General features: G+C 39.5%; 4 protein-coding genes across 6 annotated transcripts; 2 read left to right on the plus strand and 2 right to left on the minus strand.

Moving 5' to 3' along the window:
• Positions 1–973: 973 nt before the first annotated feature.
• On the minus strand, positions 974–27,539 carry chmp1a (charged multivesicular body protein 1A). Its single transcript, XM_052028453.1, has 7 exons — positions 27,428–27,539; positions 22,568–22,587; positions 11,107–11,184; positions 10,522–10,668; positions 5,927–6,055; positions 5,521–5,714; positions 974–3,188 (listed from the first exon to the last, which is right to left on the minus strand). The coding sequence occupies exons 1-7, from the start codon at positions 27,432–27,434 to the stop codon at positions 3,167–3,169; spliced, it is 597 nt and encodes a 198-aa protein (XP_051884413.1). The 5' UTR covers positions 27,435–27,539; the 3' UTR covers positions 974–3,166.
• A 15,024-nt stretch (positions 27,540–42,563) lies between these two features.
• Positions 42,564–66,163, plus strand: cdk10 (cyclin-dependent kinase 10). 3 transcript variants are annotated; one of them, XM_052028219.1, is made up of 13 exons: positions 42,564–42,738; positions 44,741–44,813; positions 46,833–46,904; positions 49,210–49,312; positions 50,111–50,192; positions 50,405–50,472; positions 52,449–52,501; positions 52,950–53,019; positions 54,071–54,130; positions 54,231–54,354; positions 55,118–55,257; positions 56,813–56,865; positions 64,687–66,163. In XM_052028219.1, exons 1-13 carry the CDS (start codon positions 42,652–42,654, stop codon positions 64,779–64,781), a joined length of 1,080 nt encoding a protein of 359 aa, XP_051884179.1. In that variant the 5' UTR covers positions 42,564–42,651; the 3' UTR covers positions 64,782–66,163. The 3 variants fall into 3 exon arrangements, with proteins under 3 accessions (XP_051884179.1, XP_051884180.1, XP_051884181.1); XM_052028220.1 differs by having other exon boundaries at positions 42,619–42,738; positions 55,118–55,255; positions 56,810–56,865; XM_052028221.1 differs by lacking the exon at positions 42,564–42,738 and adding an exon at positions 42,891–43,017.
• A 1,921-nt stretch (positions 66,164–68,084) lies between these two features.
• On the minus strand, positions 68,085–80,270 carry spata2l (spermatogenesis associated 2-like). Its single transcript, XM_052028301.1, has 3 exons — positions 80,152–80,270; positions 71,168–71,477; positions 68,085–70,848 (listed from the first exon to the last, which is right to left on the minus strand). The coding sequence occupies exons 2-3, from the start codon at positions 71,474–71,476 to the stop codon at positions 69,814–69,816; spliced, it is 1,344 nt and encodes a 447-aa protein (XP_051884261.1). The 5' UTR covers position 71,477; positions 80,152–80,270; the 3' UTR covers positions 68,085–69,813.
• Positions 80,271–103,293: 23,023 nt separating this feature from the next.
• On the plus strand, positions 103,294–126,842 carry si:dkey-238o13.4 (uncharacterized protein LOC560780 homolog). The gene is made up of 6 exons (XM_052028359.1): positions 103,294–103,526; positions 113,193–113,300; positions 113,812–113,951; positions 116,162–116,258; positions 123,835–123,959; positions 124,555–126,842. Exons 1-6 carry the CDS (start codon positions 103,439–103,441, stop codon positions 124,729–124,731), a joined length of 735 nt encoding a protein of 244 aa, XP_051884319.1. The 5' UTR covers positions 103,294–103,438; the 3' UTR covers positions 124,732–126,842.
• Positions 126,843–144,179: the final 17,337 nt, after the last annotated feature.

The raw sequence follows: 144,179 nt of genomic DNA on the forward strand, positions 1-144,179 counted from the left end.
TTCCACTTGCCTGCCATCTGACAAAAAACTTTAAATACCTGTTTTTGAAAAATTAATGTATCTGAACCAGCCAGACTATTCAAATGATTTTAAGCATTCAAAAATCGTAAATACACTTTAAGACCATTTCATGCAAGGCATTTTAGTATTAAATAATGTTTTTAGAAATTAACTTGCACAGCTTTTATATTATAAGATTAGCAGTCACAGTCTAAAACTACTGTCTTCTACTTGGCTGGCATTATACCGTGAATCTTTGTGGAAGGAATCTAAGTGTTCCAGTTACAAGGGGAAGAACATGAACTTTACTCGATAACTAAACCAAACCAATGCATGATAATCCAAATAGCACTTGTTAATTGCACGATTAGTACAATATGAAAGTAAATTTCATTGACAGTTGAAAATACTCATGCAAAAGTAAACATTTCCTTTGTTGAACATAGCAAAACACCATGTTTCATTTTATAAGATGCAAGAATTGTTTGCAAGTTTTACGAATGTTATAGAAACTAATGTTCAACACTATGTGGTTCCCAGATCTGTTTATTTTCCACTAACTCAATTCTGAAGAAAACATGTTGACATGGTAAAGGCAGGCTGAAAATATATTACAAATCTTGTGGTTGAATAGCTTACCTACATTGGAATGAAGGCAGCTCAGTCTGCAGAACAACCAGCCTCTCAATGAAATTGAGCATGTCACTGTTATAAGGTAGGAAATAGGCATTTAAGATTTAAACAGAATTAGCACCTGTTCAATTGGACAAGGTCATTTTAACAAAATAGCATTCTAGCAAATCTGGGTCCTTTGTTCAATAATAGCTGCTGCACTACAATTCAAATGGCCTGATAACCTTTTACATCAGTTACATGACTGGGGTTTGCATGCTCAACAAACAAGATTCATGCACCCCCTTGTGGCAGGATGCTGTTAACATTCATTATTCTCAAATTGATTAAAAACAGACACTGGGATTTAAATTCTTTATTTCAAAATATAAACATTAGAAGTAAAATTTCATGTTACCTTCCACATTAATCAAAATAACCCATCACAAAAAGGAAGAGCCTTAAACAACCAATATTTTACACAACCACACTGTACATCAACAAAATCCATTTTAAATGAGTATTAACTAAAATGAACAGGCACATCTTCAAATGTTTGGAAGTGTCTAAATCACAAACAAATGCATATTACTACAATAATTAAAAGTACAAGAATGAACTGCAGGAGTACTTGTAAAGCATTTCCCATATTTAGACATCTCAGATCCACATGCTTTTGACAATGCAATTATCTTCATGGTGCAGGTACATTTTCAGATTATTCTAGTTTATAATCAGCATTATTAATCATATAGGCACCATGTGAACTGGGTTATATCAAGATAATTCAAAGGCAATATGACTGTTAAATTAAACTGACAGGAGAATTAAAGCCTGACAAACAAATAGTTATTGTTTTCATACAATGCATTTTTTAAGTTAGCTGATTAAGCAGTCAATTTCCTTCTACTTTTGACAATATGATATAATAAAAGTGCAGCTCAGCAAAATCACAATTGGTTTTAAAGAGATCTGTGTCTAAATCCTAACCTCTGAAGATGTAATATGTACTGTATTAATAGAGTCAGTCATTAAAACTTTGACCATTGATTTCCAGCATTGAAACGGATTTGGTAGTATCGCAATTTGATTAGATTCTAAAATAAATTGATTACTGAAGCAACTGGGCACATCTGAATGAATTTAGGGCACCTTTTACACTAATAATAGATTATCAAAATCAATGTTGCACAAAAGTTTTTGGATCCCAAGGCATTTCTTACAAAATTTGGTATGTAGGAGTGAGGCATTTTAACTGCATAAGACAGGTGTACGTCAGAATGGATAACTTGTGTATTTCCAACACGATGTTAAGCCTTCCACGATATTTACTTCTTTTAAGGATAATTTCTAAGAGCACCTTTACAAAATATCACTCCATGGCTATTGCCATCTTGAACACTCACAGAATGGCACTGCGATTCTTACTGATTTTTTTTCCCTCCTACTCTTGAATAATTAAGTCTGAAATGCACACATTCAAATTACAGTTTACAAGGTCCTTGCAAATCATTTACACTGAACATTATCTTGATGCTCACCTGAAGAGACTTGAGCTCTTCAGATAAACATTAGATTAAATGCAATCAATATGTAGCTGCATGACTAATGTTAATGCAGAAAACAAAGCAAAAACAGAATAGGTATTAAGAGGCACTTAAGATCAGAATTTTGATCAAAATTTTAGCTGCTTACAGAACTGTAGTTCTTATCTGTATGTTTTCTTGATTGGTTAACAGACCAATGGCCATTACTTAATAAGTGTCTATAAATAAATAGATTGCAAGTACACTTGTACAAACCATCAGTAGTCTCCTTGTGTTCCATGGACATAAAAGATATCAACCAAAAGCATGCCTTACTACCCCATTTAAACACAATAGAACAAGATTAAGAATCCATCACCTTTTCTTTTGAGCCCCTAGCTCCTGCACAGAAGATACCATAATATCATTGTGGAAGTGACAGTCAACAGCAAGGTTACACATGTCCTACAGGACAAATTGACTTCAAAGTATTTTAAGTAATTATTAAGTCCTTGGATATTTAACGTTTTTTGTTTGCAAAATTCTCCAAATCAGTAGTCTGTAGAATTAAGTTCTTCCAGCATTTCAAAAAAGTATGGTCACTAGTTCGATGCATTTTGGAAAATATGGCCTTTGAAATATTCAAGTCATGCTGGTCTCAGAACTGAGACTACAAGTGTGTAACTGATTATTGTACATCCACTGCAGATCTGAAGCACATTTACAAATCAATTTGCATATGTACATCATTTGTACATTTTGTATCAAACTCAAAAAATCATTTCAGTAATGCCAATATTAACTTTAAAGGGTGTGATTTTAAAGAGGTATACAGACTTTAATGTACAAATCCTTTTTAGTTCAGATCAGACTCTCTCCAGATTTAAATGTAAAAGTAGCCTATCAATCTAGCAAGTGACAGTATGTGTTTTTAGGCATTATACACATTGTACATTGTCCCAGTGACAGTGTAGGAAAGATAATGCAGATTACACGCCATCATTCTGGATTACACATCAATCCCACTTTCAATTCCTCAAAGCAGCCAACCTGGAAAAGAAGAATGAAAATACACCAAACAGTAGAAATTAAAATAATTTTTTCATGTTGTAGTTCATGTTTTATAAGCAAAGCTCTTAAATACAGCCAACTAGAAATAAAAATGTCATCTTCCACAAGCCCATTTCTAACTGCAGGGTTGGGGGTAGTAACGTAATAATAATTTCAGTGAACACTTTAACATAGTGCAAAGAGGAATAGTTACAACCAAAGATAAAAATTATTATTCACATCTTCCACAGCATTGTAAAACGAAAGTCTGGGGTCCGCCCAGTTGGAATTATATCTAACTGCCCTACCCCTTAAAGCTGTCTCCGCAGGGAAGTTGTACAGGGTAGATAAGCAGAGGATGATTGTTGGAATATGTCGTTATTTCTCACCTTTGAAGAGTCAAATTTTTGCCAAACTCAGAAGATGGTGTGAGATTGTAATATTTAGCTATAAAATCAATTCTATTCCTTTAGCACTACTGCTTAGGTATTCTTTGAGAGGAGATAGGTTAAGTAGATGCCAAAGTTAATTGGGATTAAGTTGTTATTGAAAGTTTGTCTGGATCAGAAATCACTAATTACATTATGAGGAAAGTTTTGAGAAGCTGGGAATTTACCTGTTGGTGTTTAAAATAGCAAAGGAACTTGACTGAAACTGATAAAATTCCAAGGGATCTTGACAGGGTGGATGTGAAAAGGATGTTTGCCTCTTGTGGGATAATCTAGAATAACAGGTCACTCTTTAAAAATAAGGGGTCACCCAGTTAAACCGCTGAGGCAAGTTTTTTTTTCGCAGAGGGTTGCAAATCTTTGGAACTGAGTTCTTGAATATTTTTAAGGCGGTTAGGTAAACACTTGATAAAGTAAGGATGACCACAAGTAGATGGGGATGCAGTGTTAAGGTTACAACTAGATTAACCATGATGTGGCATGTAACCAAAAATGACAGAGAAGGTTTGAGGGGCCAAGTGGTCTATTCCTTATTTGCACATTCACATGGTCATTCTACTCTGAGGTAAGAATTAATTGAGATAATGATATAAAGTGTACTATAGTCATAAGACAGCCCACTTGGATAGTACAAATATAAATCAGCAGGGATTACATCACCTGCTGAGAAAATGTTTTATTTCAGCTGAATATTTCTTCAATGTGAAAAATAGAAAAAGCTCAGCAAGAACTGATATTCTAAGATATATTTGATCCCAAATTATACTTATGGGGTGCTAATCACACCTATAAACTAATCTAGGCAAGAACTTAAATCCTCTTGAATTTTCAAAATTAAATCCTCTTGAATTTTCAACGATTAACAAGAATAGAAGAAAAGTCCATTTTTGGATAGTGACGGCAACATGTAACCTGGAGATGTACGCTATTTACAATAAGAAAGGAGAATGTGGTCATTTCTGAGTGGAATAGGAGCAGACAGTAAATATAAAATAGCAAGAGAAAGAACAGTGGGTATGGAGTGTAGATGATGCACAGCAAACCAAAGGCCAAGAAAGAAGGGATAAAGGTAGAACAGAAAGTTCCTGCCATGGGGGTTCTGATCATTTTATCAACAAAGTGTTTCTCTCTCAAACCCATCAGGTGTATACTGGCTCCCATCACTCATTCACCCTCTTATTTTCCTGCCTCTCTTATTTTCTCTCAGATGCCCATAAAACACCCCCCCCCACCCTTTTGATTATTTTGCCACTTAATTATACAAAGAGAAAATTTACAGGAGCCAATTAACCTACCAGCACATCTTTGGGAAATGGGAGGAAATTGGATTACCCTCATGGTCATGGGGAGAATGTTCAAATACTATACAGACAGCAACCAAGGTCAGGATTGAAACTGGGTCACTAGAGTTATGAGGCAGCAGCACAAATTGCTTCACCACTGTGCCACCTTTTCGGGAAAGAGGGGTGAACAAAGATAAATTATAGATTAACGTATACCAATCACCACCTTAAACAAGGTGATTTACAGAGGAACTTGGGGGGAATAAGAAAGGAATTGTCAGCTCATCTCATGGCTACAAGATGGAACTTTCGTATTGGGAATCACTATTGTTACATTCCAATGAAAAGTCTTATTAAGCAGTGTTATAATGACAAGGAATGTTAATGAAATATAGCAGTGGTTATAAAATTTAAAAGTGTTACTGTCAGCTGCATTATATTTCAGCCTGGTAGCATACGGCAGTCCCATGAAAGCTTGTTCAATTTAACAGAGTTTTTGTTGCATGACTTTTGCTGCAGCCAGAACAATAAGATAGTTGGCAAGATACATCAGTAATGCTGTACAACAATTTCAGATATTAAGTGGCCTACAGCACCCACCTTCTTGAAAGCTGGTCTTCCTTGTCCTGTTCACGTACTGAGGATTCACCAAGGGATGCTGCACCTGCTGGAAGTTGGTTCAGTTGGTCCATGACCTCCAAACCATTCTCCTCTGCAATCTGCAAAATGAGGCTGTCAACCTGTTCCTGAGGAGTGGTTAATGTCATTGCAGAGCTCATAGAGTCTTCCATCACCTAAAAGCATACAAAAAGTCACTTGGTAAAAATGTAGCAATTAACTAAACAATATATGCACTTAAATCTTGACAGAGGGGAGAAACAAGGCAAAAAATATTCCAAGGAACATTCAAAGAAAAATATTCATGAATATACAATTTTTATCCATAAGAACCTATACAAATTTTGCTGCTGTCTTCAACAGTGTAAAAATAACATTAAGTACTCACTGAAGTGTGTACATCTAGATTTTGAACTTGTTGTTCAAATTTGTCCATTACAGCAGAAATTTTCTGTAAATCCATCGATTTCAGTGCCTTATCCAGTCCTTGTGTAACACGTGCCATGTTCTTTGTAACCTAGGTACAAGAAAAATATTCAAAAATTGGTAAGCTTCAAAAAAATGAGTATTAGTATTATTAATCACAAGCACTAACAAGTTACACAGAAATTCCGCTTGCTCACTTGGAGTGCACAATCAAGCCCTAATCATATTTAATAATTCAGCAATAAGCAAATATTATTGCTGAATCATTAAGTATATTTAGGGCTTGGATGATTCTATTTTAACAGGAAAAAAAACAAAAACCCTGAAGACCCACTGGAAAAAAATCACTTTTTCCATTGATAAAACTTTGCTGGCGGTAAATTGAAAGCATGCAGTTCTTATGTTTTGCTCTTGGGATGCAGCATGTGGCTTTCTAAACACATGCAGTCTTCTAATCAATCCCCATACATCTATAGGAGGTGCCATTCAATCACAAGACAAGACAAGGGAGCAGAAACAGGCCATTCGGCCCATCGAGTCTGCTCCAAGGAAAGGGAAATAGAAATGAGAAATGGGGAATGGGGGAAGAAGAAAAAAAATAAAACTATTCTAATCCCAATTACTGGCCTTATCCCCATATCCCTTGATATCCTGACTATTTAGATATCTATCTCCTCCTTGAACACCCCCACTGATCTGGCCTCCACTGCTGTATGTGGCAAGGAGTTCCACAAATTCACCACCCTCTGGCTAAAGAAATTTTTCCTCATCTCTGTTTTGAAACTGTACCCTCTAATTCTAAGATTGTGCCCTCTGGTCCTGGACTCACCAACCAAGGGAAACAGCCTAGCCACATTTCCTAGCGCTCTGCTCTTAGCTTTGCGTGCCATTGTGCTTCAAGTGTTCATCTAAATACTTCTAAGTAACTGATTTTCAGATTTTAACCATTACAAAAAATCTTCCTCTAATTCCCTCTAAATCTCCTATCCCTTACATTAAACCCATGATTCTGATCATTGACATCTGTTAAGGCGAAAAGTTTTTCACTGCTCAAGTCGCACCCCTCATAATTTTATCCACCTCAATCAGGTCACCCTTTGGCCTTCTCTACTCCAAAGAAGAAAAATCCAGCCCATCCAATCTATCCTCATAACTGAAACACTCCATTCCAGGCAACATCCTGGTAAATCTCCTCTGCATTCTCAAGGGTAAATCACACCTTTCCTAGAGTTTAGTAACCAAAACTGTACACAATAATCCAGTTGTGAACTACCTAATGTTTTATATGGTTATACTATAACCTTCCTGCTCTTACATTCTGTGCTCTAGCTACTGAATGCAAGTATCCCATATGCCTTCTTAACTACCTAATTTGCCTGTGTTGTGAAAGTCGACCTATGCTGTAATAAAGCAAACAACAGAACCAAGGAGCGTACAAAAAGTTCTTTATTGTTTAACACTAGTGGGAGTAGGGGTACATGGAGGAGCAAACAGTCAGAGCTGCTCTTACCTGCATGTGGCCTGACTTAAGGAATACAGGGTACTAACAAACTTAAATACATTGTTCTCCGGTGGGTGTCCACCTACTGCACAGGCATACCCATATTTGGGTATGCTTGACCAGCTCACGCTACCATGGGTCAAGCCAAGGCTGCTATGTGCAGCCAGACAGGTTAACACATCTTTCACAGTTAGTCTGAAACAACCCTATTCTTGTGGCCTTGAAGCTCAGCAACTTATTAGCCAAGCTCAGCAACTCCTTACAAGAGCAGGTGGCTCAAGCTGTTTACCAGTAGAGAGTGTTACAGACTCAGTGAAAGTCCCTTTTAGAGAGTGTGTGTGTATGTGTGGGGCGTGCTTACGTCAATAGAAGATAAAGGACGTAATGACGTTGTTGAAGAAGTTAGAAGAAGAAGGAGAGAGAGAGAGAGAGAAGGGAGAGAGACACCAGCCTGCTTGTTTTCTCTATCGATGGATGAGAAACAATAACTGTGTTTGCCACTGAAATCCATGTATGGAAGTTGGAAGTAATCCGGTGGAGTTCACTTTGTTGCTGACCTGTAGAAGGAAACAGGTATTTGTGTGTGGACGACCACGGTTCGGATGCTTTTCGGGGTGAGGAAGTCACTACTGAGTAAACACTGAAGTGTCGTTTGGGTTCCATCGTGGAACATTTGGATTTCGTATGTACTCTCTCTATGTTTTTCTACATCTACATCTTATCTTCAGACAACGGTGGTTGTTGAAGAAGCCCTTGCTCATGTTTCACCTTATGGCTTGCGGAACTGAACTTTAAGAACCATTCCGGAACTGGGAGTTTTGGACTTTGTCACACACACACACACACGAAGAGTTTAGTTTTGGGGTTAACGTTCGAGGTTTAACATTTTTGAATTCTAACATACTAACATTTTTACTTTTATTTTACGTATTATCATAAGTAGTGATTAATAAAATAGTTTTTAACACTGAATCATGCTCAGTGTGTTTCTTTTGTTGCTGGTTTGTGACAAGAGATAGCATAACCCTTTATTCACCAGAGCCCCCTTCCCATTGTCTTCTACAGCGTTGCTGCCTTCAGGTATACTTGGACATGTAGACAAAGGTCCCTCTGACCTGGGGTCCTACCATTCAATGTGTATATGCCAATATTATTAACCCTCAAAATGCAATTCCTCATATTTTGCAGGATTAAATGCCATCTGCCATTTCTCTGCTCATCTTACCAATTGATCAATATTGTGCTATAGCTGAAAACTATTCTTCTTACTATCCACAACACTATCAACCTTCGCATCATCTGCCAAACTACTGGTCATCCCCCCTATATTCACATCCACATTGCTAATATACACAACAAGCAGCATCAATCCTGCAGTACTCCACTCGTCACAGACTTTCAATCGCAGAACAAACCTTGGCTATCACTCACTGCCTCCTAACACAAAGCCAATTTGCAAATTACCCCGGATCCCATGAGCTCAAACCTTTTAGATCAGACTCTCACGTAGGACCCTGTCAAAAGCCTCCATGGAGACTACATCAACTGCACTACCCTAATGACACACTTTTTAGTCACCTCCTTGAAAACTCAATCCAATTAGTCAGACAGGACTTGTCCTTAGCAAGCCATGCTGACTTCGCCTGATCAATTCCTGCTTCTCTAAGTGTGGATTAATCCTGTCCTCAATTTTTTTCTCAATAATTTCCCTTTCACTGTTGTTAGATTCACCATCTTATAAATATCTGAATCAATCTTACTGCCCTGCTTGAATAAAGGTAGCACATTTGCTATGCTGCAGCCTGGCACCTTTTGCAGCCAAATAAGATTTAAAAATTTCTGGTAAAGCCCCAGCATTCCCCTCTCTTGCCTCCCATAGCAGTCTGTGATACATCTCATCAGGCACTGGGACCTATCCACCTTTAAGCCTGCTCAGACATCTAATCTCTCTTCCTTTTCAACGGTAATTCTTTCTCCAACCACAAGGTTCTTCTCCTTAGTAAATATAGATGACAGTATTCATTTAAGACCTCGCCAGTGCTCTTCATCTCCAAACACAGACTGCCACTTTGGTCTCCAATGTGTCCTACTTTTCCAGTGGTCACCCTCATACTCCCATTTTGCTCCCTTAATAACTTTAAGCATGCCCCCATCAAGTCAATTTTGGATCCAATTTGCAAATTGCCCTGGATTTCATGGGCTGTAACCTTTGGGAACTTATCAAAAGCCTTAATAAAGTCCATGCAACTTTCAGATTTATGAATGCACCAGTGTCTCCAGCTGGCCTCAAATTCAATGGCACAATGGTGATGGAAAAAAAAAGAGTAAAAATACGAACCAAAGATATACATGAGCTAAAGTGGATTTTTGGCTACAGAGAAATTAAACATTATGGGGATTAGGCAGAAAAATAAGAGTTGAGGCTAGAAATCAGAACAGCTATGATATTATTGAATGGCAGAATAGGTGGACTCATGGGGGCATTTGATATAAGAGGACCAACAAAATATTGTGTTTGGCAGTATCATCTTCAGTGCTAAGTATATTTCAAATCAAACTCAAATCACAAAATAGTCTCAGTTCAACTTCCTTGCCTACTTAAGTAAAGCACAGATATGAATGATGGAGTTCACATCTCCTTAAAGCAGTGATAAGACGATCTATTATCGTGTTTAGCAAATGGCAGGTGTCATTGGAAAAGTGGATTTCAGATCACAGAACAGATTTATGTTGTAGTTTGCAGAATTAGTGCACAGCTAGATCACATCAATTTATAACTGTTGTTATCTTGATTTTTGCTACGTTTAAAGATGGAAAGTTGATGTATATATGTATTAACTAAAGATATTTAAGAAATTAACTGATTTCGCAGAACATTAATGAAAATCAAAAACCATTTCTAAACAGAACTGAAAATAAAAATGACTTCAAGCAATAAGTAGGTTCAGAGCCAAAATAGGTTTCTGGGCCATAGAGAAATCAAATATCACAACAATTATCTGGAAGTGGGAAATTAGTTCCTTTAGAAAGCCAAGTCACAGGTAACTATTCCATACCCCTTTCATTGTAACTGCTGTCTGTACTTTCGACGCTACTGCATCAACTCGGGAAGCTGTCCGTAACCAGTTAAGGCCTTCATTTTTCTTTCTGATTGCATTTTCTGCATAGATCTTTGCTCCTTCAATGTTTTTTTGTTGAAGAGCCTTAGAGAAAGCAGGGTGATGGTTAGTTTTCTAACATTTCAGTGGAAATGAGGTAAAATTTTGTGTAGGCTAACAAATTTACATACTTAAAAAGTAAAATGACTAAGTTATAAAGGGATGAGAACAAAGCTGGATAGCTTAGTTAGTTCACATTGTGGAGCCTTTCCTGCCACACTGTTAAATACCGTATAATTAGCATCAATTCTAAAATTACCTTTATTGATAATGTGACTATTTGTATTATTAGCTTTTAGAAGGTTATTATGTTCGACAATTCTACCCTTCTCCCAAACAGGACCAACAGAAGATGAAACAAGTGGTGCCAAATGTTATCCAATTTAATCTTATCCCATCTGGTGCACACAAACTGTCTTAAGAATGTAATTAGTTGGTTTCAGTTGTGAAACTTCAGTGAAATAACACAAACTGAATGCTAACCTTCTTCACTTTTGCTTGTTCAGATTTTGAGTCTTTTTCAGCCTTCTTTGCCAATCGCTCCAGTTGTTTTGACGTAAACTGTAAAAGATTTTCAGAAGTTCAAGTAACCCCCTGCAATGCACAGCAAACATTAACTTCAAATTCTTGTCCTTTTCCTGTATCTAGTTCTCACTTGACAATTTTTGATCATAGAACTACAAATGTACATAGCAAATGCTATGGCATGAAACTTTGTGACCCAGAACAATGAGAGACTTGACCTCTAATGGCATCATAGTTGATCACAGCGATGCAACCTCTTGGTGGTGGGAAGTGGCAGGGTTAGAGGATAACGATCAAAATGAGAAGTCCCTCCTTGTTTTTTTGTTCCCGAAGCACTTGAAACCTACAGTCATAAACCTCACCTCACCAACTTTTTTTATTTGTTAAAAATCAGCTTATTCAACCAGACTAGGTATTAAGTTTGGGAACTTCTAGTTCTGGTTTGCCACGTGGTATGTTTTCTCACAAAGCTGGATAGCTTAGTTAGTTCATTGTGCAGCCTTTCCTGCCACACTGTTAAATACCGTATAATTGGCATCAATTCTTAAACTAGTATTTTATTAGTAATCATTAGTACTAGTTGTTAATTTGCTCGTTTTGGTAGTTGGTAGTCAATTTCAAAACTGATGAAAATTTTACAAGTTGTTCTCAGACACCAAAATCAGAGACACAAGAGATTCTGCAGATGAGTTCCTCCAGCATTTGTGTGTTGCTCAGACACCAAATGACTGCCAACATGGGTATGGACCATTCTGGTTCTCACCTGAGATGACAGACTTGGTAGCTGTTACTCGTTTTACTTCAAAGTTTGGCACCTCCAATAAGCTCAGCAGAATCTTAGTAACATCACCGTAAATTTTACATTTGGTCTCTGCAAGCAATAAATCCAAAATCTTCCAATGCAAAGTTGACAATGCAATTGAAATTCAGTGAACTCAAATGAGTTAATCAATAGTCCAGATTTTTCAGTCAGTTATGGCACTCATCATTGTCACTGAATTTAGTTGCATATTAAGATCTAGGAGTCTCTGTGATGTGGATTTATCCCTTTTGAACAGTGAGCGGTCTCTGGCATCAGTTCCAGGGATCTCTGGTACCCTAGAACAGTAACGTTATCAAGCAGACTGAGCAACCAGCCACATCAAGGAATTCTCAGACTAGAAAGAGCACATTTTTAAACTAATAGTTTATAGTGTGTGAAATAAAAGTTGGAATGCAAATGGAAATAAGGTGGAAGGTGAAGTATTAAACAAAGTGTCACAAACCAGCAACAAAAGAAACACACTGAGCATGATTCAGTGTTAAAAACTATTTTATTAATCACTACTTATGGTAATACGTAAAATAAAAGTAAAAAAAAATGTTAGTATGTTAGAATTCAAGAATGTTAAACCTCGAACGTTAACCCCAAAACTAAACTCTTCGTGTGTGTGTGTGACAAAGTCCAAAACTCCCAGTTCCGGAATGGTTCTTAAAGTTCAGTTCCGCGAGCCATAAGGTGAAACATGAGCAAGGGCTTCTTCAACAACCACCGTTGTCTGAAGATAAGATGTAGATGTAGAAAAACATAGAGAGAGTACATACGAAATCCAAATGTTCCACGATGGAACCCAAACGACACTTCAGTGTTTACTCGGTAGTGACTTCCTCACCCCCGAAAAGCATCCGAACCGTGGTCGTCCACATACAAATACCTGTTTCCTTCTACAGGTCAGCAACAAAGTGAACTCCACCGGATTACTTCCAACTTCCATACATGGATTTCAGTGGCAAACACAGTTATCGTTTCTCATCCATCGATAGAGAAAACAAGCAGGCTGGTGTCTCTCTCCCTTCTCTCTCTCTCTTCTTCTTCTTCTTCCTTCAACAACGTCATTACGTCCTTTATCTTCTATTGACGTAAGCACGCCCCACACACACATACACACACACTCTCTATCTTAAAGGGACTTTTACTGAGTCCGTAACACCTCCCACCTAAAAAAAAATTTTCCCAAGAAAATTTTAACCGCGCATAGTTAATAATGTTAATAATTATCATGCTACACAACTACAGACTATCAGATTAGTACAGATACATGTTTCCCATTTAACATCGGGAAAGACAATCAGCAATCACATTATCTTTGCCTTTAATGTGAGTTATCATGAGATCAAACTCTTGCAAAATTAAACTCCAGTTTAACAGCCTTCTGTTCTTGTTTTTGACTCGGCTCAGAAACACCAATGGGTTATGATCTGTATACACAGTCAATGGTTTCTGAGCGGTGCAAACATATACACTGAAATGTTGCAAGGCTAAAACAAGCGACAGTAATTCTTTCTCTATGGTGGAATAATTCTTTTGATGCTCATTAAATTTCTTTGAAAAGTAAGCTACAGGATGGTCAATATCATCAAGGTCACCCTTCTGCAACAACACAGCTCCTGCAGCTTCATCACTGGCATCTACTGCTAATGAAAATGGCTTTTCAAAGTCAGGTGTTCTGAGTACAGGATGGTAGCATAAAATGGCTTTCAGCTTCTCAAATGCTTCTTGACAAGAATCTGTCCAAACAAACTTTACTCCCTTCTTCTGAAGATTAGTTAGGGGAAGAGCAATATCAGCAAAATTTTTACAAAATTTTCGATAATATCCAACCATTCCCAAAAATCTTCTAACAGTCCTCGTACCTGTGGGAATAGGGAACTCAGATATTGCTTGAACTTTTGCCTGAACAGGAGCTTGCTTGCCTTGACCTACAACATAACCAAGATACGTCACAGTGGCATGGCCAAATTCACTTTTAGCCAAGTTAACTGTAAGGTTAGCCTTGGAAAGTCTTTCAAACAACCTTTCTAACGCAGAGATGTGATCTTCCCAAGTATCATTCCCAGTCACTAAGTCGTCAATGTAGGCATCTGTATGTTTTAACCCATGAATCACTGAATTAATCATTCTTTGAAATGTTGCCGGAGCATTTTTCATTCCAAATGGCAAAACATTGTATTCATACAATCCAGAAGGGGTTACGAAGGCTGAAATCTCCCTTCCTCTATCTGTTAATGGAACACACCAGTACCCTTTTAATAGGTCAATCTTTGTAAGAAATTTTGCCTTTCCCACTCTATCTATGCAATCATCCACTCTAGGAATAGGGTAAGCATCTGACTTTGTTACAGCATTCACTTTCCTGTAATCTGTGCAAAATCTAACAGTTCCATCAGGTTTAGGTACAATAACACAGGGCGAACTCCAATTTGAAGTAGAATGTCTAATAATATCATTTTCCAACATGTACTTTATTTCCTGATCAACAAGTTTACTTTTTTCTACATTCATTCGATATGGGTGTTGTTTGATTGGTTTTGCATCCCCAACATCAACATCATGGGTAATTATCGATGTTCTGTTTGGAACATCTGGGAACAGATTTTTAAATTTTAAAATTAATTCTCTCATCTGTTGTTTTTGTGAAACTTGTAAATGGTCCAACTTCGTTTCAAGGTTCTCCATGATATTTTGGTTTTTCAGTTTCGATGGAACAATATTTGGTCTAAATTGGCCTTCCTCAACATCAACATCAGGCATTCTAGAAACAACCTTTACACCATCCACCAAGGCCACAACTGAATCCCTCTCATAATAAGGTTTTAGCATGTTTACATGACAGAGTTGTGTTTTCTTGCGTCTATCTGGTGTTTTGATTATATATGTTAGATCAGTCACTCGAGATTCAATAACATAGGGTCCAGAAAAACGAGCTTGCAAGGGATTATTTTGGCTAGGGAAAAATACCAACACTTTTTGCCCCACTGCGAATGTCCTAGGCCGAGCACGTCTATCAAAATATGTCTTCATTCTTATCTGGCTTGTTTTTAGATTCTCTCTCGCTAGCTGGCAGACTCTCTCCAACCGAGTTTTAAATTTTTGGACATAGTCCAACAGACTCAAGTGAACTTCCTCATTAACCCATTGCTCTCTTAACAACTCCAAAGGTCCTCTCACCCTATGTCCAAACACAAGCTCAAACGGACTAAATCCTATTGACTCCTGGATCGATTCTCTAACGGCAAACAAAAGTAAATGGATACCTTCGTCCCAATCCTTGGTGTTTTCAAAGCAATAAGTCTTCAGCATATTTTTGAGAGTAGAATGAAATCTCTCCAGAGCTCCTTGAGATTCTGGGTGATATGCAGATGATACAATCTGCTTTGCTCCCAGCTCATAGACTATTTGTTGAAAAATTTTTGACATAAAATTACTACCTTGATCAGATTGGATTTCTTTTGGCAAACCAAACAAGGTAAAAAATTTTACAAGAGCCTTTGACACCGTCTTGGCCTTAATATTTCTAAGGGGTATTGCCTCTGGAAATCTAGAAGTGGCACACATGATGGTTAACAAATACTGATTTCCAGTCTTAGACTTTGGTAAGGGGCCAACACAGTCCACAATCACCTTCGAAAAGGGCTCCCCAAAAGCAGGAATTGGTTTCAAAGGAGCCACAGGGGGTTTTTGATTTGGTTTACCTACCATCTGACATGTGTGGCAGGTTCGACAAAACATCACCACATCTTTTCTCAAACCAGGCCAATAGAATTGTTTCAAGATCTTCCCTACAGTTTTATTCACACCAAAATGACCACCCAAAGGCATACTATGGGCCAGGTTTAAAATCTCATCCCTATAAACTTTTGGAACAACAACCTGATGAATAACTTCCCATTCCTCAGTAACAGGAACATGAGGAGGTCTCCATTTCCTCATTAACACTCCATTTTTGACATAGTATCCAGTTGGCACCTTTTCAATCTCCTCACATGAGAGTGCTTTTTCTTTCAATTCTGTCAACTCAGGGTCCTTTTTCTGTTCCACCATAAAATCCTTCCTCGACAAAGACAAATCTTTAAATTCAGGCTCACTGTAAGGATGTTGATCCTCCAGTGAAGACAGAAAAGTCTCAGATAAGGCATCAAAATCTTCTTCCTGTTTAGGACTGTCACAAGGAACTACATCAGACTGCACCGGACTGTCTGTCTTGGCTAATTCTCTAGCTTTAGCTCGAGTCACCGCACATGATGGGTAAACATCTGAATCATCCTCAGACTCATCAATCCTTGGTTTGGTTGTTAACCGTACCACAGGATCACTTTCTCCATTTGCAAGGTCATTTCCCAATAACAAAGAAACTCCTTCCACTGGCAAACTAGGTCTTATCCCTATCTCGACTGGTCCTTCTATGAACTTTGACTTTAAAATCACCCTGTGAAAAGGTACAGACATGGTCTCACCTGTAACGCCTTGTACTAGATTTACTTCACCAGTGTCACTTTCTTCACCAAAATTTAAAACACTGTCCAGCAAGAGAGATTGACTAGCCCCAGTATCTCTAAGAATTTTCACTGGCACCTGGGGTGACTCATCATTCAGTGAAACAAAACCCTCTGATACATACGAACGGAATTCCTTTCTCACCTCCTCCAACTTTTCCACTTTTCCCTCTTGCAAGGACTGATCTTTAACAGCATCTCCTAAACCTTCTTGATTTTTAATTGCCTGAAAGCAAGCATTGGGCCCAGCTTCCTTCTTTTTCTTCAAAAGGGCACAATTAGATATCACGTGGCCAGGTTTCCTACAGTAATAACAAGTACGCTCAACAGATTTCTCCAGCCCTGGCTTCTTTTCATCTTTTCCTTTTTGATTACCTCCCAATTTAATCTCTGGTTTACCTGGATTGTCTTTGTAACTCTTTTGAAAGGTTTTAGGTTGTCCCCATTTGGATTTATGGGTTAAAGCATAATCATCTGCCAACCTAGCAGTTTCTTGTAAAGTTTCCACTGCCTTTTCATTTAAATATGTTGTTAATTCAGCTGGAACACATCTTTTAAAGTCTTCCACTAGTATCAATTCTGTCAATTTATCATAATCCCCATCTACATTTTTAGCCAGGCACCATCGTTCAAAACATATTCTCTTTCCATTGGCAAATTCCATATAAGTCTGATCTGCAGATTTCCTCAAGTCTCTGAATTTTTGTCTATAAGCCTCAGGGACCAATTCATAAGCCTTCAAAATAGCTTGTTTTACCTTGGTATAATCAGCTGCATCCTCAACAGACAAAGCAGAATAAGAGCTTTACCTTTAATCACACTCTGTACCATAAGAGCCCATCCTTTCCTTGGCCAGTTTGAACTCACAGCAACCTTTTCAAAATGTTGGAAATACTGATCAACCTGATCTTCCTCAAAAGGAGGGACTAATCGAACCTCCCTGCTGGCTGAAAAACCATCATCAGAATCAGATTCCGAACTCCTACGCTTCATTTGTAACTCATGCTGCCTCTGTTTTTCCTTCTCCTCTGCCTCAAACTTTAACCGAATTAGTTCCCGTTCCGCCTCTAACTTCATCCGAGTTATCTCTCGTTCGGCCTCTAATTTATTTTGCTCTCGTTCAGCCTCTATCTTTAACTGGGTTTGTTCTCGTTCGGCCTCTAATCTCTTTTGCTCTCGTTCAGCCTCTATCTTTAACTGGGTTTGTTCTCGTTCAGCTTCTATCTTTGCCAGCTGCACCTGTGCCTCAGAAATTGCTATTTCACTGCCAGGAAACTGTTTTAACACTTCCTTCTCAAACACCTTCTTTTCCACATAATGGCCAGCTATCAATCTCTGAATATCTGCCTTTCTCATAGACTGCTTTACTTCTGTAAGGTTTAGCCTTGTAGCAATCTTTATCAAATCATCCTTTTTCGCCACCTCCAATCCCTTTTGGGTTGGTGACTCCAAAAATGCCTTAATATCCATTGCTGCTGGTTTCCACACACACAAGCCAATTAAAAAGAATTTTCAGACCTCCCTCAAAAATCTTTGGATTGAATCTCGAACAAATCTCGTCAATCTGGGGTACAATCCCAGACGACACTCGTTAACCTTGGGAACTATCCCGGACGACCCCCCAATTTTGTCACAAACCAGCAACAAAAGAAACACACTGAGCATGATTCAGTGTTAAAAACTATTTTATTAATCACTACTTATGGTAATACGTAAAATAAAAGTTAAAAAAAATGTTAGTATGTTAGAATTCAAGAATGTTAAACCTCGAACGTTAACCCCAAAACTAAACTCTTCGTGTGTGTGTGTGACAAAGTCCAAAACTCCCAGTTCCGGAATGGTTCTTAAAGTTCAGTTCCGCAAGCCATAAGGTGAAACATGAGCAAGGGCTTCTTCAACAACCACCGTTGTCTGAAGATAAGATGTAGATGTAGAAAAACATAGAGAGAGTACATACGAAATCCAAATGTTCCACGATGGAACCCAAACGACACTTCAGTGTTTACTCGGTAGTGACTTCCTCACCCCCGAAAAGCATCCGAACCGTGGTCGTCCACATACAAATACCTGTTTCCTTCTACAGGTCAGCAACAAAGTGAACTCCACCGGATTACTTCCAACTTCCATACATGGATTTCAGTGGCAAACACAGTTATCGTTTCTCATCCATCGATAGAGAAAACAAGCAGGCTGGTGTCTCTCTCCCTTCTCTCTCTCTCTTCTTCTTCTTCTTCCTTCAACAACGTCATTACGTCCTTTATCTTCTATTGACGTAAGCACGCCCCACACACACATACACACACACTCTCTATCTTAAAGGGACTTTTACTGAGTCCGTAACAAAAGTAAATTTTATGAAAAACACTGAATTTTGAAATATATATCTAATGGAATGATGATCACCAGAAGTTTTTAAAGAGTCAGAGAGGACATTAGGTAGAAATTATGACCAGATATTCCATTAAAAACCAACTTAACCTCTAGTAACGAAGTGTAAACTTAAAAATAAACTCCTCAAAATAACAAGGATAGTCTAAGTACCCAAAGCTGCTTTTTTTAAAATGGTCATTGACTTCTGAAGATTATGCTACAGGAAACTGCAAAACAGCAGTGTCCAAAGAGCATCATATTGACACCAACTTTTAGATTTTTGCACTTAATTGCATATGTGCACACTCCCAAAGTTGTCAGTTTCATAACAGGAAGTCACAGAACATCCAATTTTGCTGTCTTTAAAACTGCAAAACCCAGGCACCTGTTCTTCTGTCAGGCATAGTGACAAAATGAAAGAATCATTCCCTGGATTGGCATAAAATCATATAATTTGGATATAGCAGGTGGCTGAAGGAAAGCAGTATAATCATCTTAAGTAAAGAGACCATGAGTTAACTACTAGAATTGTAACTCAAAGATAGGCAAGATAATTCCTTTAAACATATTACCCACCCATCTGGCTCTTATAGTTAACAAACTTACATTCAGGAAGCACAGCATTGCATAATCAATTATAGGTGAAGTGAAAACAATATAACAGCTAAGAGCCCGATAGGATTTCACAATATGCAAATCAATGAAGGACTTGACATTTGTTTAGTTTGATGTTACTGAGAAAGGAATACTGATTAAACTGCCAAGACAGCTCACTGCAAGACCTGAGCAGAATACAAGGTTTAGGATGAGAACTGTAAGTAACATTTCCACCAGAGAAGTGCTAACCATTTAAAACAAGAGCAAATCCAACCACTTGCTCCTAACGTTCAACTGCACCACCATTATAGAGCTAACTTTCACAAACTCTTAGTGGAGACAGCTAAGATTTTTCAGAATACATTTACAAAGTAAGTGTCACTGGCAAGGGTGCTCCCAAAATGCTCTAGCTATATACCTAGGTCGCTCTAACAGTACCTCCTAAACCCTTGTCCTCCAGCAAGAATCAGATGAGTTCCAGGATTAAGACCCAGCAAAGATGGAGAGGAATCTGCAGGTGGTGGATGTTCCAACGTCCCTGCTACTGTGTTCTTCTTCTTGGTAAAGGTTAATGGCTCTGGAGGTACTGTTGGAACAGCCCAAGTACATGAATAGAGCACACTTTATAAATGGTATACCCTGCAACCTACGTGTAGCGGTGAGAGAGTGATGTGTTGGGTGATGGATGGGTTGCCAATCAAATGAGCTACTGGAGATGGTCATTGCCCGAACTTGTGTGGCAATTTTACTTGCCATGTGCAACCCCAAGCTCAAATGTTTCCCAGGTCTTGCAGACAAGGGCTGCCTCATTTAATGAGATGCAAAAGGAATTGAAAATTGTGCAATCATCAGTGATCACCCCCACTTCTGACTTTAGTATTAAAGCAAGCTCATTGATAAAGCAACTAAAGAGTTAGGGCTGGGGCACAGCCCTGTGTAGCAACGTCCAGGAGCTCATAACTAATTGATCTCCAACAACCAAAGTCATCTGGCTGTGTGTGAAATAAGATTCCGAGCAGCAAGTGTTTAGTCATTGATTCATGTTAACATCAGTTTTATCAGGGTTCCTTAATCCCTCTTTTGATCCATTGCCAACTCGACTACAAGGACAATCCCTCTCACTGACTTGAGCATTCACGTCTTTTGTTCACATTTGGATCAAGGCTGTGACGAGATCTGAAGCCACACTCACAGCTACAACAACAAAGCATCTCAATACTTAGTGGCTCACCAGCTGATCTTGAGCCTTCATATTGTTCACAGAGCAAAACCAGATTTGTAATAGAAAATATTTGCCTGAATAGATACAGCCATGACAATTAAAGCACAATGTCATCCAGGATAGAGGGGCTTTCTTTTAACTCTCTTCTCACTGGACTCATAATAAACCAATTCCTCCACCAATACAACTTGCAATATTATGGGTAAATGTTCAGCAACTAAATCTTACTTCAACAATATGCAATAGACTCCACCTACAACACCAAGACAAAGCAGCAATATTGTGGAAACAGCAAGACCAAATCACACAGCAGCTTAACACAGATGAACACTCAGTCCTTTTTGGCTTCTGATTTTCCATGCATTTGTGAGCTTGACCCCAGGCTGCATTTTGATTTTTTTTTCCTGCCAAACAAATATATCTGTAGACAGGTATGCATTGAGGAGCCACTATCTGTATAAATATGGTGATCAGTTTCCAGACCACACCACCCTATCTAACAGAGAGCAGTGTATTGGGCATCAGGGATGGAGAGCAGGTTCTGGTATTGTGAAGTCTGCAGAGGTGAGGTAAATTGGTTTATTGTTGTCACATATGGTACAGTGAAAAACTTGTCTTGCATACCATTCATACAGATCAATTCATTACAACAGTGCATTAAGGTAGTACAAGGTAAAACAATAACAAAGTGCAGAATAAATTTACAGTTACAGAGAATGTGCAGTGCAGGCAAACAATAAGGTGCAAGGTCATAATGAGGTAGATTGTGAGGTCAAGAGTCCATCTTATCGTACTAGGGAACTGTTCAATAGTCTTGTAACAGCTGGATAGAAGCTGTCCTTGAGCATGGTGGTACGTGCTTTCAGGCTTTTCTATCTTCTGCCCAATGGGAAGGGGGAGAAGAGAGAATGCCCGGGGTGAGTGGGGTCTTTTATTATGCTGGCTGCTTTACCGAGGCAGCAAGAAATGTATAGGTTGTAGAGTAGGGGGCTGAGGACGCAGCCTTGTAGGGTACCAGTGTTGAGAATAATCGTGCCAGAAGTGTTGCTGCCTATCTTACTGATTTCAGTCTGTTGGTCAGGAAGTCAAGGATCCAGTTGCAAAGGGAAGTGCTGAGCCCCAGGTCTCAGAGTCTGGTGATGAGTTGGCTTGGAATTATAGTATTAAAGGCAGAGCTGTAGTCAATAAACAATGGTCTAACGTAGGTGTCTTTACTGTCCAGATGCTCCAGAGATGTGTAGGGCCAGGGAGATGGCATCTGCTGTAGACCTGTTTTGGTGGTAGGCGAATTGCAGTGGGTCAAGGTTGTCTGGGAGGCAGGAGTTAATATGTGTCATGACCAGCCTCTCAAAGCACTTCATGATGGTGGATATTAGAGCCACCGGGCAGTAGTCATTAAGGCACGTTACCTTGTTTTTCTTAGGTACCGGGACGATAATGGTCCCTCTTAAAGGGGAGGTGAAAGAATTTTTAAAGTAGTAAACCAAATAATTGCAGGTACTAAAGGAGGAGAAATGGACAGCAGTATATTTGTACCATAATGGAAGATAAGCAATTGGTCAGTACAGAAATAGTACAAAACTAATGGTGTAGATGAGTGACCTCATATTATCGATATGCATGTGGTAACTGAATACAAGCATGCAAATAAATGATGTCTCTTGGCAATATTGACAGAACAGAATAACCCTAAAGTCATATGGACACAAGTAAGAGTATGAGGAGATTAAGCAAGTACAAAGGAATGGAAAGGGGGAGAGGGAAAAGCGCAATAGTGTAACAGAAAGCAAAGATTAAATAACAGAAAGGATAACAGTGCAAGGCAAAGGATGAAGTTAATTAGGGCAAGCAGTGAATGTTAAATTTAAAGGGAGTGAAAACGGAAAAATATTAATTTGACTGAATTTTAGTACTTACCCTTAACTGAAACAAAGTATCTGTAATGAAGAGAAATGACAAGTTATTAATAAATACAATGCACTTTTTAAAATCACATGCATCTAACATTTAAGTCCCCACTGCAACTATTTTTTACTGCCAAAAAGGAAGCACCTTAGTGGTATATAAAATCATGAGGGGCATAGATAAGGTGGATGGTCAGCTGTAGAGGTGGGTACAATTACAACATTTAAAAGACATTAGGTACATAAACAAGAAAGGTTTAGAGGGATATGGGCCAAACACAGGCAAATGGGACTAGTTCAGGTAGACAACTTGATCAACATGGATGAGTTGGACTGAAAGGCCTGTTTCCATGCTGTATAACTCTGACTCTGCTACAGCATGGAACATTCTGTAGGAAACATGCAAAATATTAGGTAACTTCGTAATTACATCAACGGACTACCAACTCAGCAGTGACAATTTCAAATTGCACCATGACAAGTGTACCCAAATTGTTTCTTAATTTTATTAAAATCAGAAAGCTGCCATGAAAGCTACTGGACTTATCATAAACCCCATTTCTCTCAGGCAGGAGTTTTCAGTTCAAGATTACGGCTCAAAATACTGTCTTCAAAGTACTGTCGAGATCCACACAGTGAAAATAAAATGGAAGCAACAATGATGATAAAAGACAGTTCCTCATTTAACCATTATTAAACTGACATTGATTGGTGCCTGTAGTAGACTGTTTAAAAACTTAAGTAGCTTGTCTTTGCAAAAGAACTACTCTGATTCACCACTGGCCATCAACAAAGCTTTGCTGCTCAGTTAACTTTAAAGTAAGCAAGTAGGATCCAGCGCTCTATTCACATTTCTATGCCTGGCTGCTTTAAAAGTATTAAACAAATACATCTGCATTTTCATTACCTAGCCCAGAAGCCCAAGATTTCAAAACTCAATCCTCAAAAAAGCCAACTTCAGAACTAGGCTGCTTCAAAACATTCAAACCTACAAAGTAAGTCAAGTTACACCAACTTTAGATCATCTTTTTGTGTTGAGAAAATTCTAAATACATCCATCTATTAAAAAGTAAACACAGGACTAGTGCTGTCTTCTGTAACAAGTAGCAATTTTTGCAATGAAAAATTCAAGAAAAATGTAATTCTGGGTAGATAGCTCATGAAGCTTCCAGTTACGTAAATTTGGTAGTGTTTGACAAGTAGTGTGTTAAATTAGATATATCACACAGAAATAGGCCACTCGAGAATCAATCCATGCCACTTGATTTATGCTCCTAGTAAAGCCTCCTCCATCTTTCCTCAATAAAATCAATAGAACCCTTTATTCCCTTCTCCCTCATGTAATTGACAAGTCTCCTAAAATGTATCTGTACTATGCACTTGGATCACTCTGTGGAAACTAGCTCCACACATTTCTCTTTGAATTCAGAACTGGGTTTCTTCGTGGCTGTCTGCACCGATGGTCTCTCGTTATGCTCTTACCCACAAATGGAAACATTTATTCACAACTTTATTATGTCTTCCCTCAGGTTTCTTTCCTCAAGGTAAGAGACCCAGCTTTTTCATCATTTCCTGATATATCTTCCCTTCATTTCTCCTTTCATCCTTATAGAACAGTACAGCACAATACAGGCCCTTCGGCCCACAATGTTGTGCCGAACTTTAAACCTCTCCTAAGACTATCTAACCCCTTTCTCCCTTATAAATCATCTTTGTAGTGACTTTGTTTTCTTTTTATGATATGGCAACCAGGGATGCACATAGTATTCCAAGTTTGGCATAAGTCCTCAACTTTTCATTTCTATCCCTCCAAATACAAATCCTCCGTTTCTCAACAGAACCCAGAAAATGGCTTATTTCTCAAATTAATTATAAAAAGCAAAGCAGCATCAGCACAAGTTCAGTTCAGGAACCTCCAAGAAAACCTCTCACTTGTGTCACGAACCAGCAACAAAAGAAACACACTGAGCATGATTCAGTGTTAAAAGCTATTTTATTAATCACTACTTATGATAATACGTAAAATAAAAGTAAAAAAGTTAGTATGTTAGAATTCAAAAATGTTAAACCTCGAACGTTAACCCCAAAAACTAAACTCTTCGTGTGTGTGTGTGTGCCGAAGTCCCAAACTCCAAGTTCCGGAATGGTTCTTAAAGTTCAGTTCCGCAAGCCATAAGGTGAAACATGAGCAAGGGCTTCTTCAACAACCACTGTTGTCTGAAGATAAGACGTAGATGTAGAGAAACACAGAGAGAGTAAATACGAAATCCAAATGTTCCACGATGGAACCCAAACGATACTTCAGTGTTTACTCGGTAGTGACTTCCTCACCCCGAAAAGCATCCGAATCGTGGTCGTCCACACACACAAATACCTGTTTCCTTCTACAGGTCGGCAACAAAGTGAACTCCACCGGATTACTTCCAACTTCCATACATGGATTTCAGTGGCAGACACAGTTATTGTTTCTCATCCATCGATAGAGAAAACTAGCAGGCTGGTGTCTCTCTCCCTTCTCTCTCTCTCTCTCCTTCTTCTTCAACAACGTCATTACGTCCTTTATCTTCTATTGACGTAAGCACGCCACACACACACACACGCACACTCTCTATCTTAAAGGGACTTTCACTGAGTCCGTAACACTTGAAAACACTTACAAGCAACTGTGTGGAACCACTGTTGTGCCTTACACAGAGCAGTAAAATTAGAAACTTAAAATTATGAGTGACATTTTATGTCAACCAGTTTAAATGCAAAGGCAAACAAATCCAGCCTCGTAAGAGCAGAATCAATTGACTTTTCACTCCAAACTGCAAAACAAAAGTTTAACTGCAAAGATTGCACCTTGCATTGTTAATTAGAAGCAAACAATTCTCTTTTCTAACTACATGCTAATCATTTGCCTTCAACATACATCATCATCCTCCCATTGCTCATATTGCAAAGACTATCTTGCTCAGATTGAGACAGAACTTCACTTTACTAAATAATTAAGGTGAAAAGATTTATTCTTTACAAAACATTAATGTATCAATAGCAATGCACCTGTCCATAGAAATGACTGTCAGCATGTGCTATTGTTTAAACCCCAACCCTCATTCCCTCAGAAAAAGGCTCTCTTTTAAATCCAAGCCATTTCAAACTCCACAAAGACTACATGCATTCAATTATGTAACATCTAGCTTTGCCCTATTTTATTCTATCAACTGCTGAAATCCTCAGTGATGTCTTCCATACTCCAGAGTCTATGGTTCCAATGTCATTCTGGCAAGCCTCCATTTAATAACAGTTCATTCAAAGCTCCGATGCCTACCTACATGTTGCCCCACTGACCTTGTTCACTCAGATCCATAATAATATCAGTTCAGATTTTAATATGATCAGCCTTGCACTTAGATTCCTTCTTTGCCCAACGCCACCCATAATCACCCCTCCCATTCTTTTGATCTCATCTGGATACCCTAATGAAGCTCATACTATCAGTCTACCTCAACACCTCTGGCCCTACACTTCTAAGTAACATCAACCTCCCTCAACCAAGTTTTTGGCAGCTCTTCCCAAAATCTCCTCTTCTGGCCTGTTGTTTATCTTTCTCAAATGTACTTACGAAGCGTCTCGGTCAGTTTTATTGTGTTAAAGGCACTATAATAATGCAAATCGCCATTTTTTTTGCAGTCAGTTTTTGCTGAATCAAAGTGGACTAACCTCAAATTTCAAATCTTCCACCAAATACGAAGTACTGAATTCAGGTTGACACTACCACTTAAGGTAGTGTTGCAACGTTGGAAGTGCTGCCTTCTTGATGAGGTAGTAACACGTGACTTTCTCCAGTAGGCCATGTAATTAATGGAATTTTTCATACACGAATTTAAGGCAGAAGGCGATTCAGCCCTTCCAGCCTGCTCTGCCATTTCAAAGATCATAATTGATCTAATTGTACATCAACTCCACATGCCAGTCTATCCATGCACATATCTACCTCTGCTTTAAAAATTATTAAAAGACTCTGCTTCCGTCAACATCTCTCAAAACAAAAAGCTTGCATGGTATCCTATCCAAATCTGCACATATCACTTGGTTATCTCTTATTTATGATTGTGGAGCCACATTTTTTAAAAATTATTCCCAGAGCAAAACATCAACAACAAGGCCAGCAATTAAAGTCATTCCCTAATTGAATTTAAGAGGGAAGTGGCGATTCGCCTGCTTGAACTACTACAGTCCACAAGGTGAAACTATTACAATCGAGCTACTGTGAAGGAAGTTCAGGTATTTAGAGCCAGCAGTAAAGGAGTAACAAATTTCCAAATCAGAATGGTGTGACTTGGGAGAGAAACTTGCAGGCAGTGGTGTTCAAATTGTTGTGCAAATTAACCATCAGTCCTGTCTAAAACAAAAGGCTACGCTTCAAATACGATTCCTTAGATGTGACGCATTTTGTGATGCCTTAAGGGAAAATATACTTTACAAACACAGGTGCTTCTTGCGCTCTGCATCCTTAACCCCAACCTTTTAGCCAGCACTTTGAACCACCTTTTCTGGCCTCTCGTTTAACTGGATCCGATGAGAAACGACCTGCCGACCCCTCCCCCTGCGCCACCTGCCGACCCCTCCCCCTGCACCACCTGCCCCCCCACCCCACCGGCCGACCCCCTCCCCCGCCACCGGCCGATCCCCTCCCACCCCCACCGACACGGGTACCCAAGCGCCACCGACGACTACACCCCCAAACCCTGCCCATGACCGGCACCTCCACCCCCAGTGGGCCGTGTTCCCAGGGCCTACGCTCCGGGCATCGCTCGCCCGACTCCAGCTGGTCAATGGGTGAATGAGGAGACATGCAGTGCCAGCACTGAAGAAGGAGCCTCCGTACCGTCCATGGTCTCCGGGCTGCTGTACAGGTTGCCCAGACTCACCGCCTCCCTCCGTCGGCTACCGGTTCAACCGGCCGCTCCCAACTCTCGTGAGGCCGCGTGACGTCAGAGCCCGACGTCTTTGAGGCCGTCCAGGCGGAGAATCCGTCACGTGATACGTGTGCTCGGATGACGTCACAGAGGTACCCTGACAGTGGAGAGGGTTGGCAGCAGTGATTGCAGTGGCTGACCTGCCTCCTGGTCATCTCTCCTTGTTCCATGGGTGTCTCAAGCAGCAACAGGAAAGACAAGGGTAAAGTAAAACAAAGACAAGCACTTAGTTTACAGTATCTTATTTATTGCAGATATACAAAACCACTTCCCCTTTTAATTGCACTTTTGCCTGTGTACAGTTTTACATTCCACACAACATAGTCATTTGGAAAACTCAGTGATACTAAGGATTCTATGCAAATAGAATTTAGAGCCATGTCACAGAGGAACAGGCCATTTGGCCCAACACATCTACACTGAGCAGTGGACACCCATCCATATTAATCCAATCTTCCAGCACTTGGCCTGGAGCCTTCTATCCCAAGGCGATTCAAGTGCTCATCTAGACATTTCCAGATGAGCACTTAAATCTAGAGGTGCTCATTGTCTCTGTGACAGTGACTCTGCTTCCACCACTCCCCCAGGCAATGCATTCCCTCTCTCTGGGTGAAAAAGATCCCCCTCATTTCCCCTCTAAATCTCTTACTCCTTACCCTAAAATCCATGTCCTCTAATTTTACCTACCTCTGATATGGGGAAAAGTTTTTTTACAGTCTACCTATACCCCTCATAATTTTATATACCTCAATAAAATCCCCTCTTAATCTCTTCCACTTCAGGGAAAACAGACCTAGCCTCTCCAGTCTCTCCTCAAAACTGAAATGCTCCCTCCCAGGCAATATCCTGTTGAATCTCCTCTGTACCCTCTTCCTGTTAGCACTGGAGAGGGTGCAAATGATTTTTGTCCATAATCTTAATCTGGCCACCCATCCATATGTCGTGCATAATCCCACTGGTACATGTACAATGATTTGGAAACATTTACATTAGGTTATTAGCTTAAAAAATCATCCGTTACTAAAACAATACAATTCTGAATTATAACTCTGAATGAACCACACATCAGTCCTCAGGACCCATTTGCACATTTATTGTCCTACTGCAGTAAGAGAAGGTGCTGAAAATACTCAGCAGGTCAGGCAGTATCCATGAAAAGAGAGAAACAAAGATTGTAGCCCAGGTTTTGCAATCAGTGTTGAAGTCACGGTTCTTATTGCGGACCTCAAAGAAAGCTTCTCACAAAAATCCAATCATCTGTAGAGTAGACTTCCCCTTGACTGCTGTCAGTAACTGTCAAGGCATCAGTTCAATGATAATTCTGACATTTGGAGCTTGATATGTCCTAAGTTTCATCAAGAACTTTTGTATTGTGTTCAGAATGTTCTACTGCAACAATATGTCCAAAATCCAACAAGGGAACAGATGTTATTAGATATAGTAATAAACAAGATTTAGTTAACAGTCCAATAGTGCATGAAGGAGAGGGTAGTAATAAACTATGTACGCATAAGGCTGCTGGAATAGGGAGACACATTGCAGATGAAATTTAATTTAGAAATGTGAAGTGATGCATTTTGATAGGTAGAATGAGGAAAGGGAATAGTCTGGTATAAGGACATAAGACATAAGCAGCAATAGGCCACTCTACCTGCTCTGTATTTTACTTCAGAGTCACTTTTCTCCACTAACTCTGTCTGCCTTGATTTTCTTAATATATAACAATCCATCAATCTCTGCCTTGAATATAGTCAGTGACTGGACTCCACAGCTATCTTGCTATCCAGATGACGGAACGTTATCTTTCTCTGCTGAGCGGCCAACCACTTACTTTGAGATGATGGCACCTGTTTCTGGACATCCCATCCAGGAGAAGTATCAATTCTGTGTCTCCACTGTGAAGTTCCATAAAAAATTGTACATTTCAATAAGACCATCTGTTATCCCTCTGAACTCAGAAGAGTACAGACTCACTTGGCTTAATCTCTCATCATATGATGAACCAATCTTCCAAGGATCAAACAGCTTCACTTCTGTCACAAGTAGGGGTTTGGTCCTGACCTCCAGTGTTGTCTGTGTGGAGTTTAAGCATTCTTTTTGTCACTGTGTGAGTTTCTCCCAGGTGCTCTGGTTTCCTCCCACATTCCAAAGACATGCTGGTTGGTAAGTTCATTGGCAATTGTAAATCAAACCTGGTGTTGGTACAGGGCAGGAGAATGGGGGTAGTTGACAGGCGAGAGAGAATAGATTACAGGGAAGTAAGGGAGGCAAGGGGGGGCACATGGAGTTCGCGTAGAATTGGTTGCCAGTTTCTTCCTATGTCATTACAAAGCATGAAAAATCAGGAGAAGTATATCCTTCCTGGTGTCCATACCCATACACGGTGTTCTAGATGCAGTCTCATTATAGACGGAGAGAATTGGAACAAGATTTTACTACTTTTGTGCTTAAATCCTTTTGCATCAAAAGCCAAAATAGCTTTTAGCTTTCTAAATGCTGTACCTACATATTAACTTTCAGTCATTTGTGTATAAAGACACTCGTGTCCCTCTGACACCCCACACATACCGATCTCTCACCATTTGAAAAATACTTTGCATTTATATTTTTTCTACCACACTTTTTTCTCACATTATATTCCACCTATCATGACCTCATCCATTCACTTAGTCTGGACATATCTTTCTGAAACTTCTCTGCATCCTCCTCACATGGCACAATGCTACCCAGCTTTGCACTGTATTTGTAACTGCTGCTGTCTCCAAGAGGCAGCAAGTTTGGTATTTCTGTACATGGCTGTGCAAATGTCCTGAACCAGTTGGCAACTGCTTGCCAATGTGTCTTTTTCAATACTTCAATGTTAGACATGGAGGTAACAATGAGGAATCTATAAGAAAACGTGCACCAGCTTAAATCTAACAAGGGGAATTCTCCATTGATTTCGATGGCTGAGAAAAGCTGAATGGGATTAAAGTGTCTATTATTAGAATCGAGTTTTGTTTTTGCATTCTTATTTTCATCCTTTTAATTGGTTTGAATAATTGATTATTGTTTCAATGTTTCTAAATGTCAGGAACATTCATTTTTTTGATAACTTTGCCAGCCAGCCAAGCTAGGTGTGGTTTAGCCAACTGTCAGTTTGTTTCCCCTTTTCTTCTCTGGTCCCCACTATGATTTATGCCGTGGCCACCCCATTCAACACAGAGGGCCTCGCTGCTGAAAATGAAACTGCCTACTATCAGCAAATTCACATCCACCTGAGGCAAGCGTGAAGATTTTTTGCAGGTTCTTGCTGAGGATGGGCAGCACACTGCTGACAAAAAACTCTGAGCCAATATTTAGGATACATTTCCGAAGGAAACACAGGAAGAGAGAACGATCTGGTTCACTTTACTTACACTTTTTAAGATGGCAGGACAGATTGAGAAAAAAGTTGAAAGCAGATACAGAACCTTGGCTTTGATAACAGAAGCAGAGAACAAAAGCTAGGACGTTTTAGAGTTATAGAGTCATACAACATTGGAAATGGGCCCTTTGGCCCAACTCGTCCATGCCAACTGTGTTGCCCAGCATCTGCCTGTGTTTAGCTTATAGTCCTCTAGTCCCCTCCAGTTATGTTGAACTTCAGGGAACAGTGGCACTCTGTTCTGAGGCTGCACGTTAGAATGAATGTGAAAGCCTATGAGAAGTGGAAAAGATTGACAAGAATGATCCCAAGGATGTGGTTGTTTGGTTATGCAGATGGACTGGAGAATACAGGGTTGTTACCTCAGATTAAATGAAGGATGAAGGGTACAAAGAAAAGAAAGACAATTTTTAGTCATTGGTGGGAAGAGTGAGAACCAAATTAGACGATTTAACTCAATGCACAAAAGAAAGGGTGGCTCGGGAAGCGAGGGAACAGATTGCTGCACTTTTGGCGACGATCTTTGCATCCTCACTGGCCACAGGAGTAGTGCCAGATGATTGGGGGGTGGCAAATGTTGTTCCTTTGTTTAAGAGAGGGAGTAGGGATAACCCTGGGAATTATAGGCCAGCGAGTCTTACTTCAGTGGTGGGCAAATTACTGGAGAAGATTCTTAGAGACAGGATTTATGGGCATTTGGAGAAGCATAGGCTGATTAGGGACAGCCAGCATGGCTTTGTGAGGGGCAGGTCGGGCCTCACGAGCCTGATTAAATTCTTTGAGGATGTGACAAAGCACATTGATGAAGGTAGAGCAGTGGATGTGGTGTACATGGATTTTAGTGAGGCGTTTGATAAGGTTCCTCATGGAAGGCTCATTCAGAAAGTCAAGAGGCATGGGATCCAGGGAAACTTGGCTGTGTGGATTCAGCATTGGCTTGCCCATAGAAGACAGAGGGGTGGGGTGGTAGATGGAGCGTATTCTGCCTGGAGGTCGGTGACCAGTGGTGTTCCGCAAGGATCTGTTCTGAGACCCCTGCTCTTTGTGATTTTTATAAATGACCTGGATGAGGATGTGGGTGGGTGGGTTAGTAAGTTTGCTGATGATACAAAGGTTAGTGGTGTTGTGGATAGTGTAGAAGGTTGCTGTATAATACAACAGGATATTGATAGAATGCAGAGCTGGTGCTGAGAAGTGGCATATGGAGTTCAACCCAGAAAGGTGTGAAGTGGTACACTTTGGAAGATCGAATTTGAAGGCAGAATACAAACATGCTTAGTGGCAGGACTCCTAGCAGTGTGGAGGAACAGAAGGATCTTGGGGTCCATGTCCATAGATCCCTCAAGGTTGCCGCGCAGGTCGATAGGGTTGTCAAGGCGTATGGTGTGTTGGCCTTCATTAGTCGGGGTATTGAGTTCAAGAGCCGTGAGGTAATGTTGCAGCTGTAGAGAACTCTGGTTAGACCACACTTGGAGTATTGTGTTCAGTTCCGGTCACCTCATTATAGGAAGGATGTGGAAGCTTTAGAGAGGGTGCAGAGGAGATTTACCAGGATGCTGCCTGGATTGGAGAGCATGTCTTATGAGGATAGGTTGAGTGAGCTAGGGCTTTTCTCTTTGGAGGGAAGGAGGATGAGAGGTGACTTGATAGAGGTGTTCAAGATGATAAGAGGCATAGATCAAGTGGACAGTCAGAGACTTTTTCCCAGGGCAAAAATGGCTAACACAAGGGGACATAATTTTAAGGTGATTGGAGGATGTCAGAGGTAAGTTTTTTTTATAGAGAGTGGTCGGTGCATGGAATGCACTGCCAGCAGAGGTTGTGGGGGCAGATACATTAGGGACATTTAAAAGACTCTTAGATAGACACATGAATGATAGAGAAATGGAGGGCTATGTGGGAGGGAAAGGTTAGATAAATCTTAAGAGCAGGATAAAATGTCGGCACAACATTGTGGGCCAAAGGTCCTGTACTGTACTGTAATTATGTTCTATATTCTAAACAAAGATGACAAGGGGAAACCCATTTACGCAACAAGCACAGAAACAGGCTATTTAGCCCAACCAATCCGTGCTGGTGCTTATGCTCCATTCAATGCTCCTTCTGTCTTTCCTTATCTAAGTTTATTGGAATCACCCTATATTCCATTCTCCCTAATATGCTTGTCATCCCTCCCCTTCAATATATCTATACCATTTCTTTCAATCATTCCCTGTAGCAGTGAGTTCCCTCTCAATATTACTTGGGTGAATAAGTTTCTTCCAAATTCCCTCTGGCATTTCTTGGTGACTACCTTATTTCGATATCCTCTACTTATGCTCTTTCCCTGAAATGGAAACATTCTCTCTGCATTCATTTCTCTTCCTTTCCTTTTATGTATAACTTGGTATTTCCAGTATTATTCTTGTAAATCTTCCTTCCATTCTCTCTATGTCATTTTCATAATATGACAACTGTCCTCTAATTTCACTGAGGTTCAATACAAATTCACCATAACTTACCTACTCTTCAAAACTATCCTTCTAGAAACAAGTCCGAGTGCTTGATTTGATTTTATGGATTTGGTAACCTGTGGCTTTACTTTTAGTGATTGATCTACTGAACTCCAAACTTTTTTTTCCAGATTTTCACGTTCCAAGTAACTAATGACCTTCCTACTCTTCCTACAAAAATGTAATCCCCCACATTCATCTGTGTTGAACTCTATTTGGCAAGTATTTGCCTATTCTGCTAGTAATCTTGTCTAGTAATTTGTCGCAGTCCTTCTCAGCACTGACTATTCCATCCCCTACCTGAAATGAGTATCATTGACAAATTTTAGAAATCATGCTCTTGATTCCAAATTATTCATGTAAATAGTGAACAACAGTCCTCCCAACACTGATCCATGTGCAACACCGCTCCCCACCTTCTTCCACTGTGAATAATTACCCTTTAATCTTACGCTTTGCTTTCCGTCCTGAAGCTAGCTAGTAACCTATTCCTCTATCTATCCCAACATTGCTATTCTGACCTAATTTATTAGTCTGAAGGGATACCTTATCAAAGGGCTTTTGAAAATCTAGTTAATCTACACTAACTGCATGTTCTGTCTGTTACCTGCTCAGAAATATTCCCATACTATCTTGTTCTTACAACATAGAAGGCAGCTGTTCAGCTATCGAGTATATGCCTGCTCCCAGAACAATCTCATCAGTCCCATTTCCTTCACATTTCCCTGTAGCACATTCTCTCTCACATGCCATTTAACTCTCCCATGATTCTTCTCCTAACTCTCCCATGATTCTTCTCCCACCCACCTACACCAGCCATTATTTACAGCAGCCCATTAACAAAACAATCAGCACATCTGTGGGATATGGGAGGAGACTGGTGGACTTGAGCGAAACAGGCACTCTCATAGGGAAAACATGCAAACTCCACACGGACAAGACCGGAGCAGAAGGTCGGACATGAGTCACTGGAACGACAAGACAGCAGTTCTACCTGCTGCGTCACTAAACTCCGCAAAAGTGTTCAATAAAGTTTATCATGCAAGATTTTCAATTTTGACATTCATGTCATATTCCCCAGTTTACCTGTTGGGGAGTTGCTGAAAAGTTGCGCTACACACTGAAACGGTGCTTTCACACCGTCATCATCTTGACCAAAGCAGCCAAGCATAACATTCCTACAAACAGCAATTGGTTGTTACACAGTTTCCCCCATAAATTGCTTATAACATTTGTCAATGCCCTATGTTTGTGGAGTCCTCATTTTTAGTGTATTAGGAGGCGACTTAAGACATTTTCTACTTCATTGGTCGCCTTTTAGTTTCAGATATCTAGATCCAGAATCAGACTTAATTCTTGATAACTGCCTGATTTAGACCTTAGTCTGAGAGTTTTACCAAAGACATGTGAGGCTGCTTCTGCTTCAAAGTTTCTTAATGGGAAGTCGGCACAAGCTGGAACCGTTCTCTGCTTGCTTTCTTTTTCACCCAAATCTTTCAATCTCAAACATGGGCTAAAGAAAGCGTGCATAGCTATGAAACATGAAGTGGAATATCCATCTTCAAATCCCATCTGATTAACAAAAATGTATTCCTTCCTATTCAGATACTTTTCTTCTGGGATGAGCCTTCACTGCATCCTCCCCAGAATAAGCAGAGTTAGAAATTTTAAGTTAGGTGGTAAAGTTGATGGAGTAGATTTTAATTCTCTTGAGTATATAATTAAAGGATAAAATATTTGAGATGTTGAAGATGATGAATGAATATTGCAGGACAGTGGTGAATGGTTTTCTTTATTGAGGTTTGCTCAGAATTAGGTAGCACCACACTTAATGTTAAAGCTAACATGTCCAGGAGCATTTCAGGACTTTAAATCTGCATCCCTGTAGCTCTGAACCCACCATACGTACCCTTCACCCTGCCAAAAAAAGAAAATTTTAAAGCAGGTTGATAATTTTGTAGCCAGAGGTATTAAAATTATACGGCAGATAAATAAATTTAAAATACAAATTAGCCACTAATTAAGTGCATGGTGGAACAAGCTTGAGAAAATTTCTTAAATATTTTTGTAGTACTTGGGGCCTGGTTATATCTTCTTAAATCTATTTAGATAACCACCCATCTTCAAACAAGAGTGAAAAACAAAGTAAAGCAACACTTCCTACAATTGTAGTTACACCTGCATCATCTACGACTACTACAGATACAGAGAAGTCTTCTGAAAGAGGGAGCAAGAAAGACTCGAAGACAAGGTTTCATCAGAAACGAAATTAAGACTGGGTTTTGTAACAAAGATTGTAATTATAAAATTTAACTTGTCCAATTAACTTGAAAATGCAGTTCCTTATAAAGATGTACAAAAGAAGCCAATACCTCCATTTTGTGTTTGTGCAAGAGAAGTACCTAATTTCTTCAATTTTCTGTATAACTGACAAGTACTACAATGGATACTGAAGCTTTGAGATTGGTATTGTTCTAACTTTGGTACACATTCTATCTTTGTATCTATTGCAATGTAGTTGTGCAAAGAAGCAATTTGTGATGACTTATAAGATATAGTAAATGAAAATAAAACAAAACTGTCAGTGCTGGAAATCTAAAGACAGAAAATACTAGAAATATTCAGCAGGTCAGGTCGCATCTGTGGGAAGAGAAACAAAGTTAATGTTTCAGGTTGACCATGCAGCCTGACCTACTGAGTATTTCCAGCATTTTCTGATTTTACTTTATTATAGTAACTGCTTGTATTCTCATTTTCTAGAATATGAATTTCCAGGAAAATGAATATATTCTAATTCAGGTTGAAATGTATAACCAAGTTTGAATTATCAAGTGTTATAATACAAGATAAAACTAGCATTTATTCCAATAAAATTAACTACTTTTCCAATTCCAGCCTAGATTGTACTAATGTCTTATAGTGACACCAAAGTGCATTTGATACAAGGTTTTGAGGTCCAATCACAGCTCATGCAAATTGTACTGCTGAGGCAAAATAAATGACTACAGCATAATTTATTTCATTCAAAGGTCACATACAAAAAACTCAAACTGTTACATGCTCTTTTATTAAAGAATTGTAAATCCATATCTGAATGTGTGATTCTACCTAACTTGTCGATAAAATGATTCATGAGGAAAATAAGAGCAATAATAAATGTGTATTTAAAGTGAGATTAGTCATCGATATTGCATTGATTAGAATTAATCATTGGTGTTACGTACCAGCAACAACAGAAACACACCGAGACATGTATAAGTGTTAAAAACTATTTTATTAATAACTACTTGTAATAATAAGAAAAGTAAAACGTTAGATATCAAGCATTAACCCCAAAACTAAACTCGAAGTGCGTGTGTGGCAAATTCCCAAACCCCAAGTCTAGGAATAATTCTCCAACTTCAGTTCAGCAAGTCATAAGGTGAAACGTGAGCAAAGGCTTTTGCAAAACCACCGTTGACAGAAGAGAAAATGTAGAGAATATAGAGAGAGAAATTACGAAATCCACATGTTCCACAATGGAACCCATATGACACCTCAATCTCCGATGATCTCCATTTCTTTGTTCCGAAGTATCTACCACCCTGAAGGCATTTGATACGTGCCCGCCCACAGAAATACCTGTTTTCCAGTACAGGTTAACGACAAAGTGGACTCCACTTGATCGTTCCAAAAATCCATACATGGATTGTAGTGACAGACACAGCTATTGTTCTTCATCCATCGATACAGAGACCAGCAGTCAGTGTCTCTCTCTCTCTTCCTTCAACTCACTGACTCACTTCGATTCACTGAGCAAAACCGTCAGCACGTTGTATTAGTCTTCTTGCTGTCTTGATGAAACCACACACACACACACTACTCTACTGTCCAGGTGCCTTAAAGAGACCGTCACCAAATAGCAACCTGGCTCGTAACATTGGTAATTTGTTTAGTTTACAAAATAGTAGAGGATGATAATATATCTGATTAACTTCCTTACTGTGTTGCTGCTGCCAAAACAGTTTCAGAACTATCTGTGTTTTGTAATTAAAAGCACAATATTTTAACCATAACACTTAATGTGTAAGTATACATTGTAAAGAACCTTTTCGTCCATGTCAATGTATGCAGACAATTTTTCTAAATAAATAAAATTTACTTGTAAGACAAAACTTATTCACATTAACATAACTAACTTAATTGTAAATTTATGAAAATCAGATTACGGACTAATCTTTATCAATAATGGAATGTGTAGCCATGATCCTTTTGCTTCGCAGTAATTTTCTTGCCTCCAAATGATGAACTAAATTCATGACCCTTCATTTAGCAAATAAAAAGCAAAATACCCCAAATCTAAAGAAAGCAGAAAATTGTGAAAATACATTGGTTTTAGCCAGCATCTGTGGAAAAGTTGACCTATTCTTGAGTTTAGAGATAATAAACCGCAACATACTTTGTCATTTAGTTATAAACAATCAACCAGTTTTCTATCCCTTTTCTTGAGATCATTCCCTCCCCCACTCTTTGTTGCCTATTTTGCACTGGCATAGACGAGTTACATTAACCAACAATACTTTCAATGGTAATACATACATTTTACCCCATTCTTGGTTCTAAGCTTAAATTGTCATTGCTTTGTTGTGTACAATTTATTTGCTCATTTTAATAATTGTGCATTCTTCCACACAAGCTGAATAGGTACTTTGAGGTTTGTTTCAAAGTCAATGTTTAGTTTTGAAATAATCAATAATCAGATGTCAAATTGGTATAAAAAAACTGAAAGCAACATTTAAAAGTACTGTACAAGTTTGACAGAATTTAATTAAAGGGCCTTGAATCAAACAATTCAAGTTTATTGATAAACAGTGATCTTTTTATCAAAGAAAGCTTATATCCTTGGTTCTTGGCTGGGTTTTAGGAGTATATCATGCCCTGAATGGTAGTCCATCTTATTATATAAAAATCTAACTTTTAAAAAAGCCAGTATGATATTTCCCAATTTCATTTAGTTATGGAGACAAAAGACACTGCAGATGCTGGAATCTGAAGCCACACAAAATGTGCTGGAGGAACTTAGCGGGTCAGGCAACATCTATAGAGGGAAATAGACAGTCAACATTTCAGTCTGGACTGGCAATCCAGATGAACGGTTTCGACTTATTCTTTGATGGCTTTGTGGCCAAGTTTGCAGATGATACAAAGATAGGTAGAGGGGCAGGTAGTGTTGAGGAAGCAGGGAGTGTGCAGAAGGACTTGGATAGGTTGGTAGAATGGGCAAACAAGTGGCAGATGGAATACAGCGTAGGGAAGTATATGGTCATGCACTTTGGTAGAAGGAATAAAGGCATAGACTATTTTCTAAATGGAGTGAATTCAGAAATCAGTGGTGCAAAGGGACTTGGGAGCCCTAGAGCGGGACTCCCTAAAGGTTAACCTGCAGGTTGAGTCAGTAGTAAGGAAAACAAATGCAACGTTAGCATTCATTTCCAGAGGACTAGCAATATAAAAGCGAGGATATAATGTTGAGGCTTTATAAGGTGTTGGTCAGACCACATTTGGAGTATTGCGAGCAGTTTTGGGCCCCATTTCTAAGCAAGGATGTGCTGGCATTGGAGAGGGTCCAGAGGAAATTTATGAGAATGATCCCGAAAATGAAAGGGTTAATGTATAAGGAACATTTGATGGCTCTGGGCCTGTACTCACTGGAGTTTAAAAAGATGAGGGGGGGGGGGGATCTCATTGAAAACCTACCGAATATTGAAAGGCCTGGATAGATTTGATGTGGAGAGGGTGTTTCCAGTAGTGGGAGAGTCTAGGACCAGAGGACACAGCCTCAGAATAGAAGGTTGTCCCTTTAGAACAGAGATGAGGAAGAATTTCTTTAGCCAGAGGGTGGTGAATCAGTGGAATTGATTGCCACAGCTGGCTGTGGAGGCTAAGTTATTGGGTATATTTAAAGCAGAGGTTGATAGGTTCTTGATTAGTAAGGGTGTCAAAGGTTACAGGTAGAAGACAGGAGAATAGGGTATCAAGGGAAAAATAAGTCAGCCATGATCAAATGGTGGAGCAGACTTGATGGGCCGAATGGCCTAATTCTGGTCCTGTGTCTTATGGACCCAAAATGTCGACTGTCCATTTCCCTCCATAGATGCTGCCTGACCCACTGAGTTCCTCTAGTGCCTTTTGTGTTGCTTCAGTTTATTTATGAATTGCTTACTTGTCAAACAACTAAAAAAAGTCTTAGATTCTTGAACAGAGAGTAAGCTAACCAGAAACATAAAAATCAATCAGTAATAGCTTGTAAAAAAGGTACTAACTAAAGAAAATGTTGGTTTCTTAGAGAACAACACTGGGTAATAAATTACTGGAAGTAAGGAAACAGCAGAGACTCTGAGCAAATATTTTCTGCCTGTCTTCATGGTACAAGACACTGTAAGGATCCCAATTATTTGGAAAATGAGAAGAGAAGAATTTAAAACAATCACTATCACTAGAGAAGGAAATATTAGATAAACTTATAGGACTAAAGGCTGATAGATTCTCTGAAGCTAATTACCTACATCCCAAAGTTGCAAAAATTATGATTGGCTGGGATCTTTCATCATTCTCGAGATTCTGGAAAGGTCTCGGTGGATTGGGAAACTGCAAATATAACAAGAAAGGAGGGAAGCAGAATGCAGGAAATTATAGACCAGTTAGCTTAATGAGTTATTGGGAAAATACTAAGGATTTAACAAGGATGGATGAAGGGGAAATCAGCAGTTGTCCTGCATTTGAATTTCCAAAAGGCACTCAATAAGGTTTCACACAAAAGGGGTTATTGTATAAAGAAGGAGATCATGGCATTGATGGGGATAACATATTAGCATGAATAGAGGACCAACTAACCAGCAGAAAGACAGTCAGGATAAACATGTTATTTTCAGGCTGGCAAGCTATAATGTCGGGTACCACAGGGCTCAGTACTGGAGCCACAACAACTTACAATCTATCTTACTGAGTTAGATGAAGGGACCAGGTGTACTGTAGTTAAATTTGTTGATCATACAAACGCAGGTGGGAATAGAACTTGTGAAGACATAGGATCTCCAAAGACATATACAATCAGAAAATGCTGGAGAAACTCAGCAGGTCACACAGTATACTCACATTTCAACTTGATGACCTTTCATCAGAACTGCATTCAAACACAACCAATAATTAGGAAGGCAAAGTGGAATGAGGACAAGCACAAGAGAAAAGAATATTAGACTTGCTACAACCATACAAAAAAGGTATTGGCAAGTACAGGTGCCATTTTGGTTTCATTTTGAGGGTATATTTGCATTGGGGATAGTTCAGAGAGGGTTTACCTAGTCTAATTCCTGGGATGAAGAAGTTCTCTTACAAGGATTGAAACTTTATTCTGAGGAGTTTATAAGAAAGAAAGGTGTACCAGATTTAAGAGTACTTGACGGGATAGATGCTTCCCTTCATGGAGTAATGTAGAATAGCTTGAGCAATTTGAGAGGAGGATGAATTTCTTCTTTCAGAGGTCCATGAATCTGTGAGCCTTGGATACTGAGTCATTGAATGCAATCAAAAATCGAGACAGACTGACTTCTACACTGTAGGTAAGTAAAGTATGTCATATGATAAGAATAGAAGACTCTGTTATGAATAAGCATGGTATTCTGTAGCTAGACTACATCATTCACTAGTGCATTATTTTCTGTATAAAAGAAACATAATTTTATTTACCACGCAGCACTTGACATAAGATTAGAATAAGTTGTTGAGCTGCACATCATAAACTGGAAGTGTAATTGACAACCATCACTTTGAAAAGCAAACAAGCTGTACCAAAGGGTTATGGGGAACTGGCAGAAAGGTGGATTTAAACCCAAGATCAGATTAGCAGTAATAATAGAACAGGCTAAGGCAGTATGATGATGTTCCAGGCTACTCAACACATTTTTTTACCCCTCAGATGATTTTAAAAAAACAAAAGCTTTTGGTCAGAGCTTTATTTTGCTTTCCTATCCTTATACTTCACACTCCATTAAGTGCCTTCTATATATACTAAAACAAGTACCATGTTAAGCGCAACCATCTAGCACTACTTGCAACCCAGTAAGTTTTGTGCACTGATTGAAGTCCTGTACAAAGTAACAAGGCTTTAACCAATCTGGAAAGTTCTCTAATCCAACGAATGCAAGAAATTGCCTTGCACTTCAATGCAACTTTAAAACCTGAATGGGGAAAACCTTAAGGAAACAACTTTCACAATTTGGTATTAACTACAAAACGACCAGTGGCATATTCCCAGTGTATAACCCCAATAGTCTAGGGTCCTTCTGACACTGGACATTGAAGGGCTCTGGCTGGTGGGTGAGCCCCTCAAACAACGCAAGGTTTTATAACCACAGGGGGCTACCTGAATGGCAATGGTACTATGTACAAAATAAATGTGCTACTATGTATAGCAGCACACAAGATGCTGGAGGAACTCAGTGGGTCAGGGAGCATTGATGGAGGGAAATGGGCAGTCAATGTTTCAGTTGCAGACCCTTCATCTGGACTTTATGTATTATGTGTAGAACCAACAACACTGGATGTATAATGGAGACATGAGAGACTGTTTATGCTGGAATCTGGAGCAACAATCTGCTGGAAGAACTCAGCGGGTCAAGCAGCAGCTGTGGGAGAAAAGATACCGTCATTGATGTTTCGGGTCGAAACCTTGTATCAGGACTGAGAGTGGACTGGGGAGATGGTCAGTGTAGAAGAGAAGCCGTGATACTGGAGAAACAAAAGACTGCAGATTCTGGAATCGAGATGAAAAAAAAACAAAATGCTGGAGGAACTCAGCAGGCCAGGCAGCATCTGTGGAGAAGAGCAGGCGGTCAACGTTTTGGGTCAGGATCCTTCTTCAGGACAGGAGTCCGAGGTGATTGGTAGACTAGGGAGGGGTGTAAGATGACAGGCAGGTAGTATAGATCTGTATAGTACAGGTTGTAAAGTATAGGTTGTATAGATCTGTATATCTGTATACTCAATGTATAGATTGATCGCACTAAGATTGTAAAGAGCTTTGCACCATGTTTTTCTTGTTTTTTTTATTGTGTATAAAGTTTATTTTTGAAATAAATACAACAACCCGGAGCAGCAACCCCAAAGCGCACTGGGCTATGGTTGGCCATCACAGCGCAAACCCCAGTGCAGCCGCCGCTTGGCCCGCCGCGGCTGGTTCCGGAGCCGCTCCCAGACCATGGGCGACGCCAACGACGAGCCGGATCCGATCAGACTGAAGTCCCTGAAGTACGAGGGCAGCTTCACCGTCCCGCCCGAGGACAAGGTCGGGGATCGAGCGCCGGTTTGAACCCAAACAGCGCGGAACCCGACGCCGCTCACCTCCCCAGGGCACGGGCGAGGGAGAGGGGACCGGGCCGGCGATTGGCCCACGCAAGTCACGTGGACACAGGCGGTCACATGACTGAAGTCTGCAACCCAGGCTGCAGGGTTCATGTCTCACTTATTAACTGGGGGGTTTTAAATGCATGCATGCTGCAATTAAAAAGCCAGCATCAGTAATGGTGATCATGAAACCACTGGATTACCATAAAGATCTGTCTGGGTAAACTTTCAGGTCAAAGACCATCAAAACTGCTCTTTACAGAAAATACTGTTACAGCATTTTTTATTTGCCCTGATTTGATCTGGCCAAAATGCAAATTCAGTGATCCAAAAGCGAAAACAAATCTAATTATAGGTTATTTGCCCGAAATGTTATCTGTTTGTCACTTTATGGATGCTGCCTGACCTGCAGAGTATTTCCAGTATTCTTAGTTTTTGTTCCAGATACTTTTTACTGCTCTTTGAATTCCTTCAGCAATCCAGGCAATTCAAAGACTAATAGGGATGGATACTAAACGCAGGTGCTGCCTGATCTGCCAATTGTTTCCAGCATTTTTTTATTTTATTTTAGATTTCCAGCAAATGTGTTCTTTATTTATATTGGTTATCGAATGTGCCTTATCGGTGACACACATTTTGTGTTGGTGTCTAAAAGGAATTGTCAATGTTTCAGGTTGAGATCCTGATGCAGGGCTTCAACCTGAAATGTCGACAATTCCTTTCTCCCCACAGATCCTGCTCAACCCTCTGTGAGTTACCGAAGCAGTTTGTTTTTCACTCTGGATTACAGCAGTCTCTTGTGTCTACACACATTCTGTGAATGAATACACTGTTACAATTGTCCACTAAGTTAGTATGTGAGTATCCACATACAAGATTGACTGTATTACGCGGAGTGTTGTTAGATATATGTATTTCTCCAGAGCCCTTTCTTGTTATATCTGGTGAATCCTGTTGTCCATCAGATGGATTGCATTTGATTTCTTGAGCTGGCACATGGTGAAATACAAATAGTTGATGTTTAGCCAGGACTAGGATTGGGACTAGGAACTGAGAACACTGAGGTCAGCAGCATACAAGTTGAAGCTTGCATAGAAGTTATTACATCTATGGAGAGGTAGACTGCTTGATTCCAGCCTTATTGTCATGGCCAGTAGTCCTAGTGGTATCACGTTTCATCTGCAGGAAGTCTGTGCCCCTGTCCCTTGCGAACAATGAGAATGTCCATGTGTACATTCATTGGAATAATTAATACATAATTATCAGAGATCATTTTTATAGAGTTAATCAGATAGCTGACAGAAAAAAAAGAATTTTCAATGAATAAAAAATTAATGCATTGAAAATTAATCTGCAGGTAACTTGCTTTGTGAATTAATTAAGGGAAATAAATAATTTATCGAGTAAGCTTTTTCTTGTGTCCAGCAGCTTTTCTAGTTAGTGGATCATGAAATTTGCCTCATTGTCAATTCTCATGGTCACAGTCTCTGAGGTATCTTCATTCTGGTATGTTCAGAATGGTTGCAGCAAAACATGCAGTCACATGCTAATCTGGCTGTAACCCTTCTAACATTCACCTGTCAAGAAAAATTTCCTATCGTGAATCAATACCATTGCATTTGATATCTAAGTTAGTACTCAAGCAATTATCTTTTGAAAATAGGAGTTTGTTTACAAATTTTCTTCTGTTTTTTTTGTGTTTAGTGTTTAGGATTTCACCCTTAGATGCTTTACAGAGTGTTTCAGTGTGGAAATGAGTTGAAAGTGTTGAAGGAGGCAAGCTCTTTTGGGGGTTGTGGAGTACCATTAGCTCCTAAAGGATCTGGGTGTTTGAGATATCTGAATAGATCCTGCTTCATGCAATTAAACTTATCTGCTGGTTCCTGCAAGGTTTTTAATTGTTCCCTGAAACGAAATAGTATGTTTGTGTTTTAACTTTGCAGCTGGGAAGAGGCAGAAGTGTGAAGGAATTTGTGAAGTTGAATCGTATTGGTGAAGGAACCTATGGGATTGTATGTAAGTCCAGCTTTATAAATTTCATTTTATTCATAACGAGATGATTTAGATATGCTGTCTATACTTCAAAATCAATGAAGTTCTTGAAATATTGTTTTAACCATTCTTAGATGTTTTAAGTGTTTCAAGTTCCTTGGAGTGAACATCACCAATAGCCTGTCCTGGTCCAACCACATCGACACCACGGCCAAGAAAGCTCACCAGTGCCTCTACTTCTTCAGGAGGCTAAAGAAATTTGGCATGTCCCTGTAAACCCTCACCAAGTTTTCACGATGCACCACAGAAAGCATCCTATCTGGATGCATCACGGCTTGGTATGGCAACTGCTCTGCACGGGGTAGCAAGAAACTGCAGAGAGTTGTGGACACAGCTCAGCACATCACGGAAACCAACCTCCCCTCCATGGACTCTAAATACACTTCTCACTGCCTTGGTAAAGCAGCCAGCATAATCAAAGACCCCACCCACCCCAGACATTCTCTCCTCCCTCCTCCCATCTGCCAGAAGATACAAACACCTGAAAGCACGTACCACCAGGCTCAAGGACAGCTTCTGTCCCGCTGTTATGAGACTATTGAATGGTTTCCTAGTACGATTAGATGGACTCTTGACCTCATAATCTACCTCATTGTGACCTTGCATTTTACTGTCTGCCTGCACTGCACTTTCTCTGTAACTGTAACACTTTATTCTGCTCTCTGTTATTGCTTTTACCTTGTACTCCCTCAATGCACTGTTGTAATGAATTGATCTGTATGGACGGTATGCAAGACAAATTTTTCACTGTACTTCAGTACATGTGACAATAATAAACCAATTTACCAATTTTAAGTGGGCAATACACATAATAGTATTTAAACATTCAGTCAAAAGAGAGCACTTTTGGTAACTGTCCTTGACCCATTGTTAACCACTCTTCTCTCTTCTGTTTTCCCTTCTCCACTGTCCACTTCCATAGCACTGGGTTTCACTGTGAACATTATATCATTCTCAAATGGTTTCTCCTTTATCATCACTATATGTTCCATTCTTGGCCACCATCATTTTATGCTAAAGGAAACATTACCCTCGCTTCTTAACTAGCATATGATTACACATACCTACTGTCACCCTTTTCTATCATGCCACTTTTTCTATTAATCCCATGTCTCTTGCCACCATTTCCAGCATTTGAGATGGATGCAGCAAAACTCACAATTAGCAAAAGCAGAACTATCTTCCTTGGTTTCTATAAGTAATCATACACCTTTGGTTTTAGCATCATTTCTCTCTTTGACCAAACTGAACCTTGAGGTGCATAATGTTAAGCCTACAGTCAGCTCCCACCTTGTTTGCTATCATTCACCATCAAAATCTTGCCCATCTCTTCATTACTGAAACCTTAATTCACATCATTAACGGCTTGCAATTGGCCTGGTCCAATGTACTTGATACTTCTGCCATTCATAACTAATAAGTAATCCAGAAAGTTACAGCCCTATACTTGCCTGCACAAAAACTTGTATCCTCATGAATTTTTTTTAAATCAATTCCACTCCTCCCTTGTATCTTGGAGAATCAATCTCAAACTTCTTGTCTTCAATTTCAAAAGCCTTCAGGACCTTACTTCACAATTTTCAAAATCTCTTTGACCCAATAATTCCCTATGCACCTTTTGTCCTCTGCAAAACCCAACTTCTCTTTCTTCACTCCTCCACTTGACTATTGATGATGACTTCTCATGCTATTTTCCTCTACCTTCTGGAACATATTCCCATCTACAGCCCTGCACCCTTAGCATTAGCACTTCATCAGCTACTAATTTGCTTTGAGGATTTTTTTTAACATTAGTTTCACTATGCGTATGCTCCAGCTCAATCCTCTACTCTCACTCCACCTCAGAAGGGGTGCCGCTGACATATAAAGCATTTTGAGTTGTCACTTGATATGCGATGGATATAGTAGAAATGTGTGTGTTGAAGTACAAAACTTACACCTGTGAGGTAATAGTTCCTACATTAATGTTTTTTCTTGCTTTAGACCGAGCCCATGATACAAAAACTGATGAAATTGTTGCTCTTAAGAAGGTTCGAATGGATAAAGAAAGGGATGGTAAGTTAGAGATACTGAAGTTGACACCAATTGATTGCTAAGTGCCTTGCAGTTAGCTTAATTCATCTATTTTAAAAGTTTGATGTTTGAAATCAATTGTGCTCTCAGTAGATATTGTGAACTATTATTACTTTGGACATTTGATGAGCAACTTTTACTCCAGCTAACTACTAAAAAAAGAAAGAATTGCATTCACGTGGCAACTTTCTCCATTTAAAATCCATGCTTCAAAATTCTTAATGCTTACTGGTTGTGTAGTCATTAACTTAGCAGTGTCTGCATCTATGGGCTGCCTTCATTCACCATAATTGACACCTGTGAACATATTTTTTATATATATTAATTTCTGGAATCCTGGTGTCACTAGTGAGACCAGAATTTATAGCACAAGGAGAACCAGTACCGGTTTGATGAGAATGCCCAGCAGGTGGAGCTAATTAATCACAAATATAAGACTACTGGATTGGAGGCTTAGATTCTTGTGTTTAAATCTGTGGAGCAAGGTATGAGCCACAACAATATATAAAAATATGCAATACCCAAGTGCTCCTGGTGGTGACGTTAGACAGCTGGTTCTTTTCAATGAGAACATTTTGGAGATGTTTTGAACGCTTTATGAAAAACTAAAATTATTTTAGTGGTTTTTATTTTTTATGTTGTGAAATCTATGAAAATAAACTGCTGCTAGATTTTAATAACTTCTGATTACACCTCATTGTGTACTGAGGTGCAGTTGGGATTTCAATCTTTTATGCAGTGAAGCAGTCCACAATCAAATGCAACAAGACCTGGACAATATAAAGGCCTGGGCTGATAGGTGGCAGAATCAGAATCAGATTTATTATCACTGACTTATCTGATGTGAAATTTGCTGTTTTGCGGCAGCAGTACAGTGCAAAGACATAAAATTACTATATATTACAAAAATAAATAAATAGTGCTAAAAAAGACCAACGAGGTAGTGTTCATGGGTTCATGGACCGTTCAGATATCTGATGGCGGGGGGAAGTAAAATTGTTTCTGAATCATTGGGTGTGGGTCTTCAGGCACCTGTACCTCCTCCCCGATGGTAGTAACGAGATGAGGGCATGTCCTGGATGGTGAGGGTTCTTAGTGATAGATGCCGTCTTCTTGAGGCACTGTCTCTTGAAGATGTCCTTGATGGTGGGGAGGGCTGTGCCACACACGTGCCAGGCAATGATGATATCCAACAAGAGAAAATCCAGCTATCACCCTTGACATTCAGTGGCATTACCATCACTGAATCCCCCACTATCAATATCCTGGGGGTTACCAATGACCAGAAACTAACTGAAGTCCCCATATATACAATTGTAATTACAGCAGTAGGTCAGAGGCTAGGAATTCTGTGGCGAGTAATTCACCACCTAACTCCCCCAAGCCTGTCAACCATCTACAAGGGATTGGGGTAGCCCCCAGGGAGCCACACGGTGTGGCATCGGTGCTGTTTTTTTATATAAAAAGGTAACACTAATGATTGATCCATACATGAATGTAAAGGTTTGCACTGTTTTTTGATTGTTGTATATAGTTTTTTTATGATGAATTAAGTTTATTTCGGAATATAAAAAAAATCTGCAAGACTCAAGTCAAGGGCGTGATGGAATACTCTCCAGTTGCTTGGGCGAGTGCAGTTCAAAACACTCGAGGTTCAACGGCATACAGAACATAACAGCCTGTTTTACAGGCACCCCATCCATATCCATTCATTCACTCACTCCACCACCGACGTGCAGTAGCAGCAGTTTGTAACATCTACAGGATGTACTGCAGCAACTCACTGAGATTCCTTAGATAGCACCTTAAAACCTTTAGTTCTACCAGCTAGAAGGACAAGGGCAGCAAAAGCATGGGAACACCACCACCTGGAAGTTGCCCCCCAAGCCACACATCGTCCTGACTTGGAACTGTTGTCATTTCTTCACCGTCACTGGGTCAAGATCCTGGAACTCTCTCCCTAACAGCATTGTGAGTATACCCACCCCTCAAAACTACAGCGGTTCAAGAAGGCAGCTCACCACCACCTTCTCAGGGGCAGCTAGGGATGAGCATTTAAATGCTGGCTCAGCCTGCAGAGCCCACATCCCTTGAATGAATATAAAAAAATATAAAAATGACAGGCCCAGTAGATTTATATTTATGAATTAATATAGCATCTTTTGCAACTTTAGGACATCCCATTGTGATTTACAGCTTTTGAAGTATAGTCATTGGAAGCAGAAATAAAATTGAATTTAATCAAACTGCACAGACAAGCTTCTTTGTTTCTTTTGTTCATTTGCAGGAATCCCTATCAGCAGTTTGAGAGAGATTAACCTACTACTTAAACTGAGGCACCCTAATATTGTAGAGCTAAAAGAAGTAGTGGTGGGAAATCACCTGGACAGGTCAGTAATTTACTTTATTACACAAACATCTTTTCACTTGAAATCAATGAACAAGCCAGACTTTTAAGATTAGCTTTAAAAAAAATGTTACGATAGCATGTTAATCTGTGATTTCCATTTAACAGAAGGAAAATAATTATGTTCTCTTTTGAGGTTTCTCTACTTGATGTACAATCCCTTGGCAAAGAGAACAGGCAAACCTTTTGATGAGGAAGGTTGATACAAAACTATCAGTAGGCTATGAGATTGAGAACTTTATTATAATCAAAGTTAGTATTGTTTAAAAAAAGCAACAAAGGTTATTTTAGAAGGACAGGGACACTCATTTTTTTGCAACAGAAGTTTTATTATTTTGCCTTTCAGTGTTAATTTTAAATCTCCCTGTATTTACTTTTGCTTCCCTACTAAGAGAAAGGGATAATCAATTAGTAGTAACTTCAGTAACTGGTAAATTTCAAAAAGGCTGATCTTTTATTATGACAGATTCTTGTCAGAAAGTGTTTTGTTTAGTAATGCTTTTTTTCTAACCCTGTCAAATATATCATTCCTGATTTGTGTCGATGTATTGCAGCACAGTAGTGAGAGTCTTGGTGATCAAAGACACCATCTAGTTGGTGTCAAATAAAATCTTTATTTATTTAAATGTTAAATATCAAGGCATCCAAATGACATTTTTAGCACCCTTAGCTTCACAGTATTGTTACGCTGTTGGTTGGTGCTGCTACTACAAAAGAAGAACATGAGGTTAAATGGGAGATAAAGAAAATATCACTGTAATTTTAATTTTATTTCCCACAGTATTTTCCTAGTAATGGGATACTGTGAACAGGACCTTGCCAGTCTTCTAGAAAATATGCAGTCACCATTCTCAGAGGCTCAGGTAAGCACAGAACTGCTTAAGATATTGGAATTTTTTTTTACAGGAGTTGCTTTTCAAATTCAAACTTCAGCTTGAAACTTTATTACCAAATAAGAGTGGTAAATCTATGCTTCAGTATTTTTATATTATCATTGTAAAATGCTCCATATTTTAATCATGAATCCCACAGCTTCTAAAAATTTCTTATATCAGTTGTTTCTGTTTCTCTTAAGGTGAAATGTATAATCTTGCAGTTATTAAAAGGGTTGCGATATCTACATGAAAACTTCATTATTCATAGGTGAGTGAATTGAAAAGTATTTGAGTTATTTTTAGCACGATGTAAGGTGAATGAAAATTTACAAACACATTGCCGTTGTTGGAAATCAAAAATGTTTGGAAATTGGAAACTAAACAGTTACTTGAAAAGGACTTTAATATTGAGTACAGGAACCAAATATTGCTATATGTCATAAAAAAACTGGTGCAGCAGGAAAATAAATAAATTTTGCTGGATTGAAACTGCTGAGATAAATACACCATTCATAACAAACAAACTTTTCAGAGCTAGAATATAACATGATGAAATATTGACTTGTGCTCTTCCTCTTTGCACATGATTCAAAACTAAATGTTGATTAATCATTTTAATCTGTTGACTTAGACTTTATAAGTATCTATTAAATTCAACATATCAATTAATGCTTTTATAAAGAACAGATACAAGGAACCTGCAGATGCTAGAAATCTGAAACAAAAACCGAAAGTGTCAGAAACACTCAACAGGTCTGGCAGCATCTGTAGGGAGAGGAATGGTCAACATTTCAGGTCAATGACCCTTCCATTTCAAAGAATCTTGTTTTTTGCTTGTTTTGCTGATGAGACCACAAGGCTAAAGAGTCAACCATATGGTAAGACCAGAGTCATGTGTAGGCCAGTCAAAAGAGAACACAATTAAGCTCCATGGGACATAACTGAGCAAGTTAGTTCCTTACAACAGTCCCTCCATTCTCAAGTTTAGTTTTAAGGTTATACCCCACAAATTATTAGATTTACTGAATTCATTTATACTTTAATCCACGGGGGAGTTCATAACCAGTACATTATTAGCCCAAGATAATAATCACCACAGCAAAGATACAGGATTAATTAGTCTGATGACTGGTTATGGTGTAGAGGCAAGGTGGGGAGTAAGACTGAGAGAAGAATCCTGGATTTTTCATATTTTAGCATGGATATTTTATACTTACTAGAAATAATATTTTAAATAACCAAAGTGCAAGTACAAGATTTTAGTATCTTTTTCTTGTCGATATGTGCTTTGTTGAAAGAGAATGATGTGTTGAGTAAGAGAGAATTTGTACGTAGATATCAACATAAATACTAGCCCATTTCAGGAATACAATTATAATAAGATATCTTTATTAGTCACGTGTACATCGAAACACACGGTGAAATGCATCTTTTGCGTAGAGTGTTCTGGGGGCAGCCCACAAGTGTTGCCACACTTCCAGCGCCACCATAGCATGTCCACAACTTCCTAACCTGGACGTCTTTGGAATGTGGGAGGCAACCGGAGCACCCGGAGGAAACCCACGTACAAACTCCTTACAGACAGCAGCTGGAATTGAACCTGGGTCTCTGGCACTGTAATAGCGTTATGCTAACCACTACACTACTGTGCCTGCAATTATAAAAAAGGCATCTAATGATCTATTTGCAGCTGCTCTTTAAATCAGATTTTCCAAAAATTAACATTTGTTTCAGAATTAGTGCCACATATCAAGAATTTGTATTTAAATTAGTGATGAGCAGAGCTTAACTTATTATCAATTTTGATTATTTAAAGATACATAAAATCAATTAACACTGTCAGCAAAAGATAAAGAGTTTTAATCGACTGTATTTGGGAGCGACTAAAACAGGCATAAATGTAAGTTATGTAAATTCTGTCCAGGCATTTAGAAAGTAAAAATCAAATTGCATATTGATAATTTATGCCTAATTGTATTTCTGGAGAAAGTTTAAATGTTTCTGATGGCAAATTTTGACATAATTTGACACAGGAAATTCCAAGCCATTGTTCTAGTTCTGTCAAGAAGTATGTCCATGCTATAATAGCTATATCCGATCCTTGTATATTAGTGCATCAAACCAAGATGTATGATTTAAGATTATTACATCATGAACAGAGATCTAGCTAGCCAACACTGCAAAGTTTTGTACTTAGCTTTTGAAACAACATGAATTGGTAATAAGAACCTTCCATTCCTTCAGAGACCTTAAGGTATCTAATTTGCTAATGACTGATAAAGGGTGCGTGAAGATAGGTGAGATTTGCATACTTCTTTTGTGTTAATCTTATTCTTGGCTTGGCTTTTGATTTCGTAATGGTTTTGAATCAGCTACAATTGCAGACTTATATTTTGCATCAACTGTATTTTTTAAAGTTTAAAGTGAGCCTTCAAATGCTTGGATTGCATGTGATTGTTTTGGAAGAAGCTGTAAAAAAAAAGCAGTAGCTATTAGTGTAATTTTTAATTTGTAATTTTTTTACTATTTATTTGCCACTCTAATTTTCTGCTGGTACACACTTATCACACTTGTTATGCACATATTGGCTGCGATATTACGACTAACTGCAAATTGCTTTGCGATATCCTGAAGTTGTGGGAGATGTTTAATAAATATTAATTCTTTCTTGCTTAACAAATGTTGGTTGTACATTACGTAGCTTTCCTTTTTAAAATCTTTTAAATGTATTATTTATCATTGTAGCGGACTTTGGACTGGCACGTGCATATGGAGTGCCTCTGAAACCCATGACTCCGAAAGTAGTAACGCTATGGTAAGTTAGCGGAGGGAAATTAGTGTAAGTCTTCTGATAATTATGATATGATTTAATACTAAGCTCTGAGTGTAACTAGGATTGTATTTTTTTTGGAGTTGCTATGCCTGTTTTTTCTTGCTACGTTATTTACCCCAACACTACCACTAGCATCCCCTCATGCAGTCATATCCAACGGTACCTGTGCGGCTCAATTTTATTAATTGCCATGTATTAAAATACTAAAATTGTTTTGGTGGATAGGAACATGTAGAAAGAACAGACAAAGAATTTAAGCAATTTTAATTTGCTCCAATTTACTTCAACATCTCTGTTTGGATGGCAGGTTTCTTTTTACCCAAAGCATTTCCATATACTCAGAACAATTGGAGTGTTGCATGAAGAATGGCTCCACAATTATCCGAAGCACTATTACTCCCATTTTAAGAAATTGGTAAATAAAACCTGCTGTGGCATAAGAGAACTAAACAATCATGTTTATAATTTCTCTCCAAAGCTCCAAATGATTAGACACCACACGGATTTCCTGTACTCAATATCTTTAATCTGTAAATTGATCTACATAATCAGTTGTCTAACAAATTTGTAGATCATGTTGAATATTGACTCCAAGACTCAATACAAAACCCAATGCCATTGTTGCATTGCAAATATTGATTAAATGTCAGAATCTAACCTTCATGAAGCACATTACTTCTAGGCTCTCAGATGAAAAATAGACTTCTAAAAGCACTTTGTGCTAATGTTGTTCCCCAGTTAACCTAGTTTACAATAATCTCAATTTGTCATTTTTTTTTGTGTGATGGATTTGTTGTGACTCCGTGGTATTTTTATTCATGTTAACTAAATAAAGTGAGCCACAAAACCACAGGTCCAATGTAATTTTTAAAGCTTTGTTGTTAGTTGCCAGTTGGTTATGGGCCAGAATATATCCTTGGAATGTGCAGTCACAATTTATTAGCTATTTTGATTTAAATTAAATATTAAGGTGATCTATATGTATTTGTGGGCTTTGAGTTCCTGATTGGATCTTGTGTTCTTATATTTTTAGGTACAGAGCACCTGAATTACTACTGGGAACAAAAACACAGACTACAGCTATTGATATGTGGTTGGTAGTTTATATGCATGGTTTTCTCAGCAATTTGTTTTTGTTGCTAAACCTGGTTTTAGCTTTTCTCATAGTCTGCTTTTTTTTTGGTTGTTTACAGGGCAGTAGGTTGTATCATTGCAGAGCTGCTGGCACACAAACCTTTGCTTCCCGGAAGCTCTGAAATCCATCAGATTGACCTAATTGTTCAGTTACTAGGGACTCCAAATGAGAATATATGGCCAGTAAGTCCTGGTGTAACTTATCAGAGGCCTTGAACCTTAAGTCATATCATTTTATTTAAATGTAAAAAAAATGATTCTGATAAAATCTATGTGCACGTTTATTCTCTTTCATTTTTCATCATTCTTCTCAGTCTCAAGTTAATGTTCTCTTGACCAGTTGGGTTCATACAATTCAAAATGCTTCTCCAGGATAAGTGACCATTATTTTTAACTGCTTATTTATGATGAAACATACTGAAGCCTGTAATTTTGAAGAGCACGTCCATGTATTCTATTATAGACAGACGTAAAAAACTGCTTTGTTGACGTTCAAGTTATTAGGCAGATTTACCTAGTTCACAAGCTGACAGTACATTTGGTGGTATTCCATTTTTTGTAACAAAAAAGGGACAGGAACTGTTTTGTCCTGCTTATTGATCATCAATGAGTAACATGACAGTTACAATTTTAAGTTTCTATAATTTGATAGGAGTGAACTGGAAGTAACCTTGAATTCAGCTGATTGGTGTTTGTAAGAGCTTCCTAATTAATTTACCATGTGTTGGAGTCCATTCAACTTTTGCATTGATTTTATTATTTTTGTTCATTGTTTTGCCTAATATTGAGTTTTGAATGAAAAAAAGAGCCATCTATTTGGTCACAAGGAATGTCACCAAACAACTGAAATTATTTATGACTTGAAAAAGTGATATGATACAGTTATTATTACCCTGAATCTGATTCTACCATTTAACTTCTTACCTATACTTATGTTGTGATCAAGGGCTTTTCCAAGTTACCATTAGTGGGACAATACACTCTGAGAAAACAGCCTTACAATAATCTGAAGCACAAGTTTCCGTGGCTATCAGAAGCAGGTCTCCGACTCCTCAACTTCCTCTTCATGTATGACCCAAAAAAAAGGTATTGTAACATAATGTTTCATATTTAATGAGAGGTTTTCTTTTAGTGGCTAAGTGAGTGATTCTATGTGTCACCTAGAGACTTTGCTCAGAGACTGCAGGAAAATTGGGTTGAGCTTTAATAGCATAGTTCAATGGATGTTGTCTTTTAATCTAAAATTATTTTAACTGCTTACATTGCAGGATGCACAAAGAAAATTCCAGACTTGCTGCTTTGATCTTTTAAAATTTCAACAAGTATTCAGATTGTATTAATTAACGTGATACAAGTAGAGTAGTAACATTGCTCCTAACATTTTTTTCCTAATTGTAATATTAACTCTTTGCTAAATAATGTATTTTTAAAATGTTAAATTTTTTTTAAAAATATGCTTCCTTCATTTTGTTCCTTTTCTCCTTTATTTTTTGTTTTAACTTCACCTTTTCTACTTAGAATCAGAAAATATATTCTTCAGTTTTTGTTGAATGTTACATTTCTCTTCTAATTTCTGGAAAGCCAATTGTGATAAAAGAGCAAATTCCAAAAGGACAGCATTTCAAGGCAGTTTTTTGTTCTCCCCCAAGGCCAATCAGAGCAGACATTTGAAAATTTGGGGAAGTTGCTTAATTGGAATGTAATGTCCAGAGAGAATGAAACTATAACTTGGACCATCAGTGTTGCTTTATCTTGAGTTCATTTATGTGTTAACTCATAGACAGTTTACCAGCGCCTGGTTTCTGAGTGATGTTAATCTTTAGTTTTGTTTCTTGGTCTGTGTTGAATTCTGAATACAAATCAGAATTCAACATATTCATAATGAATTCTGATGTATGTCATAAGATCATGTGTTCTTCATACCCATATTCCCTAAATGTGCTTTTCTAACAGCATGTTCTGTTCTGAAAGTGTTAATCATAAAAGTTCACCACACTGTACTTTGATTATAAGTGCAGACAAAATTAACTTATAGAGGGCGTAGGTTTGTGAGGGGTTAGAGGGGACCTGGGGAAGACTTTTTTTCATCCTGAGGATGATTGGAATTTGCAACACACAGCCTGGGTGGAGACTGGTGGAGGCAGATGCACTCATGACATTTATAAAGATCTGGACAAGCACTTGAATAGCCAAGGCTTAGAAGAAGACGTGCTGACAAATGGGATTATAGAGATGGGTACCTGATGGTCAGCATGGAGATGGTGGATCAATGGGTCCAAGTCTATGCTGTATGTCTCTGTGATAAAATATATGTGTTTGGATTGCAGAGGTGTCAAGAAATTCTGGCAGGAAAGTTGAGTTGTGGCATCTGATTAGTGATGATTGAATGGCAGCACAGGCTTACTGCTGCTCCCCCTCCTATGTTCTTATGTTGCTGTGTTATTTTTTTCTGAAGAATTTAATTGGATCATGATTCTGTGACTCTCAACATGAGTAATTGTGAAGCTGATGATTTTATGAAAAACCTCCACTTCTCTAATAGATCTCAACTAATGTAATTGTGCACTGAATTTAACAACACTGGGGTTCAGTTATTAGGATGCAGAAAAATAAGGAACTAATGGATGTTCTATGTTTTAAGGGCTACAGCAGAAGACAGTCTGGAGAGTTCCTATTTTAAAGAAAAGCCATTGCGTAAGTTCAAAAGTATTTTGTAATAATTAGCAATTTATTTTACTTACAGAAGTGCTGATCTATTTCTGAATGAGTCAGTTTTTGAACAAAATAACACTGTTATTACATAGTGGATCTTTAATTTTACAAAGCAGATTCTACTAAAAAAGTGATCTCAATGAAATATAAACTTGCATCTCATTTAACTGCATAAATCAAAGTATTCCTTCACTATTTAAAATAATGATGGAATACTTTGAACCTTATCTCCATCTTACATAGAATGTAGAACATAGAACATTACAGCACAGTCCAGGCCCTTCGGCCCACAATGTTGTGCCGACCTTTTAGCTTACTCTAGATAAGAGATATCTTTATTAGTCACGTGTACATCGAAACACACAGTGAAATACATCTTTTTGCGTAGCGTTCTGGGGGCAGCCTTGCAAGTGTCGCTGTGCTTCCGGCGCCAACATAACATGCCCACAACTTCCTAAAGATCAATCTAACCATTCCCTCCCACATAGCCCTCCATTTTTTCTATTATCTATGTCCCTATCTAAAAGTCTCTTAAATTCCATAATGTATCTGCCTCTGCCAGCACCCCTGGCAGCGTGTTCCACACATCCACTACTCTCTGTGTAAAAAAAAACTTTCACAGTGATGCTTCTTGCATTAAAGTAGACACACTTCAACCCAACCAACTGACTGCAATTTTGCCCTATCAACTGCCTATCCTTCCTCACAGTCTCTCTACACACTGCATCAACCTGTACACCAACTGCCCCATACTCTGACCTATCACTTGGGTTCCCATCCCCCCACCAAACTAATTTAAACCCTTTGCAACAGCTCCAGCAAACCTGCTCACAAGGATATTGGTCCCCCTCCAGTTCAGATGTAACCTGTCCCTTTTGTACAGGTCGTACCTTCCCCAGAAGAGATCCCAATGATCCACAAACCTGAAACACTGCCCCCTGCACCAATTTCTCATCCACACATTCATCCGCCAAATCAACCTATTCTTACCCTCACTGGTGCGTGGCACAGGCAGCAATCCAGTGATTACTACTCTTGAGGTCCTGCTTTTCAGCTTCCTGCCTGGTTCCCCATATTCACTTTTCGGGGCCTCATCCTTTCTCTTACCCATGTTGTTGGTACCAGTGTGTACCACGACTTCTGGCTGCTCACCCTCCTCCTTTAGAATACTGTAGACCTGATCTGAAACGTCCCTGGCACCTGGGAGGCAACGTACCATCTGGGAGTCTCTTTCATGTCCGCAGAATCTCCTGTCTGCTCCCCTTACTACAGAGTCCCCTATCACTATTGCTCTCCTCTTCTCCCCCCTTCCCTTCTGAGCCACAGAGCCAGACTCTGTGCCAGTGACCTGACCGCTGTGGCTTTCCCCAGGTAGGTCATTCCCCCCCCGACAGTATCCAAAGTGGTATACGTGTTATTGAGGGGAACGGCCACAGGGGTATTCTGTACTACCTGCCTATTCCCTCCCCCTCTCCTGACAGTCACCCAGCTACCTGTCTCCTGCAGCTTAGGTGTGGCTACCTCCCTACAGCTTTTATCTATCACCTCCTCATTCTCCTGTATGAACCAAAGGTCATCCAGCTGCAGCTCCAGTTCCCTAACACCATCTGTAAGGAGCTGCAGCCGAATGCACCTCCCGCAGATGTAGTTATCAGGGAGACTTGAGATCTCCCAGATCTCCCACATCTGGCAGGAAGAACACACTACTGACCCTGGATCCATTGTCACTACTTTAGCTTGGCACGAGAGACTGAGAGAGCCGCTTCTCGCTCCAACTCACAGCCCTCGCTACCTGGGAAAGAACTGGGTCCCGACACTCACCTCTTTATATGGTTCCCGCTTCTCGCACCGAGAGTCCCACTTCTCGCTCTAAGTCACAGCCCTCGCTATCTGGGAAAGAGGTCATCTACATAGGAAAATACTTGTCTACATAGACGAGTATTTTATAAATATTTTATAAATAGATACATCAGGGACAATATAAATTACCTTCAAGCTCTAATAATATAGTTTGTCATCAGCAGCAATTTCACTCACATTTGTGACTTGTACATATTTTGCCCCAACTCTTGTTTAAGTTTAAAAGTCACAAACCCAGCTTCCGAAAAAGCCATACACCTTATTCCTTGTAGCAAATCTATCTTTGACTTTAAAGGGTCAGACTTAGTACTATGGGAATTGAAAGTCATGAAAAAAATTGGAGTGCAACTGCTCCACATTAATCTTTTGCAAGAAGCTATTACTGTGTTGCCACTGGTGCTTATAAACTAACTCTGCATGTTCACTCTGTACATTGCACATTAATATTTATTGACATAAAGATCACAGGGCCATCATTGGCAGTTAGAATTAAATTATGTAAACAATATTTCAGTGACGTACCAAATGAATGCAGCACTGAGACACTGTACACAGTGGATTTGATTGCACAGTTCTCCGTCTGCTATGTTACCACTTATAGCTATATCTGAAAGAGAAGGCAGCAAATGGACATGTAACTTCAAATCAGGATTGGTGGGGGCTTTTGAGAACATCATTGAAGTGGTAATGATGCAAAGAAAAGGTAATCCAAGTAATGAGGAGAAAATTACTTCAAAAAGTATGGAAACACTAGGTCTAGTCAGTGGAAACCCTAATATAAATGTACTTTGGGGGGAGGGGGAAATTGAGGTGGTATTCATTACATTTTTTTGCATACATTTTTGCAAGGATTTTGCATGGATTTTTTTGCATACCTTTTTTGGGATTTGGGCGACGCTGGCAGGGCCAACATTCACTGCCTGTACCTAATTGCTTGAGAAGGTGGTGGTGAACGGCCTTCCTGAACTGCTGCAATTCTCTGGTGTCACGAACCAGCAACAAAAGAAACACACTGAGCATGATTCAGTGTTAAAAGCTATTTTATTAATCACTACTTATGATAATACGTAAAATAAAAGTAAAAATGTTAGTATGTTAGACTTCAAAAATGTTAAACCTTGAACGTTAACCCCAAAACTAAACTCGTCATGTGTGTGTGTGACAAAGTCCCAAACTCCAAGTTCCGGAATGGTTCTTAAAGTTCAGTTCCGCAAGCCATAAGGTGAAACATGAGCAAGGGCTTCTTCAACAACCACCGTTGTCAGAAGATAAGACGTAGATGTAGAGAAACATAGGGAGAGTAATTACGAAATCCAAATGTTCCACGATAGAACCCCAGCGACACTTCAGTGTTTACTCGGTAGTGACTTCCTCACCCCGAAAAGCATCCGAATCGTGGTCGTCCACACAAATACCTGTTTCCCTCTACAGGTCAGCAACAAAGTGAACTCCACCGGATTACTTCCAACTTCCATACATGGATTTCAGTGGCAGACACAGTTATAGTTTCTCATCCATCGATAGAGAAAACTAGCAGGCTGGTGTCTCTCTCCCTTATCTCTCTCTCCCTCCTTCTTCTTCTTCTTCTAACTTCTTTAACAACGTCATTACGTCCTTTATCTTCTATTGACGTAAGCACGCCCCACACACACATACACACACACTCTCTATCTTAAAGGGACTTTCACTGAGTCCGTAACACTGGCACAGTTTCATCCACAGTGCTATTGGATAGGGAGTTCCAGGATTTAAACACAGCGATGCAGAACAACTGGCAATACATTTCCAAATCAGGATTGTGTCTGGTTTGAAGGGAAACCTGCACGTGGTGACGTTCCCACAATCTGATATAATAATATTTAAAGTAATGGTTCCGAAGGATCAGTGCTCACGGCTGACCTCCAAGAAATCTATCGCAAGGAATCAGCAGGTGCTTGAACATGGATTTCTTCTTTCTTATCATGAGTGGCTGCTAGGTGTCTACCATAGGGAATCTGTGGTAATTGACAACAGGGATGTCATCAGCTCGGCTTAGCAGTCAATCAAATTTCAAACATTTTTATCACAAATTAGTAAGAGAAAGGTTGCCCAAAACCAAAATACTGCCCTGTTGAAAGGTCATCAAACTGAAATATTAATTCTGTTGCTGTTTCCACAGTTGCTGCCTTGACCAGTTGAATATTTCTTGCATTTTCTTGGGCGCCATTTAAGAAAACTCTAATATCTAGTATCTTATGGAGAACTTAATAAGTTTGAACAAATTGATGGTATTAAAGCAGAAGCTGAAATGATTTTTAAAAAATCAACTTTTCTGAAGTCAAATAGTTTATCAAGGCCATGGATGGTATTTGACAATATTGCAGCTAAGTCTCATTGAGAATAGTTACCTCCATTCAACAAATGGTAACTGTTTTAATGGTGTCTACAGCAAGAATAATTGAAGTGGAAGTTCATTGCCAGATGTAATTTAATCCCTCTGTAAAGACATAGGACCAGAACACCATTCATAGCAACCTCTGAATTTTTGGCTTTAACTGAGGATGCACAGACACCAGAAATTATTGTCAATGATGGTGAGGGCTGGCATTTTTGCCATCATTATGACCACAAACTCCATGTCAAGGTATCGAACAGGGTTGATAGAAGCTTGCGGTAAATAGAAGTGGTCTAGAGTGAGTAGATTTGCTGGAAAAGAATTAGAACAGAGAGCAAAAAAAAACCTAAGTGGAGAATTGTGAGATGGCGAGAACTTCCAGAGTTAATAGTTGTGGTACTTAACTTGCCAGGTTATTTTGGAAAGCTGGATATGGGGAAAAACACATCAATATTGTGAAGGAGGAGGTATTGGAGATCCTGAAACTCTTAAAGGTGGGTAGGTCCCCAGGGCCTGACCAGGTGTATCCTAGGATGCTATGTGAAGCAAGGGAGGAGATTGTTAGGGCCCTGGCAGAGATTTTTCTAATTTCATTAGCCACAAGTGAGGTACCATAATACTGAAGGTTAGCTAATGTTGTACCTTTATTTAAGAAGGGTGGCAGATGAAATGATTTTCATTTCCTTGGTGGCCAAGGAACTACAGAGTGGTGAGTGGAAAAGTTATCAGAAGGGGTTCTGAGAGACAGGATTTACTTGCATATGGAAAGGCAAGGACCCCGCACATAGATGCAATTACAAGGAAAGCACGCCAGCGTCTTTACTTTCTTAGGAGGTTAAGGAGGTTCGGCTTGCCACCGAACACGCTAACAAACTTCTACAGATGTACTGTTGAAAGTGTCCTCACTGGTTGCATCATGGTCTGGTACGGCAATTCAAATGCGTAGAAATGTAAGAAACTGCAGAGAGTGGTAGACTCGGCCCAATACATCATGGGCACATCACTCCCACCATCAGTAGTATCCACAGGAGGCACTGCCTCAAGAAGGCAACATCCATCATCAAAAGATCCCCACCATCTGGGCTATGCCATCATTTTGCAGCTACCATTGGGCAGGAGGTACAGAAGCCAGAAGTCCCACACCTCCTGGTTCAAGAACAGCTACTTCCCTTCAACCATTTGATCCTTGAACCAACTGACACAACCCTAATCACTAGAATTTAGCAACACTATGATCACTTTAGTCACTTTGCACTAAAATGGACTTATCATTGTGTTCTTTCTTGTAAAAATTGTGTTTTATTTATGTGTATGTTTTTCTTATGAATGCTGCTTTTATGATGCTATGTGCCTGTGATGCTGCTGAAAGTAAGATTTTCATTGCACCTGTGCATGCATGTACTTGTGCATATGACAATAAACTTGACAGATTAGGGACAGATAACATGGCTTTGTGTGTGGGAAATTATATCTCACGAATTCAGCTGAGTTTCTTGAAGAGGTGAAGAGGATTGATGAGGGCAGAGCTGTAGATGTTGGCTACGTGGACTTTACCAAGGTCTTTGACAATGTCCTGCATGGTATGCTGGTCCGGAACATGTGATCCAGGGCGAGCTAGCCAATTGGATATAAAATTGGCTTGGTGGTGGGAGACCAAGGGTGGTAGTTGAAAGTTGCTTTTCAGATTGGAGGCCTGTGACCAGTGGTGTGCTGCAGGGATCAGTGTTGGGTCCTCTCTTATTTGTAATATACTCATTAATGATTTGGATGCGAACATAGGTGGTATGATCAGCAAGTTTGCGGATGACACCAAAATTGGAGGTATAGTGAGGAAGGTACAAGTACATAGTTCTCTGAAAGTGGCAACATAGGTAGACAGGGTGGAGAAGAAGGTGTACGACGCGCTTGCCTTCATCAGCTGAGGCATTGAGTATAAGAGTTGGAATGTCACATTACAGCTGTACAAAACATTGGTGAAGCCACACTTGGAATACTGTGTGCAGTTCTGGTTGCCATACTAAAGGAACAATGTGATTAAGCTGGAGTGGGTGCAGAAAAGATTCACAAGGATGTTGCCTGGATTGGAGGGCTTGAGTTACAAGGAGAGATTGTTTATGCTGTGTCTGTTTTCCCTGGAGCAAGGGAGGCTGAGAGATGACATGAGAGATGTACATAAAATTATGAGAAGCAATGATAGAGAGCCAGAGTCTGTTTCCCATGACATGGGTATCTAAAACTAGAGGGCATAGTTTAAGATAAGAGGGAGGAGGTTTAAAGGGGATCTGAGGGGTAAATTTTTTTACACAAAGAGTAGTTGGTATCTGGAATGAACTGCCAGAGGAGGTGGTAGAGGCAGGAACAGTAACAGCATGTAAGAGGCATCCGGACAGATACTTGAATATGGAATTAATGCAAACAGATGGGATTAGTATAGATAGGTATGATGGTCAGCAATGATGTGGTGGGCCAAAGGGTCTTTTTCTATGCTGTACAGCTCTAAGTTTGATCAGCATTAGTTGCAAATCAAACAGGTTGAGCTGACTGGTATTTTTGTGTGTTGTAACTTCACAATGTTATTGACCAATTGATTGAATTGATATTATAATTCTATTTTCCAATCTTTGAAATTAAAGACCACAGTAAAAGGGCAATTTTTGCTGAAACTTGTAACCAAGTAAAATGAATGTGGTAGTCTATCACAAGACCAACAATTATTCTTCTACCATGCTAGCGTGCACCAGAGGTTGTATCAAAAGCTAGAAATAATTATGCTCTCTCTAAGTTGTAGAAAATGCCAATTAGACCTATGAATTTGGATATAAGCAATGTTTACAGATGCAGAAATGTTTGCATAGCTGCAGAAAGTTAAGTGACTAACATTATAAAATTTGATTTACTCAATGCTGTCCAAAGATCTTAATTCATTTCCAAATCCCCTCACATAGTCAGTGGTAGATAAGGTTCAAAAACCAAGCCCTCCCCCTTGTTGACTTTGTATTGGAAATGGAGGGAAGAACCCAAAATCCATTCCTCTAACAATCCTTTTGATTATTTAAAAGACGGATTTTCTCTACGTCTTCCTCAACTTCTAGCCAACCAGAATAATAATTTCAGCTTCTCATGAACTCAAGTTTCATGATTGACTGCCGAGTTATTTTCCATCAATACCTGGCAGCCATCCAAATAATTAAAATACTTGAGACTGCAGATGCTCTCTTCTTCCAGAGATAAAGGGTCTTGGCCTGAAATGTTGACTGTTTCCCTCCACTGATTCTGTCTGACCTTTTGAGTTCCACCAGCATCTTGTTTGTTGCTTCAAAATAACTAAGAATATTTAATGAGTATGGCATTTTTACTGCAAAACTTGGGCTGCTCATACAACTTCCTGAAAATCATTCTCAAATCCAAATATGATAAAGGTGTTCAGCTCAAGCAATATAATCTCTGCTTGTTCATAATAGTTATTTTTACAAATACTTGATTGAATAGTAGAAAGGAATTAAAACTTTAACAATTACTTAAAAATTGAATGTGATTTCTAAGCTAATGCTTTTTCTGTTTCTTTGAAGCATGTGAACCAGAACTTATGCCTACGTTCCCCCATCATCGTAACAAACGAGCTGCTTCTAGTGTGGATAACCAACAGAAACGTCCAAAGGTGTGATACGTTGAATCTGGTGCCCAAAGCCACCTCCAATGTGCAACTGTTTCTTGCTCATTGTGGCTCCATATTTTGTTTATTACATTAAATACCCACAGCAGAAAGTAGCCAGCAAATTTCAGTGTCAGTTGAAAATTACTCAAGAACAGGCTACAATTATTGACAAATTTTACTTTCATAAGTTGAGTATTTATTTGTTTACAATTTGTATCAACAATCTTGGTGCCCTATTATTTCTTGTGAAAGAATGAGGAAATCTGACTTGTTGACAATGATATTTTAGTGAGTTTTACAGATAAAATCCCAGAACATGAAAGTGTTTTCCAGACAACTTCTTTAAACTTTTGAAAGGCTATGTGTGGTTGTGCAGAATTGCTGCATTCTAATTGAGATTGCTATTTAGGAATATCGGTGTTCTGTGATCACTAAGATTTTTGAAAAGTAAGCAAATTATTGTTATTGCATTTTTTTTATTACTATGTTATGCATTCCTTCAGATTACATCCAAGGCCCAGGAGAATGTGTTATTTCTGGTGTTTTATCCCAGCTGAACATTACAGTGAGTGAGCTAACCTAGCCAGAGACAATCCTGGCCAATACAAAGTTCAGAAGAGACAAAGATCTGAATTATCAATCTGGTTCGACTATCCAACGATTTAAAACCATTTAAATTAATACACAAAAAATTCACTTAAAATGCTTCAACAAATTGTCACTTCACTTAACAACTAACGAGTCTTTTACGACGTGTAGTCAGGCACCTGACTAAAAAAAATCCACAAACTGAACAGTTTGCCAGTATTTAATTGTATTACAGATATTCTCATTTAGTGTGGCATTTCCCTCATCGTAGTTCAATGCTGTTTTGACTTTGACCTAATGTCTATTTTCATGTATTGAATAGTGAATACAACCACATATTTGATTATTCAGACCTCTGCCTGTCCTGAACATTAAATGAGAAAAGGATAATTCTGGTTAGTTACCCAAAAAACTTGTGGTGTTGTGCTAAAATATACTTCTGCTGGCAGATGGGAAGGGAACTTCTAGCAAGATCATTTTCACAGATCAATGCATTCATAACTTCAGTGTGTGCACATTGCAAGACGGAAATCAGGAACACTGTGTCAGCACATTTGACTTCCTGCTTCACTGTTGGACTCTCTTTCAGATACAGTTAACATCTTATCCTTTTATGCTAATTGGATAGTTTAGGACTGGACTTCAGACCCATTGCCTGAAGCAGTCACTACTTGTAGACTGCTCCCTTTCACAGGACACTGTGGCAGCGAGACCTCCAGCTCCACACAGCTGTAAAAGATCTTATAGAACTTCCATGATATTACATGGTCAGCTCTCCATAATAAATCCACTGTACACTTCAATATGGTCTCGCTTTTTTGATTTCACTTAATGTGTTAACTGAAATTGATGAGATGTGTGTATCTGGTAAAGAGTAAGGAGTTTCTGCTGGAGTACAAGCAGCCAGATACCAAATTAAAAAGCAGAACCATAATATCTGGATTACTCTCCAAGTCAAGTACAATCTGGCAAAGGGGTCTTTAATAGAGTCAAGAGCATAGGTCAAATATTAGTGTGGGAGAAATGGATCTTAAGTAATAGGGTACTGATACTGCTACTGGGAAGAGGGAGCGGTTCCATTGGGACTGGCTTCACTATCGAATTATATAATTGAATCTTTAAAAATGACAAAAGATACAAAATTTAAAGCTATCTGAATGGACTCAGCTGTGATGACTCATTCAGGGCACTTGACAGTACAGTGTAATAATACAATGCAAGTGTGCTTCAAGGAATTCTCAAGTCCATGTAATTTAAAGGAATATAACATTCATGATGGAAGCTATGCTACAAGTGCAAGCTGTGGTAACTGCAAGGCAAGATGGAAAGGTTGGGCAGGATTGTGGAACCAACATCAACATTACAACAAGCATTGGAGGCCAGATATGGCAATTGGGATTTCAGCTACAAATCTGCTAAGACACTCATGACAACATTAAAGAATTGCATATCTGTCAAGTCTTCACCATAATATGCAAGTAGTTGTAACCCAGTCTAAACTCAAGTATCACTCCCACAGAAACCATGTATAAACTATAACTCCCAGTTTGAGGAGTTCTTTTGCATGCTTGTAATAAAATCTTGCCAGTCCAGACTGACTGAGTGATGTAGTAGTCATAATACGATAAATGAATTGATGATACAAATAAAAAAAAACATGGGTGACAGTCAATAGTCATCATTACAACATGACCAAAGTTAAGAATCTTGACTTTGAAGTGATAGACAAAATTAAGCAAAGATAGCCCTGATAAGAAAGGATGGGATAAAGGCAACAGAAGAATCATAACTTGGAAAAATAATCAAATAGAATCAGCTTGAGAATAGCAGAAAGTATTGGTGGGGGTTGTCCAAAGCCCCTGAAACAGTAATGGTATTATAGGGCTTAGTATAAATCAGGAAAATGAAATGCAAAGATAATATGATCAGGGCAGACTTTATATATTCATGAATGTACAGTTTATTTTTCTACATTAATACCTTGAACAGAGGAAATAATGAGGGTTAATTAATCTTGTAATTAAAAGGTTTAAGGGAACAGTAACCATATAAAATTTTATATTTAGATCAAAAGAATTTCGATCAAAAGAATTTCAATCCAAGACCAGAGTTTTAAATCCAAACAATCTAAACCATGAAGGCAAGAGGCTTGAATTTTTTGGATTGGGAAATTACATTATGACAGAAAAGCAATGGCTAACTTTTAAAAGAATGTGCAATTTACAGCAAATATCCCTTTTAAGGCACAAAACAAAAAAATGGCCCAGTTTTCCAGAAGTCATGACTATTCATCAATTTGCCAAAGGAATGAAGTATTTTCCAGGAATACATTAAGTTAACTTTTGTAAACAGAAAAGGCAAGGTGAAACACATAATGAATATTGTAACAAACTTCCCATCATAGCAAGAAACAGTCACAAAACAAAGCCATATACTCCTAAAAGTCAATGGGGCTATAGTGAAAATTCATAAAGTGAATGTTTGAATATCAAGAAATACCAGTAATACTGCAAAGGAAATTGCTTTTAATGTTGCCAGAAAAAGTAGTAGTCAGGATAATTTCAGAAGTGTACGGAGGAAGACATTAACAAGAGGAAGCACAAGTCAACTAACAGGAAACTAAAAACAAACTAAAAGCTTCCATAGATAAAATATCAGCAAAAGTTACTGTTACTGGCGGGGGGGGGGGGGGGGGGGGGGGGGGGGGGAGGGGGGCGGGGGAAAGCAGTATTTTTTTAAAAAATGACAAGAGATTGAAAAGGTGTGGTTCAGAGGGTCCCAGGCTTCCTTGTATAGGAATCACTGAAAATTAATGCACAGTTACAACAATTAATTAGGAATGCAATTGCCACATTGGCTCTTATTGCAAAAGGATTTAAGGACAACAGTAAAAACCTCTCACACCAATTCTATATAGCCTCAACAGACCATTACCAGCCTGGTCTCCTTACCCAAAAAGGAGGGGTATACTTGCAATAGAGAGAATGTCAAAGGTTTATCAGATTGATTTCTGGGATAATCCTGCAAGGAAAGATTAGAAGAATGAATGGTGATTTCAATGAAAGAAAATGTTTACAAGGTTTGGCAGGATGGATACAAGATGATGCTTCTCCTGGCCGGGGTGTCTAGAACCAAAAGTCAAAATTCCCAAGGATCAGCCATTCTAGGCAAGCAAGAAGAAATTTCTTCACCTAGAGAAAGCAGTGAATCTTTAGAATTCTCTATTTTCTTTAGGGGCTCAGTTACTGAGTACATTTGAGGCAGATTAAAATCAAGGGAAACATACAGTATCAGGTTCTTAAAGTGACCAACCAGCAGAACAGGTACAGAACTACTACTGCTTCTAAATGTTCTTTCCAGAAGGAAATCAATCATAGTTACTATTAAAATGTGTGGCTGTCAAAATGAATGAATTCTGTTACTGTTGGCGTTTAAACAGTACCAACTACTGTTGGTACCTCAAATTTGGATTTGTGCCAAAACAGAAGCACAGGTTGCTGAAACCCTGGTTGGGATGATGGGTGACAAATCTCACTTAAAGTCCAATGAGTTTGGAACAGGTTCTTTTGATACCAAACATCAATTCTTATATTAAAATAAGAAAATACATTACAGTCAAAATGTTTTCAGAAGCAACAATTTTACAAAGAGCCACTATTTTAGTAGAGTTAGAGGAAAGAAAGCATGGAAGTTTCAGGAAAGGATGAGCAGTGGCAGCTTGAAAGACACCAGACAAGAGCAAATATTGGCAAAATTGTCAGAGATCCTCAGGTTTTACTGTGTAAACATGACAAGAACAGGTGCAGCCTGTACACCCTCAGAATGAGGGAGAGCTAGAAGCTGCTGTCAGTGATTCCCTTCTCACTGTATACCATTGCAGTGATCAGAATTAATCATAGAACCATGATGTCATCAGAAGTTCCATCTAAAAGCAATGAGATTTTAGGCCAACAATATCTTTTTGAAGCTCTAAAGTCATGTTTACTATGCACATAATATTTCTTCCTTGTTCTAATATCAGTTGCTTGTGGATATGACTGCTGTACTCACACACAGTTAACTGTATTTACATTTGGGAAATCTAAAAGAGGAATTGACCCAAAAGGAGAAGAGCTGTAGATTTTAATTCTCTTTCCCCTCCCCCTCCCCCAATAAGTTATCCCAAACAACCAATATTAAAACTTGTAAAATTTGACTCTGCACATTGCCATAAGTATCAGGCACTTCCAGATTCAAACAGCTTAATACAAAATGACAATCGTTTATTCAAGTTTGGAAAATATCTGATCAGAGACAACAATTTTTATTAATATAAGAGAATACATTACAATCAAAATGTTTTCAGAAGCAATAATTATACAAAGAGCCACTATTTTACTGATCCATCACATAACTCACTTTTTTGCAAGCCGTTCAGTTTTCACCATAAACTGGTAATGGGTGTCAAAAATAATCAGGGTTTGAACTTATTAAGCATTTTGTCACATTTCTTACACGCTAGTTCACATCTGTAACCACAGTATGAACACATACACATGCCACATTCATTACAGATATGTGTTGGTAAATCGTAACAAATCACACAGGCTGGATCTATTTTTAATATACTTGCATGTGATGATTGGCCCAGGTTATCACATGCAGCTTCAGCCTGTTGGGGATAAACAGAGTTTTCACCGTCAAAAAATGTGAAAGGATGACCTGTACAATTTTTCATACTGTCACATGAAATGCTATGAGCTGTGCAACATGTTTCACAACAGTAGCGAACTGATTCACCACCAGCAAGGCAGTAATGCAATCTGTAATTTTTCAGATCCAAACCATTTCGAGCTGTATGGAAGTTACTAATAGAATTTAACTCAGGTCTGTTTTTAGGTAGACCTTGAGATTCCTCCAGTTTACAGTCATTAATGTTCAAAGGAGGAATACACTCAGTACCAGGGATTCCAGTAATGTGTTTGCTGCAAGTATCATCCTTATACTGATCACTACTGGAAGACCTGTACAGTCCATTCATTGCCAATGGGATTGTACTTCCATTGTATTCCCACTGGGAAGAAGAACTGGTTTGATTATTTGCATTAGAATTAGGTCTTAAATCCACATCAATATCTTCTGCAGTGTAGAAAGATGGCAGTGTTCTTTTGAATTGATTTTCTCTCTCGGTCTCAGCAGCAGAATAGGTCAGGTTTAGCTTTTCCACACAACTATCAACACTGATCATTAATTTTCTTTCCCAAAGTAATTCTTTAACTGAAATCTTATAGTGGTCAAGTTTTCCCACTACTTCCAACAAGATTTCACATTCAATTCTTGCAACAAAGAAGTCAAACGCTAGCCTGCTCAATTGCAAAGAATCTGGAAGATCCTTCATTTCAAGTTCAAGGTTATTCTTCAGCTTGTAGCCCATTTTCTTAAAAATTCTTACAAGGTCTTCATTACAGATTGTAGGTTTTAGGTGGTACACATAGGCTCCTGAAAAAGTCTTTAAATTAAAAAAAAGAAACAATACGATTAAGATTTTGGACAGGAGTGTTGAGGGAGGACAGAGATATACAGAGAACTGTAACAGCAAAAAGTTACATCACTTGTCCCAGTAGAGGTAAATTAGTCAACAATTAAAAGTACCCAAATTTTAGACTTGCACATAAAGATGTAGCAACAAATAAGGCATGCTATTGAAGTATAATGCTAATATCATTTTTGTTGAATATTTAGAGCATTTAACCCCTCAAGTTGTTGTAGCAAATTCTGTGAATGCAGGACAACTTAACTGGCAAAGTAAAATTTAATAACAGACTTACTTTTATTGTTCTGAACTCTTTTCTCCAGGGGTACAGAAAGAGGTTGACAGCAGCCATTTCCAATAGTTCAAAAGCCCCAATCAGCTTCTTGAATATATTTGGGTAATTCTGTGACCTTTGCAGGGATGTGGCAATAATTTCATGCACATCAACCCACAGCAAGGTGGCCAAATCTGCACCCCTTTTTATTAACCATTGTTTGATTAGTTCTTTTAATTCTTTATCATGGCAAATTCCATTGTGTCCCAAAGACGAATCTTCACAAAACTTCTTGTATTGTTCAAAAAAACATTGCAGTCCAGTGGTCATTCTGAAAGAAAAATCTAACACCATTTATTCTATTAGAGTACTTTTTAAAAGAAGTACATATTTGTTTACATTGAGGATCTCAAAGAATACATGGCCAAAATAAGACAATTAACAAGGATAGAGGGTGAACTTTCCCCACTTACTAGTAAAAATAATAAATCACTTGGATCCATTTATTTTAATACAAATATTTAGTTAAGAATTGGAGTCTTATTTCTCTTTCCCCCAAACCACTTAGGCAATTTATATTTTGGTACACATTAACATTTAACAATTAAACTCTAGTACAAACAAAATAGTCATCTACATTTCCAATCCAAAACTCACAGCAGCGACTTTGTGGCACAAGAAAGTGCATACACTGTTAAAATATTGAAAGCACTTATTGATGATAGAACTTTACAAGGTATCTTTATTAGTTACATGTACATCGAAACATAGTGAAATGCATCTTTTGCACAGAGTGTTCTGGGGGCAGCCCAAGGGCTGTTATCAGGAGCTTCCAGCACATCACGGACACCAGCCTCCCCTCCATGGACTTTGTCTATACCTCTCGCTGCCTTGGTGAAGCAGTTTGTATGATCAAAGACCCCCCCCCACCCGGGTCATTCTCCCTTCTCCCCTCTCCCATCTCCCATCAAGCAGATACAGGAGCCTGAGGACACATACCACCAAGCTCAAGGACAGCTTTATCCCACTGTGATAAGACTATTGAATGGTTCCCTTCGTTCAGATGGACTCTTGACCTCAATCTACCTTGTTATGACCTTGCACCTTATTGTCTAACTGCACTGCACTTCCCTGTAGCTGTGACACTTCACTCAGTATTCTGTTACTGTTTTTACTCTGTACTACCTCAGTGCACTGTATAATGAACTGATTAATATGAACAGTATGCAAGACAAGTTTCACTGCACCTCAGTACGAGTGGCAATAATAAACAAATACTTGGTTAATACTTTGCTTTTCATAATGTTAAAAACTTGCACATTGGGGGAATGATAAAAAAGTCAGAGTCATAGAGCGATACAGGCCCTTCAGTCCAACCACTCCAAAATACCAACCACTGTCCACCTAGTTAGTCCCAATTTCCTGCATTCGGCCCATATCCCTCTAAACCCCACCCCTTCAAGTGCTTCTTAAATGATACTATTGTACCTGCCTCAAACACTTCCTCTGGCAGCTTGTTCCATATACTCACCACCCTCTGCATGAAAAAAAAATTCCCCTTCAGGTCCCTTTTAAGTCTTTCCCCTCACCCTAAACCTATGCCCCCCCAGTTTTGGACTCCCCTACCCCGGGGAAAAGACTGTTACCATCTACCTTATCTATGCCTCTCATAATTTTAAACTCTTCTATAAGGTCACCCCTCATTCTCCCATGTTCCAAGGAATAAAGACCTAGCTTGGCCAACCTCTCTCCATAACTCAGGCCCTCTAGTCCTGGCAACATCCTTGTAAATCTTTTCTGCACTCTTTCCAGTTTAACCACATCTTTCCTATAACAGGGTGACCAAAACTGTACATAGTACTCCAAGTGCAGCCTCAATGACTCATACAACTGCAACATAACGTCCTAACTTCTATACTCAGTGCCCTGACTGAAGGCCAGCGTGCTAAATGCCTTTTTACTACCCCGTCTACCTGTGACGCCGCTTTCAATCAACTACACACTTGTACTCCTAGGTCCCTCTGTTCCATTACACTCCCTAGTGCCCTACCATTCATAGTACAAGTCCTACTCTGGTTCAACTTTCCAAAATGCATCACCTTACACTTATCTGTATTGAAATCCATTTGCCACTCCTCAGCCCACTTCTCTAAATGATCAAGATCCCCGTAATCTAAGATAACTTTCTTCATTATCAACAACACCTCCTAATTTCATATCATCTGCAAACTTACTGATCAAGCCTTGTGCATTCACATCCAAATCATTTATATAAATGACAAGTGTCCCAACACCAACCCCTGTGGCAGTCTGCAGATGCTACAAAACTTGGCCTTCTAGTTAACGGCAAGGAGGAAAGCTTTAGACTGCAGGAAGATATCAATGATCACAGAGGTGCCTTGGAGTATACATCTACATATCCTTAAAAGATAGTATGACCAGTCAACTGGTGGTTAAAAGAGCACACAGATGTTTTCCTTTATTGGCCAAAAATTAGAGTAGCTATGTTATACTAAACTGTGTACAATGCTGGGGAGATCATTAGTTGGAGTACTGTACACAAGTTCTGGTAAACATGCTGCAGCAATGATGTGATTGGATTGCAAAGGTTGCAGAGGAGATTTAGTGCCAGGGTTGGAAAATTTTAGCAACAAGCATGGAGAAACAAGGGCTGCTTTCTTTGGAATGGAAACCCGGGGCAAATTAATTGAGATGTATAAAACTGAGGACTTTGCCTAAATGAGAAGAATCTATTTCCCTTTGTAGAGGAGTCAAAAAGCAGGGTGCATAGGATTTAAAGTAATTGGTATAGGAATTGGAAGGGAGATGTATTGGAGAAGCAAAGTCTGATTAGGGACAGTCAGCATGGCTTTGAGAGGGGCAGATCGTGCCTCATGAGCCTGACTGAATACTTTGAGGATGTGACAAAGCACATTGATGAAAGTAGAGCAGTGGATGTGGTGTACATGGATTTTAGTAAGGCATTTGATAAGGTTCCTCATGGAAGGCTCATTCAGAAAGTCAGGAGGCATGGGATCCAGGGAAACCTGGCTGTGTGGATTTGGACTTGGCTCACCCATAGAAGACAGAGGGCAGTGGTAGATGGAGTGTATTCTGCCTGGAGGTCATGACCAGTGATGTTCCTCAGGGATCTGTTTTGGGACCCCTGCTCTTTGTGATTTTTATAAATGACTTGGATGAGGATGCGGAAGGGTGGTTTAGTAAGTTTGCAGATGACATCACGGTTAGTGCTGTTGTGGATAGTGTAGAAGGTTGCAACAGAACATCGATAGGATGCAGAGCTGGGCTGAGAAGTGGCAAATGCAGTTCAACCCAGAAAAGTGTGAAGTGATATACTTTAGGAGATCGAATTTGGAGGCAGAATACAAGGTTAATGACAGGACTCTTAGCAATGTGGAGGAACAGAGGGATCTTGGGGTTCACATCCATAGATCTCTCAAGGTTGCCATGCAGGTTGATAGGGTTGTTAAGAAGGCATATAGTGTGTGGGCCTTCATTAGTCAGGGCATTGAATTCAAGAGCAGTGAGGTAATGTTGCAGCTCTATAGAACTTTGGTTAGACCACACAGAATATTGTGTTCAGTTCTGGTCACCTCATTATGGGAAGAATGTGGAAGCTTTAGAGAGGGTACAGAGGAGATTTACCAGGGTGCTGCCTGGATGGGAGAGGAGGATGAGAGGTGACTTGATAGGTGTTCAAGATAAGAGGTATAGATCAAGTGGACAGTTAGAGACGTTTTCCCCAGGGGAAAAAATGGCCAACATGAGGGGGCATAATTTTAAGGTGATTGGAGGAAGGTATGGGGGGGGGGGGGGGGGGGTGGTCGGTCGGGTCAGATGTCAGAGGCAAGATTTAAAAAAAAAGAGTGGTGGGTGCGTGGAACACACTGTCAGCAGAGGTTGTGGGGGCAGATACATTAGGGACATTTAAGAGACTCTTAGATAGCCACATGAATGATAGAAAAATGGAGGGCTATGTGGGAGGGAAGAGTCAGATAGATCTTAGAGCAGGATAAAATGTCAGCACAACACCATGGGCTGAAGGGCCTGTACCATGTTGTAATGTTCTATGTGGAAAAACTTCACTCTGAGGCTGGCATGGGTCCGGGACACTGCATCAAAAGTTGATACTGGCAGAAACCCCCATTACACAAGGGGCACTTGGATACATACTTGAAGAATCACTCTGCAACCTGAGATTAAGCTGGACAGCTTTATTCCAAGCACTGCAAACATGAAATCTCAAATGCTCACTTCCTTTTTTATAACTTTTTCCTGATTCAGTAAATACTCAATGGGCCAATGGATTTTCCGCTATTTAAATACCATTCTTCTGTGAAGTTGCTCATAGAGGGGAAGAACATTTCATTCCATCTACCAACTTATTCCCCATTTACTCATTATCCTTCTGTAAACTATAGTGTTCTCCTCATCCATTTGTGTGCCCTCCACAAATTTGGGTACCATGGATTTGTTTCCTTCCTCCAAGTTATGAACATAAATATAGAAAAACAGTTGTGGAACCAGCACTGGCCCCTGCACCACCACACTGGTCACAGATTGCCAACCTGAAAATGGCCATCTTATCTATACTTACTGCTTCCTGCCTTTTAGCCATCAATGCCAAGTTGTTACCTCCAATACCACGACCTCTTATGTTGAGAGTTAATCTTTTGTGAGGCACCATGTCCAATGTGTACTGGAAGTCCAAATGCTATACATCAATTTCAGATTAAGACTTCAAAAACTCGAATAAATTTGAGTGGCCAAGGACTGGTGACCAGGCTGCGGAGAGCAGAAGCTAAAGCCCTGTTCATGGGCTGCCCTGATAGCTTACATTATTAAAAGGTCTCTTACACCCATTTCTAAATGTTTGATTCTCAGAGACATTTAAAAGCTTGTTGACAAAAAAAATTAACATTAAAATTAAAAATTCAATAAACCCACTAAAGATGGCAAAACCCATTCATGCTCACAGCTGCAAGATTCAGTGCCCAGTCCAGGAACAGAGTGAAAGGTGAATAATTCCCTTCTTTCAGGCCAGATTTTTACACTGGCCATCTCCTCTCTGTCTTTCAGTCTAGTTGAAGGGTCTCAGCCTGAAACATCCACTGTCCATTTCCCTCCACATATGCTGCCTGACCTGCCCAGTTCCTCCAGCTTTCTGCCTACTGCTCCAGACTCCAGCATCTGCAGTCTCTGGTGTCTCCAGAGTGAAAGGTGAGCTGTGCCATTGTCCATCCTCCTATACAAACTGTACTTCAGCATTGCAAAGCATGGATGCTCATGCCCCAAACAGATTGACTCATGTACGGCAGCTAGCTGGCAGGGACCATCAGCATACTTCAGCCCAATGTGCACAAAATAAATCTGAGTAACCACAGCAACATGGTCACAAGGCTTGATTAACAGGTGAATTACTCTAGTCTGATTACACCACCGTCACGATGTGAAGTGCACATGTAAACAAGCACCCAGACCCACTCTGCTGCCAAAGGAATGCAGCTCACCTAATAAACCCTGGCCCACTGCTCCCCTCCTGCCTTCCACCTTCCCCTCACCCTCGATTCTTCCCATTCCCCAATCTTTTCTCCTCTGGTGTTCCCCTCACCTGCTCCCACCTATCCTCAGGCAAGCTTTACATCATTCCTTATGCCCCCCTCCCCTCCCACTTCTTTCTTACACCCTGATGCTTCTCCCCATCCCCCCCCCTTCCTTCTCTGCACCAGCATCTTTCCCCCTTTATTTCCCTGCCCTCCAACCTCCACAATTTTTCTCTTCTCCCCAATGCTGTCACTCCCCTCCAAAGGGGAAAGAACACTCCCAACAAGTACCGTCTCCAAGCAGCATTTTCACAGCAGCAACCCAGGGCAGGGTGCAGGGCAGTTGGTGGTGATCTCAGGTCAACAACTCATTGGTCTGGCACACAGTCGCACTCTTGGCCACACACCTGCCCCGTCTCCAAGTGAAATGCAAGTATTCTAACAGCAGATTTTTCCTCTATTCTTCAAATCTGAAAGAAGCAGATGAGACTTTGGTTGAATGCCTTATTCCATGGGGGAAAGAGAAATTTCCCATTGGGGTGTGCAAGAGAAATTCAGGAAATAACATCAACCACTATAGCACTTCTGACCTCACCTCAAAAAAGACTGCCAATAGAGAGGGACTGTGAAGCAATCTTCTCAAATTTGGCTCCCTACTGAAATTCATCTGCCCTTACGCTTGCTACATGTTGGCATCCAACAAATGAGTTTACCACAAAGCCAATCTCAGTGCAGACTGGTATCAAACAAGGGTGCATCATCACCCCATCACTTCTCAAGCTTCTTCACCACATTGCTGCACCTCACCATCAACAAGCTTCCTGCTGGTGTGGAGTCAATCTATCTGACAAACTGATCAATCTATAGCACCTCCGTTCCAAAACCAAAGTGACCCTAACTTCAGTCATTGAGACGCAGCATGCCAAGGACACTTGAAGTGCTATCTCCATGCATGTATTCAAGTTACAATGAAGCATTTGACAGACTGGGGCTTACATCAGCAAAACAAAAGGTCCTCTGCCAAATTGTTCTTTCTGTACAACACCGTGCTCAGACAATGGAGGCTCACAACAAGACATGGACCACTTCCCACATTTCAGGAGCTTTTCTTTTAGACCATTTTCCCCAACACTGAGGCACTGATTACATATGGTTGGCTCTGTAGATAGTCCACATCATTCACATTCTTAACACTAGAAACAGACACTATTCCTAACCTTTCATGACAGAAGATTACTGGGTGAACAGAGGAAGTGATCAAAGGATGTTCCCAAAGCCTTCTTGTAACAGTGTTGTAGCAAGAGAGGAGCAGTGGGCAAGAGGGGAGCAGTGGGCAAGGGTTTGGTGCCCGAGCTGCATTCCTTTGGCAGTGGACTGGGTCTGTGAGTCTGTTTACATGCACCCTTCACTTAGTCATAGGAATCCCCACCAAAATGGGGGAGCAGCTGTGGGGATGGCATTGAGAACCCAAGTTCAGTTATTGGGTGCACAGAGTAGTTCAGCATAAATGCCAAAAGGAACACACCACCTTGCAAACCACCCACTTGCATCCCCTGCCCCACCAGTGTCAGTCTGCAGGTCCCACATTAATCCCATACTGGGGTGGAAGCAAGTCATCCTCACCACAAGGGACTGCCTGGGAGGAATGGGGAGAGAGAGAGAGGGTATATTAATATGTCCATTAAATCACCTCAACAGTTACAGCTTTTAAATTATTTTCTGTTTTAAAAAACTGACAACCTGCTGCAGAGCTACCAGTAGAGCAGCCTGTTGTTTTTAATCAATTAAAAAAAAAATCACTTCATTAAGAGTCTGGTAACTATCACAACATGCAGGCCTGATGAATAAACTTGCCATCTCCTGTTCCCAGGATTAATAGGCAACAGCATTTGGCATTTTACCAAAGGGCCCGAGGACAGAACTAATTTCACAGCATAACAAACAGAGTGTTGCAAGACCAGTAGAAATCACTGGTGACTTTATGGTAGATGCTGATAGTCTGGCTCTGTTTCTAGTGCAGAGAAACTGAGCCAATGACTCAGGGTACAATTTAGGCATAAAGTAACAGTACTCATATTTGTCAAATTACAATATGCAAAAACAGTCAGGGGTAAGTTGTTTTTAAACTCAGAGTGGTGAGTGCGTGGAATGGGCCGCTGGCAACGGTGGTGAAGGCGGATACGATAGGGTCTTTTAAAAGACTTTTGGATAGGTACATGGAGCTGAGAAAAATAGAGGGCTATGGGTCAGCCTAGTAATTTCTAAGGTAGGGACACGTTTGGCACAGCTTTGTGGGCTGAAGGGCCTGAATTGTGCTGTAGATTTTCTATGTTTCTAACTAACCCCTCATGACTGTTGGTTCATAGATAAAAACTGCTGAAGATACCAGTCCAAACATCAGCATAATGAACACACCCACTAAATGCCTTCAACTGCATGTGCCTTTGCGCTCCAATAACAACAGAGACACAAACTCAATAACCAGAAGGCAGAGTGGGGGAATTGAAGATTAAAACACCCAAAATACCTATTTGGAAATATTGCAAAGACGTTTGTTTTTATTTTAGCCTACTCAAAATTGTCATTGATACAATTTGGTCTATAAAAATTGATCTCAAGATAAATTGCTTCTTAATACACAGTGCAAGGGCAGGGCTTGTATGTCAATTGATGCCATTTTTCTCTGCACATCAGCATAAAGTGGCAAGGTCACTCTGGAGTCACCCTAAGCTATAGAGCATACTAGTGAGAGACCTTTGCTGGGACTCTCCACATTCACGGCACGAGTCAATTCCCAGAAGCAAATCCAGTCTCCAACACCAGAGAAGGACATTCCCCATTCTATGGCTGGATTCAAAAGGTGGATAATAAGGCACAATAACTGGACAAAAATGACTAATCTTTGAACAAGTTGGTACCCAACTTATTTCCTCAGTACTTTTGAATAGTGGGGATGAGGGAGGAAAAGCATGGCGATAAGTTAATTCTCAAACATATTTGCCCCAAGAGTAGAAGAGTTTTGGAGACCTACTGGGCATCCAAGTGAAAACACTTTATAACCTACAGCTCCGGCAACGACAAGTTAATTTTTTCCTTGTACAAATAGTGAAAGCGGTTTCACAGCCAGGGTGCCTTTACGTCACTTTCACTGCTGTGCCAACCAAGGTGGTTGTCGCTATCTTCACCAAACGACATGAAGCCTTGGCCAGATGTACAACAAGGATGGATAAACGGAACGGAAAGCGAAAGCCCCAGCTTTCCTGCCCCAATATTAAGCACGCAAATTAACCTCACTTCCTGAGTTTCAGTTCACATTCAGAAGTTAGAAACTTAACCAGCTATCAATGATCCATACCACTCGAGAGTTAAACGACTTCTCCAAGCACGAAATAGGGAGCTTGATATCGATCATCCGCCACTGAACGTTCCTTTTAAACTCACCTGCAGGTGACCCCCCTCACAGTTCTAGCCTCAACTGAAGAGGAAGGAATCACCAAACACAACTTCTGAACGAACCAGAAGCGTTCAACGAAGCTGCTGAAAGTGCTTCTCCCCGTAATGCACGTGATGAAGACAAGCCTGGCCTCCGGCAGATGACTGGTGCATGGGAATGATTGACAACTCACGTCCCTTATCATGCGCTGGGAGTTTGAGAGTTGTGTTATTTTGGGCCTAAATCAGTGTTTATGTAGGTAATTCCTTCTTAAACTTAGGCTTGCAGCCACTATGTTTACTGACTTACTTAGTTCATGGAATATGGATTAGATAGAATTTATAGCATTAGGCACAGATGGTTAGTACATTCTCTTCAATACTATAGCATCTCACCTGATCCCTTTTTGACTTTCTCTTTCATTTTTACTCATTTGTGTACTTACCATTTTTGCTTCAACCACTCCTTGTGATAGCAAGTTGCACATTCCCAATGCTCTTTGGGGAATTCCCTACTGGATTTCTTGGTGACTGTCTTACATCCTTCCCAACAGTGGCAACATTCCCCTTGTGTCCTTTCTATCAAAACCTTTCATCATTTTAAAGTCTTCTATTCAGTCATCTCTCGGCTTTGTTTCCTTAAGTGAAATAAGACCCAGTCTGTTCATCCTGTCCTGACGTGTGTAACTTTGAACGTCTCGCATTATCCTTGCAAATCTTCCTTGCAACCTCTCACGCTGTAAACAGATCTTCCTGTAGGATGCTTGCATGATTTTAACCTCTTCTTAATTCCTTCCTCCATAAAAAGGCCACAAGAAGGAACACGAGTAGGCCATTTGGCCCATTGAACCTGCGTTGCCATTCTTGGGTGGCCCAACTTTCCTCATCCACTTTCCTGCTCTATCCCTGTAACCCTTGATCCCATTACTAACTAAAAAAATCTATCACTAGAGTTTTGAAGAATGGGAGGAGATACTATTGAAATCTATTGTATCAGATACGCACCACCTTCTGTGTGAAAAAGTTGCCCCTCAGGTCCCCTTTAAACTCTTCCCCTCTCACATTAAACCTATGCGCTCTAGTTCTTGATTTCCCAATCCTAGGGAAAAGACTGTGCTTTCACCCTATCTATGCCCCTTATGATTTTATACACCTCTATAAGATCACCCCTTTTGTACACCTCTATAAGATCATATCCATATAAGATCTCCTATGCTCCAAGGAGTAAAGTCCTAGCCTGCCTAACCTCTCCCTTGAGTCCTTGCAACATCCTCCTTTAGATAGAAGACAAGACCCTGCCCTCACAACCCCACCTCCCCTCCTTACAGGCAGCATGTCTAGTCACAAGGTCATAGCTAGTGCAGTCACATGGGACTGACAGAAAGGCTGTGAGAGCAGAATCCAAGCAAGGTGCAGATTATGAAGTTGGGATTGGGGGCAGTGGCTGTAGAGGCAGGAGGAGCTTCTGATGGTGGCGGGGTCTAATCGTGTTTGGGGGAAGGAACTGATGCTGGTCACAGGGAGAAGATGGTGATCATGGTCACGTTTCAATTATGGCCATGGAGGAGATGGTGATTGGCAGGACAGGAAGAACACACGGTGATTGGGAATCTGATGATGGGAGAAGGGGATAGTGGGAGGTTGTGCTGGGGAGACCCACAACTGTTGCTTATGGATTCATTCACTGTTGTCCACTTTTAGTCCCAGTTTTCCTGAGGCCACTTGTGGTTCAGAACCAGATGACTGTTAAAATGAATCCAGCGAACTTACTAACAATGTCTAAATGACCAACCTGCTCCCTGCAAGCTGATTGACCGGCCATCCCATGTCCCATATCTGTTATAACCAGAAGTAGCTGGGATCAAGGTGGGTTTCACCGAGCACATGCACTCTCTCCACCTGATCATCTGGATCTCCTGGTTGCCAGCCATTTTAATTCTCCTCCTCATTCCCACACCAACATGTCTACCCTCAGCCTCCTCTACTGCCGGGGTGAGGCTAAACACAAACTAGAGGAACAGCACCTCATATTCTGCCTGGCTAATCTACAACACAATGACATGAAAATTGAATTCTCCAACTTCTGGTAAACTATTCCCCCCTCTGACCCGTTTCTCTCTCCACCTGATCTACCCAGTTCTTCCTACACTCAGCCCAGCCCCCATTACCCTATTTCTTTCTCTTCCTCTACCAACCCATCATTTACACATTCCTCCCACTGGTTCCCCTCCCCCAGTTCCCATCTGCCCTCCCCACCTCTCTCACTTGATTCCATGCTCAACCTTCCTCACCTATCAGACTCCATCATCTTTGGCCGTTTGTCACCGATCACATCACAGCTTTTGTCACTATTTCCCCATCTGCCTATCACCCCTCCTCACCTGGATCCACCTATCGCATGCCAGATCTTGCTTCACCCCTTCCTTTCATCGTTTTATACTGGCTATCTCCCCTTTATCTTTCAGTCCAGACCCAAAATGTCGACTGTCCATTTCCATCCATCGATGCTGCCTGACCCGCTGAGTTCCTCCAACATCTCGTGTGTTGCTCCAGTTTCCAGCATCTGCAGTCTCTTGTGTCTCTGAGTTTCATTCCCATCCTGGATTCTTTTGAAGCAACCTCCGATGACCCTAACTGCATGATCAGTTTGGGTATAAAATTAAGACTTGACCTAGATATGACCAATGATGGCCATTTTGAATCTACACAAAAGCCCAAGGGATTGTAATTCTTTCCAACACAACCCAACTCATCCGTTGCTGTACATGTTATTGTCCAGTGAATCATGTCCCAGTGTGCAGCAGGCATGCACTTGAGTCACACACAAAATCAGTCCAGACCTGAAATGCCGACTGTCCATTTCCCTCCATAGATGCTGCCTGACCCACTGAATTCCTCCAGCATTGTGCATTACTCCAGATTCCAACATCTGCAGTCTCCTGTGTTTCATCGCACTTGAGTCCCTAGTACAGGCAGGACTCCCATATATGTAGGAAGGACACCGGTTAAGATGCGAGTCAAGCTTTTCAGCACAGTGAAGTACTGGGTCTTATCGCTGTTCAAACTTGACCTGAGCCAGAAGGCATCACTTTTCTCATGCCCAACCCGACCCAATACAATATGGGTCCCATTGGGATCTCATTGCGTTGCCGGGCTCCGCCTCAACCCATATGTTTTTGAATTTAAGATTCAGCCCAAGGCTTCCATATGCCAGGGAGACCAAAGTGAGAGGTCATAACAGTAATAGCCACTGATACATCCAACAGGGAATTCAGAAGGAACTTCTCACCTCAGGGATAGTTTAGAATGTGGAAGTCATTACAGCAAGGAATAGCTGAGGTGAACAGCTAAGACAATACAAGATACATCTGGATAAATACTTGGGGGAAAAGAAATAGAGGGATAAATTGATGGAGTTAGATAAAGCAGGCTGAGAGGTGTTCTTGAAAAATATTAATACTGGCATCAGCTATATGGAGTGAGTAGCCTGTTCATTTGTTTAAAATTTCATGTACTTTTTAGAATACAATTCAAACCCAGAAGTAGTTGACATTTTTCCACACTGCCTAAAGTCATTAATATATGGTCTCGACAGTGAAGTGGATGGTCACTTGCTGCAATCTTAAGTAAACAAGATTCTACTAAAGTAACCACTAATAATATTCATGTTACTTGAACTAAGGCCAAAACTGCAATTTATTGGATAAGGTGAGTAGATGAATAATTTCATGTGCACATATACAGTTTGTGAATATAAGAACATAAGAAACAGAAGCAGGAGTAGAGCAGGCAACCTACTGAGCTTGTTCAGTGAGCTTTCTGCTGTACCGTTTAACCATCTTGGCTCGGCAGATCATGATATAGAATAAGAATCAGTTTGATTCAAGCTAAGAAACAGCAAAGGGCAAAAACGATTGGTGTGAGTTACTGAAAGGCCACCAAATAGTAGTTGTGATGATGGGCAGAGCATTAATCAGAAAATTAGAGGTGCATGTTACAGGGTTATTCAGTAATCATGGGGAAATTTAATCCACATATAAAACAGTCAATAAGATGGATTATATACAAGATGGTTTGTAAGATCAGTATGTTGATAAACCAATGTCAATCCAGTATTGTACAATGAGAAAGGGTTAATTAATAATCTTGCTGTGTAAGTGTAATAATAAAATGATGGAATTTTACATTGAATTTGAAAGTAAGGTAGTTTAATCCCAAAGAAGGGTCTAAAACTATGAATGTGTGAGGTGTGGGTTGGCCGTGGTAGGTTGGGAAGCTGCATTAAAAGTTATGATGGTGGAAAGAAATAATACATGATAAAAAGATCCAATATAACAACCGCTACGGGAAAAGTGGTCCTTCCTGACCGATGGGGGAAATTAAAGACAGTATTAAATCAAAGCTGAAGGCTTCTAAAGTTGTCAGAAAGACCAGTAAGCCTGAGGATTAGGAGCATTTTAGAATCCAGCAAAGGATGGCCAAGAAATTTATTAAGAAAGGGAAGACAGGATATGGGAGTAAACTGCAAGGAGCAATAAAACAGGCTGTAGGAGTTTCCGTAGGTATGTGAAAAGGAGAACACCAGCAAGGGCAAATGATTAGAGACAGGATATTTAAAACAGGGATTACGGAAATGGCAGAGAAATTAAACAATGCTTTGTGTCTGTGTTCACAGAAGAAGCAAGAAAACTTCCTGAGTCTAGTGAGAATGAAGAACTGGAGGAAATTAGTACCAGTGAAAAAATATGCAGTCAGCACAGACTTTGCTGCAACATATTAACCAATTGCATAACAGACGATTTTATTGGAGCAAACACTGTGCTGTCTGTATATTTCACTGCAAAGTTACACATGGGAGGAAGCAAAAGAGAATTAACGAGTATTGAACGTGCCTGGGACAACTCACCACAAAATATGAATTTTCTGGTTTTGATTGAAAATGGAGATACAGATCAGTGAAGGATATTCGTCTGAGCAATTCTGATGAAAAACACCAACAAAAAACCCATATCAAACTCTGAGCTACTTGTTTGCAAGATCTTTGCCATATTCAGAGCAAGGACTGGTTTAAATGGAGAGGCTATGGCTGCCAAAGGAACCAGAGGAGAAAATAGACACCAGGGCAAACTTGTGCTTGACTGGTCAACAAGAAACAAATGCCAGCATCAGTGATATAAGCAGAACTCTGAGCAGTGCTATTGTTGTGGTGCTTTAATCTACGATAGTCACATCTCAAACAATTTACGCTAAATTCATCTAAGTTCCCCTGAAGTGCTCCAAAAGGAATGTTGCGAAGTGTGAGACATCATTCCGTGCATGCTTGCTGCAGAAATCATATCGAAGCACAAGTGCAACTGACATCAGGAAATGCCTAACAATGGCTGTTGTTGCATTCTACTTTGGAAAAAAAAGACAATTTTCAATTAATTGGTATTTGGTTTATTATTGTCACATGTACTGAGATACGGTAAAAAGCTTTTGTTTGCATGTCATCCAGACAGACCATTCCATACATAAGTACATTGAGATAGTACAACAGGGAAAAACAGAAGACAGAATATTGTGTTTCAGTTACAGAGAAAGTGCTGTGTGGGTGCAAGGGCCATGACGAGGAAGACTGAGAGATCAAGAGTTCATCTTTAGTGTATAAGAGGTCTATTCAATCGTCTGATAACAGCGGGATGGAAGCTGTCCTTGAGCCTGGTGGCTTGTTCTCTTGTGCTTTTGTATCTTCTGCCTGATGGGAGGGTGGAGAAGAGAGAATGTCCGGAGTGGGAGGGGTCTTGATTATGTTGGCTGCTTTCCCGAGGCAGTGGAACATGTAGGTTGTGCATGTAGTAAAACTCTATTAATCCAACACAATGGGGACTTTGGTGGTGCTGGATTGGCACTTTTTCCAGACTATGGATGTTACTCCAATTAATCCTCCAACACGCTTCTAATTTGGTTTATGTATTTCACAGTACTATAATAAATTTTCCAGTGAATCTGGAGAGTTTAAAGAGAGTGAGCGTGGGAATCAGGGCTCAGGTGTGTTAAAGTGAGAGTGGGAAGCAGGGCCCTGGTGTGTTAAAGGGAGTGTGGGAAACTGAGCTCCAGTGTGTTAAAGGGAGTGTGGGAAACTGAGCTCTAGTGCGTTAAAGGGAGTGTGGGAAACTGAGCTCCAGTGTGTTAAAGGGGGTGTGGGAAACTGAGCTCCAGTGCGTTAAAGGGGTCACAGGAACCAGAGCTCTGAGGTGTTTATGAGAACACAGAAACCACAGCCCAAGGTGAGTAAAAGGGAGTGTGGAAACAAGGGCCCTAGTGTATTAAAGGCATCATGGGAACGAAGGCACTGCTGTATTAAAAGAAGCATGGGAACCAAGGCTCTGGTGTACTAAAGGAGATACAGAGATCAGCACCCGGTTAGGCAGATACAGAAGCATCAGGATTACCAAACAAACTAATAGCGGATTTTTGGACTTTGACTTACTTACATACATCTCCCAAACCAGTTCACAAAAAATACACCAGAGGGCACTCTCCAAACATTTTTGATCACTCAAATGGTTCAGAATTGGTTTGACTGTTTCCAGTTCTCTAGTTAAACATAAATAAAATACAAGCTCTACAACACACAGAATTTAAAGTTTAAAAATATTTGCCATCTCTTAAAATGTTTATAGCTGTTTACTTTAAATCTGAAAAATATGTTGAAATCAGTCTCAATATTTACTGCCAGTTCTCATGTTGCCATCTTGTTGCAAAGGTTCAGTTACAAGAACAGTTAGAGACTTCTCAGCCAAATTAAACAATAACATTTATTTATACATTTACACACATTTACTAAGTAGTCATTAATGTGGGGGAAAGGAATATGGGGTATAATTTTAACCTAACTTGCTGGGTGAGAGACAGAAATGCCCCACTCACATTAGTTTCCCAGTGGAGAGGCTAATTTCCATTTTGGCATTCTGACAAGGATAAAATAACTGCAAGTTTCATGCAGTTGACAATATCATTGTGTGCCCCAGTACCTGATATTTACACTTCATCATTTGTTATCTTTCTTGTCTTGGTTCATCTTGATGCCCAAGGAATATTTTACCATAGAGCAACATATTTTATTCATGCACATGCAAACAAGACAGTGTCAACGGTCACTGATGCTGGGGAAAGGAATCTGGGGACTATTTTAAACCCAACTTATTGGCCAGGAAACAGATTTTATTTTATCAAGCAGATCAAGATCTCAGCTTTTCATGATTTGTTTGCTGTAATGAAATCAAAAGATAATTACACTTAATAATGATCATATAACCCTGACTAATACCCAATGTGAAACTTATTTCCACATAATGAACATTCCTTCTGGGATGGACAATGTCCTGATCTCAGTCCAAAAGATAACTGTTCTTATTTTGAACATGTGTTTTCTACTTCTGCTCCTACTAATCAAATTGAAATAACATTCCTGCTTAGCTTTTCCGAGACCATTTGCAATCTTATGTATCTGTAGAATAATGTCTCCTTTCTAATTACTCTCTGCACTGTTTCTAGCTCTTGTTTCTTGGTGATCAGAACTGGTAATTTGTAATTGGTTTATTATTGTCATTTGTACTGAGATACAGTGAAAAATTTTGTTTTGCATGCCATCCAGTCAGATTATTCCAAACATAAGTACATTGAGGTAGTACATAGGGAAAATCAAAAACAGAATGCAGAATATAGTGTCACAGTCACAGAGGAAGTGCAGTGCAGGTAAACTGATAAGGTGCAAGGGCCATGACGAGGTAGACTGAGAGATCAAGAGTTCATCTTTGGCATACTGTGTAATGTTCTGGTGCTGCTGGAGTCGACCTTTGAGACATCAGTTTGCTTGAGTAAACCAACATTTAGCAAGATGGACACAATTCGATGTTGGCAGAGATGTAATCTTTTCAGGTTCGTAGCTCGTCACTCTCCACAGACTCACCACCTCTCCAGCCTTTAAGCTGTCAAGAAACATGTTTCATTCAAACTAACTCTGTGTTTTTTCAACGCATGGAAATAATGAATAAATGGTTCATTGACATATTACATTGATGATATCAGTAGAATACCTTCAGAGAAAACCAAGGTATTGGCAATACATTCTTGCCTTTCATAACATGCAGGAAGCATCAGCGAAGTTGGTTAGTTCCACTGACATTTTAGTCTTCAACTTTCTAAATGTGGGATGGAAAAAGAAAGGAAGATTCATAATGTTAAAAACAAACATAGTGGCCTGGAAAAAATAATTACGTAGCATATGTTTTTAGGGCTTTGTGATTAAATGGAAATACAAACTCATTTGCCAAACACATTTGGCATTTAAGTGTATTCACCAAGTGAATTTTATTTGCTGACTTCCTTGCCGTATCAGTAACTTAACCCTGCAGCAACAGTAGAGTGCATGAAAAGTGTGAGCCTGGATTAGAAATGTAGTCTTTGATTGAAGGATGAAAACCTGGTCAATCTTGAATTAATGGGGCAGTCCTTAACTAAGCTACTGGGAATTCATTATTGAAGACAACTGTGGAATCTTCTGTTATAAACCACATCTTAGTGGCCCAGGTAAGGCCTTCAGCTTTCCCTGTGAGGATGGGGAAATTGGGCAACCACTCCAATGGTTGCATTTACCTCTGTACTCCTCCTTCCCAGACCAGGACTGTCACCATGAAGCCCAATAATTTTCAGAGAGTGAGGTAGCTGCTCGTGTGCCCTTGCCACCGCTCCCAGTGAAAGGACAGCATTTTAGGACCAGTAGTTAAAGCAATGGTTCCTGTTGTAAACCTCTGCTTTAAAAGCTCGTGATATTGTGGATCAAATAGGTAAGTTTCTAATTTCCAATATCACTCTTGAAATTAAGACTACTTACTGTGTGTAAGTCATGCTGAAGATCCAAGAATCATGTCCTTATACACACAACTCATTTTACAACTAGTGCACGAGAAAGTTACTCCCCTTTACCTCAGAAGAATCTCTTGAGGGTTCCCTACGAGGCACCATTTCAACACAATTTTGTTTTACACATTTGAATTTCTAGCCCAATTACTTTAATTTCACTGCCAATTTCAATGCAATTAAAAACTAACTAGAGAATCCTGAGATGGGATTTTTAGAATATTCTCACAGGATTATTATCACTAGGTTAGTTTGTTGATTGGTGTTACTCTGTTGGAAATAATGAGATTAGACATTACAGTATAATAGGTCCCCCACTTTCATTTTTTTTGACCCAATAACAGCAGGAGAGTAGGGGAGGGAAGGATTAGTCACATGAGTAAAACCAGAATGTGTGAGAAAAAGAAGGGAAAAAAGAACTTTTAAATGACACAATACCAGGATTATCCTTCATCTAGAAAGTAATACTACGTATGTTTTCTAAAAAAATTGCATTCTCCTAATCTGCTATCCAGATTTTTCTTGCAGGCATCACTGTTTTTAATACAAGAATCATTCAAGTGTCAGCCTTTCTCTGTGTCTGCTTTCTGGTTCTGTATTATAAACCACAAGCACTTGATGATTGTGTAAGAAAATGTTTAAGCATTAATTATGCACGAAATATAATACTTTCACAGGTAAGCTTTTCTACACCTGTCTCCAGACACAGACAAGGGATTATGTAGCATGGGTGATTTAATGAATTCTATATCATCCATAGGGAAATTAACTCTTACTTCTTATTGGCATGTATAGTGAATGTACTATGTGCATTAGACCATTTAGAAACCTTTTAGATGAAAAGTTGAAACTGATAATAGTGCTCATTAATAACCATTAATGTGACTTAAAATAATTCACCATTTTTCAAGGTGAATTTTAAAATGGACAAGCATTGTGTGAGTGTGGAGGGTATCAGTGGGAGGGGTTAAATTGGGAAAAATTCCAACCATAAATGAAAATCAAAAAGTATTGCAGAAACAGGACATTTGAAATATAAATAGAAAATGTTGGAAAAACTCAGCAGGTCAGGCACCATCTGTGGGAGGAGGAACAGTTAATTACCTTCTCTCTCCACAGATGCTGTCTAACCTAATGAGCTTTTCCAGCATTTTCTGTTTTTATTTCTAAATTCCAACCAGATTATTAAACAGTCTCCAAACCTAATTTTTTTTTGCAGAAGCAGGGGTAGTCAGGAGACAGTTTATCATTTTCACGTTGTCATTGGGTACAAATGGTTCTGGTTTAATATGTTTTGCAGATTTTACATTATCAGTGAGATTTTTCAGGGCTCAGGAAATCTGACAGATGAAAGGGTGGAAAGACTGCCATGGATGCAGATAAATGGATGTACGATGCAGGCTTTTATATCACAGCTTGTCAGCCAGGGGACACGCTTTTCCATTTGACTTTGCACAGCTCCTTCACCCCATCAGATATTCCCTTACAAGGACTCCTGGAGTCTGGGATCAGACCTTTGTGTCAAGGCCTGGGATTGGATGACCCCTCCCAACCTTCTTCCTATCTACCTAATCCGATCACTTCTAGTGTTCTAAAATCAGACTTAACCTCACCCCAGCTCACCTTTCCCAGAATCTGGAATCAGATCCACATGATCCTGCAGCCTGCCCTGAAGTAATTCCCAACTGAGTAGAAGCAAAATCTGTCAAACAGGTTGAAGTTCAGACTCGATTTACTGACTTCTGGGTTTCCCATCAGAACTTCCGACAGTGTCTGCCTACATAATCCACAACAAAATGTCTAAGTCTTCACATTTATCATTGGAAACATTTTTGAAATAGTGTTCCACTGAGTTCAGCTTTAATGAATGACCATAAAACCAAAGATTTGGAACTGGAATGTGAAGTTAATGTAAATTGCACCATTTTTTAAAAAGGTATGAACATCTTGGCCACATGGCCTCCTCCTTTGTCATTAATTTCTACGATCCGATAATTTTTATCTGTTTTTCATGACATTCATCAATAACATTGCTAGCACAGTGGTGAAGCCTCACAGCTCCAACAACCTGGGTTCAATCCTGACCTCTGGTGCTATCCGTGTGGAGTTTGCATATCCTCCCTTGTTTCCTCCAGATACTCCGGTTTCCTCCCACGTCCCAAAGAAGTGAGGTTTTCAGGTTAATTCACTGCTTTAATTTGCCCAGAAGGATGCAGGTGAGTGGGAGGATCTGTGGGGAATTGATGGGAACATGGGGAAAATACAATGAGATTCATGGCAGATTGGTATAAATGGGTTGGTGGTGGTTGATACGGACAAGGTGAATGGTGGGCCTGTTTCCAAGCTATAACTCTATTCTCAGCACCCTGCTTGTCATCAAATTAAGCACCCCAAAATGTCCAATGTTATTTCGATCAGAGCAACAGTGTCATTTCAGACTGTGAAAGCTGACGCTTGTCCTAAGGTGCATTCATTGACTCATGGTAAATCAACAGACATACTAAGGTGCGACGGGTAGTCAGTGTTGTTTTGGTAAGTATATACAATAGCCAATATTATTAGAGTGGAAATGAACAGATCTTTTCCAGTTTAGCAGAGTGTGAATGGTGGTGTGACACAGGGATTGGTATTGGGCCCTCCGCTACTCAAGTTGTGTTAGTGAAGTAGATGAGAAATCAGAGTGTAATGTATCCGAGTTTGCTGATGGTGCACAGGTACATGGGAAAGCGAACTGTGAGGAGGATGCAATAAATCAGCAAAGGCGTACAGAGAGATCAAGCGTGTGGGCAGGCAGATAGCAGATGGAGTGTAATGTGGTTTTTCTTCTGACTGAATGTGCAACCCACTCTTGTAGTGATCCAGTTCAGTTTCCAGCCTACGTCACCCGCTCAAAGCTGTTGATAACGGGGGAACTCAGAAGTGGTAATACCATTGGTAGGAAAAATTACAAAATAAAATATATTTTGATTTATGAGAAGTTGGTAGAAATTACAGCACAGGGATACCTTGATGTGCTGGTTCATGAAGTATAGACAATAAACATACAGATACAGTAAGGAATTAAGAAGAACTGCAGAACTTACATAAAGCTTTGGTGAAACCCTTCCTGAAAAACTGTATGGAGTTTTAGTCTGCTAGCCTGAGGAAGGATTTGAAAGTCTTGGAGTTAGTGCAGTGTGGACCTTTGGGAAGAGGAGATTGTGAAATGGCAAGATATCAAGTAAAATAAGTCTATAATCATGAGAGGTGATCAGATTGAAGCACAGAAGATTTGGATTGACAAGAGTAGAGACCAAGAGGCTGTTTCCTCAGGCTGGAGAATGTCAAGCTAGGAACAGAGTCAGAGGACCTGGCCTCAACCATTTATAGGAGAAATATTTTGAATATTGAGGAGAAGTTTCCCTACTCATTGACTTATGAATCTTTGGAATTCCTTGCCCTAGAGAGCCATAGATGGTCAATGATGAGTATATTCAAAGCAGAGATTGATGGGTTCCCGGATACTAACAGAATCAAGGAAAATGATGATCAGGCAGGAACGTGGTAAAGGATCAGCCATAATCTTATTGAGTGACTGAGGAAACTCAAGCTTACTCCTACTGCTTCTCACATTCATTATATATTATAGCTGGCAACATTCTTTGACAATGTTTCCCCTTGTTCCTTATAGTGCAAAATATCATTATGAGTCATTTAATTATTATGCAAAATATGCACATTATAATTAAAATTCATTCATTGAAATTGTTACATTTGGATGAGGATCTTAACTCAAATCCAGTGGGAGATGTAAATATAAATGGATAAAATAAGACAGTCTCATCACGCAGGGTTCTCCTTCTGTGACTACTTTAAGCTCTTGTGGTAGACAGAAAGCAAAATTAAGTTCTCTACCTTCTATAGTTGACAGTAGATTCTGGACTTAAATACTGCAGGGAATTAAGTATTATTAACCCTACAGCTATGGGCAGTAAAGGTTGCTAAGATTGAATACAATCATTCCAATCTAACCACTAGAAATTTTGGGCTCAGTTGGCTGACTAGACGACTAATTTAACTTTGGTAAATTTCTCAGTGGACTATCAAACAAAAGAAATAGTTTAATTTCATCATAATATTCCATAACAGTGAATTCCTTCCAGTCCATAATCCTTTAAACATTCATTTATATAATTAAAAATGTCTGAAATTCATTAATTTAGGAATTATATAAATTAACACATGTCCCATCTTATGTACAGTACACCCGTGTTATGGAAGGGTTGCGTTCCAAGAAAACCATTCCTTACAATGATATTTTGTACCACAAACTCTGACAAAAATTGACAAAATTTGTTGTTTCTTTCGCATTTTGTTTAGCTTGTTTTTCCTTAAATGGATTTTGTAAAAGCAAAGTTTTATTCTGTATATCAAATTTTCTGGTACTGATTTGTGATTTCCATAAGGGTGAATTTTCATTACCCAAACTACTGTAATGCAGGAGTACACTGTATTTTGCAAGCATTTCACTTTGTCCCAATGTTCATATCACTCTCTACTATTCCCTTTCCAACAGGGAAAAGAAGCTTCTTTTTCAAGAAATGTTGGTAATCTGCCAATGGTCTGACAGCTAGATAATGCATGGAAACCTCTGAGAGTGCCCTCCGTATTCCTTCTCTTTCCATGGTTCATTTCTCAAAGTCACAGAGCTGTCTGCCTTGGGTAGGGTGTCAAGTGGTTGTAATAAAATCTGATGCATGGAAGCACTTAGCTCAGCACTGAAATCAGGAAAAACATAAATAAACTAAACCGCAGATTGAGAATAAGCTGATAGCTGCAATCCTCATGATTTTTTGAATATTTGTCTGTAGACATACAGTACCCCAAAGGAGATGAGGACAGATGACAAGAAGTGTGGTCAAAATATGATTTAGACTTTCCTACAACTTGAACGAAACTTACTCTCCTTTTGGCAAGTGAGTGACATGCCTCTGTTTTATATTCTGGGAGGTAACTTTTTTTTAAAGAAAGTTATGTTTACTTACCTTTATCATTCTTGGTCTATTGCTCACAGGCATTCCAGACACAAGTGTGAAATTGTGCTTTCAACTAGCTGCTAACAGTGAAACCCAAAATATTTTTACCATATCACTTGTCTTGACTGGTAATAAATTAATGTTATTTTTTTTACATGAAAATATCGTGATGGTAGCAGAGCCTAATAATGCTGATCCATCAACGGGAGAGTTGATTATGACTGTAAGCATAAATCTCCACAGCAATTAATGTCAAACTCGGCTCTCTTTTAATCTTATCCATTGGCACTATTCATTCTTACTTAAAGAGATCTGGAACTCAACCAAACCAGAGACAATTTCGAACTCCCAATCCCTGGTAAACAAGTGGCTTCAGCATTGGGAGGTTTTAATTTTAAAGTAAGATATATCCCAAGTGTTCATTCACCTTTAACATTCAGAGTTTATTTTAGGTTGTAATAATGTGTGAAAAATGATGGATATAATGACATCATGCATCTAATCCATCTGTGCAACCGGTCACAGCCCATTAGTGGAGTGATTTGGTACCACTCAGGATATTATAATTATGCCAATTATACACAATTAATGTATGTTAATCAAGTCAGTGAGAACTACAGTTCCCCTAGGTCTCCAAAGTCCTGTCTCCGGAACCATGGAGAATATAATTATGTCATTACGGATGATGATACAATCACTTAGACTAATTGGACAAATACATCTTTGCCTGAGGTTAATTTGAAAGAGGCATCTTCTACAATTCTAATACTTACTAATTCAAAATACTCTGAACAAATTGGACAAAAGGATCAAAAGCACATTAATTTATCAATATATTGAAACCAAAATGGTAAGTCTTAGGTTCCTGAGCTTTTTTTTTGATTTACCTTTTAAAAATGATTCTGCCACAGATAAATAACATCAACATTGACCTAATTATAATGGTCAGTATACCACCATTCAAGGGATATATTCTGTGCTCCTTAATCTCCAGTATGTCAAAGTAAATCTGTTAATTCTTCATTAAGTATCAATTAATGTCTCAACCCTATCATACAGTGAATATTTAGTTATAAAAATTTCCAAGCCACACTAATTTGTTTTACATGTTAAGGACTCCCATATTAAAGACTGGCATTGTGCCAGTTTCTGTGTAAAAGGAAATCTGTCCTCATTTTTCTTTTTCTGTTGCATACCCCTCATTAATCAGTACCCAGATGATAATCTTCTGTTTAATATAATTATTGACTGTACAACACTGTGTGTTGTAGATTCTACATTTTGTAATATGAAGTGGCAAGAGGTAACTGTGACACTTCAATTAACATGTCCTTTGCTAATATTATGAACAGCATATATAATAAAATTGGCAGCACAAAATATGGAAAAGGAAAATTGCACTGCATGCTTATAGGTTCACCATGTGTATTGGTATTTCACCATTAGGCATGCCACTTTAAATCAGGCAGTGATTAAACAGAGTATACTCCAAATGCTGAAAAACTAGCAATGGTAAAAGTTCGAAGAAATTTTGGAGGGTATACATACATAAATCATTAAATATCAGAGAGAAAGAAGGTAAACAAAAAAGGTAATGGAATACAGTCATTCAAAGGTGAAATGAAAAACTTACAGCAGCATCACAGGCACATAGCATCATACAAGCAGCATTCACAAGAAAAGCGTAAATTAAACATAAATTATACACTACTTTTACAAGAAATAAATACAATTAGAACAAAAAAACAAAGTCCATTTTAGTGCAAAGTGATCAAAGTGGTCATAGTGTTGCTAAACTGTAGTGATTAGGGTTGTACCAGTTGGTTCAAGAACCAAATAGTTGAAGGGAAGTAGCTGTTCTTGAACCTGGTGGTGTGGGACTTTGGGCTTCTGTACCTCCTGCCTAATGGCAGCTGCGAAAAGATGGCAAGGCCTGGATGGTGGGGATCTTTGATGATGGATGTTGCCTTCTTGAGGCAGCGCCTCCTGTAGATACTATCGATGGTGGGGAGGGATGTCCCCGTGATGTATTGGGCTGAGTCCACTATCCTCTGCAGCTTCTTACATTCCTGCACATTCAAACTGCCGTACCAGACCATGATGCAACCAGTCAGGATACTTTCAACAGTACATCTACGGAAGTTTGTTAGAGTGTTCAGTGACACACCAAACCTTCTTAACCTCCTAAGAAAGTAAAGATATTGGCACAACATCCTTGTGATTGCATCTATATGCTGGGCCCAGGACAAGTCATCCAATATGTTAACACCCAGGAATTGAAAGCTGCTGACTCTCTCCACCATGGAGACTGGCGCATGTTCACCCTCCTTCCCCTTCCTGAGGTTAACAATCAGCTCTTTAGTTTTACTGCTGTTGAATGAGTTTTTGTCGTTGTGGCACCACTTAACCAGGTAACCTATCTTGCTCCGGTAAGCTGACTCATCACCGCCCATGATTCGTTCAACAACAGTGGTGTTGTCGGTGAATTTGTATATGGCATTGGAGCTGTGCTTAGCCACACAATCATTTGTGTATAGCAAGTAGAGCAGGGGACTAAGCATGCAGCCTTGAGGTGCACCTGCATTGATGGTCAGCGAGGAGGAGATGTTACTAACACTCACTGATTGAGGTCTGTCGATGAGGAAGTCGAGAATCCAGTTCCAGAGGAAGCTACAGGGGTCCAGGTCTTGAAGCTTGTTATTGAGTTTGGATGACTCTGTTGAATGCCGAGCTGTAGTCAATGAACAGTAGCCTGATGTATGAGTTCCTGTTGTCCAGATGGTCCAGAGCAGAGTGAAGAGCCAGAGAAATCACATCTGCTCTTGACCTGTTGTGGTGGTCAGCAAATTGGAGTGGATCCAGGTCATGTCTGAGGCAGGAGTTGATTTGCGCCATAACCAACCTCGCGAAGCACTTCATTACAGTTGATGTAAGCACTACTGGACAGTAGTCATTGAGGCAGGTCATCACGCTCTTCTTGGGCACGGGTAAAATAGATGCTTTTTTGAAGCAGGTGGGAACCTCAGACCACAGGAGGTTGACTATGTTCATAAATACTCCAGCCAGTTGGTCTGCACAGATCTTTAGTACTTGGTCAGGTACACCGTCTGGATCAGACGCCTTTCGTGTATTCACCCTCTTGAAAGATGCCTGGACGTCAGCCTCAAAGACTGAGATTACAGGGCCATCCAGAGATGTGGGGCTCTCATATCTGAAGATCAGGATTATTAAGTGGTACACGTTATGCCACAGCCAAACAAAACACAGGTGAGATTATACTTAAGAAATAGAAACAAAAGTAAGTTATTTGTTCCTTGTGTCTGCTACATCTTTTAGTTAGTTCATAGCTGATCTCTGAACTCAGTACTACTTCCTATACTAACTGCATATTGCTTAATTCCCTTAACATCTAAATATCCCTGTACTATGAGTAGCCCGGGGCTATATTCATCTGAAAGGTGCACAGCATAGATTTATCAGAACAACACCCAAGGGTTAAAGTATGGGGAGGTTATGAAAATTAGACATGAAGTTCTCGGAATAGGGAAGTTTAAGGAAAATTTGATTGAACTCTACACAGCACTCTTTCTGTGGCCTCATCAATGTTTTATAAAGTTTACCATAACCTCCCTGCCCTTACATGCTATGCCCTGATTAATGCAGGCAAGTGTCCTGTATACCGTTTTTGCCACCTAATCTTCCCATGGTGCCACCTTCAGGGATCCTTGGACCAGTACACCAAAGTCCCTCTCTTCTTTAGTACTGCCTGGGGCCTACCATTCATTGTCTGTGTCTTAACCTTATCAGTCCTCCCAAAGTTCACCACCTCACAATGACCAAGATTAAATTCCATCTACCTTTGCTCTGCCCATCTTACCAAACGATCAATAGCATCCTATAGTCTAAGAGTATCCTCCTCACTATTAACAACATCACCAATTTTCATCGCATTTGCAGGCTTATTAATCATATCTCCTACATTAACATTCACATTGTTAATCTATGTAATGAACAGTAAGGGACACAGCACTGATCTCTGTGGTACACCACAGACTTCCAATGACAGTAACAACCTTCCACTATCACCCTCTGCCTTCTATTACCAAGTCAATTACCAAGATCCAACTTGCCAACTCACCTTAGGTCCCCTGGACTCTAACCTTTGGACCACTTCCCCACATGAGTCATTGCCAAAGGCCTTACCGACTAAGTCAGCTTCACTATCCTTATCGGTACATTAAATCACTTCCCCAAAAAATTCAATCAAGTTGGTCAGACAGAATGTCCCATTAACAAAACTATGCTATATTTAATTAATCCCTTCCTTTCCAAGTGCAGATTAATCCTGTTGCTCAGAATTTTGTTCATTAACACCCTCACCACTGATGTTGGACTCACAGGCTCTAATTATGTAGCGTATCCTGTTGCCCTCCTTGAATGAAGGTACCACACTTGCTGTCCACCTGTCTCATAGACTGCCAAACCAAACCAAACCAAACCAAACCAAACCAAACCAAACCAAACCAAACCAAACCAAACCAAACCAAACCAAACCAAACCAAACCAAACCAAACCAAAAAATGTTAACATTTATTAGTACTCTCTCCTGTCCATTAACAAATCCTTAGTCTGTGCTTATATGTGCACTAAGGTAATATAGTTCCCAGTCGTTTCTCACACCTTCCCAGAATATTGGAGTTATATTTGCTACATTCAGTTCCACAAGGACAAGTTAAACACATCAGGCATTCCAGAAGCTGAAAATCAACACATCCACCATCTCTGCAGCAACCCCTTGGATGTTGCCCATCAGGTTCGCAGGTTTTGTTGGCTTTTAATCTCACTAACTTCTTCAGTACTATTTCTTTCTTAATGCTAATTTCTTCATTCACTCCAGAATGTTAGTTCCCTGCTACTTTAAGATTTTTTTTTGTGTCTTCTAGTGTGAAGGCATACAAAATATTTGTTTAATACTTGCCCCAATCTCTATGACACACCACTCGTTCCGATGATCTTTGTCTACATGGTGTGCTTTGTTCAGATTAAAAACCCAATTTTCATAGTTAACCAACTCACTTTCAAACACAGTATAACATTCTTTCTTAGTCAATCATTCATAATGTAAATTTTCCTTTTTTGATATATGAAGGATAATAGCAGATGAATGTTTGTTGTTTGTGAAGTTGCAGAGTTTTTAACATGATTATTAACTGACTTTATTAATTGGGTGATAAGTGCTGTCAACGATGATGTCTATCCTTAAACTTGATAGTACAATGTGTATGGAATTATAGATTTCATTTGGAAAGGAGAATAAGTTGTTCCTAAATTACCTTTGCTCAAGATGTAGCAGACATCATCTGATGTGAAGCCAAAATTGCAAAATTGCACCCTTTAAGATTGTGAATAAGGTGAATGAGAATCAATTGATTCTTGCGGATCAGTGAGACAGACACTGGTGATATTACTAAAAAGAAACAGAGAGAAAGTTAGTAAAAATGTCTTTACACAGATAGAGTTTGGAATTTCCCGCTTGACTCATTGTTTAAATAGAGACTCAGTAACTGATGTGTCATATGTAATATCAATTTATGGACTGCAACTGTGGGTAATGTTCTTAAGAAAGATCATCAACTTGAAATGTGAGGCCCATTTCTCCCTCCACAGATGCTGCCTGACATGCTGATCATTTACAGCATTTTCTTTTTTTTTCAATCTTTTTATTAGTTTTCAAATTAATACAGATTGATATATAGCATCAATAGTTATACATGTAATACAAAGAGATCAGGATAACAATCATAGCATATATAATCATAAAGAACAATAAAATATAAAAAAATCTGTAGATCCAACGATCTCTTAGTAAATGAATATAATATAAAAGAAAGGAAAGATAAAGATTTATTATATAAATTTAACAAAAAAAACCCAAATCAATAAAAAAATATTAACAATATAAACTAAACAAAGAAAAACCTTTTAAAAAAAACAACAAAAAAAAGAAAAACTGGGCTAAAATTTCTCAGTAGAAACAGAGCAATATTATGTCGTCAAGTCCGTTCCTCCAAGTTGGAAAGTTATTGAAAGGGGATCTACGTCATGTGAAAATATTGAATAAATGGACTCCAAATATCTTCAAATTTAAGCGAAGGATCAACAGTACCACTCCTAATTTTTTCCAAGTTTAAACATGATATAGTTTGAGCATTTTCTGTTTTAATGTCAGATTTACAACATCTGCAGTATTTTGCTTTTATAATTTGCAGGCAGTAATTGTTGTTTTAATGGGGCACACCTTTAGGATTGTGCCATGTGACTACTAACTGTGCATCTGCAGACTTCCAGCCATTGTCTGGCTGGAAGAAAGCCACAAAGAGTGCTGCCTATCACTACAAACCCTTCAGTAAAAAAGTATCTTTGCTGATGATTTGAATTACTAATTATTTTCCAGTACCTTTAAGACTGAAGGAGATAAGTTTGGAGACATAATGTCAGAAGTGCTGGTTCATGAAACTTTTACATTTAGATGCTATGCCGTGTCTCTGAATACCAACCATTTCTCCCAGCTGAGTTAGCACACTGACATTCTGTGTAACCTAATTGTGACCACCCAAACTGCTGGATTTCCATTCAAGTGATCTGTCTAAAGAACACAGTGAGTGGAAGGACAGGTTTAGACTGTGTATTGAGCTGTCCATGACAAATAAACAAGAGTGGATGAAAGTAAAAATGTTATTGTCTCTCCCTGCTTAGAAAGGGCAAGAACTGTATCACAAAATAATACCCTCAAATTGGAGATGGCATTAGTTTGATTTCAAGCACATTATTACCTGCCAGAAATGAAATGGCCATGCACAGAAAGGATCCTTTGATATTTTCTTGATGGAGCTCAGGTTGTTAGCAGATAATTAGCAGGTAATTGCATTTTTACAGATTAGACATACTTACTCATCAGAGATCAGTTTATTTGTGGAACCTGGGATTTCAGTTTGAGGGAACAGTTATTATGTGAGATAGAGTTATCTTTTGAAGAGTGCATAAATGCTGCTGGTTGCTTATGAATTATCCTCATAATTCCCACTACTAAAATTCCATTAATTCGGCACACTCAAGATTTTGGTGGTGACATATTGACAGATTTTCAAGACTATTGGATGTTATTCCAATTAATACTCCAATTCAGTTGGAGATACAAGAGACTGCAGTTACTGGAATCTGGAATAACAAACAATCTGTTGGAAGAACTCAGTGAGTCAGGCAGCATCTGTGGGAGGAAAGGAATTGTCGACATTTTGGGTTGAAACCCTGCATCAGGATCAGATCTTAATCTCACTTTTTTGAGATGTTACACAGTGGTATAATAATTTTCTTTTGGCAAACCTGGTAAGTTTTAAGGGAGTGCAGGAAACGTGGCCTGGGAGAGTTATTGAGGGAGTGTGGGAAACAGAATGAGGTGAGTTTAAAGAGAGTGCAGGATCTGAAGTCTGGCTGTGTTTAAAGGGCTCTGCTGAGATTAAATAGAGCACGGCAACTGGGCCCTGGTGAGTTTAAAGGAGGAACGCAAACCAGGGCACCATTGTGTTAAAGAGAGCACGGAACCAGGGTCCTGGCATGTTAAAGAGAGTACAAGAACCAGGGCCCCAATGTGTTAATGAGTGTGCAGGAACTTGGGCCCCAGTGTATTAAGGGGTGTGAAAGGGAAGTCGTGAATCAGCACCCAGTGAACTAGATGCCAAATCAATTCTGAACAATCAGATAGCATATTATTGCAATTTTCCTGCATTTAGAAGGAGAATGCAGTGAGATAGACAGTGTCCATGCACACTGTTGTTAAGACTGGGATAGGAGACTCTGAACACTGTCTTTAAGAAGCTGCTTGTCTGGAGGGGGAGGGGAGGGGAGATCGGGAATGACGAGACACATGCTCATCAAACTGACTTTCTTCAGCCAGTATGAAGGAGCCAACCAATACTTACATGTTAGAGCAATCCCAAGATCTAAACTCTGATTAAGAATTCTGACTTGCTAAAATCACCACTCAGTTTTTTGGCACCTTCAACCAGTAACTCCCCAAGGTGTGATTTCCACCACAGATTATTTAGTAATTTATGAGATGAAGGCCTCACTGGTAAATCCAGCACTGCTGTCCATCCCTAATTGCTCTTGAGAAGGTGGTGGTGAATCATCTTCCGAATCCACTGCAGTCCTTCTGGTGGATGAACTCCCATGGCACTGCAGGGAACAGAGTTCCCGGATTTCAACATGTGATGCTAGCAATATATTTCTAGAGGTGGTATTTGGAAAGGGCTGCCAGAGGACCTGGTGGGGGCAGGAACAGTAACAACACTTAACAGCCTTCCGGACAGGTACTTGAATGAGCAAGGTGTGGAGGGATATGGAATTAGTGCAGGCAAGTGGGACTAGTATAGATACACATGACAGTCGGTATAAACATGATGGGCTGAAGGGCCTGTTTCTCTGCTGTACAGCTTTAGGACTCTATATCTTTGCAGGATGGTGTATGATTTGGAAGGAACACCCTCACCCCCACCCCCTCGCCAAAGGGTTTTTAGGCATTTGTAGTCTCCCAATGTTTTACTTATTCAGTTTGGGAAGGATTTTGTGTGAGTTTCAAGGATTTCACATGACATTAGCACATTACAATTCCTATACTAGTTTTCAAACCCCTCCAGGTCTCCCCCTTCCCCTCTCTGAACCTGTATGCCTCTTCTGGGAGCTCTGGGGAAATCTTTGCTTTCCTCCTTCAAGTTGCACCTTACAACCTACTTCAATTGACCTTTGAAAAGGATTAGGTAAGAGGTCATTCTTCATAAAGGTTAACCGCTTCTCACTCTCCACAGATGCTGCCTGACCTGCTGAGTATTTTCAGCAGTTTCCATGTTTATTTTGATTTCCGACATCTGTTTGTGCTGTATAAATGCTAGTAATTATCGGCGTTAATATAAATGTATCTATCAATTACTGAGAGCTTGACGCGAGAGTTAGTTTTGCGGGATGCTTGTCTCTGGGGCATTGACAGATATGCAAGAACAGCAGCGGAACAGGCTCTTCGGCCCATGATGTCTGTACTGACCATGATGCCAGTCCAAATTAATTCCATCCGTCTGCATATAATCCATATTCCTCCGTCCCCTCCACGTTCCTGTGTCTAAATACCTCCTAAACACCACTATGGTATCAAAGGCTCCGTGCTAACCAGTGAATGCGTGGGGAGAGAAGGGTGGAGTTTTGAACCCACGGGGCGGGCTCTCTCGCAGGCCGGTATAAGAAGAGTCTCCGTTCCTTATTGGTGGTTCGGTGAAATTCAGCCCCGTTTCCTTCGGTAGTTTCTGACTCTGCCCTGTGTAATCACGATGGCGGCAGCAGCTGATCGCACCGTACTCGTGCTTGGGGGAGCCGGCATTGTCGGCTCGGGCATAGTGAAAGTTCTGCTGGAGAAAGGTAGGTGGCCAATATTCCGCTACATCTGGTCTAGACTTGTTTCATTTCACACCTTGTTCAGTGGTTATTTCAGTGCCACTTATCAGTTCCTTCACCAAGACTCCCTTTCGCAAACACATTCATACGAGCTTTTCAGCATACCAGTGAGAAGGTGCTGCAGAAAATTTCATGGCTATTTAAAATAAATTACACATTGATCGAAAAACAAGTAACCTGTTAATAAACGTGAAGTGACGCTGCAAAGACGTGGCACAGACAGATACCATTCAACTGGCCTTTGCGGGCTACTGAAACGAGGTTTATGGCCACTGCCTTGTTTTGTACCCATAATCCTGCAAACAGGTTGTGCGCAAGGGGGTGCATATCCTGGGCGAAATTCCGTGTGAGAGCGGCAATGAAATGGCAAGTACCCCTTTGTCACTTTTTAAAGACCGTGCCGTGCCAATTGCGGGCAAATTTAAATTTCTGCCCACGCGTCTCGCTGTAAATGCGCCAATTTCCAGCGCGCACCCAAATCCTTCTGGGACTTGTTCTGTTTTATAAATCCATTTCAAATCAGGAAAACTCGCTGTAAAAGAAAACTATTCTTTGTTCCCCTTTGGTCCTTGTGGCAATTATCTGTAATCCTTGGCAAACCTCTGGCCAGTGCAGCCCGCTTCATTCCGTTTACTCGATCATTTCCAACACCTCCATGAAACCTCTCCTGTTCTTTGCTTTAAGGAAACGGTCTCTAAACTCTGGACATAACTGATATCTCTGGCATCATTTCAGTAAATTTCCGCCGCACTCTATGGTCCAATTATCCGCTTTAAAATTAAGCTGCATTATAGTTGTGCTTCCCCACTCACCCACAGTATTATATCAGGATGGCTCAAGTTTGGGTAAAATCCAAAGTAAAATAATGACTGGGCTTATGCAACGGGTTGGTCAAGATCTGCAAAAAAAAGCCTTTCACTTTTTAAAAAATAAAGCAAAGAAGATCCAATTCCAATCCCCAAAAGAAAATGGAATTGAATTGAGGGCTTGGTACTTAGTGGAAACTCCCTTCAGAAGGATGCAGTAACTCCTCTACCACTGTTTTCTTTGAGAGCAAGTTCGAGTTAATTTAGCGTTAATTTGAAGTGTGACGAACAACCTAAGGAGCAAAATATCGTGGAAACCTCATTTGTTTGTGACGTCGATAGAGTTTTTATAAATTATAAAGGTTTCCCTTCTCATCTGACCTGTTTCTTAGTAACGATGTGTCGTCCTTTCATGAGGTGTTTGGACTGTTGTTTAACGATGAAAGGTGTTTTGCTGAGTTGCAAACGTTACAAAGATAAACCCGTGACAATTTCCAAATTCAACCTGCCAGCTGCTTGTAAAAATGACAAGTGCGTGTTTGATTTTGTTCACTCGTCACCAATCCATCATCCAAGAATAACAATACTGTCAGGCAATGCATGCAAATTGTGATTTTATCTACCCAATCATAAAGATCAAAACAGCCGCTCAGCATGGCTGGGAAGTATGTCTTCTCTCCTCTTTTGCTTGTTATTTATTTCATAGGTTTTGTTATTAAAAAAAGATTCCCAATGGAGAAAATGCAAAATAAAGCTATCTCTGGGATAGATACAGTGTTGTAGAGATTGTTGAGTGCAGCCATAGATGACATTCACCTTTTTGTTTTATTCTTTCATTCACACAATATGGTTGACATTGACAAAATTCTTACTGCCCCCATGAAGACATTGGTGATCTCTGAATGGCTTGTCGGCCACTTCAGAAGGCTACTCCGAACCAACCATATTCAAGATATTGATCACTCAGACCCCAGACTGGGTTCTTTCTCCAAAGGGTCAGAATTGCATTTTTTTTACAGTCCAATAGCATCGTGGTGACCATTACTACTATCAGGTCTGGTTTGTCTCTCCCCATATTTATTTAAATAACTGAATTCAAATTCACAATCTACCTTGGTGGGATTTGCATTTGTGTCTCTGAATTATTAATGCAAGGCTCTAGGTTACCACTCTGGCAATATTACTGTACCCTTGCTGTACTGAGCCAATGTCTTTTTAAACATAACTGTATTAGTTTCAGCCCCTGCTATCTTTCCTCATTGGTTTTTCACTATTCGTATGAGATTTTCTTTCCATCTTGGGCGGTGAAGATCCAATGTAAAAATATAAAACCTTGAAACTAAGAAACAGCACCTGGCTATAAATATGAGGGAAGAAGATCCTGACTCTATTGTTTTGATAGCTTCAGGAATGGCTGAAAGGCAAACAAAAGCAGACACACACTTGTTGTGCTTGCAAGCAGCTTGTTAGTTGGATTTAAAAATGGTCATGGGTTTAACTATGTAAAGATTGCAATTGGAACAAAACACCTTTCATTTTTAAACATCAACTGATCCAATAGCTGCAGGAAAAGCTGGTGCATTATGATTAAGGAACTGGGTGAGGAGAGAAGCCAAATGCATATATGTCAGAACCATGATGGTTTTTCACGTCATATTCTTTGATGCATGGTTGATGTTCATACCTTCCCAGTATTAGTCAAAGTTAATTTTGATCTCGTCATCACAAGGCAAATAAATGATACTGGAATTTTTGCCATTGTTTGTACACTGCATTGCAATCTCAATTTGACTCACTGTTATGAGGATTAACTAAACACAACAGGCACAATTCAGGGATTTGAAATCAAGGGTTAAAAAATTAAACTGAAAAATATCAACTTTCATTTTCTTTAATATTCTTGTTTACTTATTTTAAATATGATTGTTAATATCATTAGTGCATAAAACTCATGAGTGCAATTAATCTGTATTAATCCAAAGTGTTACAGCTAGGTATGTTACCTCTCTTGCACACCCAAAATTAATAATTCTACCAAGTGTGTTTCCGGATGAGATAATTGAAACTGTTTCATTTTGCTAATTGTGAAGACCCAGTAAAGTGGGACGTAATGACACAAACACCTCCTCATGAAGGAGAGAGGGAAAAAATGGAGGGCCAGAGGCCAGTTGGCTTGACATCAGTCACTGGAAAAATCTTAGACTCTATTAACCTGATGCAGGGTTTCGACCCAACACATCGACAATTCCTTCTCCCCCGTGGATGCTGCTCGACCAGCTGAGTTCCTCCAGCAGATTGTTTGTTTCTCCACATTCCAGTGTCTGCTGTCACTTGTGTCTCCAAAACATAATTAGACAGGGTCAACATTGTTTTACGAAAAGGAAATCTTATTTGGTAAATCTAATAAATTTCTGAGGACTTGACAAGAAGGGTAGATAAAGGAAAAGTAGTTTATTTGGATTTTTAGGAGTCACATGAAAGGCTATTGCACAAACTAAGGCTTGTGGAGCTTTCAAGGAGGGTAATATAGTTGCATGGGTAGAGGATTGGTTAAAAGATAGAAAGTAGTACCTCATTTCTTGCTGCTACGATGATAATGGTGGTATGTTTTAAAGATCAGTACTCCTTTATTTACAATCTATATTAATTACTTGGATGAAAATATGGAGTGTGATGTATCTATTTTTGCTGACTGTGCAGAGCTAGGTAAGAATGTAAATTGTAGGGAGTCTGCTGGAGAATATACACAGATTAATGTGTGGGCAAGAAGATGCCAGAAGGAGTATAATCTGAAGAAATGTAGGATTCATTTTGACAGGAAGAGTAGATAGATTTTTCATTGTTTAGAAGATGAGAAGCTAATAAATATTAGTGTAGAGAGTGACTTGTGGTTTCTTGTACACAAAACACAAAGAAAGCAGCAAGCAATTGGAAAGCCAAATAGTTTGTTAGCTATTGATAGGGGGCTTGAGTATATGGGGAAGGAAATCTTACTGCATTGTATAGGGCTTTGTTGAAACCATACCTGGAGTATTACATGTAGCCTTAGTTGTTGGACATGAGGAAAGATACACTTGGAATGGACCAAAAGTTCACTAAATTGATTTCTACAATGAAGAATTTGCCTTTTGAGGAGATTGAATAAGATGGTCCTGTTCTTGACAGAATTTGAAGAATGATAGTTGATCTCATTGAAACATAAGACTCTGATGGAGATTGCCAAGATGAGAGGCTGTTTCCTGGCTGAAGGGTTGGGTGAAGTATCAGTTATTTAGGAATTTCTTCACTCAAAGGGTTGTGAACCATTGGAATTCTCTAGCTAAAAGGGCTGTGACTCCTGAGACTGATAGATTCTTGGACCAAGGGATTTAAGAGATGTAGGGATGAGTGCAGAAGTAATGGAGAGGCTGAGAATCAGCCATAATTCTGTTAAATATTGGAGCAATGTTTGAGTGCCAGAAAGCCTTTCTTATGTTCATACTGTTAACCTACAAATCTTTCACTCCTGTCACCATTAACATAATTGTTGCTACCTTACCATCAGTTCTGTCTGACCTCAAGCACCAAATGAGGTGATATTTCCTACAATCCAACATTAGTAAATCTGCAATAAAAACAGAATGTTGGAAACGCCCTATAGGTCAGATGCTGCCAGACCCACTGAGTGTTCCAGCATTTTCTACTTTCATTACAGATTTCCAACATTTTGAAGTTTTTTTGATTTTCATTAGCCGAACTGCATGCATTCTGCATGTCTCAACCTTGACATTATTTACTGGCTCTAATTTTGTCAACTCTCCAGGCTGCTCCCTTGGCTGCATCCAATAAATTCTGATCTAGGTGCTTGTTTAATCCTAAATTAAACTTTTCACCACAATCCATTCCATTGTCAAGACTGCCTCCATCTACTTAAGAAGATTGTTCCCTATTAATGGCTTTATCTCACCCCAATCCCAATCCCTTTTAGTTATTCTTCTTCAATTCAAAGATTGTAATTTTCAAACATTCATATTCCAATCTCACAATGTCATCCCTTCATAATAATCATCAAACCTTGGATCTGATCCTCTTATCCTGTACTTCCATAATCCTATGTCCATAGTGTACTCAAATACCCCCTCTTGGGCTTGGAAAGTCTCATGAAATGTATTTTTGAAGGAATGAATAACAGTTACATGTGGTCACCAGTTTGCAAAGGTTGTAAGGCAGTATAATGTTTGTGTTCCTTGTTGAATGCTTTTGCTCATCCATTAGCCCCAGCAGTTGATGGGCAAGGAGTTGAGGTCCTTGAATAATACATGAGGATATGGAACTCTATTTTTACAATGAGGTGGTTTTTCTACCCATTCATCCAAGTCTGTGCCGCAGACCCTGGATTACTGTTGTTTTCCGATGCCTAAAACTTCACCATGAGATTCCTTGAGATGGGAATTAAAGCCAAAGTCTTTTCACTAAAGACAACAGACAAAAATATTGCCCAATAAGCTGTTCATAAGTTATTCATTTGAAACTAAAGCAAAGGATAACAAAAATCAATATTGTGCAAATTCAACAGAAGGGCTTTCCTACAACCTCAGTGAGAACATTAAATGATTTCAGCAGCTACTATCTCTGGTTTGATCTAAAGTTTAAGTTAATTAGTCTGAGCATTCCTGGAGACCTGAGACAAGAAGTTGGCTTGGCTTGTAAACCAGACTGCAATCTATTGACACCTGCTGTATGAAAATTTGGCTACCAGGTTTTGGTGTCTGGTGAAGGAGGGTTGATATGATCTGAGTAGGTAGTACAGGAATTTGGGGATCCCCAACTTTTTTTCTTTGGTTAGGGTTAATGGGAGCACACTGGCAGTTTCTGAAAAGCAATTGATTTCAATGCAATTGCTGGTTGTTAATTGGGTATTTACCACTTTCCTACTCAACCTATGAAAAGGAAAATTGGGATTCTCAATGGACCAGACTATAATCCTCCTTTCATGTCCTTTCATTCAGGGAGTGCTGTAAATGGTATGGAACCACCACCTTAGTCTAATTGCTACTTCCTGTAGGTTTGGTACAGAGGCTGTTTTAAACTACACTTGCTATTATAAATCCTATATAATTGGACTTATGCCAGTGGAGAAACTCACTGGGGATTTCAAGGTTACTGAGTCAGGTTGGTGAGGCTTGGCTAGATATCTCGCTGTGATTCATTTTGTATGCATGTCCAGTCAAATGAGGTGTTTGAGTGCTTGTAATCACCTGCAGGACGGAAAGGTTAAAGGGAAAAAAATTCATTTGAACTTGGCTAAATTGAAAAGCTTTGCTCAAGTATTGAAAAAGGATATAGGCGTGTTAGACAATATCAAACCCATGGATAAAGTTTTTACAGAGATGAAATTAGGAACACGCTTGACTGATACTTTGCAACACATCAGTTTTTAATGTAATAAGCCTTGTGATCGTGAATGAAATCTGAATCTAAATGAGCAAGAATGTATATTTTTTTAAAAAAAAATCAAATGTTTATTTTTTTAAATGGTCAGAGATTGAAAGGAGCTGGTGTTAAGAGGGACTGGAGTGTCCTTGTACAGGAATCAATGAAAGCTCACATGCCAGCAATTAGAATGTCAAATTCCTTGAGCTTTATTGCAAGATGAAGAGACAAATTACTCCAATTATGTTAGGCCCTGTGAGAACACATTTGAAATATTGTGTACAGATCTTGTTGTGATTGAGAGAGTGCAATGAAGATTCACCAGATTGATTCCTGTGTTGGTGGCTTTATTCCATGAGGAGAGATTTAAGTAGGCTGCACTTATTGAGGTGATCTTATTGAAGTGCACGTAATTCTTATAGGTCCTAATAGGGTGAATGTGAGGATAATGTTTCTTGGGGGCTGCAATGTCTAGAATCAAGGGTCATGGTCTCACAATAAGAGGTCAGCCATTCAGGATATAGATGAGAAGATATTTCTTCAGATGATGATAATTCTATGGAATTTCCTACCCAAGAAGTGCTGTGAAGTCTCCTTCTCCTATTGGGTTTTGGCTCTGAGATGGGTTTCTACACAATCCAGCAGTTTTATGGCCACTATCATTAATACTAGCTTTTTATTTCAGATTTTATTTAATTAGCTTAATTTAAGTTTCCCTGTTGCCAGGGAGTGATATGATTTGGACTTGTCTCTCTGGGTGACTCATGGATCACTAGTGCAGTAATGCAAGCATGACCACATCCTGACTTGTAGACATACGTTGACTCCCAGTAAAAGCAACACCTTGATTTTGACATTCACAATCTTGTTTTTAATCCTTAAGTGGCCTCGTCCCTCTGTAGCCAGAACTACAAGCCACAGTATCTACTCTCTTTTAATGCTGTACTCTTTGCTATACCTGAATTTAATTATTCCACTATTGAAGGCCCTGCCTTCACTTGTCAAGGCTCAAGCCCTCTTTTTTTTCCCTCCTTTTTGAGATGCTCCATAAAACCGACATCTTTTTCAAAGCACTTTCATCCTAAAATGCTCATTGCCAAATTTTGTTGGATCATGTTCCTGTGATTCACCATGAAACCCTTTTGTTACCTTAATACGCTGTATGATGTTATTGTCTATATTTGATGCATAAATCCTGGAAGAACATTAACTTGGGGAAATACTTATTATGCACAAGAGTTTGACATCCATCATGTGTTGACAGTGAAGGGCTTAATTTGTTTAAAGAAAGTGTATTAGTGAACCCTCTTCCCTTATGTCTCAGTTTCCCATAGGAACTAATATTGCCTCGTATGTGGTTCCAGGGACGTCTGTGATAGTACCTAAAAGTGGCTTACAGTAAATTCTGGTATTCAACACTGATTAGTACTTCAAATTCAGGTCCTAGTCAAATCTTGACAGCATTATCAATCAAGTCACAGAATATATCCAAAAACTGTTATTGACAGGGCCAACTATATGTTCGCTGAGACTTTAACTACAAGTCAGTGCATGCCATTTTGAAATTAAAATTTTCTTAAGGTTCAGGAAAAAATAGCAAACTTAATTTCATGTTGCAACTTCCATAAAAGATATGAACTCCTGAAATATTTTCCCTGTATTTTGATGGAGGTTTTATTCTTCTCATGCAGGACTAGAGCAGCATTTGCAAATTGAGTTTGAAGTTTGTAAGCCAGAGGCTATAATGCATTTAAAATAATTAGATCATACCTTTTGCCAATAGAAGGAATTTTCCACAGGCACATTCACTGATTATATTTATTAACCCAAAGTGTAAATCTAAGGCCAGCACTGTAGGGCCTACATATAGGAAGCCTTTGCACAAAGGAAAATCAGCTTCTTACCTTTTGGATCAGACATTGAAGGTGCTGTTTGATCACTCAGGCAGAACTAAAATATTTGTTTGCAGTATTATAAGATAAGCATGTATTTCCTGGACAATATTCTTTCCTCAACCAAGACCATAAAAGAGACATTAACATGTCTCTTATCTCAATTGCTCTTCATGGGGTCCCCCAGTTTTCAGATTGGTTGTTGCGTTTCCCTACACAAATAGTCATGTCACCATCATTTGTGAAGTTCTTCAGAACTTCTTCAGCATGTACAGTAATAAGGTGCTAGTGAAATAAAAGTGATTTTGTTTATGTCCTAAAAATGAATTGGAAATGTTCACATCTCAAGACCAGCTGTGTAATGCAAAAGAGAACTTTATTGATGAGGACTGGAATAGCTTGGCTATTATTATGTATCCAAAAGTTTAGAAGAGCACATGGCTCAATGATTGTAGAATCCATCTAATTTGTTAAAGTGAAAATCAAACTGTGTAACTACAGGTTCCAGCTGGGTACCCAAGCAGTGAAGATGAAGATTTATACTATTCAATCAGGTTTACTTCTGAACTCTTTGATCAGTGCTGGCTATATCATATGTGGATTGAATCCGTGCTATGTGACATCAATAATGGATATTATTATAATCGTCTGAAGTTTCTTTATCAGCTGAGATAAAATGCCATTGTTACAGTTACAGAGTAATTTTGTATGAACTCATTTACTACTGACATATGACTCAGTTATTACTGGTATTTCAGTTTGATTTGTCTGGTTCTGTTCAATGATCACATATTTGTTCATAATCACTGGTTGCCTTAGTAGTATTTTCTTAATAATTCTGGCTTTTTTGTATGCCTCCTGTATGTACAAAGAAACATACTTGTGCAGCACTTTCCACATGCTTGGAGCATCACAAGATCCTTCATGTAATTCCACTTTTTTTTCCTATCAGATTCCATCATCTGCAGCCCTTTGTTGCCTCCACCTATCACCTCCCAGCCTCTGTCGCTATTTCTACTCTTCCCTCCTCCATCTGCCCATCATTCCCTCCTCACCTGGATCCATCTAGCGCTTGCCAGCTCTTGCGCCACCCCTTCCCATCACCTCTTTACACTGACCGTCTCCCCTCCATTTTTCAATCCAGATGAAGAGTCTCGACCGGAAACATCGAAAGTTCATTTCCCTCCAAAGATGCTGCCTGCTCTGCTGACTTCATCCAGCAGTTTGTTTTTTTTTGCTCCTTTATACAAATTCCTTTTGAAACAATTATTATTATAACAAAATCAACAAATGCAACAAGCTGTTGTCATACAGCCAAGTGTCTCGAAATGTCACTGACCAGCTAATCAGTTTTGGATCGGATGTTGTCCAGGGCACCATTACTTGTATGTTGAATTTAACCCCACATGTGAAACAGTGGTTACTCATCTCAACTCATTCCCTTCCAGAAAGCCTTGCTGCACAAACGGACTAGCTAGTTGTGGCTAATGTTGAATTCCTTTTATTTCGTTGTATTTTAGGCTTCCGTGTGGCAGTTATATCCAGAGATGCAGCCCGCTTGGAGAAACTGAAAAACTTTGTCCCAGCTACTACAAGATCCAGGCTTTTCACACTAGTTGGAGATGTAGGTAAGGTATCCTTTCCATTAATTCAAAGTATTCTTCCTCCCATTCATTGGAAAGAGAAAAATTGGCATCAATAAACAAAAAGAATCGGTGGGGGGGGGAGTGCAAAGAGCTCTATAGAAGTCTGAAAGTGGATCAATTTTGATTCTTGTTTGAAATGCTGATATGATTGAAGGGAATGGGAGGAGACACATTTGGATCTCAAACACTGGCAAAGCCAGTTTCTGAGCTTTGTAATCCCAGTACAAAAAAATGGCATGCAGCATTTGTATAGGAAACAAAACACTGTCATCAATACAAACAAGAACTTACTGTCCTTTGATCTGATGGGATATTTAGCAGAGGTTTAGTGAGGTCTGATTTTTAGATTCCAACTTTGGAAATTAGACTGGATGTAATAATCACTTTGGCACATTTCAGTCATGCCTACAGGTTGTGGATGCTTAGGGTGGCATGTCATTATATGCTTCACTGTACTTTGGTAGTTTTAATCAACTGTCTGAAATTGTTCCAGGTTCTGAAGAAGGTGCAGAAGCAGCTAAAAATGCAGTGCTGCAGGCTGTTGGGAAAGTGACAGACATTGTGTCATCCCTGGGGTTCAGCTGGTGGCAGGGTGGTCCTCCTCACACTCAAACACTTGAAGAACTCAATAGGGTAAGTGGCAGAATTATAACTTCAAACCCTAGGCTTTTGAACAGCATTGCAATTGGCAATCTTAAACTATTAACTGCTTGTGATTACATTAAGCTGTCCTTCAGTGAACCCAGTCAGCACTTTGATGAGTATTCAGTGACAAAATCTTAGTCATAGAGCCATGAATGTAGATTTTTTTACAGTATTATATGAAACAGTTAAAGTACACTAACTTCTGACTTTATGAACCTGTTCAATTCTGCAGATGGCTTGACGTCAGCAGTACCCTTATTTATTAACAAGACTGTTTTTGAACCTACATGTTGAACATATGCCACTCTTAAGATATGCATGTTCGCAATGACTGCCACATAAGACAGCAGGACTGCTTGACTGTACTTGCCTTTGTTAAGCAGATCTTTCGTAACTAGAAAATCAGAAAATGCGTCAATTTTCCCCTTTTAATTGTATCTGGGCTTTTCAAAATAGTACTCTTAACGGGTAAGATGTTCAATTACCCTTCTCAGTGGCCCAGAGATATTTTAAAATTTATAGACACTCTGTAGTAAAAGTGGAATCAACTCATTCATATGAATTTCACTTATACACTGTTCTCACGAGAAGTATTTTGTTGAATTCAACCTTGTTGAATGAGGTGTAACTCATTTATTTTAAATGGGCTGACTCTTAAAATTTCTGACTCATTTTCTCAGAAGAAAACAAATTCCGATGATTTTCAAAGTAATCAGCATTAACTTTCATTTATTTAATATTTGTACAATGTTTGAGTTTTTGTGTACAGGGTCTCCCTGGGTTACGATTGACCTAATTTATGCAAATCTGACTTAATACAATTTCTCCCATACATTCTTTAAACATTTTTCAACCTAGTAATAATATTAGTAAGCTGTTTCATGGTGCTCATTAATGACTAGATACAGTATATATTCCATTAGTTTAATTATAGGTCAACCAAATGAAAGAATTATAGCAAGTGGATGGATAGCAACATAATATGGATTATTATAGAAAACAGATGTTTCTGACTTATGGAGAAATCAGCTTGTGGATAGTTCCCAGGAGCAGAGCCCTTATGTAATCTGGGGACTACCTGTTTAGGTTGATTGGCCACATTGTTACACTTGAGAGTAGGTGGGTGGCAAAAGAACAAAAGCGAGTTCATGAGTTCATAAATTGCAGGGCTGGAGGGGAAATGGGAATTATACTGATGGGAATGCTGTGCTGCAAGCTGACATAGACTTGATGGGCTGAATGGCCTCCTATGTCTAATATAATATTTCATCATCTACCTTAATCTTGCTGGTTTGGCCAAATGATAATTTTGCTTTCTGTAAAATCATGAATATGAGTTATAATCTGGGTTTAATTTGCTGTGCTTGTTTTGAGACTGATTGCCCAGTCAGTTGCATGTGTTGTCACATATGACATCTAATTCAAAGTTGCAACTTTCTCCCATCGTTGCCTTTTATTGCCTAGCATCTAAAAGAAAGGGTTCACATTGAACTGGGGCCTTGATTTTATCTTGCAGACAGAATCACAGTAAAGTGGCCTGTGTGCATGATCAGCTGATTTATCATTGTCAGGCCTCCTTTAGTGTGTTGCTGACTGGCCAACCTTCAAAACCTTACACCAAGACACTGCAAAGTTATAGTCCCTGACTTAAGGCAAGTAATTCACGCGTGGAATCTTGTTTGGGAGAGGGAAGGCCTAAATTTCCTTCTGATGCTCACTGGAGCACTCTGACATCACTTGGCCTGAAAGGCCACAACATCACGAAGATACCTTGTCTGGCAGAGTTTCCTTTGGTTCTGTCTGCTGTTCCTGGCAGATTTGTCCTAGAGGATTAGCCCCAGTGTATTCCCCCAACTCTGGCCTCCCGCTGAATTGACTAATGTCAATAGCTGTTAAGTTTCTGAGCAGATAAAGCAGGTTTAGCCCTTTTGATGTTTACTGTTCCTCAACTCCACTTTAACTATCTGCACTTCCTCCCACTCATATTCCATACAGGGGTTTAGATTTGTCTCTCCCTCCCACCCCCACCAACCACCCCCACTCTTTGATCATTTCATAATTTTGAGTAATTCCCTTTAATCAGAAAGAACTCTTCTCTCATTTATGGCATGCAGTTTTAAGTCAGAACTTGTACCAGGGACTCTACAGCAGCCTGAATATGTTGCCATGGTGTTAAACATAGGTATTGTATGCTCTAGGTTCTGAACACGCTGGTGCTAAGCACTTTCACATCCTGGAAGGCATTCTTTCCTCTGGTTAAAGATAACCCCCATGGATCGTACACATTTATAACTGGTGAGTTGACTACTACAGAGAGTGGCAATTTTTTTTTGAAGAATCAATATTATTTCATATTCCTTAATTTCTACAAAGTGTATTGTTTTCACCTTAGCTTTTGAACATCTAATCGTGCAGTCCATTCTGATGGTTGCTAGCTGAAAGGTGCAGAGTTTTCCATTAGCTTGGAGTGCATCTGTATCAATCAACTTGTAAAAATATGCTTACATGAATAGCTATGATTTTGTCATAGAAAGATTCAGCACGGAAACAGGCCCCACGGCCCACCATGTCCATGCCGGTCATCTACTAACTTTGAATTATTCATGCCTTCCTATCAACGATCCCCAGATTCCACTGCTCACCTATACTGGAAGGACAATCTGCAGTGGCCATCTGACCTCCCAACATCCATGTCTTTGGGATGTGGGAGGAAACCAGAGCATCCGGAGGGAACCCACACCGTCACAGGGAAAAGGCGCAAGCCACACAGACAGCATTGAACTCATGTCTCTGGCACTGTGAGGCAGCAGCTCTACTATCAGTGTCACTGCCACCCCTCAACATTTATCTTTTAATATATGTGAGATTTTAACTCTCAAAATTACAATCAAATGGCCGCTTGAAAAACACATAAATAACCTGGCAATAAGTTTTACACAATTCTAATTCTGGTAAGTGAACAGCTCATGGGAAGTCGTTTAAAATAAAGTGTATTAGTTGTGCAGTTATCAAGACTTGATAGGTACATGGTTCCTTACTCACAGTATCCCTTCTAATGCTAAAATCGGCAATCTTACTGCTTTTGTAGAATGTAATACTTGGAAAAAATTTAAGCTGTACATGTTGATGGACTGGATCTTACTCATTGAACTAACATACTGCACCAATTCTACAGTGAACAGGAACTATTCATCAATGTGTCCTCGTATAACTATGGTAAAAGTCAATTGGGGATTTAAGTCCCTTCCTGCCTCCAGAAATTCCTTCTAAAATTAATACTATATTTTATGGGACATAACATTGAGAACAGAATACACCCATCTTGGTCCTGACAGCATCAGAAAGCTTCAGCACCTTCTTAAAAATTGAATTGCATTAAAAGACTGTACAAGGTCAGTTCCTAAAGATGGAAGGAAACGTCGATCTTCGTGGCACACAGAGGACCATCTTGACATTTGGCAAATGAATTGGGTGTACACATACAAACCACTGGAATACTTTTTAAGAGAGAGCATAGAAAGTATAATAGCCCATTGTTTTTGCACCATCTTTGCTGCCCTCTTTGGAAGTAATTGTCTCGCATTTGATTGTAGGGGAGCTTTTGGTTGCCAGCTGAGACCCTTCTTCTTTTGCAAGCATTTATTTAAGAATTTTCTTGCTCATCAAGTTGTGGGGTTATATTACTGCTGAATGGAATACTTCACATTTTTATTGCTTATTATCTGTTCAAGCACCAAAAGAGAATACTATAGTCAATTCAGGTTGTAAATTCCTGTAGCATTTGAAGGTAGTTTAGTGTTTTCTATAGGCATCTTAAAATTCAAAGGGATCCCATTTCTTTGAGGTGGATGGGCAGAAGGTAAGCATTATGAACTAGCTTACACCTGATAAATGCAAAACTACCCCTTGGTTTGTTAACAGCATACTTAAGGAAAGAGTGTAGGCCAGTTCATACTGTGATTAGTTTGAAAAATTGAGCATCAATCCCTCCAATCTTCATGGTCTCAGTCATTAAAAAGCAAATCAATTGAACAAAATGATTGTTAAGATCTGTAAATTAAACATTTTTTTTTACCACTATACATGCCTGTCACTTTTTTAGTGTTGTCAAGCAATGTGCCAGTTTGACTTAATGGCATCTCTGGGTCTATTTCTTCAAGGTTGAATATACAGTATCAGTGAGCTTTATTGTGTCACAGCAAATGTAGCATGTCAAGTGTTCTCTGCGCTATATTGAACTGGAAAAAAGATGCAGTTTCCATCCTGACTTATACCAGATGAAACGCAGAAGCTTGGATGGTCACAGTAATTAAGGGAGTAACCTTAAGGTTAAGAAATATTCATGGACTCTCTGTGTAATTCTGGTGATTATAAGAAATATATTCAATCTTTAGAATTTGCTTGACTTGTTGAAACTTGCAAGCTGTATTCTTTATAATTAATGTAAGATGTGTTGTCCTCTGGAATGGTATAATCAATTCCTTTCTCTCAATTTATTTTTGGCCATGCAACAGTTTGTTGCGTTTCTACACTGCATGAGATCTCTGACAATAATATCTCTGGATTGCTGCCGTTGATATAATCTTGGGTGGTAGTCACGCACATCTTAGGGAAATCATCCAAAATATTTATGATGAAGGAAAAGATAATTCAGACACAAATGACCATGATTTGGCATTTTTGTTTAAACTGTATAGATCCATCTTTAACTTAAACTAGCAGTTATAATGATTGAGAAAAAACATTTTAAGTGATTACTGATTTAACACAAGTCACCAATGACCTTTGCCAACACTTTGGTCAGATACAGACCACAAAATAGATTTTTTTTCACTAAGATATGCAGTGGAATCTATGTTGTGTGTAATTTGTGGTTTGTATGAATTCTACTGCTTCAGGTTGAATGTGACATGAAAGAAAAAACTTGCACAGAAATCTGAAGGTAGGTTTTAATGCATTCCTGAAGGTTGCCACAGAATACTTTGTTTTTGACTCATTCACTTGCTGCTCATGCAATGTGACATCGGAAACTCTCCTGGAGATAGCGAATCTGCATATCGGAAACATGATAGATGGCAATCTGAAGATAAAAATGTATGACTTTTCAACCCTATTCTATTTCTGAGGTTCTTCTTAATAAAATAAGTTGTCCCTATAATGTGGCTATGAGAGGACTGAACATATTGGCCTGGAATTTGGATCACAGTTCCTCTTCTGTGAGTATCTATCTTGTAAAACTCAATTTTGACTGAAGTAGAAAGCAGAAACAAACACTTATGGAGGAGAATATGAAATTGGATGGGGCATTTCAGCAGTAATTCATGTTAGAATGCCTAATCTTTCCCTGCATCACATGTCACTCATGATATCACAAGTTGCATAATGCTCAGTGCGAATGTAAATTGGAGATGAAAGCTACAAACTCCAATTGTCATGGAAAAGCCTCAGTAGAACTAAGAGTACAGTTGTTTTGCTGATATATTGGGAGACTTGACTGGGCCGTTTCAGAACTCGCACGTCCCAAAGTCTACAGGGTGTATTTAAGCTATCGGGGAGTTTGCTCTCTACCATTTTACTGCTGAGATGCTCGTAAAATGGATGTTCAGAGGTGGCAGTATTCCATTATTGCAGGAGTCATCATGCCCATGGCTAGTCACTCAGGAACCTCGGGCCAGGAGGCTAAGACATGCCGATCAGTGAAGAGCATTCTTCCAGAGAGTCTTCAAAGACATCACATCCTAACCAGACCACTCAAATCAACAAATCGTTGCAGGCTTGGGTGTTGTAAGGCTGTCATTGAGATATGCCGCACTGTGTGGGAAGAATTTAAGCCAGGCTCACCGGTCTGGACTTCTCTCTCCATGGAGGACATGGTCGTGTTGACTCTCAACTTCCCTGCCGCAAGATCTTTCCAAGTAGCCGCAGATGATCTCTGACATGTCTCCCAATTTGAAGCTCACTGTTGTGTTGGTGAGGTCATCCAGGCCAAGTAGATTTCATCTACTGCGATTTTGGTGTGGAAAACTGAAATCTCAGGCACTGGGATTTGTCAGTACTGTTGGAAGCCATTGTCTGCATTTATTCCCACAAAGTTTCCCATGAAAAATGGGAAACTTGAATGTGCAGCGAATGGAGGGATATGGACATTGAGTAGGTAGAAGGGATTAGTTTAGTTCGGCTTTTAATTACTAGTTTAATGAGTTCGGCACAACATTGTGTGCTGAAGGGCCTGTTCCTGTGCTGCACTGTTCTATGTTCTAAGAACCAAGACCTCCTCATTCAGGGAATGGAAATCTTTACATCAATGTGCAGCATGTTATGGATCATGGGAAGAATTCCTCATGATGAATGCCACTTTGCCAGGAAGCAGGTACGGCCTTTTCATCCTGAGGGGTTTCCCAATGCTGGACATTTTCAGTGACTGTCACTGCTTGGAGGGATGGATTGTATGGGACAATGGCTATCCTCTACATCACTTCCAACTAAAAGCAGTGTCTCTCCATGCACAGCAGCTAAGCATAGCCACAGGAAGACTTGCACAGGTACCAGCATGGTAGTGGAAAACACTGTTGGTCTCCTCAAGATGACATTTTGTTGTACCTTAAATCTGGAATTGCTGTATGGCAAGAGGACGTGTGGACTGAGGAACAGCAGGGGCAGGAAGAGGAAGGTAGCTATCAGGGGAAAGTCCCTGCTGAGCATCTACCATCTCATCTCTCAGCTGAACAGAGGAGGGTAGCGTACTTGGCATGGGATATAAGGATCTCCTGCAAATTCACTCCACACACTAACTGTTTCCATCAATGCTTGATGATAAAATCCTCCCCATGTGCTGCTCTGCAGGTCCAGATTATAACACATGGATAAATAATCATGTCTCCAATTATTTCAGTGGCACACTGCAGCATTTCTGTATTTCCTGAGGTCAACTCCTTTAAAGAACTCAGACCAGTGCATGAAATATCTTTTTCTGTGAGGATCACCACTCCACATTCACGAAGAGGAGTGTGTAGTTCGCCCAGTGAGGGCACAACAGCTCTTTGTGTGGGGATTCTGTGTCCTGGATGAGATGATGTGGCCACCAGCTGGTGAAGACACGAGGGCCTGAAGATGCTGGAATCTGGAGCAAAAAAAAACAACTGCTGGAAGAATTCTGCAGGCCAGGCAGCACCTGTGGAGGTAAAGAGATGGTCGATGTTTCGGGTCAAGACCCTGCATCAGGTATGGTGGGCTTAGTGGCTCACCTGGCCCATCATCCTACTGACCAACAGGACCAAACTCATTGATCAGGACTTGCACATCTCTTTGAATGGATGTCGGAGTCCTCTCCCTCTCTCCTCCAGTCTCTGCCTCCTCCACAGCTGCAGTTAGATGTGCTTCTGCTGTCTAGTTGCCATAGAAGGGAGCAACTTAAGGACTGATGTGCTTCTCTGAATGCTGGGCAGCAAAGTGTTGGGGGATGAACGAAACTCAGCGTGGTCCCATTGGAACCATATGGGTCCTCTTACTGGATAGAAACTGTCCAAGCAGGATTACAAATGTCTTGAGACCTAATCAGGTGTTAGCACCAAACACAGTCCCATTTTAGTGCACCAGCAATTTCTAGAAAATTTGATATTTTTCTTTAAAATACATGAGGTATATCAGCCATCAATTTTATTATAACAACTTAATTAATATCACTTCCTTCTCTTAAAAAAGCCTCAAGGCATTGTGTAGGAGCATCATGGAAAAACAAAAAATGACTCCAGGCAACAATTCTGGCGTGTGCAGGAATCACTGACACCCAGTCCCTGTGCCACACCGTCTGCTCCAGAGTGATCCCCTATACAGTCTCTGGCTGACTGACTGGCTCGTGGCACCTGGATGTGGCTAAGTGTAATGTTGGGTCTGTCACAGAGCAGACAGCTACTGCACTCACAGAATGACTTTGACGGCCGGTGAGGCCCTATCCACAGACTCAACAACTGGCAGAGCTGTCAATGTTATCAAAGCCATTAAACGCTTGAGATTGTTGACATTCACAAATTGACATTTACAATCATTCAGTGACACTTGGGATCCATTTTTGAAAAAAGCTATGTATTTGGCACACCAAAAAACAAATTCACAGAATAAAAATCAACTAAAAACATTGAAACAAATTTAACCAATGACAATAAGACTAATTACTTTTTCCTGGCAACTGATTTCACTTGAATGGGAGCTGCTGTGCTGGTACCAGCTTTGAGCATGCTCAGTAGGGGGGGGCGGGGGGGTGGTCCCATCCTGAGAGCTGGCTAGCCTGTGGAAGTTTGTGCTGATCTGATGGATTCCATGCTGGGTGCAGCAGTGACAAGGAAGAGGATACCACTACTGCTTGGCCCCACACCAGCTCTGGGAAGTGGGCCTTCCATAGGGAGACATGAAAAAGTCCTGCCACAAGAGCTGGCATCAAGGCAAAGAGCTGTCCTGTTATTGCAGATGTTTAAAAATCTGGCAAAGAAGTAAATAGGTACAGGGTATGTCTTAAAGGAAAGGTAAAGAGGTTTAGGGTGAGAATTCAAGAGCTTTGTGCCTTGGCAGCTGTTGGCAAGACCACCTGTGGTGGAATGATTACATTTGGGGATGTTCAAGAGGTCAGAGCAGATCTGATTTTCATGAATTGGTTACAGAGAGATGTAGCATGGAAACAGATCCCTTGGCCCACTGAGTCCGCACCGACTATTTACACTAATCCTACATTAGTCCCATTCTCTCTACGTTCTATCAATTCCCCCAGATCCTACCATTTATCTACACACTAGGGGTAATTTGCAATGGCCAATTACCCTACTGACCCACATGTCTTTGGGATGTGGGAGCAAACTGGAGGGGGAATGTGCACACTCCACACTGACAGCACCTGAGGCCAGGATTGAACCTGAATCTCTGGTACTGTGAGGCAATGGCTCTACTAATTGCACCACTGTACTCCCCATTGGTTTTGAGCTGACCTTCACAGAGTAAATGAGTTCAGACCCACAGTGCAAGGGGTAGGATACAGGTTTGGTCCCTTGACTGAACTGAGCTGGTTCAATGCCATGCTATGGTTAGTGTCTCTGCACCTGGGCTGTAAGATGAAGTAGAGAAACATTGGACTGCAGATGCTGGAATCTAGATGAAAAACACGATGATGCTGGAGGAACTCAGCAGGCCAGGCAGCATCTGTGGGGAAAAGCAGGTGGTCAACGTGTCGGGTCAGGACCCTTCTTCAGGACTGAAGATAGGAAAAGGGGAAGCCCTATATATAGGAGGGAAAAGCAGTGCAGTGATGTGGACAAAAGAGGGGAGGTGGGGTGGGCACAAGGTGATGATGGGTAAATGCAGGTAAAAGATAGTGATAGGCAGGTGCAGGGGAGGAGGGGAGAGCAGATCCACTGGGGAATGGATCAAAGGTAAGGAGAGAAAGGAAAAACAAAGGCTCGGAAAGGGAAGAAGAGAAAAAGCATGGTGGGGGGTGGAGGTTTGTGAGGAAGGGGAGTGATCTATAAGATGAAGTAATATGCAGTGGTTCATGTTTCTAATCATTGCAGTGACCTCTGTGAGGTAGCTATCTGACCGTACTGGGCTTAGACTGGATCTGACTCAGTTAAGGTAGAGGAAATAGTTATGTGGTATCCAAAATAATTATCATCAGACCATTTGTGTGCCACAAAGTCTCAATCCTTCCGTTGATATACATTTAATCTGATCAGCCATGGATTGAAAGTAATACTGTATCTGAAGAATAAATGAAATACCTCCAGTTGATGTGTTACAGCCTAGGTGGAATGCACACACAGGAGAAATATGAAGTACGGTGTCAAACGGTTAAATTAACTCTTTCCGTGTTGCTTGCCCACGTTTGAAGGTGGTGCAGGGGAGCGCCTGCTGATGCCTGGGACTGGTTTCTTGACCCTGGGAGCTGCGGGAGCTCTGGCATTCTGCCAGGTTGTCAGAGAGGAGTACCCTGATGTCCCATGCAAGCTGAATGAGGTAAAGATTTCACTAAAAACTTGTTGAACTGCTAGTGGCAGACAGAGAAACAAATACTTTATGAATGTTACATTACGGCAAGATGACTGCTTTCCATACGGATATAATGATCAATAGGTTGATAAGTTTCACTTTGATTTTCTTCTTCATGATGATTTAAATGGGAAATCATCAGGTTTTAAGCCCAACTTCTCATTCTTAATGTAGTCTCCCAATATCTATCAAGGGTTTACACAATACTGCTTTCATGTAGAATCTAAACTGAAAATATTAAATGTGGATCTTTGCAGTGTAATTCCTCTTCTTGAATCTAGTGTGAATGTTTAAACGCTAAGTACTGAATGACTGCTCTTAAAAATAGATGTAATTTAATAGTCTATTCATGCATATTTCTTGTGTAAGTGATAGGTTAACATGAGTATAATTAGGTTAACGTGGGTGTGATTAGGCAGTGCGGGCTCATTGGGTTGGAAGGGCCTGTTAGCATCCTGTTATTTATTCATAAAGTTTAAAGTGATTAGAAGTCAACTTTTTATTTTGTCCAAAAAATGGAAAATCTCTGCTGGATGCCAATCATTATCGTTCCATCTGACAGGTGAAGTTCAACATGGGTGTTGCAACTCCAGATCGGATTGCTCCAGGTTTTGTCAATCACTTGGACGTCGGTGAAGCCATGGCCACTATTTTGGAGAAGTCATCTGTTTCCCACTATGTGTTTTGTGTGAATACCCCAGCTGAGCTCAAAACCTTGATCGTGGAGGGGAAAGTCTGAAAGTGAAGACCCTTCAAGTCGATGTACCAAGTCAGCATTCTGTATTGCATGTATAGTTTATTTTAATTTTAAAGTCCTTTAACACTACAGTGGTGTGCACTTTACTATAGAACCAGTGATGTGTCTGTCAATGCATGTGTTGATCTTTGCACTTAAACTAAAACAGATTAAAATTCAGTTATCTAGATTTTGTTTCATGTCACATTTAGAACAAGCCATTCAGCCCAACCAGTTCCTGCTAGGATTCATGCTTCACCTAAGCTTCTACCTATCTTTCTTCCTCTAAATCTATCAACACCCTTCTATCCCTTTCTCCTTCTTCTCATGCTTGTCCAGCTCCCTTAAAGGATTTATACAAATCTCTTCAACTACTCCCTGTGGCAGTGAGTTCCACATTCTCACCACCCTTTGGGTTAAGTTTTGGTGAATTCCCTGTTGGTTTTCTTGGAGATTTGTCTTCCCCAGATGGCCTCTGGGATAGGTGAATAGGCTTTCCCCAACAAGTGGAAATCTTTCCTCTGTTTCTTCTCTGTCAAAAACCTGCATACTTTTAAAGACTTCAATCAGGTCACAATTCATCCTTTTCTCAAGAGAAATGGGACCCTTTTATCAGGATAGATATATGAGCAGACGAACTTTCACATGCTAAGTCCACAACAGCCTACAAAGTTTCAGCAGTTTCATTTACAAATAAAATAACTTTCACTGAAGGATTTAAGGCTGGATCTGAGCTGTGCAATGATTGAACAGCACCCTTTGCAAAGAAATGGTCTCTTAGATCTATTGTTGAATACTGATTTGTTTTTATAGAAATCATCTTATTATTAAGTAACAGATAGTGTATTCACACCTTGTGTCTGCGTTTCAAATCCTGCAATTTCAGGGTATCGGGTTTGAAATGTTGAGTAGCCTGTGTGTGCCACACTCAAGTGGAATAGTATTCACTGCATTGTCAGGAATATATAGAGTTTTTAATGTTGCTTTCTCTCTGCCCTTGGACACTACAGCAACACCCCAAATGCACAGCAAAGCTGTGTTCAATATAATTTTTAATCTTGATCACGAGGATATTTGAGCAGGAAGTCATATTTGCTCATCGTGTAAACAACTATTGGCTGTTACTATGAAGATAGTGTGCAGCAATTATAAATTGATTCATGTGGTAGTTGAAAAGAGAGACTAGGATGTGGCATTAAAATAGACCTTCTCCAAACTTATTCAAGAATTTTTGGCATTTAAAGTGTACATATTGAACTTAACAGAAAATGTTGTCTAAAGTTAAAGGGCTATGGATGTCTTGCTTAACTAACATTAACCTTAAATATTACTTAATAGTCTGACTGGAATACATGAAGAGTATATCAGTTTTACTTTGAATAATTGGCCTTCATGTATTACTTAGAAAAATGAGAAACTATCTTCGGACCATTAAGTGATAAGGGTAATTTAGTTTGTGTCATTTCAGGATTATAAAATGGAACATACAAAAATATATACTTTGCTTGAGTTCAAAGAACTTCAAATGAGGTTCATGAGAACTTTTAGTTTACAGCAAAGCCAGGCAATCGCTTTGGTTACCATCAAAATCCAATTATATTCCATAATTTCATTCCTAAAAAAATTAAGAACAACAAATTAAATTTGTTAAATTAAATTTAAAATTAAATTAAAAACAACACAATAATTGTAGTATTGCTATCAGTACTGATAGCTTAGTCTGAGAACTGGCAGTTACAGGTGTCAGTTTGGGTCAATACTAGTTCAGATGTATGAACAATCCACACTATTGTTTGTACCATTGTTTAAATAAATTAATGGCTAATTTTTGTCAAGAATGAGAAAGGGATATTTGTTCATATTGTTCCAAAGATGCTTAAATTCATTTAAGGCACATCTTCCCTTACAGTATTTTGTATTTTTGGTACTGGAGTAAGCTGCCCACTTCTTTAGTCAAACTGTAGGACTTTAACCATTTGCCATTCTTAGTGAGTCCTTTTAGCCAACATTACATATTCATTACAATAGATAAATAACCAATCTAACTGTAGTCTGGTATCGTTTTTAAAAACTATTTCTTACGTGAATTTCTTATTGTAAATTGATATTTGTCAATTTTGTTGCATGATTTAATAAATATGAATGTTTGTTCTAAAAGTTGGTAACTTTTTATTACTACTTACTGCAAATAACACATCTTCTGTGTAAATGTGAACACTTCAACATGTTGAAAATGCCTAATATGTCATGATCTTTAAAATTTACTAATTTACTTATATTTACACATTGGATTAATTACTGGGAATGATCCAAAAATGCACCTTTCTCAGCAGACTTTCATGTTAAGTGCAGGCAAGAAATCTGGAACCATTATATCAGCATTTCTTTTTTTTGCAAAGGATGGGTGGTGAAAGGTGGGAACTCTACGAGTGTTACAGAATCCTGAAGTGGCCACTCTGGCACATGATCTAATTTATGGAAGTAATTGAGGTGGATGCCACATTCCACACAGGAGCGGTGCATGCACACACATCAAACATGAACTCAAAGTATTCGGAGAGGGAAGATGAAATCTAATGCTGATTTGACACCCGGGCTGCATTTTGATAGCAACAATCACATCAATTCCCCCTTTTGATCAGGAGTTTGAACTCCCCTCCCCCAACTGGTGCACTTTAAAGGGATTATAAATTGCTTGCAGGTTAAAGCTGATTGGCTGTAAATATGATTCTATATGTTTGATGCTTTCTCCAATCATTTCAATACTAGAGGGAATGGTGCAGTAGTGATGAAGGATATTTTGCTGACTAAAACTTCTGCACAAACTAGTTGCTCCAAAGCACGAGTTCATTAGTTGGTATTTCTCCCCTGGGGAATGAGCAGAGACCAGTTGGGTCTGGACAAACAGCCGGAAGGGGAGGAGAAGGTAAAGGGCTCTTGGGAGGAGGCTACATCAGCCCAAAGTGTACAGGAAGCATTTCCCTTAGTTGTACCTTGCCAATGGACAATATGAGACACCAAAATAGCAATCATTACTGAAATCTCCTCCATACACAGCCACAATGACCACCACTGAATAGTGTTTGGGGTAGTGTCAGTGAGTGAGAATTTTGGGAACAGTGATCATAATTCTCTAAGCTTTAAGGTAGTAATGATGTGGATGGTCTGCAGTTTAGAGTTATAAATTGTGAGAAGGATGATTTCAATAACATAAGGCAGGAGCTGGTGAAAGTAGATTGGGAGCAGCTGCTGCAGGTAACAGCCAATAAGTGGGAGTCTTTTAAAAGGGAGATAGCGAGGTCAGGGCCACTATGTTCTTGTGAGGGTGAAAGGTAAGAATAGAAAAATTAGGGAGCTGTGGATGCTGAGAGATGCTGAGGATTTGATGAAGAAAGGATGTAAATAACAGGTAAGGGCAATTGTAAGTGGTAGTCCTAGAGGAATATGGAGTACTTAAAAAAGGAGATTAGGAGGGTAAAAGGGAGCCAAGAAATGTCACTTGCAGACGAGATTATCAATTCCCAAGGCAGTCTATAAGTGTATACTAAGAGGAAGAGAGTAACCAGAGAACTAGTAGGCTCCCATAGGGGTAATCTGTTCATGGAGCTGTGGGGGCTATGGGTAATGTCCTAAATGAATACTTCTCATCTGTACTCGCTGAGGGGAAGGGTGTGGTAGAGGGAGAGGTCAGGGTAATGGACAGTGATGTTCTAGAGCATCTTAGCATTAGGAAAGAGGGGATACTAGATGTCTTGGGGTGCAAAAAAGTTAAGTTCCCAGAAGTTAATGAGGTGTATCCCAGCCTGTTTATGGTAGCAAGGAAGGTGATTGCTGGGGTCCTGAAATATTTTTTGCTTCTTCAGTGGCTGTGGGTGAAGTACTGGAGGAAAGCAAATCTAGTTTAAGAAGGGCAGCAGGGATAAGCCAGGTAACTAAGTTAGTGAGTATTGTACAGTGGCGAAACTACAAGAGGGGTGGCATAGGACTTGTCCTTACTTGGAAAGGTAGAGATTGATTGGGGGTAGAGCATAGGCTTGTTCATGAGAATTCCTGTCTCTCAAACCTGATATTAATTTAAGGAGGTAATTAAACATGCAGATGAGGAGAATGTGGTAGATGGTGTCTACATGGACTGCAGTCAGAGCTTTGACAAAGTCCTGCATGGTTTGCTGATCCAAATGGTTACAGCCCATGAGATTCAGGGTAAGCTGGCAAATTGGACCCAAATTTGGCTTGGTAATAGGAAGTGGAGGGTTGTTTTTCTGGTTAGAAGACTGTAACCAGTGGTGTACCATAAGGATCAGTGCTGAGACTCTTTATTTGTTTAATGACTTGGGTGTGAATGTTTGAGCTAAGATAAGGTTTGCAAATACTGTGCAAATTGGTGTTGTAGACGGTAAGAAAGTTTAAGGCTACAACATTAGATAAATTGGCTGGAAAGTGGGGCTGAGCAATGGCAAATGGAATTTAATCCTGGCAAATGTGAGATGATGCATTGTGGTAGGACAAACAAGGGTAGAATGTATGGTATATGGTAGATCATAGGAAGTGTGGATGAACAGAGCTTGGGGTACAACACCATAGATTCCTGACATTAGCAGAATAGAAGGCACATGGGACACTTGCCTTCATTGCACCTGCCATAGATGATAAGAGCTGGAATGTTAAGTTAGAACTTCATAAAACGTTGATTAGGCCACACCTGGAGTATTGTGCAGTTCTGCTTCCACAGTTCAGGAAGGATGTGATTGTGCTGGAAAGAGTACAGAGGAGATTTGCCAGGATGTAGCCTGGATTGGAGCACTTCAGTTATAAAGAGACTGGATAGGCTAGGTTTGTCTTTCCCCTTTAAAATGGAGGAGTTATGTATGTGGGGGCCACATAGGGTAGAAACTAAGGCATGGGTTTAAGTGAGAGACAGGAAGTGTGGAGAGTATCTGAAGGGGAATTTTTCTCACATGGAGGGTGGTTTCAGTCTGGGACATGCTGCCTAGAGAGATGGTGGAGGCAGATACTTCCCTCTTAGGAAGAATCTAGGCAAATATTTGAATCACCAATAATAGCCTTTTATGGATAATTCACATGCTTGAATCTTCCATAGAAGCTCTATGGACCTAATGCAGGTAAATGGGATTGGTGTAGATGGGTACAATGGGCAGCATGGACATAGAGGGCTGAAGGGCCTGTTCCTCTGAGGTACGACTGACTCTATTGGAATGAGTATGCATAGGGTCCTTCCATTAGGAGATGGACATATTAGCCATTTCTCAGTCTACTGTTGTGTAAGGGAGTTTGGAGACTCTATTTAAAGAGAACTAAGTGGACTTGATTTTCTTGTCTGTGACAACCAGCAAGAGCCTGCAGCTTTTCTGGGATTGCAAGTTTTCACTATGGTGAACCATGAAATTTCTGCATGCACATTGCTTTCTGGATGATTTATGTCAGCTCTATCTATGTACCTTGACCAAAAAGGTGCTAATCTTTTAACACCCAGCTGAGGTGTGACTACAAACAGTGAATCATTGGAATCCACTGTGCAGTACCTTACATGCAGTCACAATATCTTCAGTCAGCCATGCTGGCTGCATTTGAGCTATGGTTACAAACTGATGTGTGGCTACAGGACAGTTGAGAATATCCATTGACAATATGGCTCATTACTCTGGTCTATGACCCACAATGTGGACCTTGAAAGCCAGTCTGTCATGTAACACCTAATGGAGTAAATAATTGTGTATTGAAAGAGCACTTCCACTATAATCACTTAGGAGGATCTCTACAGTTCTTGTGTCAGGTTTCATGTGGTCTGATGCATACTCACCACCATGAGGGTATAGTTCTTCCCCTCCCAGCTAAATGGGTAGCTGAGGAGTGAGAGCCTGTGGGGGTGCATCTTCTGTTAGGATATCGGTGTAGAACATCACGTCTGCTAAAGCACAAAATTAAAAAGTTCAGAACTAATTTGTGAATGACTATGCAATGTCAGTACAAAAGGGAGCCAATCACCATCATACATATTTTTGCTTGTGTGTCATGCTATGTCAATTGCTGTTGTAAGGCTGCTAATTTTCCATGGAGGAAACCACACATGCCCTTAGCAATGGCTCAAGCAGTGTGTCCCCTGAAGGCCTGACTGTGGACTACTCCATCTCTGCACTGGAGCAGTATGGTCATTGGCTGGCACAGAAGCATTTGTGGAGTGACAGTGCAGGATGATCAGTGTTGCCTTCCTGAGAGGGGAAACTGATTCAAGTACCATGGAGCCAATGGTACTTCCTACCCACAACCGCAACCACCAACGCCCAACCCACCCATGGGAGCCATCAGCCATCTTAGACGGCATAAGTCCATTTGCACACTGCATCCAAAAGCATGATGGAAGTGGTCTGAACTTGCAGGACAGAAAACAACCTGACATGACTTCATTGAGCTTCCACTACAAAATTCCATGTTAGGTACATGCTACAGCTGAAGTGGTATCATTGGCCCTTGGCCATTGCACCATTGGTGAAGTCTGTCTGTGTAAAAAGTCAATACTTCCATACCATTAAGGATTGGGTCCAAGGTTAGTGCAATACCTTGTCCCAAGTTGCTGTCTGACTTTGTCCTCTTAGAGCATGCAGCATATCATGTTGGCTCCCTCCAGCACCAAATGTTTGATTCTGTACACATGGGGCCAACAGACATTTGGAGCTCTGTAACCTGATCAAAAATGAAGTAGTACACTTTTCTAGAAATGATTCAGTTTTGTAATCACTCACTTTCTTTAACCAAATCTCTGGTTAGCAAAGGCACCAGCCAGTTTAAGGAGAAAGACAGTATGTCACAATTAATCACACTTCAACTGCATGTGTGTCACAAAAATATTTTCCCTTGTGAATCATTTCCTGTTTCTCATTGGAAGCATTCTTGATTCTTCAGTTATTTGGTTGTTATGAATAATTTTTTGAAATGGGTTAAGTTTTTGCACACTTATCTGGTTTGAAAAATTTAAGATCTGATGTATTGTATGGAAGGCTTCTATTAGTTTACCTTCAATAACACTGAAAGTCTATCTGAAAATGTAAAGGCTAAAATCAATATAACTAAGCAATTAGAAAATGTTCTAATTTTTTTGTAGTTGTACATACACTCCCCTCATAAACTTGATTGTATGCAGCAGTATTTCCCCTTATTCTATGGATAGTATTTGCATTTGTCTATAATTATTCCACTGGCAGAAGGAAGTTGAAAATATTATTGCAAATAATATTGAGGCAGAAATAGATACTTGATGATCAAGTGGATAATGGAATTGAGGTTGCAGGTAGTGAAGCAATTTTTAAGAAACATTTACAGTAAATTTCACCCAGATTGGAGATGGTTGAGTTTCTTTGAGGGGTAAGAAAGAACAAATTGTTTTAATACAGCATTATTTTTTTCTGAAACTTGTATCTTGCTCATGTACCACTGCTAAATGTACATTTGCTATCAACCTTTAAATCATGATTTAGCAGCACAATTAACTAGTCAAGCTCTGAAGATGTATGCACTCAACATGTGCTGCCTTTGCTCTTTTGAGGTGTTTATTGACCTTACTATTAGTTATATTTCACAAAAGCTTCATGATTTGGCATTGGTCCATTTGATGTTGATAATCCACCTGCACCCTGCTTGATGTTTAGCTCAGGCTTCACAATGACTATCCATCAATGCTATTAAATAGTTGATTGTCATTTCATGCAGATGAGTCACCCAAAAACAGATGGAAGGAAAGTCTACCCCTTGGATTCATTGTGTTTCTTCTCTGAGGACATTTAACTTTAGCTGTCTTTCTACACCAAGCTATAGAGGATGAAATCTAACATGAAGCAAGCCACTGTTATCAGATGCATGTCATGGCTTTGTAATATAGAATCAAAGTTATACAGCACAGAAGCAGGCCCTTCAGCCCAACTTGTTAATGATGACCTAGGTGCCTTCCTGAGTTGGTTCATTTGGCCCATATTCCTCTAAATCTTTTCCTATCCATGTACCTGTTCAAATGTCTCTTAAACATTGTAGTTGTACCCACCTCTACCACTTCATCTGGCAGCTCATTCCATATTGTGGTGGGGGGGGGGGTGGAAGAAAGAGAAAGGGGGGAAACTTGCCTCCTAGGTCCTGTTTAAATCTTTCCCCCTCATCTTAAACTGATGTCCTCTGGTTTTAGACTTTCTGGAAGAGGAAACTGACCATCCACCTTATCTATGTCCCTTGTACTCTATAAGGCTTACCCCTCTGTCCCCTTCATTCCAGAGAACTGACTATAACTTCTAGTCCCAGCAACATCCTTGTGAATCTTTTCTGCATCCTCTTCAGCTTAATCACATCCTTCCAGAATTGCACACAACGTTCTCACCAAGATCTTGTACAACTGTGACATAAGTTTCACTCTTGTACTCAATACCCTGTCCAATGAAGGCAAGTGTGCCATATCCTACCTTCACCACCTTGTCCACACATGTTGTCACTTTCAAGGAACAGTGTACTTGTAGCCTTGGGTCTCTGTTCCACAACACTTCCCAGGGCCCTGTTATTTACTGTATGTCCTACCCTGGTTTAACTTCCCAAAGTGCATTACTTCATACATGTTGAGGTAAATCCCATCTTCCATCCTTTGCCCAATTGATCTAGATCCTGCTGCAACCATGGAAAACCTCCACTGTCTGCCACACCACCAATTTTAATGTCATATGCAAATTTAGTGATGAAATGACCATTATACAACCAATATTTTTGCCTCCACAGCTGTTTAAAGGGGATTCTAATTTGCCATCCCAGCTTAATTTTGACAGTCATATTAACTACAGCAAAGCTTCAAACAGCATCTATCATTGCCCTTGTTATATTGCCATCAACTTTGATGTAAATTTGTGTGCCTTACATGCTGCATCATAGGCTATCCAAGCCACAGAGTTGATAAATTTTTTCCAACTTTTAGTCCTCTCATTCATCAGAGGTAATTTGTGAGGGTCTAAATCAAACTCCTCAAAGTTAATGGAAAAATAATTAAGTCTTCAAATAAAGATGCTGATGCAAGGAGCAGAGAATACAGCATATAAATAATGTAACTGTTATCTGCAATGTTCAGTTATAAGACTATCATTAACTGACCAGCATGAGGCACTTTCTCTGAATGTCATTTTTCACTTTCAGTTCCTTAAAGCATCATTGCATTGTCTCCACACCTTCACCTCAGCCTTTTATTAATGTTTTTCAGTGGCCAATTTGCACACAAGCTTCCATAAACAGCAATGTGATAATGGCAAGTAATCTGAACTTGTGATGTTGAGTGAGGAATAAGTAATGGCCAGGGCAGCTGAATCTTGCATTATACAAAACCTATCAATGAGAAATCCCCACTGTTGTAATCAGGACTAAATAGGATCTACAGTATATGAAGCAGGACAAGGAATAGCAGGATGGAATTGAACTCTGATAAATGAGGTGTTGCATTTTGGTAAGTTAAACCAGGGCACTTGCAGTAAATGGCTGGGCCATAAGAGCTCTGTGGAACAGACCTAGGGATACAGATGTATGCTTCTCTGAAAGTGGTGACACAGGTAGACAGGTTGGTGAAGAAGGCATTGAAACTTTCCTTCAGTCAGGGCATTGAGTACAGGAGCTGGGACATGTTGCAACTGTATAAGTCACTGATGGCACCAGAATTGGAGTATTGAGCATAGTTCTGGTTGCCCAGCTATAGAAATGATGTCATTAAGCTGGAAAGGGAGCAAGAAAGATTCATGAGGATGTTACTGGGACTGGAGGGCTTGAGTTGTAAGGAGAGACTGGACAGTTGGGAATTTCCCCTGGAGTACAAGAGACTTTGGGTGATGTCATAGAGGTGTATAAAATCATGAAGGGTGTAGATAAGGTGGATGGTCAGTCTTTTTCCCAGGGTAGGGGAGTCTAAAACTAGAGGGCATAGGTTTAAGGTGAGACAGCAAAGATTTGAAAGGGGCCAGAGAGACCACATTTTAAGAGGGTGGTGTGTATATAGAACAAGCTGTCAGAGGAAGCTGTAGAGACAGGTAAAATTACAATGCTGTCAAACCTGTTTGGACAGGTGCACGTATATGAAAGGTTTAGAAAGATGTGGAGCAAATGTGACTAGCATGGATGAGTTGGGCCAAAGGGCCTGTTTCTGTGCTGTAAAACTGACTCATCTGCTGAAACAAACCTTGTTTTCCAGAAACTGCAACTGAGAAATGTTTCTGAACAAAAATAGAATAGGAAAATCTTGCTCAAATCCAGCAGCGCCTGAGTAGTTCAGAAACTTGTGGTTTTAGAATAAGATTTGTTGTCCAGATTACTTGTCTACTCAAACCAATCTGAGAGCACTGACAACATGGCCTCTGGCTTGTGAACTATTCTTCTTCACTGAGCTATGAAATATTGGATTTAACAAATTGGGCTTTGTTCTCGAGTAATTTGTCTAATATCTCATCCAATGGTAATGAGTAACTTGATTATTAGTGTATTTTAACTTGTTTTAATGAGCTTTGCATTGTTATCTCAATGGTTTACAATAGCAAACCCATGTTTGGCATGAAGGTTCTTCTGAGTCTTTCTGATGTGCAAAAAGTTTTGACGTAAAAACAATGGCTTGTAAATAAGGAATGACTATTTGCTTGCTGTTATTTCATGACACCAATAATATGATCAATGTGCAAAAGCTGAAAGCAGATTGAGGACAATCCCACTTATTGTCTTGTGGGATGTTACTTTTAGCTTTGATTATGGACAGCTTCAGTTCTGTGGTTGGGTGAAACCTCATGGGAAGGAAATGGGTTTGGAAGTAAAATACATGAGTTTCCTGACTCTACATAATTCTGAATGTGGGGAGCAGATTTAGAAGGGGTTGACCGATGTCCTAGATTTTTGACATTGGTTACAAAGACATCACAAATTTGTCATCAACTACTGAATCTGCTCTCAATATTCCAAACTGTGGAAGGAACTATGAAGTTAACCATCATTTCAGAGGATCAGCCAGATCATGCAACTTCCTGAAAGTGTGGCTTTTTGTTTGTTTTCTGCACAAACATCTATTTTATCTAACTAGTATTTGTTTAATGTTGGGTGTTAGTGTAGCATTGCATTGGACAGTTTTCCATTATGTGGTTAATTAAAACATTTCATATGTTCAGATTTTTTAAAAATGAGAATACTACATTGGTCAGCTTGTTGTAAAGTTTGTAAACCCATATCCAAAAAGTCTTCTGCTCATAATTTATCCCTGAGCAGGAGAAAACGAACATCAGGATTGAGATTGAAACTTTACCTGTTTCTGGAGTACATGTTCCCCTTTCCTCCTGGGCAATGCTTGCATTTGTGTAGCTATGATAATAAAAATTATGGCCACCATTTAAAGATTTACCAAATTGGCCCCACTGCAGTTGGAACAGGAGTCCTGCAAACAGCTGTCCTGCAAATTCTGGATTCACAACTTGGAAAGGCAGACAGATTGGAGGAAATGGCAAAAATCTTCAAACATTTTCTCATTGTCTACAACCGGTCTTCCAGAATTGTCATGAATAACAGTGGCATAACAGAAACAGCCTAGCTTGCCCCCTCTTTCTTCTGACCCCTGTGCCAAGTAATATGCCAGAATGTTGTTTGGTCCAGACTGTACCAGCAGCAGCTCAATTTTTATCCATGGCACCAACAATTTGAACTCTGGAACTGGTTGCAAACAAATGGGTTATTAATGTCTAAGGAAGAGAGTTGAAATCATCCTGGAAGATGAGAAAATACTTGAACTGACATAAACGTGAACATGAATTTATCTATTTAATGAAAGCAATTCTAGACTGTCAGTTACCAAACATATTATGAATTTGAATAATTATTAGAGATTAAGCATGTTCCCTGTCCAACTCTTGTCTCATTATTTGAATTAATATTCATTGCTTTGACATTTCCCAGTTGAACAACTGTCTAATGGCTTAAATATAATCTGAATGAATAAATTAACTTCTTGGTGTCTGTTGTTTGTGTGTAGTTGACATGGGCTTCTACACCAGATTTATTAGCTAATTTTCAAAGGCATATTGTTCACTTGAAAACAATCCATAACTTCATTTATGGCACTAAACATCCTGATCTCAACCAGGGTGATAAATCATATTCACAGCTGTCCTAAACCTCGATCAGTGTATTGAAAAACATGTTATACAAAGCAACATTTTCACTGGTAGTAATTGGGTGAGTAAAATTATGGGCTGTCATACTATCTTCCCCAACTACTTTTTAAAAATAGAACAAACAAGATAGCATCTGTCATCCATTATGAATATAAATTTTTAATGAGGTGGTTCATGCCCATCTTTTGCCACACCACAAACTTCTGAGGTTATGTTAAAGGTGTGTATTTATTTTTGTTCAGGCTTCAGTGATGGCACTCTTAACCTTGGATTAATTTGGTTTTTATTCACCATTGACATAATCATTTGTTTCTCTATCTGGCATAAAGTAGAATTTGGGCTATATTGTTAAGGTTTAGGCCCACACCTAGTGTAGATGCACAATAACATTAGAATAAGAAAAATTAGTCCTTGGGTGTATACCTTGCACTTTAAATAACTGGAACCCTAATCTCAGTTCAGTAAACTGTATCATCTATTTACATCACAGATGAAAATTTATCGAGTCCAGTCCTGTTGGACTACATCTTCTAGTCGATGATGAAGGGAGGGTACTCTTGCTGACCCCAAAGGACACCTTCTACAAAAGAGTAGGAGTTCAGTGGCGTGCATTTTTCCTTTTCTAATGTGACGTGGTTTGGCCTTGCTGTTGAGGATTTGGGGCATCCTGCTATAATGATATCATCCAACTGGCTCGGTAGCCAATCTGATTCAAGTATTTTCACAACTGAAATATCAAATGAAAACAAATTAATGCTTTACCCTTGCAGTAGAATACTGTAAGCATAGGCACATATAATTAAGAAAAGTTGAAATATTGGAAATGGTCAAAAATGACTGAGCATTATGTTCTGGGCTATGGATTCATTCAAACATCTTGATACTTATCAGAAAGCACTGTAGATTGATTACACTTTTTCCATGTCTTGTATTGACTCAGGATCTTGCTAAATTGCTTGACATCTGTGTAATATTTTATCCAAAATAAAACTGACCAAACAATTTTTTTTTCTTGCAGGGTGGTGGAGGGCAGATCATTTAATATTTTAGGTGGAGATGAATAAATATTTGCAAGATTGAGGATTATGGGGAACTGGCACAGAAGAGGAATTAAGACCAGTATAGATCATGTATTGAATGTCAGGGCAGGCTTGAGGACCTAGTGGTTTACTCCTGCTCCTATTTTGTTTATGCTTATTGGTCTTTAACATGTCACTTTCCATTTTGGGGAAGTCGGGATGGAGATGTGGAAACTGGCAGTGGAAAATTAAGGGTTTTTAATGTTTGGGCACACTCTCAGCACAGGCAGTCCTACAAGGATGCAAGTTTTGGTTGGGGTGGGGGGAGGTAGTTTGGTAGGAGTAGAGGAATCCTGGACTATAAAACTCATGAATTACATGTAGAAGGAGGCAATCTCTAGTTACTAGGAGACTGATTTTTATCCTGTACAATCAGAATGGACCTTGGATCTGTATTTGGGAGACAACAAAAAATTTTCCAGATGCTGCAATCTGGAGCAATACAGTTTTGGAGGAACTCAGCTGGTCAGGCAGCATCCATGGAGGGAAATAAATGGTCGATGTTTTGTGCTGAGACCCTTCATCAGAACTGAACATTGACTGTTTATTTCCCTCCATGGATGCTGCCTGACCTGCTGAGTTCCTTCAGCACTTTGTGTATTTGGATCTGTATTTATCTACTACAGATTGCAAGATGTTGGACATGAGGTGAGGGGGAATAAGCTATTTAGCCCTTTGAGGCAGCTGCACAGTTCTTCATCTGATCCTCTATCAGTGCCGTATTCCCAGTCTATCCCCTTCCTGCTTGATATCCACAAATCTTCCCCTCAAATATAGTCAGTGACTTGGCCTCCACTGCCTTCTGAGAAAGAATTCACGCTGTCAATAGAATCTGAAAGAAGACCCTTTCTCTATCTCTGTTGCAAGTGTCTTGCCTTGTATCCTGGGACTTGTGACCCTGCCCCCCACCCACACACTTCTTTACTGGATCCTTCAGCCAGTGGAAGTGTTCTTCCTGCATCCAATCCTGTCAGAATCTTATGGATTTAGGAGCTTGCATGATAATGCTAATATTTGAGCATTTGCCTTCTAGTGAGATGGAATATAAAATTTCATACTTGTTATATCATCTGCAAGGATCTTCAGGGACTAGACCATTTGAGTAGCAGTATTTCTAACTTGTAGCAGACAATGATCTTCTCATTCACAGGAGTTGGGTATCACCGTCAGGGTAAACATGATCCCTAAATGCCCACAAAATTTTAATCTCTTGGATCTGATACAATTATTCTGTATCATTTAAGTACAAAATTGCAGGATTTCAATCCAGCAATGAAGCAGAAATTGTATATTTCCAAGTTGAGGTAGAGTGTAACTTGAAGGGGAAATTATATGTGCACCAGTTGCACTAATCTTCCACGTGACAAATGAGATTTGGGAATCTTGTCAAGATGCTACCATGTCTCTTGTACACTGTTAGAATTGTGTTCATGCAGATAAATGGAAAAGTCTATCACAAATTAGTTCATTTAGAACTGAAATAAACAAATAACCCAGTCAAGTCGATGGAAAACACCCTAAGCAAATTTAAATTAATCAGTATTTCAATTAATGACCTCACTTTCAAGACCTTTTCACTTCAGGGTTTACATGATCAGCAAAATGTTCTTTGTCTTTTGGACTTGAATTACTCAAAACTTTAAAGCTGAGCAATATGCTTAAATATTCTGGGTCATATTTGTTTGAATATTGTTCTTTTGCAATCATTTGCTATCCTAATCATGTTCTGACATTCTGTGAGCAAATTGTATTAATGGCATAGACCAACAATGTTTTCATTTTGATCAATGTCAGCTTTGCAGACTAAAGTAATTTAAAGGCTAAATCTAAAATGAACACTAAGCAAGCTTGTCTTTTTGTTGGGGAAAGTACTCAAGACAGAATAACAAAAGAGCAGCAGGGGATGACCATCTTTGATCTTTGTAGCCTCTAAATTGATCTAGTGATTTGGGTGAGAAGCAAAGCTAATGGGCTTGTAGTAATGTTCTGAACTGTGGGGTGATCTGACACTCTGCTCTCAAGCCATTAACATTTCACCCCATGAGTAACATTTCAACACCCTGCTGTTTAAACATGGCAAGGTTAGTCAAAAGATGGCCTCCAATTAAAAAGCACAAGGTCACACTGGGAAGTATTCCTTGGGAATCCTAATCTGAACTCTTCTGCCATGAAATATTTATTTTTTCAATCACTGTCTTTCAATTCTATTCTTTTGATTTGCAGTATTTGCACAGTAAACTTCAATATCTGCAAAGTATACATTGCATTTCAAAATTTACCATCAAAGCAAAAGATTTGTGCTTAATGTGGTGCAATGGATTTTATCTTTAATTCATTTGTGACTTTAGTAGCTGGGTGGCATTGCTGTGGTAATCTCTGCAAGAATGGGTGCTAGCATTGAATTGCATGGCAAATCCAGAGACCGAACCAAGTGACAACTGCACCACCATCTCTCAGTCCATATCAGAGTTCCACATTTGAAAACACATGCTTGGAAGCCTGAGACTTGCTGGTGATTCTGATCAACTACAAGATTTGCTCTAAATAAAAACTTCTGTTTTAACAAACAAAGCTATCTAAACATTTATGGAAAATTATTAGTACATGAAGGATAAGAGTAATCATTACTTCCATGAATACAGTGAAGTCTATATGCAACAGCTGTGGGAGTGTTGGTACACAAACATGAATTGGTGGGATAAAAGAATAATCCTTCATTTCTCTACATTTTCATTTTCAACCAAACTGCTCCAGGAAAAGAGCTTTTGAAAATCTTGTACTAGGCCAGGTGTGAAGAAGTTGAATAAAATCAGAGGCAAGATTGTGTCCTAGAAATTCCCTGGGTATCTAGTGCATAGTTTGGAGTGAGAAACTGGAAGAAAACTGTGGTAATGTTTCTAGCTTTTGTCTAGGAATAATAATGAATGGCCTTCTTGGCAAAGATGTTTCCATGGGCAGGCAAGGTCAGAACCATGGGCCATAAATTAACTATCTATTAATAAATCCAGTGGGTAATTCAGGAAAACTTTCTTCTGCTGGAAAGTGACCTTTCACAAGGGCACAAGAAAATAGGAGTAGGCACCTGACCTCTCAAACTTGTCATTTGTGATTGATCTGCCCAGGCTTTGATTCCTCTTTTGCACCAGTTCCACTTGGCCCTGACATGCCCAATCTTTCAAAAATGTATCTATCTCATCTTCAAATACCTCTAATAATCGACTTCCACAACCTCTGGTACCAGTTTAACCTCTCTGCCATTTCCCATTATTAATTCCCCAGTGGTTCCACATTTCCTTTTGCTCCCTTTTTGAATATCCATAAACTCTTACAGTTTAGGAATGCCAATGGGCAAGTCAAAATAATCATCATATTTTTCCTTCTGTTTTCAGTCCTTCCTTTTTCCAGCACACTTTAGTCAACTCTACCTTTGTACCTTTTGTATTTACTCCTAAGCTGAAGACATGGATTTTTAGACCCAAGGTATTCACCTTCAAACTCTACCTGGAATTCTACTGTTTGATCATCAAACCCTGGAGGATCTTTAACTGCAAAATCTCTTGGTAATTCATCCCCATTACTCATGACAAAATCCAAATAAGCCTGTTCCTGGGTAAGGTCCTGATGCACTTCACAAATTCTTCTTCCATGTGATAACTGCAGTTCTGCCTTGCACACCTTGATATTTGTGTTTGCGTTTTGTCCTATCCTGAACACTGGCAGGGGGTGTATAGACTACCCCCACCCACGTCATCTTTCCCCTGCTATTCCTCATTACCCGTTGGACTAATTAAATATCACAATCCACTGTGTCTATACTACTACATGCTAATACTTTCCTTGATTAGCAATGCTATCACACCTTTCCCTTTCTCTTATTCTTTGGAATATTGAGTTCCCAATCCTGATCACGATACAACCATGTCTCTGTAATCGTTATTAAATCAAATTCATCTTTTTCTATTTGTCATTATCGTCTGTCTTGTTACAAATGCTGCTTGCACTCGGATACAGACTTTGCAGTTTCTACTTTCTCTAAATTCCAATTTCTGATGCACAGATTTGCTGTTCTTTCTATCATGATTTGTTTTTCATTCACCTCTTCACTACTGTGTAACCACTGTCTTTCTTCTTTCTGATTTATTAAACTTTGCTGCTTGAAACCACTCTACCTCTAAAGCCTGGTGTATAACCAGAGTTATGCCATACACCAGGACACTGATCCCAACAAGGTTCAAATACAACCCATCACAATGTATTTCCCCAATACTGGTGTCAGTGCCTATTTCTCCCTCACTTGTCTTTGAACCACTCATGTACTGCTCTAATACAAAATAAAAAGCATGAAGATGTTGGAAACACACAGCAGATGCAGCATTTCTTTTTTTTTGGATTTCTAGCAGTTTTAAAACTTTTATCTAAAATCGTCATAATCTGAAGATTATCACATTTATTCTACTTTTCAATTTGCTTCAGGTATACTTGAGTTAAGTAGCATAGATGCATTCAAGAGGAAGCTAGATGGGTATGTGGTGGGGAGGAAGGGGGAAAGCAAAGGAAGGATATGTTAGTGGAATTAAAGGTGGGGAAGAAGTCTGAGTGGAGCATAAATCCTTATACGAACCTTTTGGATGAGATATTTTATACAAAATAGTATAATTGTGTTCCAAAACACTTTGGCTTCTCAATCAGTCTAAATGATCCTGGGATAAAAGATAAGGAATTGCATTAGCTGAATAATGCTCAATTTCTGTCCCAAGCTCCTCTCCATTGCAAAGGTTGCCTGCTTGCAAAGCCAGTAGAGTTTATTGTCATATGCACAAGTACATGTATGCAAAGCAGCATCACAGCACGTAGCATCATATAAGCAGCATTCACGAGAAAAACATAAATGCACAATTTTTACAATAAAACACAATTAGAACAAAAAAACAAAGTCTATTTTAGTGCAAAGTGGTTATAGTGCTGCTAAACTGTAGTGATTAAGGTTTTGCCAGTTGGTTCAAGAACCGAATGGTTGAAGGGAAGTAGCTGTCCTTGAACCTGGTGGTGTGGGACTTCAGGCTTCTGTACCTCTTGCCCAATGGTAGCTGCAAAAAGATGGCATAGCCCGGATGGTGGGGAATCTCTGATGATAGACATTGCCTTCTAGAGTCAGCTCCTCCTGCAGATATTACCGATGGTGGGGAGGGATGTGCCCTTGATGTATTGGGCTGAGTCCACTATCCTCTGCAGCTTCTTACATTCCTGCACATTGGAATTGCCGTACCAGACCATGATGCAACCAGTCAGGACACTTTCAACAGTACGTCTATAGAAGTTTGTTAGAGTGTTCGGTGACAAGCCAAACCTCCACAACATGGCATTGCTGTAACATGGACAATTTTCTCTTGTCTACCCACCGAAATTAAACTTCATCTGTGCCTTTGTTACCTCCAGACATAACAGTTCCTGACTGCCCCTCTCCATCCAAAATTCTGCTAACAATATCTGAACATATTACCCAGTACTTATTGAATTACATTGACTGTTCCTCAGTTTTAAAATTCTCTATTGTCTACAACTTTCTCCATCCTTGTAACCCTATGAGAATCCTGTATTCTGTAATGAAGGACTTGTGAACTCCAGCTGCCCTTTATCCCAAGCAAGGCATTCGTGATTCTAGCCATCCGAGCTCTGGAGCTCCTATCTCAAACTCCCGGCCCTTCCACCCCCTACTCCCTTTTAACTTGCTACATCAATGCCAACTTCTGACCATGCCTTTAATCGGCTGTCCTTGACTGCCTTGTTTGGGTCAGTGTTGATTTTTATCAGGTTCTGCTCCTCTGCAATGCACGGGGATGTTCTCCTACATTAAAGGTACTTTATAAACACAGGTTATTTATATTGACTTTAACAAAGAATTAATTACATGTTCCATATACCTGTTCAGAATCAGTTATCACTTTTTATAATTGCACACATTGAATATAAAATGGAAAATGTAATCATTAAATCTCCATGGCAGGCCTAATTTGCATATCAAAATTGATATTAAATTTATTCAAAAATTGCTGTTTACATTATGCTGTGACAAGTAATTGTCATTGCAAAAGTACTATGAACAATAAGATGTACCTAAACAGAATAAACAACTAAAGGAAGAAAGAAAACCTCGGTATGTAAAATTCAGGATTCTATTAATGTACATTAATAAATAATAGCA

This window comes from Pristis pectinata, chromosome 13 (genome assembly GCF_009764475.1).
Source record: "Pristis pectinata isolate sPriPec2 chromosome 13, sPriPec2.1.pri, whole genome shotgun sequence".
NCBI classification, from domain to species: Eukaryota; Metazoa; Chordata; class Chondrichthyes; order Rhinopristiformes; family Pristidae; genus Pristis; species Pristis pectinata.

Coding starts and splice junctions, on each gene's coding strand:
- chmp1a (XM_052028453.1), bottom strand. Junction 10,669..11,106: donor AACAAGCAAAAGTGAAGAAG/GTTAGCATTCAG, acceptor GCTTTCTCTAAG/GCTCTTCAACAAAAAAACAT. Junction 3,189..5,520: donor GAAGACCAGCTTTCAAGAAG/GTGGGTGCTGTA, acceptor CTTCTTTTCCAG/GTTGGCTGCTTTGAGGAATT.
- spata2l (XM_052028301.1), bottom strand. CDS start 71,476: ATGACCACTGGACTGCAATGTTTTTTTGAACAATACAAGAAGTTTTGT. Junction 70,849..71,167: donor AAGAGTTCAGAACAATAAAA/GTAAGTCTGTTA, acceptor TTTAATTTAAAG/ACTTTTTCAGGAGCCTATGT.
- si:dkey-238o13.4 (XM_052028359.1), top strand. CDS start 103,439: ATGGCGGCAGCAGCTGATCGCACCGTACTCGTGCTTGGGGGAGCCGGC. Junction 116,259..123,834: donor ATCGTACACATTTATAACTG/GTGAGTTGACTA, acceptor CCACGTTTGAAG/GTGGTGCAGGGGAGCGCCTG. Junction 123,960..124,554: donor TCCCATGCAAGCTGAATGAG/GTAAAGATTTCA, acceptor TCCATCTGACAG/GTGAAGTTCAACATGGGTGT.
- cdk10 (XM_052028219.1), top strand. CDS start 42,652: ATGGGCGACGCCAACGACGAGCCGGATCCGATCAGACTGAAGTCCCTG. Junction 42,739..44,740: donor CCGTCCCGCCCGAGGACAAG/GTCGGGGATCGA, acceptor TTAACTTTGCAG/CTGGGAAGAGGCAGAAGTGT. Junction 49,313..50,110: donor GTGGGAAATCACCTGGACAG/GTCAGTAATTTA, acceptor TATTTCCCACAG/TATTTTCCTAGTAATGGGAT.